Source organism: Pelophylax lessonae, assembly GCF_965119305.1.
Source record: "Pelophylax lessonae genome assembly, chromosome: 13".
NCBI classification, from domain to species: domain Eukaryota; kingdom Metazoa; phylum Chordata; class Amphibia; order Anura; family Ranidae; genus Pelophylax; species Pelophylax lessonae.
Window position 1 is genome coordinate 80,141,071 of NC_138780.1, and position 139,941 is coordinate 80,281,011.

A 139,941-nucleotide genomic window follows, 5' to 3' on the forward strand; every position below is an offset into this window, starting at 1 on the left:
GACGGTGGAAGGGGTGAGCGGAGGAAAAAACATCCTCCCAGCGACAGTGAGGAGCTATGATGGAACTCCTGGAGCGGAATATGACATGGAGGGTGCGAAAGAGAGGGGGGAATCGAGAGCAGCGCGGAGAAGGAGGCAAGGGTGGGTAGAGAGAAAATGACGGTGGAAGGGGCGAGCGGAGGAGAAAACATCCTCCCAGCGACAGCAAGGAGCTATGATGGAGCTCCTGGAGCGGAATATGACATGGAGGGTGCGAAAGAGAGGGGGGAATCGAGAGCTGCGCGGAGAAGGAGGCAAGGGTGGGTAGAGAGAAAATGACGGTGGAAGGGGCGAGCGGAGGAGAAAACATCCTCCCAGCGACAGCAAGGAGCTATGATGGAGCTCCTGGAGCTGGATATAATATGGAGGGTGCGAGAGAGAGGGGGGAATCGAGAGCTGCGCGGAGAAGGAGGCAAGGGTGGGTAGAGAGAAAATGACGGTGGAAGGGGCGAGCGGAGGAGAAAACATCCTCCCAGCGATAGCAAGGAGCTATGATGGAGCTCCTGTAGCGGAATATGACATGGAGGGTGCGAAAGAGAGGGGGGAATCGAGAGCAGCGCGGAGAAGGAGGCAAGGGTGGGTAGAGAGAAAATGACGGTGGAAGGGGCGAGCGGAGGAGAAAACATCCTCCCAGCGACAGCAAGGAGCTATGATGGAGTTCCTGGAGCGGAATATGACATGGAGGGTGCGAAAGAGAGGGGGGAATCGAGAGCTGCGCGGAGAAGGAGGCAAGGGTGGGTAGAGAGAAAATGAAGGTGGAAGGGGCGAGCGGAGGAGAAAACATCCTCCCAGCGACAGCAAGGAGCTATGATGGAGCTCCTGGAGCGGAATATGACTTGTAGGGTGCGAAAGAGAGGGGGGAATCGAGAGCTGCGCGGAAAAGGAGGCAAGGGTGGGTAGAGAGAAAATGACGGTGGAAGGGGCGAGCGGAGGAGAAAACATCCTCCCAGTGACAGCGAGGAGCTATGATGGAGCTCCTGGAGCTGGATGTAATATGGAGGGTGCGAGAGAGAGGGGGGAATCGAGAGCTGCGCGGAGAAGGAGGCAAGGGTGGGTAGAGAGAAAATGACGGTGGAAGGGGCGAGCGGAGGAGAAAACATCCTCCCAGCGACAGCGAGGAGCTATGATGGAGCTCCTGGAGCGGAATATGACATGGAGGGTGCGAAAGAGAGGGGGGAATCGAGAGCTGCGCGGAGAAGGAGGCAAGGGTGGGTAGAGAGAAAATGACGGTGGAAGGGGCGAGCGGAGGAGAAAACATCCTCCCAGCGACAGCGAGGAGCTATGATGGAGCTCCTGGAGCGGAATATGACATGGAGGGTGCGAAAGAGAGGGGGGAATCGAGAGCTGCGCGGAGAAGGAGGCAAGGGTGGGTAGAGAGAAAATGACGGTGGAAGCGGCGAGCGGAGGAGAAAACATCCTCCCAGCGACAGTGAGGAGCTATGATGGAGCTCCTGGAGCGGAATATGACATGGAGGGTGCGAAAGAGAGGGGGGAATCGAGAGCTGCGCGGAGAAGGAGGCAAGGGTGGGTAGAGAGAAAATGACGGTGGAAGCGGCGAGCGGAGGAGAAAACATCCTCCCAGCGACAGTGAGGAGCTATGATGGAACTCCTGGAGCGGAATATGACATGGAGGATGTGAAAGAGAGGGGGGAATCGAGAGCTGCGCGGAAAAGGAGGCAAGGGTGGGTAGAGAGAAAATGACGGTGGAAGGGGCGAGCGGAGGAGAAAACATCCTCCCAGCGGCAGCAAGGAGCTATGATGGAGCTCCTGGAGCGGAATATGACATGGAGGGTGCGAAAGAGAGGGGGGAATCAAGAGCTGCGCGGAGAAGGAGGCAAGGGTGGGTAGAGAGAAAATGACGGTGGAAGGGGCGAGCGGAGGAGAAAACATCCTCCCAGCGACAGTGAGGAGCTATGATGGAACTCCTGGAGCGGAATATGACATGGAGGGTGCGAAAGAGAGGGGGGAATCGAGAGCTGCGCGGAAAAGGAGGCAAGGGTGGGTAGAGAGAAAATGACGGTGGAAGGGACGAGCGGAGGAGAAAACATCCTCCCAGCGGCAGCAAGGAGCTATGATGGAGCTCCTGGAGCGGAATATGACATGGAGGGTGCGAAAGAGAGGGGGGAATCAAGAGCTGCGCGGAGAAGGAGGCAAGGGTGGGTAGAGAGAAAATGACGGTGGAAGGGGCGAGCGGAGGAGAAAACATCCTCCCAGCGACAGTGAGGAGCTATGATGGAAATCCTGGAGCGGGATATGACATGGAGGGTGCGAGAGAGAAGGGGGAATCGAGAGCTGCGCGGAGAAGGAGGCAAGGGTGGGTAGAGAGAAAATGACGGTGGAAGGGGCGAGCGGAGGAGAAAACATCCTCCCAGCGACAGCGAGGAGCTATGATGGAGCTCCTGGAGCTGGATGTAATATGGAGGGTGCGAGAGAGAGGGGGGAATCGAGAGCAGCGCGGAGAAGGAGGCAAGGGTGGGTAAAGAGAAAATGACGGTGGAAGGGGCGAGCGGAGGAGAAAACATCCTCCCAGCGACAGCAAGGAGCTATGATGGAGCTCCTGGAGCGGAATATGACATGGAGGGTGCGAAAGAGAGGGGGGAATCGAGAGCTGCGCGGAGAAGGAGGCAAGGGTGGGTAGAGAGAAAATGACGGTGGAAGGGGCGAGCGGAGGAGAAAACATCCTCCCAGCGACAGCAAGGAGCTATGATGGAGCTCCTGGAGCGGAATATGACATGGAGGGTGCGAAAGAGAGGGGGGAATCGAGAGCAGCGCGGAGAAGGAGGCAAGGGTGGGTAGAGAGAAAATGACGGTGGAAGGGGCGAGCGGAGGAGAAAACATCCTCCCAGCGACAGCAAGGAGCTATGATGGAGCTCCTGGAGTGGAATATGACATGGAGGGTGCGAAAGAAAGGGGGGAATCGAGAGCTGCGCGGAGAAGGAGGCAAGGGTGGGTAGAGAGAAAATGACGGTGGAAGGGGCGAGCGGAGGAGAAAACATCCTCCCAGCGACAGCAAGGAGCTATGATGGAGCTCCTGGAGCGGAATATGACATGGAGGGTGCGAAAGAGAGGGGGGAATCGAGAGCTGCACGGAAAAGGAGGCAAGGGTGGGTAGAGAGAAAATGACGGTGGAAGGGGCGAGCGGAGGAGAAAACTTCCTCCCAGCGACAGTGAGGAGCTATGATGGAACTCCTGGAGCGGAATATGACATGGAGGGTGCGAAAGAGAGGGGGGAATCGAGAGCTGCGCGGAAAAGGAGGCAAGGGTGGGTAGAGAGAAAATGACGGTGGAAGGGGCGAGCGGAGGAGAAAAAATCCTCCCAGCGACAGTGAGGAGCTATGATGGAACTCCTGGAGCGGAATATGACATGGAGGGTGCGAAAGAGAGGGGGGAATCGAGAGCTGCGCGGAAAAGGAGGCAAGGGTGGGTAGAGAGAAAATGACGGTGGAAGGGGCGAGCGGAGGAGAAAACATCCTCCCAGCGACAGCGAGGAGCTATGATGGAGCTCCTGGAGCGGAACATGACATGGAGGGTGCGAAAGAGAGGGGGGAATCGAGAGCTGCGCGGAGAAGGAGGCAAGGGTGGGTAGAGAGAAAATGACGGTGGAAGGGGCGAGCGGAGGAGAAAACATCCTCCCAGCGACAGTGAGGAGCTATGATGGAACTCCTGGAGCGGAATATGACATGGAGGGTGCGAAAGAGAGGGGGGAATCGAGAGCTGCGCGGAAAAGGAGGCAAGGGTGGGTAGAGAGAAAATGACGGTGGAAGGGGCGAGCGGAGGAGAAAACATCCTCCCAGCGACAGCGAGGAGCTATGATGGAGCTCCTGGAGCGTGATATGACATGGTGGGTGCGAGAGAGAGGGGGGAATCGAGAGCGGCGCGGAGAAGGAGGCAAGGGTGGGTGGAGAGAAAATGACGGTGGAAGCGGCGAGCAGAGGAGAAAACATCCTCCCAGCGACAGCGAGGAGCTATGATGGAGCTCCTGGAGCTGGATGTAATATGGAGGGTGCGAGAGAGAGGAGGGAATCGAGAGCTGCGCGGAGAAGGAGGCAAGGGTGGGTAGAGAGAAAATGTCGGTGGAAGGGGCGAGCGGAGGAGAAAACATCCTCCCAGCGACAGCGAGGATCTATGATGGAGCTCCTGGAGCGGAATATGACATGGAGGGTGCGAAAGAGAGGGGGGAATCGAGAGCTGCGCGGAGAAGGAGGCAAGGGTGGGTAGAGAGAAAATGACGGTGGAAGGGGCGAGCGGAGGAGAAAACATCCTCCCAGCGACAGCGAGGAGCTATGATGGAGCTCCTGGAGCTGGATGTAATATGGAGGGTGCGAGAGAGAGGGGGAATCGAGAGCTGCGCGGAGAAGGAGGCAAGGGTGGGTAGAGAGAAAATGACGGTGGAAGGGGCGAGCGGAGGAGAAAACATCCTCCCAGCAACAGCGAGGAGCTATGATGGAGCTCCTGGAGCGGAATATGACATGGAGGGTGCGAAAGAGAGGGGGGAATCGAGAGCTGCGCGGAGAAGGAGGCAAGGGTGGGTAGAGAGAAAATGACGGTGGAAGGGGCGAGCGGAGGAGAAAACATCCTCCCAGCGACAGCGAGGAGCTATGATGGAGCTCCTGGAGCGGAATATGACATGGAGGGTGCGAAAGAGAGGGGGGAATCGAGAGCTGCGCGGAGAAGGAGGCAAGGGTGGGTAGAGAGAAAATGACGGTGGAAGGGGCGAGCGGAGGAGAAAACATCCTCCCAGCGACAGCGAGGAGCTATGATGGAGCTCCTGGAGCAGAATATGACATGGAGGGTGCGAAAGAGAGGGGGGAATCGAGAGCTGCGCGGAGAAGGAGGCAAGGGTGGGTAGAGAGAAAATGACGGTGGAAGGGGCGAGCAGAGGAGAAAACATCCTCCCAGCGACAGTGAGAAGCTATGATGGAACTCCTGGAGCGGAATATGACATGGAGGGTGCGAAAGAGAGGGGGGAATCGAGAGCTGCGCGGAAAAGGAGGCAAGGGTGGGTAGAGAGAAAATGACGGTGGAAGGGGCGAGCGGAGGAGAAAACATCCTCCCAGCGACAGCGAGGAGCTATGATGGAGCTCCTGGAGCTGGATGTAATATGGAGGGTGCGAGAGAGAGGGGGGAATCGAGAGATGCGCGGAGAAGGAGGCAAGGGTGGGTAGAGAGAAAATGACGGTGGAAGGGGCGAGCGGAGGAGAAAACATCCTCCCAGCGACAGCGAGGAGCTATGATGGAGCTCCTGGAGCGGAATATGACATGGAGGGTGCGAAAGAGAGAGGGAATCGAGAGCTGCGCGTAGAAGGAGGCAAGGGTGGGTAGAGAGAAAATGACGGTGGAAGGGGCGAGCGGAGGAGAAAACATCCTCCCAGCGACAGCGAGGAGCTATGATGGAGCTCCTGGAGCGGAATATGACATGGAGGGTGCGAAAGAGAGGGGGGAATCGAGAGCTGCGCGGAGAAGGAGGCAAGGGTGGGTAGAGAGAAAATGACGGTGGAAGGGGCGAGCGGAGGAGAAAACATCCTCCCAGCGACAGCGAGGAGCTATGATGGAGCTCCTGGAGCGGAATATGACATGGAGGGTGCGAAAGAGAGGGGGGAATCGAGAGCTGCGCGGAGAAGGAGGCAAGGGTGGGTAGAGAGAAAATGACGGTGGAAGGGGCGAGCGGAGGAGGAAACATCCTCCCAGTGACAGCGAGGAGCTATGATGGAGCTCCTGGAGCAGAATATGACATGGAGGGTGCGAAAGAGAGGGGGGAATCGAGAGCTGCGCGGAGAAGGAGGCAAGGGTGGGTAGAGAGAAAATGACGGTGGAAGGGGCGAGCAGAGGAGAAAACATCCTCCCAGCGACAGTGAGGAGCTATGATGGAACTCCTGGAGCGGAATATGACATGGAGGGTGCGAAAGAGAGGGGGGAATCGAGAGCTGCGCGGAAAAGGAGGCAAGGGTGGGTAGAGAGAAAATGACGGTGGAAGGGGCGAGCGGAGGAGAAAACATCCTCCCAGCAACAGCGAGGAGCTATGATGGAGCTCCTGGAGCTGGATGTAATATGGAGGGTGCGAGAGAGAGGGGGGAATCGAGAGCTGCGCGGAGAAGGAGGCAAGGGTGGGTAGAGAGAAAATGACGGTGGAAGGGGCGAGCGGAGGAGAAAACATCCTCCCAGCGACAGCGAGGATCTATGATGGAGCTCCTGGAGCGGAATATGACATGGAGGGTGCGAAAGAGAGGGGGGAATCGAGAGCTGCGCGGAGAAGGAGGCAAGGGTGGGTAGAGAGAAAATGACGGTGGAAGGGGTGAGCGGAGGAGAAAACATCCTCCCAGCGACAGTGAGGAGCTATGATGGAACTCCTGGAGCGGAATATGACATGGAGGGTGCGAAAGAGAGGGGGGAATCGAGAGCTGCGCGGAAAAGGAGGCAAGGGTGGGTAGAGAGAAAATGACGGTGGAAGGGGCGAGCGGAGGAGAAAACATCCTCCCAGCGACAGCGAGGAGCTATGATGGAGCTCCTGGAGCTGGATGTAATATGGAGGGTGCGAGAGAGAGGAGGGAATCGAGAGCTGCGCGGAGAAGGAGGCAAGGGTGGGTAGAGAGAAAATGTCGGTGGAAGGGGCGAGCGGAGGAGAAAACATCCTCCCAGCGACAGCGAGGATCTATGATGGAGCTCCTGGAGCGGAATATGACATGGAGGGTGCGAAAGAGAGGGGGGAATCGAGAGCTGCGCGGAGAAGGAGGCAAGGGTGGGTAGAGAGAAAATGACGGTGGAAGGGGTGAGCGGAGGAAAAAACATCCTCCCAGCGACAGTGAGGAGCTATGATGGAACTCCTGGAGCGGAATATGACATGGAGGGTGCGAAAGAGAGGGGGGAATCGAGAGCAGCGCGGAGAAGGAGGCAAGGGTGGGTAGAGAGAAAATGACGGTGGAAGGGGCGAGCGGAGGAGAAAACATCCTCCCAGCGACAGCAAGGAGCTATGATGGAGATCCTGGAGCGGAATATGACATGGAGGGTGCGAAAGAGAGGGGGGAATCGAGAGCTGCGCGGAGAAGGAGGCAAGGGTGGGTAGAGAGAAAATGACGGTGGAAGGGGCGAGCGGAGGAGAAAACATCCTCCCAGCGACAGCAAGGAGCTATGATGGAGCTCCTGGAGCTGGATATAATATGGAGGGTGCGAGAGAGAGGGGGGAATCGAGAGCTGCGCGGAGAAGGAGGCAAGGGTGGGTAGAGAGAAAATGACGGTGGAAGGGGCGAGCGTAGGAGAAAACATCCTCCCAGCGACAGCAAGGAGCTATGATGGAGTTCCTGGAGCGGAATATGACATGGAGGGTGCGAAAGAGAGGGGGGAATCGAGAGCTGCGCGGAGAAGGAGGCAAGGGTGGGTAGAGAGAAAATGAAGGTGGAAGGGGCGAGCGGAGGAGAAAACATCCTCCCAGCGACAGCAAGGAGCTATGATGGAGCTCCTGGAGCGGAATATGACATGGAGGGTGCGAAAGAGAGGGGGGAATCGAGAGCTGCGCGGAAAAGGAGGCAAGGGTGGGTAGAGAGAAAATGACGGTGGAAGGGGCGAGCGGAGGAGAAAACATCCTCCCAGTGACAGCGAGGAGCTATGATGGAGCTCCTGGAGCTGGATGTAATATGGAGGGTGCGAGAGAGAGGGGGGAATCGAGAGCTGCGCGGAGAAGGAGGCAAGGGTGGGTAGAGAGAAAATGACGGTGGAAGGGGCGAGCGGAGGAGAAAACATCCTCCCAGCGACAGCGAGGAGCTATGATGGAGCTCCTGGAGCGGAATATGACATGGAGGGTGCGAAAGAGAGGGGGGAATCGAGAGCTGCGCGGAGAAGGAGGCAAGGGTGGGTAGAGAGAAAATGACGGTGGAAGGGGCGAGCGGAGGAGAAAACATCCTCCCAGCGACAGCGAGGAGCTATGATGGAGCTCCTGGAGCGGAATATGACATGGAGGGTGCGAAAGAGAGGGGGGAATCGAGAGCTGCGCGGAGAAGGAGGCAAGGGTGGGTAGAGAGAAAATGACGGTGGAAGCGGCGAGCGGAGGAGAAAACATCCTCCCAGCGACAGTGAGGAGCTATGATGGAGCTCCTGGAGCGGAATATGACATGGAGGGTGCGAAAGAGAGGGGGGAATCGAGAGCTGCGCGGAGAAGGAGGCAAGGGTGGGTAGAGAGAAAATGACGGTGGAAGCGGCGAGCGGAGGAGAAAACATCCTCCCAGCGACAGTGAGGAGCTATGATGGAACTCCTGGAGCGGAATATGACATGGAGGATGTGAAAGAGAGGGGGGAATCGAGAGCTGCGCGGAAAAGGAGGCAAGGGTGGGTAGAGAGAAAATGACGGTGGAAGGGGCGAGCGGAGGAGAAAACATCCTCCCAGCGGCAGCAAGGAGCTATGATGGAGCTCCTGGAGCGGAATATGACATGGAGGGTGCGAAAGAGAGGGGGGAATCAAGAGCTGCGCGGAGAAGGAGGCAAGGGTGGGTAGAGAGAAAATGACGGTGGAAGGGGCGAGCGGAGGAGAAAACATCCTCCCAGCGACAGTGAGGAGCTATGATGGAACTCCTGGAGCGGAATATGACATGGAGGGTGCGAAAGAGAGGGGGGAATCGAGAGCTGCGCGGAAAAGGAGGCAAGGGTGGGTAGAGAGAAAATGACGGTGGAAGGGACGAGCGGAGGAGAAAACATCCTCCCAGCGGCAGCAAGGAGCTATGATGGAGCTCCTGGAGCGGAATATGACATGGAGGGTGCGAAAGAGAGGGGGGAATCAAGAGCTGCGCGGAGAAGGAGGCAAGGGTGGGTAGAGAGAAAATGACGGTGGAAGGGGCGAGCGGAGGAGAAAACATCCTCCCAGCGACAGTGAGGAGCTATGATGGAAATCCTGGAGCGGGATATGACATGGAGGGTGCGAGAGAGAAGGGGGAATCGAGAGCTGCGCGGAGAAGGAGGCAAGGGTGGGTAGAGAGAAAATGACGGTGGAAGGGGCGAGCGGAGGAGAAAACATCCTCCCAGCGACAGCGAGGAGCTATGATGGAGCTCCTGGAGCTGGATGTAATATGGAGGGTGCGAGAGAGAGGGGGGAATCGAGAGCAGCGCGGAGAAGGAGGCAAGGGTGGGTAAAGAGAAAATGACGGTGGAAGGGGCGAGCGGAGGAGAAAACATCCTCCCAGCGACAGCAAGGAGCTATGATGGAGCTCCTGGAGCGGAATATGACATGGAGGGTGCGAAAGAGAGGGGGGAATCGAGAGCTGCGCGGAGAAGGAGGCAAGGGTGGGTAGAGAGAAAATGACGGTGGAAGGGGCGAGCGGAGGAGAAAACATCCTCCCAGCGACAGCAAGGAGCTATGATGGAGCTCCTGGAGCGGAATATGACATGGAGGGTGCGAAAGAGAGGGGGGAATCGAGAGCAGCGCGGAGAAGGAGGCAAGGGTGGGTAGAGAGAAAATGACGGTGGAAGGGGCGAGCGGAGGAGAAAACATCCTCCCAGCGACAGCAAGGAGCTATGATGGAGCTCCTGGAGTGGAATATGACATGGAGGGTGCGAAAGAGAGGGGGGAATCGAGAGCTGCGCGGAGAAGGAGGCAAGGGTGGGTAGAGAGAAAATGACGGTGGAAGGGGCGAGCGGAGGAGAAAACATCCTCCCAGCGACAGCAAGGAGCTATGATGGAGCTCCTGGAGCGGAATATGACATGGAGGGTGCGAAAGAGAGGGGGGAATCGAGAGCTGCACGGAAAAGGAGGCAAGGGTGGGTAGAGAGAAAATGACGGTGGAAGGGGCGAGCGGAGGAGAAAACTTCCTCCCAGCGACAGTGAGGAGCTATGATGGAACTCCTGGAGCGGAATATGACATGGAGGGTGCGAAAGAGAGGGGGGAATCGAGAGCTGCGCGGAAAAGGAGGCAAGGGTGGGTAGAGAGAAAATGACGGTGGAAGGGGCGAGCGGAGGAGAAAACATCCTCCCAGCGACAGTGAGGAGCTATGATGGAACTCCTGGAGCGGAATATGACATGGAGGGTGCGAAAGAGAGGGGGGAATCGAGAGCTGCGCGGAAAAGGAGGCAAGGGTGGGTAGAGAGAAAATGACGGTGGAAGGGGCGAGCGGAGGAGAAAACATCCTCCCAGCGACAGCGAGGAGCTATGATGGAGCTCCTGGAGCGGGATATGACATGGTGGGTGCGAGAGAGAGGGGGGAATCGAGAGCGGCGCGGAGAAGGAGGCAAGGGTGGGTGGAGAGAAAATGACGGTGGAAGCGGCGAGCAGAGGAGAAAACATCCTCCCAGCGACAGCGAGGAGCTATGATGGAGCTCCTGGAGCTGGATGTAATATGGAGGGTGCGAGAGAGAGGAGGGAATCGAGAGCTGCGCGGAGAAGGAGGCAAGGGTGGGTAGAGAGAAAATGTCGGTGGAAGGGGCGAGCGGAGGAGAAAACATCCTCCCAGCGACAGCGAGGATCTATGATGGAGCTCCTGGAGCGGAATATGACATGGAGGGTGCGAAAGAGAGGGGGGAATCGAGAGCTGCGCGGAGAAGGAGGCAAGGGTGGGTAGAGAGAAAATGACGGTGGAAGGGGTGAGCGGAGGAAAAAACATCCTCCCAGCGACAGTGAGGAGCTATGATGGAACTCCTGGAGCGGAATATGACATGGAGGGTGCGAAAGAGAGGGGGGAATCGAGAGCTGCGCGGAGAAGGAGGCAAGGGTGGGTAGAGAGAAAATGACGGTGGAAGGGGCGAGCGGAGGAGAAAACATCCTCCCAGCGACAGCGAGGAGCTATGATGGAGCTCCTGGAGCTGGATGTAATATGGAGGGTGCGAGAGAGAGGGGGAATCGAGAGCTGCGCGGAGAAGGAGGCAAGGGTGGGTAGAGAGAAAATGACGGTGGAAGGGGCGAGCGGAGGAGAAAACATCCTCCCAGCAACAGCGAGGAGCTATGATGGAGCTCCTGGAGCGGAATATGACATGGAGGGTGCGAAAGAGAGGGGGGAATCGAGAGCTGCGCGGAGAAGGAGGCAAGGATGGGTAGAGAGAAAATGACGGTGGAAGGGGCGAGCGGAGGAGAAAACATCCTCCCAGCGACAGCGAGGAGCTATGATGGAGCTCCTGGAGCGGAATATGACATGGAGGGTGCGAAAGAGAGGGGGGAATCGAGAGCTGCGCGGAGAAGGAGGCAAGGGTGGGTAGAGAGAAAATGACGGTGGAAGGGGCGAGCGGAGGAGAAAACATCCTCCCAGCGACAGCGAGGAGCTATGATGGAGCTCCTGGAGCAGAATATGACATGGAGGGTGCGAAAGAGAGGGGGGAATCGAGAGCTGCGCGGAGAAGGAGGCAAGGGTGGGTAGAGAGAAAATGACGGTGGAAGGGGCGAGCAGAGGAGAAAACATCCTCCCAGCGACAGTGAGAAGCTATGATGGAACTCCTGGAGCGGAATATGACATGGAGGGTGCGAAAGAGAGGGGGGAATCGAGAGCTGCGCGGAAAAGGAGGCAAGGGTGGGTAGAGAGAAAATGACGGTGGAAGGGGCGAGCGGAGGAGAAAACATCCTCCCAGCGACAGCGAGGAGCTATGATGGAGCTCCTGGAGCTGGATGTAATATGGAGGGTGCGAGAGAGAGGGGGGAATCGAGAGATGCGCGGAGAAGGAGGCAAGGGTGGGTAGAGAGAAAATGACGGTGGAAGGGGCGAGCGGAGGAGAAAACATCCTCCCAGCGACAGCGAGGAGCTATGATGGAGCTCCTGGAGCGGAATATGACATGGAGGGTGCGAAAGAGAGGGGGGAATCGAGAGCTGCGCGGAGAAGGAGGCAAGGGTGGGTAGAGAGAAAATGACGGTGGAAGGGGCGAGCGGAGGAGAAAACATCCTCCCAGCGACAGCGAGGAGCTATGATGGAGCTCCTGGAGCGGAATATGACATGGAGGGTGCGAAAGAGAGGGGGGAATCGAGAGCTGCGCGGAGAAGGAGGCAAGGGTGGGTAGAGAGAAAATGACGGTGGAAGGGGCGAGCGGAGGAGAAAACATCCTCCCAGCGACAGCGAGGAGCTATGATGGAGCTCCTGGAGCGGAATATGACATGGAGGGTGCGAAAGAGAGGGGGGAATCGAGAGCTGCGCGGAGAAGGAGGCAAGGGTGGGTAGAGAGAAAATGACGGTGGAAGGGGCGAGCGGAGGAGAAAACATCCTCCCAGCGACAGCGAGGAGCTATGATGGAGCTCCTGGAGCGGAATATGACATGGAGGGTGCGAAAGAGAGGGGGGAATCGAGAGCTGCGCGGAGAAGGAGGCAAGGGTGGGTAGAGAGAAAATGACGGTGGAAGGGGCGAGCGGAGGAGGAAACATCCTCCCAGTGACAGCGAGGAGCTATGATGGAGCTCCTGGAGCAGAATATGACATGGAGGGTGCGAAAGAGAGGGGGGAATCGAGAGCTGCGCGGAGAAGGAGGCAAGGGTGGGTAGAGAGAAAATGACGGTGGAAGGGGCGAGCAGAGGAGAAAACATCCTCCCAGCGACAGTGAGGAGCTATGATGGAACTCCTGGAGCGGAATATGACATGGAGGGTGCGAAAGAGAGGGGGGAATCGAGAGCTGCGCGGAAAAGGAGGCAAGGGTGGGTAGAGAGAAAATGACGGTGGAAGGGGCGAGCGGAGGAGAAAACATCCTCCCAGCAACAGCGAGGAGCTATGATGGAGCTCCTGGAGCTGGATGTAATATGGAGGGTGCGAGAGAGAGGGGGGAATCGAGAGCTGCGCGGAGAAGGAGGCAAGGGTGGGTAGAGAGAAAATGACGGTGGAAGGGGCGAGCGGAGGAGAAAACATCCTCCCAGCGACAGCGAGGATCTATGATGGAGCTCCTGGAGCGGAATATGACATGGAGGGTGCGAAAGAGAGGGGGGAATCGAGAGCTGCGCGGAGAAGGAGGCAAGGGTGGGTAGAGAGAAAATGACGGTGGAAGGGGCGAGCGGAGGAGAAAACATCCTCCCAGCGACAGCGAGGAGCTATGATGGAGCTCCTGGAGCTGGATGTAATATTGAGGGTGCGAGAGAGAGGGGGGAATCGAGAGCTGCGCGGAGAAGGAGGCAAGGGTGGGTAGAGAGAAAATGACGGTGGAAGGGGCGAGCGGAGGAGAAAACATCCTCCCAGCGACAGCGAGGATCTATGATGGAGCTCCTGGAGCGGAATATGACATGGAGGGTGCGAAAGAGAGGGGGGAATCGAGAGCTGCGCGGAGAAGGAGGCAAGGGTGGGTAGAGAGAAAATGACGGTGGAAGGGACGAGCAGAGGAGAAAACATCCTCCCAGCGACAGTGAGGAGCTATGATGGAACTCCTGGAGCGGAATATGACATGGAGGGTGCGAAAGAGAGGGGGGAATCGAGAGCTGCGCGGAAAAGGAGGCAAGGGTGGGTAGAGAGAAAATGACGGTGGAAGGGGCGAGCGGAGGAGAAAACATCCTCCCAGCGACAGCGAGGAGCTATGATGGAGCTCCTGGAGCTGGATGTAATATGGAGGGTGCGAGAGAGAGGGGGGAATCGAGAGCTGCGCGGAGAAGGAGGCAAGGGTGGGTAGAGAGAAAATGACGGTGGAAGGGGCGAGCGGAGGAGAAAACATCCTCCCAGCGACAGCGAGGAGCTATGATGGAGCTCCTGGAGCTGGATGTAATATGGAGGGTGCGAGAGAGAGGGGGAATCGAGAGCTGCGCGGAGAAGGAGGCAAGGGTGGGTAGAGAGAAAATGACGGTGGAAGGGGCGAGCGGAGGAGAAAACATCCTCCCAGCGACAGCGAGGAGCTATGATGGAGCTCCTGGAGCGGAATATGACATGGAGGGTGCGAAAGAGAGGGGGGAATCGAGAGCTGCGCGGAGAAGGAGGCAAGGGTGGGTAGAGAGAAAATGACGGTGGAAGGGGCGAGCGGAGGAGAAAAAATCCTCCCAGCGACAGCGAGGAGCTATGATGGAGCTCCTGGAGCTGGATGTAATATGGAGGGTGCGAGAGAGAGGGGGGAATCGAGAGCTGCGCGGAGAAGGAGGCAAGGGTGGGTGTAGAGAAAATGGCGGTGGAAGGGGCGAGCGGAGGAGAAAACATCCTCCCAGCGACAGCAAGGAGCTATGATGGAGCTCCTGGAGCGGAATATGACATGGAGGGTGCGAAAGAGAGGGGGGAATCGAGAGCAGTGCGGAGAAGGAGGCAAGGGTGGGTAGAGAGAAAATGACGGTGGAAGGGGCGAGCGGAGGAGAAAACATCCTCCCAGCGACAGCAAGGAGCTATGATGGAGCTCCTGGAGCGGAATATGACATGGAGGGTGCGAAAGAGAGGGGGGAATCGAGAGCTGCGCGGAAAAGGAGGCAAGGGTGGGTAGAGAGAAAATGACGGTGGAAGGGGCGAGCGGAGGAGAAAACATCCTCCCAGCAACAGCGAGGAGCTATGATGGAGCTCCTGGAGCTGGATGTAATATGGAGGGTGCGAGAGAGAGGGGGGAATCGAGAGCTGCGCGGAGAAGGAGGCAAGGGTGGGTAGAGAGAAAATGACGGTGGAAGGGGCGAGCGGAGGAGAAAACATCCTCCCAGCGACAGCAAGGAGCTATGATGGAGCTCCTGGAGCGGAATATGACATGGAGGGTGCGAAAGAGAGGGGGGAATCGAGAGCAGCGCGGAGAAGGAGGCAAGGGTGGGTAGAGAGAAAATGACGGTGGAAGGGGCGAGCGGAGGAGAAAACATCCTCCCAGCGACAGCAAGGAGCTATGATGGAACTCCTGGAGCTGGATGTAATATGGAGGGTGCGAGAGAGAGGAGGGAATCGAGAGCTGCGTGGAGAAGGAGGCAAGGGTGGGTAGAGAGAAAATGACGGTGGAAGGGGCGAGCGGAGGAGAAAACATCCTCCCAGCGACAGCGAGGAGCTATGATGGAGCTCCTGGAGCGGGATATGACATGGTGGGTGCGAGAGAGAGGGGGGAATCGAGAGCGGCGCGGAGAAGGAGGCAAGGGTGGGTGGAGAGAAAATGACGGTGGAAGCGGCGAGCAGAGGAGAAAACATCCTCCCAGCGACAGCGAGGAGCTATGATGGAGCTCCTGGAGCTGGATGTAATATGGAGGGTGCGAGAGAGAGGAGGGAATCGAGAGCTGCGCGGAGAAGGAGGCAAGGGTGGGTAGAGAGAAAATGTCGGTGGAAGGGGCGAGCGGAGGAGAAAACATCCTCCCAGCGACAGCGAGGATCTATGATGGAGCTCCTGGAGCGGAATATGACATGGAGGGTGCGAAAGAGAGGGGGGAATCGAGAGCTGCGCGGAGAAGGAGGCAAGGGTGGGTAGAGAGAAAATGACGGTGGAAGGGGCGAGCGGAGGAGAAAACATCCTCCCAGCGACAGTGAGGAGCTATGATGGAACTCCTGGAGCGGAATATGACATGGAGGGTGCGAAAGAGAGGGGGGAATCGAGAGCTGCGCGGAGAAGGAGGCAAGGGTGGGTAGAGAGAAAATGACGGTGGAAGGGGCGAGCGGAGGAGAAAACATCCTCCCAGCGACAGCGAGGAGCTATGATGGAGCTCCTGGAGCTGGATGTAATATGGAGGGTGCGAGAGAGAGGGGGAATCGAGAGCTGCGCGGAGAAGGAGGCAAGGGTGGGTAGAGAGAAAATGACGGTGGAAGGGGCGAGCGGAGGAGAAAACATCCTCCCAGCGACAGCGAGGAGCTATGATGGAGCTCCTGGAGCGGAATATGACATGGAGGGTGCGAAAGAGAGGGGGGAATCGAGAGCTGCGCAGAGAAGGAGGCAAGGGTGGGTAGAGAGAAAATGACGGTGGAAGGGGCGAGCGGAGGAGAAAACATCCTCCCAGCGACAGGGAGGAGCTATGATGGAGCTCCTGGAGCGGAATATGACATGGAGGGTGCGAAAGAGAGGGGGGAATCGAGAGCTGCGCGGAGAAGGAGGCAAGGGTGGGTAGAGAGAAAATGACGGTGGAAGGGGCGAGCGGAGGAGAAAACATCCTCCCAGCGACAGCGAGGAGCTATGATGGAGCTCCTGGAGCGGAATATGACATGGAGGGTGCGAAAGAGAGGGGGGAATCGAGAGCTGCGCGGAGAAGGAGGCAAGGGTGGGTAGAGAGAAAATGACGGTGGAAGGGGCGAGCGGAGGAGAAAACATCCTCCCAGCGACAGCGAGGAGCTATGATGGAGCTCCTGGAGCAGAATATGACATGGAGGGTGCGAAAGAGAGGGGGGAATCGAGAGCTGCGCGGAGAAGGAGGCAAGGGTGGGTAGAGAGAAAATGACGGTGGAAGGGGCGAGCAGAGGAGAAAACATCCTCCCAGCGACAGTGAGGAGCTATGATGGAACTCCTGGAGCGGAATATGACATGGAGGGTGCGAAAGAGAGGGGGGAATCGAGAGCTGCGCGGAAAAGGAGGCAAGGGTGGGTAGAGAGAAAATGACGGTGGAAGGGGCGAGCGGAGGAGAAAACATCCTCCCAGCGACAGCGAGGAGCTATGATGGAGCTCCTGGAGCTGGATGTAATATGGAGGGTGCGAGAGAGAGGGGGGAATCGAGAGCTGCGCGGAGAAGGAGGCAAGGGTGGGTAGAGAGAAAATGACGGTGGAAGGGGCGAGCGGAGGAGAAAACATCCTCCCAGCGACAGCGAGGAGCTATGATGGAGCTCCTGGAGCTGGATGTAATATGGAGGGTGCGAGAGAGAGGGGGAATCGAGAGCTGCGCGGAGAAGTTGGCAAGGGTGGGTAGAGAGAAAATGACGGTGGAAGGGGCGAGCGGAGGAGAAAACATCCTCCCAGCGACAGCGAGGAGCTATGATGGAGCTCCTGGAGCGGAATATGACATGGAGGGTGCGAAAGAGAGGGGGGAATCGAGAGCTGCGCGGAGAAGGAGGCAAGGGTGGGTAGAGAGAAAATGACGGTGGAAGGGGCGAGCGGAGGAGAAAACATCCTCCCAGCGACAGCGAGGAGCTATGATGGAGCTCCTGGAGCTGGATGTAATATGGAGGGTGCGAGAGAGAGGGGGGAATCGAGAGCTGCGCGGAGAAGGAGGCAAGGGTGGGTGTAGAGAAAATAACGGTGGAAGGGGCGAGCGGAGGAGAAAACATCCTCCCAGCGACAGCAAGGAGCTATGATGGAGCTCCTGGAGCGGAATATGACATGGAGGGTGCGAAAGAGAGGGGGGAATCGAGAGCAGCGCGGAGAAGGAGGCAAGGGTGGGTAGAGAGAAAATGACGGTGGAAGGGGCGAGCGGAGGAGAAAACATCCTCCCAGCGACAGCAAGGAGCTATGATGGAGCTCCTGGAGCGGAATATGACATGGAGGGTGCGAAAGAGAGGGGGGAATCGAGAGCTGCGCGGAGAAGGAGGCAAGGGTGGGTAGAGAGAAAATGACGGTGGAAGGGGCGAGCGGAGGAGAAAACATCCTCCCAGCGACAGCGAGGAGCTATGATGGGGCTCCTGGAGCTGGATGTAATATGGAGGGTGCGAGAGAGAGGGGGGAATCGAGAGCTGCGCGGAGAAGGAGGCAAGGGTGGGTAGAGAGAAAATGACGGTGGAAGGGGCGAGCGGAGGAGAAAACATCCTCCCAGCGACAGCGAGGAGCTATGATGGAGCTCCTGGAGCGGAATATGACATGGAGGGTGCGAAAGAGAGGGGGGAATCGAGAGCTGCGCGGAGAAGGAGGCAAGGGTGGGTAGAAAGAAAATGACGGTGGAAGGGGCGAGCGGAGGAGAAAACATCCTCCCAGCGACAGTCAGGAGCTATAATGGAGCTCCTGGAGCGGGATATGACATGGAGGGTGCGAAAGAGAGGGGGGAATCGAGAGCTGCGCGGAGAAGGAGGCAAGGGTGGGTAGAGAGAAAATGACGGTGGAAGGGGCGAGCAGAGGAGAAAACATCCTCCCAGCGACAGTGAGGAGCTATGATGGAACTCCTGGAGCGGAATATGACATGGAGGGTGCGAAAGAGAGGGGGGAATCGAGAGCTGCGCGGAAAAGGAGGCAAGGGTGGGTAGAGAGAAAATGATGGTGGAAGGGGCGAGCGGAGGAGAAAACATCCTCCCAGCGACAGCGAGGAGCTATGATGGAGCTCCTGGAGCTGGAAGTAATATGGAGGGTGCGAGAGAGAGGGGGGAATCGAGAGCTGCGCGGAGAAGGAGGCAAGGGTGGGTAGAGAGAAAATGACGGTGGAAGGGGCGAGCGGAGGAGAAAACATCCTCCCAGCGACAGCGAGGAGCTATGATGGAGCTCCTGGAGCGGGATATGACATGGTGGGTGCGAGAGAGAGGGGGGAATCGAGAGCGGCGCGGAGAAGGAGGCAAGGGTGGGTGGAGAGAAAATGACGGTGGAAGCGGCGAGCAGAGGAGAAAACATCCTCCCAGCGACAGCGAGGAGCTATGATGGAGCTCCTGGAGCTGGATGTAATATGGAGGGTGCGAGAGAGAGGAGGGAATCGAGAGCTGCGCGGAGAAGGAGGCAAGGGTGGGTAGAGAGAAAATGTCGGTGGACGGGGCGAGCGGAGTAGAAAACATCCTCCCAGCGACAGCGAGGATCTATGATGGAGCTCCTGGAGCGGAATATGACATGGAGGGTGCGAAAGAGAGGGGGGAATCGAGAGCTGCGCGGAGAAGGAGGCAAGGGTGGGTAGAGAGAAAATGACGGTGGAAGGGGCGAGCGGAGGAGAAAACATCCTCCCAGCGACAGCGAGGAGCTATGATGGAGCTCCTGGAGCTGGATGTAATATGGAGGGTGCGAGAGAGAGGGGGGAATCGAGAGCTGCGCGGAGAAGGAGGCAAGGGTGGGTGTAGAGAAAATAACGGTGGAAGGGGCGAGCGGAGGAGAAAACATCCTCCCAGCGACAGCAAGGAGCTATGATGGAGCTCCTGAAGCGGAATATGACATGGAGGGTGCGAAAGAGAGGGGGGAATCGAGAGCAGCGCGGAGAAGGAGGCAAGGGTGGGTAGAGAGAAAATGACGGTGGAAGGGGCGAGCGGAGGAGAAAACATCCTCCCAGCGACAGCAAGGAGCTATGATGGAGCTCCTGGAGCGGAATATGACATGGAGGGTGCGAAAGAGAGGGGGGAATCGAGAGCTGCGCGGAGAAGGAGGCAAGGGTGGGTAGAGAGAAAATGACGGTGGAAGGGGCGAGCGGAGGAGAAAACATCCTCCCAGCGACAGCGAGGAGCTATGATGGGGCTCCTGGAGCTGGATGTAATATGGAGGGTGCGAGAGAGAGGGGGGAATCGAGAGCTGCGCGGAGAAGGAGGCAAGGGTGGGTAGAGAGAAAATGACGGTGGAAGGGGCGAGCGGAGGAGAAAACATCCTCCCAGCGACAGCGAGGAGCTATGATGGAGCTCCTGGAGCGGAATATGACATGGAGGGTGCGAAAGAGAGGGGGGAATCGAGAGCTGCGCGGAGAAGGAGGCAAGGGTGGGTAGAAAGAAAATGACGGTGGAAGGGGCGAGCGGAGGAGAAAACATCCTCCCAGCGACAGTCAGGAGCTATAATGGAGCTCCTGGAGCGGGATATGACATGGAGGGTGCGAAAGAGAGGGGGGAATCAAGAGCTGCGCGGAGAAGGAGGCAAGGGTGGGTAGAGAGAAAATGACGGTGGAAGGGGCGAGCAGAGGAGAAAACATCCTCCCAGCGACAGTGAGGAGCTATGATGGAACTCCTGGAGCGGAATATGACATGGAGGGTGCGAAAGAGAGGGGGGAATCGAGAGCTGCGCGGAAAAGGAGGCAAGGGTGGGTAGAGAGAAAATGATGGTGGAAGGGGCGAGCGGAGGAGAAAACATCCTCCCAGCGACAGCGAGGAGCTATGATGGAGCTCCTGGAGCTGGAAGTAATATGGAGGGTGCGAGAGAGAGGGGGGAATCGAGAGCTGCGCGGAGAAGGAGGCAAGGGTGGGTAGAGAGAAAATGACGGTGGAAGGGGCGAGCGGAGGAGAAAACATCCTCCCAGCGACAGCGAGGAGCTATGATGGAGCTCCTGGAGCGGGATATGACATGGTGGGTGCGAGAGAGAGGGGGGAATCGAGAGCGGCGCGGAGAAGGAGGCAAGGGTGGGTGGAGAGAAAATGACGGTGGAAGCGGCGAGCAGAGGAGAAAACATCCTCCCAGCGACAGCGAGGAGCTATGATGGAGCTCCTGGAGCTGGATGTAATATGGAGGGTGCGAGAGAGAGGAGGGAATCGAGAGCTGCGCGGAGAAGGAGGCAAGGGTGGGTAGAGAGAAAATGTCGGTGGACGGGGCGAGCGGAGGAGAAAACATCCTCCCAGCGACAGCGAGGATCTATGATGGAGCTCCTGGAGCGGAATATGACATGGAGGGTGCGAAAGAGAGGGGGGAATCGAGAGCTGCGCGGAGAAGGAGGCAAGGGTGGGTAGAGAGAAAATGACGGTGGAAGGGGCGAGCGGAGGAGAAAACATCCTCCCAGCGACAGCGAGGAGCTATGATGGAGCTCCTGGAGCTGGATGTAATATGGAGGGTGCGAGAGAGAGGGGGGAATCGAGAGCTGCGCGGAGAAGGAGGCAAGGGTGGGTGTAGAGAAAATGACGGTGGAAGGGGCGAGCGGAGGAGAAAACATCCTCCCAGCGACAGCAAGGAGCTATGATGGAGCTCCTGGAGCGGAATATGACATGGAGGGTGCGAAAGAGAGGGGGGAATCGAGAGCAGCGCGGAGAAGGAGGCAAGGGTGGGTAGAGAGAAAATGACGGTGGAAGGGGCGAGCGGAGGAGAAAACATCCTCCCAGCGACAGCAAGGAGCTATGATGGAGCTCCTGGAGCGGAATATGACATGGAGGGTGCGAAAGAGAGGGGGGAATCGAGAGCTGCGCGGAGAAGGAGGCAAGGGTGGGTAGAGAGAAAATGACGGTGGAAGGGGCGAGCGGAGGAGAAAACATCCTCCCAGCGACAGCGAGGAGCTATGATGGAGCTCCTGGAGCTGGATGTAATATGGAGGGTGCGAAAGAGAGGGGGGAATCGAGAGCTGCGCGGAGAAGGAGGCAAGGGTGGGTAGAGAGAAAATGACGGTGAAAGGGGCGAGCGGAGGAGAAAACATCCTCCCAGTGACAGCGAGGAGCTATGATGGAGCTCCTGGAGCGGGATATGACATGGTGGGTGCGAGAGAGAGGGGGGAATCGAGAGCGGCGCGGAGAAGGAGGCAAGGGTGGGTGGAGAGAAAATGACGGTGGAAGCGGCGAGCAGAGGAGAAAACATCCTCCCAGCGACAGCGAGGAGCTATGATGGAGCTCCTGGAGCTGGATGTAATATGGAGGGTGCGAGAGAGAGGAGGGAATCGAGAGCTGCGCGGAGAAGGAGGCAAGGGTGGGTAGAGAGAAAATGTCGGTGGAAGGGGCGAGCGGAGGAGAAAACATCCTCCCAGCGACAGCGAGGATCTATGATGGAGCTCCTGGAGCGGAATATGACATGGAGGGTGCGAAAGAGAGGGGGGAATCGAGAGCTGCGCGGAGAAGGAGGCAAGGGTGGGTAGAGAGAAAATGACGGTGGAAGGGGCGAGCGGAGGAGAAAACATCCTCCCAGCGACAGTGAGGAGCTATGATGGAACTCCTGGAGCGGAATATGACATGGAGGGTGCGAAAGAGAGGGGGGAATCGAGAGCTGCGCGAAGAAGGAGGCAAGGGTGGGTAGAGAGAAAATGACGGTGGAAGGGGCGAGCGGAGGAGAAAACATCCTCCCAGCGACAGCGAGGAGCTATGATGGAGCTCCTGGAGCTGGATGTAATATGGAGGGTGCGAGAGAGAGGGGGAATCGAGAGCTGCGCGGAGAAGGAGGCAAGGGTGGGTAGAGAGAAAATGACGGTGGAAGGGGCGAGCGGAGGAGAAAACATCCTCCCAGCGACAGCGAGGAGCTATGATGGAGCTCCTGGAGCGGAATATGACATGGAGGGTGCGAAAGAGAGGGGGGAATCGAGAGCTGCGCGGAGAAGGAGGCAAGGGTGGGTAGAGAGAAAATGACGGTGGAAGGGGCGAGCGGAGGAGAAAACATCCTCCCAGCGACAGCGAGGAGCTATGATGGAGCTCCTGGAGCGGAATATGACATGGAGGGTGCGAAAGAGAGGGGGGAATCGAGAGCTGCGCGGAGAAGGAGGCAAGGGTGGGTAGAGAGAAAATGACGGTGGAAGGGGCGAGCGGAGGAGAAAACATACTCCCAGCGACAGCGAGGAGCTATGATGGAGCTCCTGGAGCGGAATATGACATGGAGGGTGCGAAAGAGAGGGGGGAATCGAGAGCTGCGCGGAGAAGGAGGCAAGGGTGGGTAGAGAGAAAATGACGGTGGAAGGGGCGAGCGGAGGAGAAAACATACTCCCAGCGACAGCGAGGAGCTATGATGGAGCTCCTGGAGCGGAATATGACATGGAGGGTGCGAAAGAGAGGGGGGAATCGAGAGCTGCACGGAGAAGGAGGCAAGGGTGGGTAGAGAGAAAATGACGGTGGAAGGGGCGAGCGGAGGAGAAAACATCCTCCCAGCGACAGCGAGGAGCTATGATGGAGCTCCTGGAGCTGGATGTAATATGGAGGGTGCGAGAGAGAGGGGGGAATCGAGAGCTGCGCGGAGAAGGAGGCAAGGGTGGGTAGAGAGAAAATGACGGTGGAAGGGGCGAGCGGAGGAGAAAACATCCTCCCAGCGACAGCGAGGAGCTATGATGGAGCTCCTGGAGCGGAATATGACATGGAGGGTGCGAAAGAGAGGGGGGAATCGAGAGCTGCGCGGAGAAGGAGGCAAGGGTGGGTAGAGAGAAAATGACGGTGGAAGGGGCGAGCGGAGGAGAAAACATACTCCCAGCGACAGCGAGGAGCTATGATGGAGCTCCTGGAGCGGAATATGACATGGAGGGTGCGAAAGAGAGGGGGGAATCGAGAGCTGCGCGGAGAAGGAGGCAAGGGTGGGTAGAGAGAAAATGACGGTGGAAGGGGCGAGCGGAGGAGAAAACATACTCCCAGCGACAGCGAGGAGCTATGATGGAGCTCCTGGAGCGGAATATGACATGGAGGGTGCGAAAGAGAGGGGGGAATCGAGAGCTGCACGGAGAAGGAGGCAAGGGTGGGTAGAGAGAAAATGACGGTGGAAGGGGCGAGCGGAGGAGAAAACATCCTCCCAGCGACAGCGAGGAGCTATGATGGAGCTCCTGGAGCAGAATATGACATGGAGGGTGCGAAAGAGAGGGGGGAATCGAGAGCTGCGCGGAGAAGGAGGCAAGGGTGGGTAGAGAGAAAATGACGGTGGAAGGGGCGAGCAGAGGAGAAAACATCCTCCCAGCGACAGTGAGGAGCTATGATGGAACTCCTGGAGCGGAATATGACATGGAGGGTGCGAAAGAGAGGGGGGAATCGAGAGCTGCGCGGAAAAGGAGGCAAGGGTGGGTAGAGAGAAAATGACGGTGGAAGGGGCGAGCGGAGGAGAAAACATCCTCCCAGCGACAGCGAGGAGCTATGATGGAGCTCCTGGAGCTGGATGTAATATGGAGGGTGCGAGAGAGAGGGGGGAATCGAGAGCTGCGCGGAGAAGGAGGCAAGGGTGGGTAGAGAGAAAATGACGGTGGAAGGGGCGAGCGGAGGAGAAAACATCCTCCCAGCGACAGCGAGGAGCTATGATGGAGCTCCTGGAGCTGGATGTAATATGGAGGGTGCGAGAGAGAGGGGGAATCGAGAGCTGCGCGGAGAAGTTGGCAAGGGTGGGTAGAGAGAAAATGACGGTGGAAGGGGCGAGCGGAGGAGAAAACATCCTCCCAGCGACAGCGAGGAGCTATGATGGAGCTCCTGGAGCGGAATATGACATGGAGGGTGCGAAAGAGAGGGGGGAATCGAGAGCTGCGCGGAGAAGGAGGCAAGGGTGGGTAGAGAGAAAATGACGGTGGAAGGGGCGAGCGGAGGAGAAAACATCCTCCCAGCGACAGCAAGGAGCTATGATGGAGCTCCTGGAGCGGAATATGACATGGAGGGTGCGAAAGAGAGGGGGGAATCGAGAGCTGCGCGGAGAAGGAGGCAAGGGTGGGTAGAGAGAAAATGACGGTGGAAGGGGCGAGCGGAGGAGAAAACATCCTCCCAGCGACAGCGAGGAGCTATGATGGGGCTCCTGGAGCTGGATGTAATATGGAGGGTGCGAGAGAGAGGGGGGAATCGAGAGCTGCGCGGAGAAGGAGGCAAGGGTGGGTAGAGAGAAAATGACGGTGGAAGGGGCGAGCGGAGGAGAAAACATCCTCCCAGCGACAGCGAGGAGCTATGATGGAGCTCCTGGAGCGGAATATGACATGGAGGGTGCGAAAGAGAGGGGGGAATCGAGAGCTGCGCGGAGAAGGAGGCAAGGGTGGGTAGAAAGAAAATGACGGTGGAAGGGGCGAACGGAGGAGAAAACATCCTCCCAGCGACAGTCAGGAGCTATAATGGAGCTCCTGGAGCGGGATATGACATGGAGGGTGCGAAAGAGAGGGGGGAATCGAGAGCTGCGCGGAGAAGGAGGCAAGGGTGGGTAGAGAGAAAATGACGGTGGAAGGGGCGAGCAGAGGAGAAAACATCCTCCCAGCGACAGTGAGGAGCTATGATGGAACTCCTGGAGCGGAATATGACATGGAGGGTGCGAAAGAGAGGGGGGAATCGAGAGCTGCGCGGAAAAGGAGGCAAGGGTGGGTAGAGAGAAAATGACGGTGGAAGGGGCGAGCGGAGGAGAAAACATCCTCCCAGCGACAGCGAGGAGCTATGATGGAGCTCCTGGAGCTGGAAGTAATATGGAGGGTGCGAGAGAGAGGGGGGAATCGAGAGCTGCGCGGAGAAGGAGGCAAGGGTGGGTAGAGAGAAAATGACGGTGGAAGGGGCGAGCGGAGGAGAAAACATCCTCCCAGCGACAGCGAGGAGCTATGATGGAGCTCCTGGAGCGGGATATGACATGGTGGGTGCGAGAGAGAGGGGGGAATCGAGAGCGGCGCGGAGAAGGAGGCAAGGGTGGGTGGAGAGAAAATGACGGTGGAAGCGGCGAGCAGAGGAGAAAACATCCTCCCAGCGACAGCGAGGAGCTATGATGGAGCTCCTGGAGCTGGATGTAATATGGAGGGTGCGAGAGAGAGGAGGGAATCGAGAGCTGCGCGGAGAAGGAGGCAAGGGTGGGTAGAGAGAAAATGTCGGTGGACGGGGCGAGCGGAGGAGAAAACATCCTCCCAGCGACAGCGAGGATCTATGATGGAGCTCCTGGAGCGGAATATGACATGGAGGGTGCGAAAGAGAGGGGGGAATCGAGAGCTGCGCGGAGAAGGAGGCAAGGGTGGGTAGAGAGAAAATGACGGTGGAAGGGGCGAGCGGAGGAGAAAACATCCTCCCAGCGACAGCGAGGAGCTATGATGGAGCTCCTGGAGCTGGATGTAATATGGAGGGTGCGAGAGAGAGGGGGGAATCGAGAGCTGCGCGGAGAAGGAGGCAAGGGTGGGTGTAGAGAAAATGACGGTGGAAGGGGCGAGCGGAGGAGAAAACATCCTCCCAGCGACAGCAAGGAGCTATGATGGAGCTCCTGGAGCGGAATATGACATGGAGGGTGCGAAAGAGAGGGGGGAATCGAGAGCAGCGCGGAGAAGGAGGCAAGGGTGGGTAGAGAGAAAATGACGGTGGAAGGGGCGAGCGGAGGAGAAAACATCCTCCCAGCGACAGCAAGGAGCTATGATGGAGCTCCTGGAGCGGAATATGACATGGAGGGTGCGAAAGAGAGGGGGGAATCGAGAGCTGCGCGGAGAAGGAGGCAAGGGTGGGTAGAGAGAAAATGACGGTGGAAGGGGCGAGCGGAGGAGAAAACATCCTCCCAGCGACAGCGAGGAGCTATGATGGAGCTCCTGGAGCTGGATGTAATATGGAGGGTGCGAGAGAGAGGGGGGAATCGAGAGCTGCGCGGAGAAGGAGGCAAGGGTGGGTAGAGAGAAAATGACGGTGGAAGGGGCGAGCGGAGGAGAAAACATCCTCCCAGCGACAGCGAGGAGCTATGATGGAGCTCCTGGAGCGGAATATGACATGGAGGGTGCGAAAGAGAGGGGGGAATCGAGAGCTGCGCGGAGAAGGAGGCAAGGGTGGGTAGAGAGAAAATGACGGTGGAAGGGGCGAGCGGAGGAGAAAACATCCTCCCAGCGACAGTCAGGAGCTATAATGGAGCTCCTGGAGCGGGATATGACATGGAGGGTGCGAAAGAGAGGGGGGAATCGAGAGCTGCGCGGAGAAGGAGGCAAGGGTGGGTAGAGAGAAAATGACGGTGGAAGGGGCGAGCAGAGGAGAAAACATCCTCCCAGCGACAGTGAGGAGCTATGATGGAACTCCTGGAGCGGAATATGACATGGAGGGTGCGAAAGAGAGGGGGGAATCGAGAGCTGCGCGGAAAAGGAGGCAAGGGTGGGTAGAGAGAAAATGACGGTGGAAGGGGCGAGCGGAGGAGAAAACATCCTCCCAGCGACAGCGAGGAGCTATTATGGAGCTCCTGGAGCTGGAAGTAATATGGAGGGTGCGAGAGAGAGGGGGGAATCGAGAGCTGCGCGGAGAAGGAGGCAAGGGTGGGTAGAGAGAAAATGACGGTGAAAGGGGCGAGCGGAGGAGAAAACATCCTCCCAGTGACAGCGAGGAGCTATGATGGAGCTCCTGGAGCGGGATATGACATGGTGGGTGCGAGAGAGAGGGGGGAATCGAGAGCGGCGCGGAGAAGGAGGCAAGGGTGGGTGGAGAGAAAATGACGGTGGAAGCGGCGAGCAGAGGAGAAAACATCCTCCCAGCGACAGCGAGGAGCTATGATGGAGCTCCTGGAGCTGGATGTAATATGGAGGGTGCGAGAGAGAGGAGGGAATCGAGAGCTGCGCGGAGAAGGAGGCAAGGGTGGGTAGAGAGAAAATGTCGGTGGAAGGGGCGAGCGGAGGAGAAAACATCCTCCCAGCGACAGCGAGGATCTATGATGGAGCTCCTGGAGCGGAATATGACATGGAGGGTGCGAAAGAGAGGGGGGAATCGAGAGCTGCGCGGAGAAGGAGGCAAGGGTGGGTAGAGAGAAAATGACGGTGGAAGGGGCGAGCGGAGGAGAAAACATCCTCCCAGCGACAGTGAGGAGCTATGATGGAACTCCTGGAGCGGAATATGACATGGAGGGTGCGAAAGAGAGGGGGGAATCGAGAGCTGCGCGAAGAAGGAGGCAAGGGTGGGTAGAGAGAAAATGACGGTGGAAGGGGCGAGCGGAGGAGAAAACATCCTCCCAGCGACAGCGAGGAGCTATGATGGAGCTCCTGGAGCTGGATGTAATATGGAGGGTGCGAGAGAGAGGGGGAATCGAGAGCTGCGCGGAGAAGGAGGCAAGGGTGGGTAGAGAGAAAATGACGGTGGAAGGGGCGAGCGGAGGAGAAAACATCCTCCCAGCGACAGCGAGGAGCTATGATGGAGCTCCTGGAGCGCAATATGACATGGAGGGTGCGAAAGAGAGGGGGGAATCGAGAGCTGCGCGGAGAAGGAGGCAAGGGTGGGTAGAGAGAAAATGACGGTGGAAGGGGCGAGCGGAGGAGAAAACATCCTCCCAGCGACAGCGAGGAGCTATGATGGAGCTCCTGGAGCAGAATATGACATGGAGGGTGCAAAAGAGAGGGGGGAATCGAGAGCTGCGCGGAAAAGGAGGCAAGGGTGGGTAGAGAGAAAATGACGGTGGAAGGGGCGAGCGGAGGAGAAAACATCCTCCCAGCGACAGCGAGGAGCTATGATGGAGCTCCTGGAGCTGGATGTAATATGGAGGGTGCGAGAGAGAGGGGGGAATCGAGAGCTGCGCGGAGAAGGAGGCAAGGGTGGGTAGAGAGAGAATGACGGTGGAAGGGGCGAGCGGAGGAGCAAACATCCTCCCAGCGACAGCGAGGAGCTATGATGGAGCTCCTGGAGCAGAATATGACATGGAGGGTGCGAAAGAGAGGGGGGAATCGAGAGCTGCGCGGAGAAGGAGGCAAGGGTGGGTAGAGAGAAAATGACGGTGGAAGGGGCGAGCAGAGGAGAAAACATCCTCCCAGCGACAGTGAGGAGCTATGATGGAACTCCTGGAGCGGAATATGACATGGAGGGTGCGAAAGAGAGGGGGGAATCCAGAACTGCGCGGAGAAGGAGGCAAGGGTGGGTAGAGAGAAAATGACGGTGGAAGGGGCGAGCGGAGGAGAAAACATCCTCCCAGCGACAGCGAGGAGCTATGATGGAGCTCCTGGAGCAGAATATGACATGGAGGGTGCGAAAGAGAGGGGGGAATCGAGAGCTGCGCGGAGAAGGAGGCAAGGGTGGGTAGAGAGAAAATGACGGTGGAAGGGGCGAGCAGAGGAGAAAACATCCTCCCAGCGACAGTGAGGAGCTATGATGGAACTCCTGGAGCGGAATATGACATGGAGGGTGCAAAAGAGAGGGGGGAATCGAGAGCTGCGCGGAAAAGGAGGCAAGGGTGGGTAGAGAGAAAATGACGGTGGAAGGGGCGAGCGGAGGAGAAAACATCCTCCCAGCGACAGCGAGGAGCTATGATGGAGCTCCTGGAGCTGGATGTAATATGGAGGGTGCGAGAGAGAGGGGGGAATCGAGAGCTGCGCGGAGAAGGAGGCAAGGGTGGGTAGAGAGAGAATGACGGTGGAAGGGGCGAGCGGAGGAGAAAACATCCTCCCAGCGACAGCGAGGAGCTATGATGGAGCTCCTGGAGCTGGATGTAATATGGAGGGTGCGAGAGAGAGGGGGAATCGAGAGCTGCGCGGAGAAGGAGGCAAGGGTGGGTAGAGAGAAAATGACGGTGGAAGGGGCGAGCGGAGGAGAAAACATCCTCCCAGCGACAGCGAGGAGCTATGATGGAGCTCCTGGAGCGGAATATGACATGGAGGGTGCGAAAGAGAGGGGGGAATCGAGAGCTGCGCGGAGAAGGAGGCAAGGGTGGGTAGAGAGAAAATGACGGTGGAAGGGGCGAGCGGAGGAGAAAACATACTCCCAGCGACAGCGAGGAGCTATGATGGAGCTCCTGGAGCGGAATATGACATGGAGGGTGCGAAAGAGAGGGGGGAATCGAGAGCTGCGCGGAGAAGGAGGCAAGGGTGGGTAGAGAGAAAATGACGGTGGAAGGGGCGAGCGGAGGAGAAAACATACTCCCAGCGACAGCGAGGAGCTATGATGGAGCTCCTGGAGCGGAATATGACATGGAGGGTGCGAAAGAGAGGGGGGAATCGAGAGCTGCGCGGAGAAGGAGGCAAGGGTGGGTAGAGAGAAAATGACGGTGGAAGGGGCGAGCGGAGGAGAAAACATCCTCCCAGCGACAGCGAGGAGCTATGATGGAGCTCCTGGAGCAGAATATGACATGGAGGGTGCGAAAGAGAGGGGGGAATCGAGAGCTGCGCGGAGAAGGAGGCAAGGGTGGGTAGAGAGAAAATGACGGTGGAAGGGGCGAGCGGAGGAGAAAACATCCTCCCAGCGACAGCGAGGAGCTATGATGGAGCTCCTGGAGCTGGATGTAATATGGAGGGTGCGAGAGAGAGGGGGGAATCGAGAGCTGCGCGGAGAAGGAGGCAAGGGTGGGTAGAGAGAAAATGACGGTGGAAGGGGCGAGCGGAGGAGAAAACATCCTCCCAGCGACAGCAAGGAGCTATGATGGAGCTCCTGGAGCGGAATATGACATGGAGGGTGCGAAAGAGAGGGGGGAATCGAGAGCAGCTCGGAGAAGGAGGCAAGGGTGGGTAGAGAGAAAATTACGGTGGAAGGGGCGAGCGGAGGAGAAAACATCCTCCCAGCGACAGCAAGGAGCTATGATGGAGCTCCTGGAGCGGAATATGACATGGAGGGTGCGAAAGAGAGGGGGGAATCGAGAGCTGCGCGGAGAAGGAGGCAAGGGTGGGTAGAGAGAAAATGACGGTGGAAGGGGCGAGCGGAGGAGAAAACATCCTCCCAGCGACAGCGAGGAGCTATGATGGAGCTCCTGGAGCTGGATGTAATATGGAGGGTGCGAGAGAGAGTGGGGAATCGAGAGCTGCGCGGAGAAGGAGGCAAGGGTGGGTAGAGAGAAAATGACGGTGGAAGGGGCGAGCGGAGGAGAAAACATCCTCCCAGCGACAGCAAGGAGCTATGATGGAGCTCCTGGAGCGGAATATGACATGGAGGGTGCGAAAGAGAGGGGGGAATCGAGAGCAGCGCGGAGAAGGAGGCAAGGGTGGGTAGAGAGAAAATGACGGTGGAAGGGGCGAGCGGAGGAGAAAACATCCTCCCAGCGACAGCAAGGAGCTATGATGGAGCTCCTGGAGCGGAATATGACATGGAGGGTGTGAAAGAGAGGGGGGAATCGAGAGCTGCGCGGAGAAGGAGGCAAGGGTGGGTAGAGAGAAAATGACGGTGGAAGGGGCGAGCGGAGGAGAAAACATCCTCCCAGCGACAGCGAGGAGCTATGATGGAGCTCCTGGAGCTGGATGTAATATGGAGGGTGCGAGAGAGAGGGGGGAATCGAGAGCTGCGCGGAGAAGGAGGCAAGGGTGGGTAGAGAGAAAATGACGGTGGAAGGGGCGAGCGGAGGAGAAAACATCCTCCCAGCGACAGCGAGGAGCTATGATGGAGCTCCTGGAGCGGAATATGACATGGAGGGTGCGAAAGAGAGGGGGGAATCGAGAGCAGCGCGGAGAAGGAGGCAAGGGTGGGTAGAGAGAAAATGACGGTGGAAGGGGCGAGCGGAGGAGAAAACATCCTCCCAGCGACAGCAAGGAGCTATGATGGAGCTCCTGGAGCGGAATATGACATGGAGGGTGCGAAAGAGAGGGGGGAATCGAGAGCTGCGCGGAGAAGGAGGCAAGGGTGGGTAGAGAGAAAATGACGGTGGAAGGGGCGAGCGGAGGAGAAAACATCCTCCCAGCGACAGCGAGGAGCTATGATGGAGCTCCTGGAGCTGGATGTAATATGGAGGGTGCGAGAGAGAGGGGGGAATCGAGAGCTGCGCGGAGAAGGAGGCAAGGGTATGTAGAGAGAAAATGACGGTGGAAGGGGCGAGCGGAGGAGAAAACATCCTCCCAGCGACAGCAAGGAGCTATGATGGAGCTCCTGGAGCGGAATATGACATGGAGGGTGCGAAAGAGAGGGGGGAATCGAGAGCAGCGCGGAGAAGGAGGCAAGGGTGGGTAGAGAGAAAATGACGGTGGAAGGGGCGAGCGGAGGAGAAAACATCCTCCCAGCGACAGCAAGGAGCTATGATGGAGCTCCTGGAGCGGAATATGACATGGAGGGTGCGAAAGAGAGGGGGGAATCGAGAGCTGCGCGGAGAAGGAGGCAAGGGTGGGTAGAGAGAAAATGACGGTGGAAGGGGCGAGCGGAGGAGAAAACATCCTCCCAGCGACAGCGAGGAGCTATGATGGAGCTCCTGGAGCTGGATGTAATATGGAGGGTGCGAGAGAGAGGGGGGAATCGAGAGCTGCGCGGAGAAGGAGGCAAGGGTGGGTAGAGAGAAAATGACGGTGGAAGGGGCGAGCGGAGGAGAAAACATCCTCCCAGCGACAGCGAGGAGCTATGATGGAGCTCCTGGAGCGGAATATGACATGGAGGGTGCGAAAGAGAGGGGGGAATCGAGAGCTGCGCGGAGAAGGAGGCAAGGGTGGGTAGAGAGAAAATGACGGTGGAAGGGGCGAGCGGAGGAGAAAACATCCTCCCAGCGACAGCGAGGAGCTATGATGGAGCTCCTGGAGCGGAATATGACATGGAGGGTGCGAAAGAGAGGGGGGAATCGAGAGCTGCGCGGAAAAGGAGGAAAGGGTGGGTAGAGAGAAAATGACGGTGGAAGGGGCGAGCGGAGGAGAAAACATCCTCCCAGCGACAGCGAGGAGCTATGATGGAGCTCCTGGAGCGGAATATGACATGGAGGGTGTGAAAGAGAGGGGGGAATCGAGAGCTGCGCGGAGAAAGAGGCAAGGGTGGGTAGAGAGAAAATGACGGTGGAAGGGGCGAGCGGAGGAGAAAACATCCTCCCAGCGACAGCGAGGAGCTATGATGGAGCTCCTGGAGCGGAATATGACATGGAGGGTGCGAAAGAGAGGGGGGAATCGAGAGCTGCGCGGAGAAGGAGGCAAGGGTATGTAGAGAGAAAATGACGGTGGAAGGGGCGAGCGGAGGAGAAAACATCCTCCCAGCGACAGTCAGGAGCTATAATGGAGCTCCTGGAGCGGGATATGACATGGAGGGTGCGAAAGAGAGGGGGGAATCGAGAGCTGCGCGGAGAAGGAGGCAAGGGTGGGTAGAGAGAAAATGACGGTGGAAGGGGCGAGCAGAGGAGAAAACATCCTCCCAGCGACAGTGAGGAGCTATGATGGAACTCCTGGAGCGGAATATGACATGGAGGGTGCGAAAGAGAGGGGGGAATCGAGAGCTGCGCGGAAAAGGAGGCAAGGGTGGGTAGAGAGAAAATGACGGTGGAAGGGGCGAGCGGAGGAGAAAACATCCTCCCAGCGACAGCGAGGAGCTATGATGGAGCTCCTGGAGCGGAATATGACATGGAGGGTGCGAAAGAGAGGGGTGAATCGAGAGCTGCGCGGAGAAGGAGGCAAGGGTGGGTAGAGAGAAAATGACGGTGGAAGGGGCGAGCAGAGGAGAAAAAATCCTCCCAGCGACAGCGAGGAGCTATGATGGAGCTCCTGGAGCAGAATATGACATGGAGGGTGCGAAAGAGAGGGGGGAATCGAGAGCTGCGCGGAGAAGGAGGCAAGGGTGGGTAGAGAGAAAATGACAGTGGAAGGGGCGAGCAGAGGAGAAAACATCCTCCCAGCGACAGCGAGGAGCTATGATGGAGCTCCTGGAGCTGGATGTAATATGGAGGGTGCGAGAGAGAGGGGGGAATCGAGAGCTGCGCGGAGAAGGAGGCAAGGGTGGGTAGAGAGAAAATGACGGTGGAAGGGGCGAGCGGAGGAGAAAACATCCTCCCAGCGACAGCGAGGAGCTATGATGGAGCTCCTGGAGCGGAATATGACATGGAGGGTGCGAAAGAGAGGGGGGAATCGAGAGCTGCGCGGAGAAGGAGGCAAGGGTGGGTAGAGAGAAAATGACGGTGGAAGGGGCGAGCGGAGGAGAAAAAATCCTCCCAGCGACAGCGAGGAGCTATGATGGAGCTCCTGGAGCAGAATATGACATGGAGGGTGCGAAAGAGAGGGGGGAATCGAGAGCTGCGCGGAGAAGGAGGCAAGGGTGGGTAGAGAGAAAATGACGGTGGAAGGGGCGAGCAGAGGAGAAAACATCCTCCCAGCGACAGCGAGGAGCTATGATGGAGCTCCTGGAGCTGGATGTAATATGGAGGGTGCGAGAGAGAGGGGGGGAATCGAGAGCTGCGCGGAGAAGGAGGCAAGGGTGGGTAGAGAGAAAATGACGGTGGAAGGGGCGAGCGGAGGAGAAAACATCCTCCCAGCGACAGCGAGGAGCTATGATGGAGCTCCTGGAGCTGGATGAAATATGGAGGGTGCGAGAGAGAGGGGGAATCGAGAGCTGCGCGGAGAAGGAGGCAAGGGTGGGTAGAGAGAAAATGACGGTGGAAGGGGCGAGCGGAGGAGAAAACATCCTCCCAGCGACAGCGAGGAGCTATGATGGAGCTCCTGGAGCGGAATATGACATGGAGGGTGCGAAAGAGAGGGGGGAATCGAGAGCTGCGCGGAGAAGGAGGCAAGGGTGGGTAGAGAGAAAATGACGGTGGAAGGGGCGAGCAGAGGAGAAAAAATCCTCCCAGCGACAGCGAGGAGCTATGATGGAGCTCCTGGAGCAGAATATGACATGGAGGGTGCGAAAGAGAGGGGGGAATCGAGAGCTGCGCGGAGAAGGAGGCAAGGGTGGGTAGAGAGAAAATGACGGTGGAAGGGGCGAGCAGAGGAGAAAACATCCTCCCAGCGACAGCGAGGAGCTATGATGGAGCTCCTGGAGCTGGATGTAATATGGAGGGTGCGAGAGAGAGGGGGGAATCGAGAGCTGCGCGGAGAAGGAGGCAAGGGTGGGTAGAGAGAAAATGACGGTGGAAGGGGCGAGCGGAGGAGAAAACATCCTCCCAGCGACAGCGAGGAGCTATGATGGAGCTCCTGGAGCTGGATGTAATATGGAGGGTGCGAGAGAGAGGGGGAATCGAGAGCTGCGCGGAGAAGGAGGCAAGGGTGGGTAGAGAGAAAATGACGGTGGAAGGGGCGAGCGGAGGAGAAAACATCCTCCCAGCGACAGCGAGGAGCTATGATGGAGCTCCTGGAGCGGAATATGACATGGAGGGTGCGAAAGAGAGGGGGGAATCGAGAGCTGCGCGGAGAAGGAGGCAAGGGTGGGTAGAGAGAAAATGACGGTGGAAGGGGCGAGCGGAGGAGAAAAAATCCTCCCAGCGACAGCGAGGAGCTATGATGGAGCTCCTGGAGCAGAATATGACATGGAGGGTGCGAAAGAGAGGGGGGAATCGAGAGCTGCGCGGAGAAGGAGGCAAGGGTGGGTAGAGAGAAAATGACGGTGGAAGGGGCGAGCAGAGGAGAAAACATCCTCCCAGCGACAGCGAGGAGCTATGATGGAGCTCCTGGAGCTGGATGTAATATGGAGGGTGCGAGAGAGAGGGGGGAATCGAGAGCTGCGCGGAGAAGGAGGCAAGGGTGGGTAGAGAGAAAATGACGGTGGAAGGGGCGAGCGGAGGAGAAAACATCCTCCCAGCGACAGCGAGGAGCTATGATGGAGCTCCTGGAGCTGGATGTAATATGGAGGGTGCGAGAGAGAGGGGGGAATCGAGAGCTGCGCGGAGAAGGAGGCAAGGGTGGGTAGAGAGAAAATGACGGTGGAAGGGGCGAGCGGAGGAGAAAACATCCTCCCAGCGACAGCAAGGAGCTATGATGGAGCTCCTGGAGCGGAATATGACATGGAGGGTGCGAAAGAGAGGGGGGAATCGAGAGCAGCGCGGAGAAGGAGGCAAGGGTGGGTAGAGAGAAAATGACGGTGGAAGGGGCGAGCGGAGGAGAAAACATCCTCCCAGCGACAGCAAGGAGCTATGATGGAGCTCCTGGAGCGGAATATGACATGGAGGGTGCGAAAGAGAGGGGGGAATCGAGAGCTGCGCGGAGAAGGAGGCAAGGGTGGGTAGAGAGAAAATGACGGTGGAAGGGGCGAGCGGAGGAGAAAACATCCTCCCAGCGACAGCGAGGAGCTATGATGGAGCTCCTGGAGCTGGATGTAATATGGAGGGTGCGAGAGAGAGGGGGGAATCGAGAGCTGCGCGGAGAAGGAGGCAAGGGTGGGTGTAGAGAAAATGACGGTGGAAGGGGCGAGCGGAGGAGAAAACATCCTCCCAGCGACAGCAAGGAGCTATGATGGAGCTCCTGGAGCGGAATATGACATGGAGGGTGCGAAAGAGAGGGGGGAATCGAGAGCAGCGCGGAGAAGGAGGCAAGGGTGGGTAGAGAGAAAATGACGGTGGAAGGGGCGAGCGGAGGAGAAAACATCCTCCCAGCGACAGCAAGGAGCTATGATGGAGCTCCTGGAGCGGAATATGACATGGAGGGTGCGAAAGAGAGGGGGGAATCGAGAGCTGCTCGGAGAAGGAGGCAAGGGTGGGTAGAGAGAAAATGACGGTGGAAGGGGCGAGCGGAGGAGAATACATCCTCCCAGCGACAGCGAGGAGCTATGATGGAGCTCCTGGAGCTGGATGTAATATGGAGGGTGCGAGAGAGAGGGGGGAATCGAGAGCTGCGCGGAGAAGGAGGCAAGGGTGGGTGTAGAGAAAATGACGGTGGAAGGGGCGAGCGGAGGAGAAAACATCCTCCCAGCGACAGCAAGGAGCTATGATGGAGCTCCTGGAGCGGAATATGACATGGAGGGTGCGAAAGAGAGGGGGGAATCGAGAGCAGCGCGGAGAAGGAGGCAAGGGTGGGTAGAGAGAAAATGACGGTGGAAGGGGCGAGCGGAGGAGAAAACATCCTCCCAGCGACAGCAAGGAGCTATGATGGAGCTCCTGGAGCGGAATATGACATGGAGGGTGCGAAAGAGAGGGGGGAATCGAGAGCTGCGCGGAGAAGGAGGCAAGGGTGGGTAGAGAGAAAATGACGGTGGAAGGGGCGAGCGGAGGAGAAAACATCCTCCCAGCGATAGCGAGGAGCTATGATGGAGCTCCTGGAGCTGGATGTAATATGGAGGGTGCGAGAGAGAGGGGGGAATCGAGAGCTGCGCGGAGAAGGAGGCAAGGGTGGGTAGAGAGAAAATGACGGTGGAAGGGGCGAGCGGAGGAGAATACATCCTCCCAGCGACAGCGAGGAGCTATGATGGAGCTCCTGGAGCTGGATGTAATATGGAGGGTGCGAGAGAGAGGGGGGAATCGAGAGCTGCGCGGAGAAGGAGGCAAGGGTGGGTGTAGAGAAAATGACGGTGGAAGGGGCGAGCGGAGGAGAAAACATCCTCCCAGCGACAGCAAGGAGCTATGATGGAGCTCCTGGAGCGGAATATGACATGGAGGGTGCGAAAGAGAGGGGGGAATCGAGAGCTGCGCGGAGAAGGAGGCAAGGGTGGGTAGAGAGAAAATGACGGTGGAAGGGGCGAGCGGAGGAGAAAACATCCTCCCAGCGACACCAAGGAGCTATGATGGAGCTCCTGGAGCGGAATATGACATGGAGGGTGCGAAAGAGAGGGGGGAATCGAGAGCAGCGCGGAGATGGAGGCAAGGGTGGGTAGAGAGAAAATGACGGTGGAAGGGGCGAGCAGAGGAGAAAACATCCTCCCAGCGACAGCGAGGAGCTATGATGGAGCTCCTGGAGCTGGATGTAATATGGAGGGTGCGAGAGAGAGGGGGGAATCGAGAGCTGCGCGGAGAAGGAGGCAAGGGTGGGTAGAGAGAAAATGACGGTGGAAGGGGCGAGCGGAGGAGAAAACATCCTCCCAGCGACAGCGAGGAGCTATGATGGAGCTCCTGGAGCTGGATGTAATATGGAGGGTGCGAGAGAGAGGGGGAATCGAGAGCTGCGCGGAGAAGGAGGCAAGGGTGGGTAGAGAGAAAATGACGGTGGAAGGGGCGAGCGGAGGAGAAAACATCCTCCCAGCGACAGCGAGGAGCTATGATGGAGCTCCTGGAGCGGAATATGACATGGAGGGTGCGAAAGAGAGGGGGGAATCGAGAGCTGCGCGGAGAAGGAGGCAAGGGTGGGTAGAGAGAAAATGACGGTGGAAGGGGCGAGCAGAGGAGAAAAAATCCTCCCAGCGACAGCGAGGAGCTATGATGGAGCTCCTGGAGCAGAATATGACATGGAGGGTGCGAAAGAGAGGGGGGAATCGAGAGCTGCGCGGAGAAGGAGGCAAGGGTGGGTAGAGAGAAAATGACGGTGGAAGGGGCGAGCAGAGGAGAAAACATCCTCCCAGCGACAGCGAGGAGCTATGATGGAGCTCCTGGAGCTGGATGTAATATGGAGGGTGCGAGAGAGAGGGGGGAATCGAGAGCTGCGCGGAAAAGGAGGCAAGGGTGGGTAGAGAGAAAATGACGGTGGAAGGGGCGAGCGGAGGAGAAAACATCCTCCCAGCGACAGCGAGGAGCTATGATGGAGCTCCTGGAGCGGAATATGACATGGAGGGTGCGAAAGAGAGGGGGGAATCGAGAGCTGCGCGGAGAAGGAGGCAAGGGTGGGTAGAGAGAAAATGACGGTGGAAGGGGCGAGCAGAGGAGAAAAAATCCTCCCAGCGACAGCGAGGAGCTATGATGGAGCTCCTGGAGCAGAATATGACATGGAGGGTGCGAAAGAGAGGGGGGAATCGAGAGCTGCGCGGAGAAGGAGGCAAGGGTGGGTAGAGAGAAAATGACGGTGGAAGGGGCGAGCAGAGGAGAAAACATCCTCCCAGCGACAGCGAGGAGCTATGATGGAGCTCCTGGAGCTGGATGTAATATGGAGGGTGCGAGAGAGAGGGGGGAATCGAGAGCTGCGCGGAGAAGGAGGCAAGGGTGGGTAGAGAGAAAATGACGGTGGAAGGGGCGAGCGGAGGAGAAAACATCCTCCCAGCGATAGCGAGGAGCTATGATGGAGCTCCTGGAGCTGGATGTAATATGGAGGGTGCGAGAGAGAGGGGGAATCGAGAGCTGCGCGGAGAAGGAGGCAAGGGTGGGTAGAGAGAAAATGACGGTGGAAGGGGCGAGCGGAGGAGAAAAAATCCTCCCAGCGACAGCGAGGAGCTATGATGGAGCTCCTGGAGCAGAATATGACATGGAGGGTGCGAAAGAGAGGGGGGAATCGAGAGCTGCGCGGAGAAGGAGGCAAGGGTGGGTAGAGAGAAAATGACGGTGGAAGGGGCGAGCAGAGGAGAAAACATCCTCCCAGCGACAGCGAGGAGCTATGATGGAGCTCCTGGAGCTGGATGTAATATGGAGGGTGCGAGAGAGAGGGGGGAATCGAGAGCTGCGCGGAGAAGGAGGCAAGGGTGGGTAGAGAGAAAATGATGGTGGAAGGGGCGAGCGGAGGAGAAAACATCCTCCCAGCGACAGCGAGGAGCTATGATGGAGCTCCTGGAGCTGGATGTAATATGGAGGGTGCGAGAGAGAGGGGGAAATCGAGAGCTGCGCGGAGAAGGAGGCAAGGGTGGGTAGAGAGAAAATGACGGTGGAAGGGGCGAGCGGAGGAGAAAACATCCTCCCAGCGACAGCAAGGAGCTATGATGGAGCTCCTGGAGCGGAATATGACATGGAGGGTGCGAAAGAGAGGGGGGAATCGAGAGCAGCGCGGAGAAGGAGGCAAGGGTGGGTAGAGAGAAAATGACGGTGGAAGGGGCGAGCGGAGGAGAAAACATCCTCCCAGCGACAGCAAGGAGCTATGATGGAGCTCCTGGTGCGGAATATGACATGGAGGGTGCGAAAGAGAGGGGGGAATCGAGAGCTGCGCGGAGAAGGAGGCAAGGGTGGGTAGAGAGAAAATGACGGTGGAAGGGGCGAGCGGAGGAGAAAACATCCTCCCAGCGACAGCGAGGAGCTATGATGGAGCTCCTGGAGCTGGATGTAATATGGAGGGTGCGAGAGAGAGGGGGGAATCGAGAGCTGCGCGGAGAAGGAGGCAAGGGTGGGTGTAGAGAAAATGACGGTGGAAGGGGCGAGCGGAGGAGAAAACATCCTCCCAGCGACAGCAAGGAGCTATGATGGAGCTCCTGGAGCGGAATATGACATGGAGGGTGCGAAAGAGAGGGGGGAATCGAGAGCAGCGCGGAGAAGGAGGCAAGGGTGGGTAGAGAGAAAATGACGGTGGAAGGGGCGAGCGGAGGAGAAAACATCCTCCCAGCGACAGCAAGGAGCTATGATGGAGCTCCTGGAGCGGAATATGACATGGAGGGTGCGAAAGAGAGGGGGGAATCGAGAGCTGCGCGGAGAAGGAGGCAAGGGTGGGTAGAGAGAAAATGACGGTGGAAGGGGCGAGCGGAGGAGAATACATCCTCCCAGCGACAGCGAGGAGCTATGATGGAGCTCCTGGAGCTGGATGTAATATGGAGGGTGCGAGAGAGAGGGGGGAATCGAGAGCTGCGCGGAGAAGGAGGCAAGGGTGGGTGTAGAGAAAATGACGGTGGAAGGGGCGAGCGGAGGAGAAAACATCCTCCCAGCGACAGCAAGGAGCTATGATGGAGCTCCTGGAGCGGAATATGACATGGAGGGTGCGAAAGAGAGGGGGGAATCGAGAGCAGCGCGGAGAAGGAGGCAAGGGTGGGTAGAGAGAAAATGACGGTGGAAGGGGCGAGCGGAGGAGAAAACATCCTCCCAGCGACAGCAAGGAGCTATGATGGAGCTCCTGGAGCGGAATATGACATGGAGGGTGCGAAAGAGAGGGGGGAATCGAGAGCTGCGCGGAGAAGGAGGCAAGGGTGGGTAGAGAGAAAATGACGGTGGAAGGGGCGAGCGGAGGAGAAAACATCCTCCCAGCGACAGCGAGGAGCTATGATGGAGCTCCTGGAGCTGGATGTAATATGGAGGGTGCGAGAGAGAGGGGGGAATCGAGAGCTGCGCGGAGAAGGAGGCAAGGGTGGGTGTAGAGAAAATGACGGTGGAAGGGGCGAGCGGAGGAGAAAACATCCTCCCAGCGACAGCAAGGAGCTATGATGGAGCTCCTGGAGCGGAATATGACATGGAGGGTGCGAAAGAGAGGGGGGAATCGAGAGCAGCGCGGAGAAGGAGGCAAGGGTGGGTAGAGAGAAAATGACGGTGGAAGGGGCGAGCGGAGGAGAAAACATCCTCCCAGCGACAGCAAGGAGCTATGATGGAGCTCCTGGAGCGGAATATGACATGGAGGGTGCGAAAGAGAGGGGGGAATCGAGAGCTGCGCGGAGAAGGAGGCAAGGGTGGGTAGAGAGAAAATGACGGTGGAAGGGGCGAGCGGAGGAGAAAACATCCTCCCAGCGACAGCAAGGAGCTATGATGGAGCTCCTGGAGCGGAATATGACATGGAGGGTGCGAAAGAGAGGGGGGAATCGAGAGCTGCGCGGAGAAGGAGGCAAGGGTGGGTAGAGAGAAAATGACGGTGGAAGGGGCGAGCGGAGGAGAATACATCCTCCCAGCGACAGCGAGGAGCTATGATGGAGCTCCTGGAGCTGGATGTAATATGGAGGGTGCGAGAGAGAGGGGGGAATCGAGAGCTGCGCGGAGAAGGAGGCAAGGGTGGGTGTAGAGAAAATGACGGTGGAAGGGGCGAGCGGAGGAGAAAACATCCTCCCAGCGACAGCAAGGAGCTATGATGGAGCTCCTGGAGCGGAATATGACATGGAGGGTGCGAAAGAGAGGGGGGAATCGAGAGCAGCGCGGAGAAGGAGGCAAGGGTGGGTAGAGAGAAAATGACGGTGGAAGGGGCGAGCGGAGGAGAAAACATCCTCCCAGCGACAGCAAGGAGCTATGATGGAGCTCCTGGAGCGGAATATGACATGGAGGGTGCGAAAGAGAGGGGGGAATCGAGAGCAGCGCGGAGAAGGAGGCAAGGGTGGGTAGAGAGAAAATGACGGTGGAAGGGGCGAGCGGAGGAGAAAACATCCTCCCAGCGACAGCAAGGAGCTATGATGGAGCTCCTGGAGCGGAATATGACATGGAGGGTGCGAAAGAGAGGGGGGAATCGAGAGCTGCGCGGAGAAGGAGGCAAGGGTGGGTAGAGAGAAAATGACGGTGGAAGGGGCGAGCGGAGGAGAAAACATCCTCCCAGCGACAGCGAGGAGCTATGATGGAGCTCCTGGAGCTGGATGTAATATGGAGGGTGCGAGAGAGAGGGGGGAATCGAGAGCTGCGCGGAGAAGGAGGCAAGGGTGGGTGTAGAGAAAATGACGGTGGAAGGGGCGAGCGGAGGAGAAAACATCCTCCCAGCGACAGCAAGGAGCTATGATGGAGCTCCTGGAGCGGAATATGACATGGAGGGTGCGAAAGAGAGGGGGGAATCGAGAGCAGCGCGGAGAAGGAGGCAAGGGTGGGTAGAGAGAAAATGACGGTGGAAGGGGCGAGCGGAGGAGAAAACATCCTCCCAGCGACAGCAAGGAGCTATGATGGAGCTCCTGGAGCGGAATATGACATGGAGGGTGCGAAAGAGAGGGGGGAATCGAGAGCTGCGCGGAGAAGGAGGCAAGGGTGGGTAGAGAGAAAATGACGGTGGAAGGGGCGAGCGGAGGAGAAAACATCCTCCCAGCGACAGCAAGGAGCTATGATGGAGCTCCTGGAGCGGAATATGACATGGAGGGTGCGAAAGAGAGGGGGGAATCGAGAGCAGCGCGGAGAAGGAGGCAAGGGTGGGTAGAGAGAAAATGACGGTGGAAGGGGCGAGCGGAGGAGAAAACATCCTCCCAGCGACAGCGAGGAGCTATGATGGAGCTCCTGGAGCTGGATGTAATATGGAGGGTGCGAGAGAGAGGGGGGAATCGAGAGCTGCGCGGAGAAGGAGGCAAGGGTGGGTAGAGAGAAAATGACGGTGGAAGGGGCGAGCGGAGGAGAAAACATCCTCCCAGCGACAGCGAGGAGCTATGATGGAGCTCCTGGAGCGGAATATGACATGGAGGGTGCGAAAGAGAGGGGGGAATCGAGAGCTGCGCGGAGAAGGAGGCAAGGGTGGGTAGAGAGAAAATGACGGAGGCAAGGGTGGGTAGAGAGAAAATGACGGTGGAAGGGGCGAGCGGAGGAGAAAACATCCTCCCAACGACAGTCAGGAGCTATAATGGAGCTCCTGGAGCGGGATATGACATGGAGGGTGCGAAAGAGAGGGGGGAATCGAGAGCTGCGCGGAGAAGGAGGCAAGGGTGGGTAGAGAGAAAATGACGGTGGAAGGGGCGAGCAGAGGAGAAAACATCCTCCCAGCGACAGTGAGGAGCTATGATGGAACTCCTGGAGCGGAATATGACATGGAGGGTGCGAAAGAGAGGGGGGAATCGAGAGCTGCGCGGAAAAGGAGGCAAGGGTGGGTAGAGAGAAAATGACGGTGGAAGGGGCGAGCGGAGGAGAAAACATCCTCCCAGCGACAGCGAGGAGCTATGATGGAGCTCCTGGAGCTGGATGTAATATGGAGGGTGCGAGAGAGAGGGGGGAATCGAGAGCTGCGCGGAGAAGGAGGCAAGGGTGGGTAGAGAGAAAATGACGGTGGAAGGGGCGAGCGGAGGAGAAAACATCCTCCCAGCGACAGCAAGGAGCTATGATGGAGCTCCTGGAGCGGAATATGACATGGAGGGTGCGAAAGAGAGGGGGGAATCGAGAGCAGCGCGGAGAAGGAGGCAAGGGTGGGTAGAGAGAAAATGACGGTGGAAGGGGCGAGCGGAGGAGAAAACATCCTCCCAGCGACAGCAAGGAGCTATGATGGAGCTCCTGGAGCGGAATATGACATGGAGGGTGCGAAAGAGAGGGGGGAATCGAGAGCTGCGCGGAGAAGGAGGCAAGGGTGGGTAGAGAGAAAATGACGGTGGAAGGGGCGAGCGGAGGAGAAAACATCCTCCCAGCGACAGCAAGGAGCTATGATGGAGCTCCTGGAGCGGAATATGACATGGAGGGTGCGAAAGAGAGGGGGGAATCGAGAGCAGCGCGGAGAAGGAGGCAAGGGTGGGTAGAGAGAAAATGACGGTGGAAGGGGCGAGCGGAGGAGAAAACATCCTCCCAGCGACAGCAAGGAGCTATGATGGAGCTCCTGGAGCGGAATATGACATGGAGGGTGCGAAAGAGAGGGGGGAATCGAGAGCTGCGCGGAGAAGGAGGCAAGGGTGGGTAGAGAGAAAATGACGGTGGAAGGGGCGAGCGGAGGAGAAAACATCCTCCCAGCGACAGCGAGGAGCTATGATGGAGCTCCTGGAGCTGGATGTAATATGGAGGGTGCGAGAGAGAGGGGGGAATCGAGAGCTGCGCGGAGAAGGAGGCAAGGGTATGTAGAGAGAAAATGACGGTGGAAGGGGCGAGCGGAGGAGAAAACATCCTCCCAGCGACAGCAAGGAGCTATGATGGAGCTCCTGGAGCGGAATATGACATGGAGGGTGCGAAAGAGAGGGGGGAATCGAGAGCAGCGCGGAGAAGGAGGCAAGGGTGGGTAGAGAGAAAATGACGGTGGAAGGGGCGAGCGGAGGAGAAAACATCCTCCCAGCGACAGCAAGGAGCTATGATGGAGCTCCTGGAGCGGAATATGACATGGAGGGTGCGAAAGAGAGGGGGGAATCGAGAGCTGCGCGGAGAAGGAGGCAAGGGTGGGTAGAGAGAAAATGACGGTGGAAGGGGCGAGCGGAGGAGAAAACATCCTCCCAGCGACAGCGAGGAGCTATGATGGAGCTCCTGGAGCTGGATGTAATATGGAGGGTGCGAGAGAGAGGGGGGAATCGAGAGCTGCGCGGAGAAGGAGGCAAGGGTGGGTAGAGAGAAAATGACGGTGGAAGGGGCGAGCGGAGGAGAAAACATCCTCCCAGCGACAGCGAGGAGCTATGATGGAGCTCCTGGAGCGGAATATGACATGGAGGGTGCGAAAGAGAGGGGGGAATCGAGAGCTGCGCGGAGAAGGAGGCAAGGGTGGGTAGAGAGAAAATGACGGTGGAAGGGGCGAGCGGAGGAGAAAACATCCTCCCAGCGACAGCGAGGAGCTATGATGGAGCTCCTGGAGCGGAATATGACATGGAGGGTGCGAAAGAGAGGGGGGAATCGAGAGCTGCGCGGAAAAGGAGGAAAGGGTGGGTAGAGAGAAAATGACGGTGGAAGGGGCGAGCGGAGGAGAAAACATCCTCCCAGCGACAGCGAGGAGCTATGATGGAGCTCCTGGAGCGGAATATGACATGGAGGGTGTGAAAGAGAGGGGGGAATCGAGAGCTGCGCGGAGAAAGAGGCAAGGGTGGGTAGAGAGAAAATGACGGTGGAAGGGGCGAGCGGAGGAGAAAACATCCTCCCAGCGACAGCGAGGAGCTATGATGGAGCTCCTGGAGCGGAATATGACATGGAGGGTGCGAAAGAGAGGGGGGAATCGAGAGCTGCGCGGAGAAGGAGGCAAGGGTATGTAGAGAGAAAATGACGGTGGAAGGGGCGAGCGGAGGAGAAAACATCCTCCCAGCGACAGTCAGGAGCTATAATGGAGCTCCTGGAGCGGGATATGACATGGAGGGTGCGAAAGAGAGGGGGGAATCGAGAGCTGCGCGGAGAAGGAGGCAAGGGTGGGTAGAGAGAAAATGACGGTGGAAGGGGCGAGCAGAGGAGAAAACATCCTCCCAGCGACAGTGAGGAGCTATGATGGAACTCCTGGAGCGGAATATGACATGGAGGGTGCGAAAGAGAGGGGGGAATCGAGAGCTGCGCGGAAAAGTAGGCAAGGGTGGGTAGAGAGAAAATGACGGTGGAAGGGGCGAGCGGAGGAGAAAACATCCTCCCAGCGACAGCGAGGAGCTATGATGGAGCTCCTGGAGCGGAATATGACATGGAGGGTGCGAAAGAGAGGGGTGAATCGAGAGCTGCGCGGAGAAGGAGGCAAGGGTGGGTAGAGAGAAAATGACGGTGGAAGGGGCGAGCGGAGGAGAAAACATCCTCCCAGCGACAGCGAGGAGCTATGATGGAGCTCCTGGAGCGGAATATGACATGGAGGGTGTGAAAGAGAGGGGGGAATCGAGAGCTGCGTGGAGAAAGAGGCAAGGGTGGGTAGAGAGAAAATGACGGTGGAAGGGGCGAGCGGAGGAGAAAACATCCTCCCAGCGACAGCGAGGAGCTATGATGGAGCTCCTGGAGCGGAATATGACATGGAGGGTGCGAAAGAGAGGGGGGAATCGAGAGCTGCGCGGAGAAGGAGGCAAGGGTGGGTAGAGAGAAAATGACGGTGGAAGGGGCGAGCGGAGGAGAAAACATCCTCCCAGCGACAGTCAGGAGCTATAATGGAGCTCCTGGAGCGGGATATGACATGGAGGGTGCGAAAGAGAGGGGGGAATCGAGAGCTGCGCGGAGAAGGAGGCAAGGGTGGGTAGAGAGAAAATGACGGTGGAAGGGGCGAGCAGAGGAGAAAACATCCTCCCAGCGACAGTGAGGAGCTATGATGGAACTCCTGGAGCGGAATATGACATGGAGGGTGCGAAAGAGAGGGGGGAATCGAGAGCTGCGCGGAAAAGGAGGCAAGGGTGGGTAGAGAGAAAATGACGGTGGAAGGGGCGAGCGGAGGAGAAAACATCCTCCCAGCGACAGCGAGGAGCTATGATGGAGCTCCTGGAGCTGGATGTAATATGGAGGGTGCGAGAGAGAGGGGGGAATCGAGAGCTGCGCGGAGAAGGAGGCAAGGGTGGGTAGAGAGAAAATGACGGTGGAAGGGGCGAGCGGAGGAGAAAACATCCTCCCAGCGACAGCGAGGAGCTATGATGGAGCTCCTGGAGCGGAATATGACATGGAGGGTGCGAAAGAGAGGGGGGAATCGAGAGCTGCGCGGAGAAGGAGGCAAGGGTGGGTAGAGAGAAAATGACGGTGGAAGGGGCGAGCGGAGGAGAAAAAATCCTCCCAGCGACAGCGAGGAGCTATGATGGAGCTCCTGGAGCAGAATATGACATGGAGGGTGCGAAAGAGAGGGGGGAATCGAGAGCTGCGCGGAGAAGGAGGCAAGGGTGGGTAGAGAGAAAATGACGGTGGAAGGGGCGAGCAGAGGAGAAAACATCCTCCCAGCGACAGCGAGGAGCTATGATGGAGCTCCTGGAGCTGGATGTAATATGGAGGGTGCGAGAGAGAGGGGGGGAATCGAGAGCTGCGCGGAGAAGGAGGCAAGGGTGGGTAGAGAGAAAATGACGGTGGAAGGGGCGAGCGGAGGAGAAAACATCCTCCCAGCGACAGCGAGGAGCTATGATGGAGCTCCTGGAGCTGGATGTAATATGGAGGGTGCGAGAGAGAGGGGGAATCGAGAGCTGCGCGGAGAAGGAGGCAAGGGTGGGTAGAGAGAAAATGACGGTGGAAGGGGCGAGCGGAGGAGAAAACATCCTCCCAGCGACAGCGAGGAGCTATGATGGAGCTCCTGGAGCGGAATATGACATGGAGGGTGCGAAAGAGAGGGGGGAATCGAGAGCTGCGCGGAGAAGGAGGCAAGGGTGGGTAGAGAGAAAATGACGGTGGAAGGTGCGAGCAGAGGAGAAAAAATCCTCCCAGCGACAGCGAGGAGCTATGATGGAGCTCCTGGAGCAGAATATGACATGGAGGGTGCGAAAGAGAGGGGGGAATCGAGAGCTGCGCGGAGAAGGAGGCAAGGGTGGGTAGAGAGAAAATGACGGTGGAAGGGGCGAGCAGAGGAGAAAACATCCTCCCAGCGACAGCGAGGAGCTATGATGGAGCTCCTGGAGCTGGATGTAATATGGAGGGTGCGAGAGAGAGGGGGGAATCGAGAGCTGCGCGGAGAAGGAGGCAAGGGTGGGTAGAGAGAAAATGACGGTGGAAGGGGCGAGCGGAGGAGAAAACATCCTCCCAGCGACAGCGAGGAGCTATGATGGAGCTCCTGGAGCTGGATGTAATATGGAGGGTGCGAGAGAGAGGGGGAATCGAGAGCTGCGCGGAGAAGGAGGCAAGGGTGGGTAGAGAGAAAATGACGGTGGAAGGGGCGAGCGGAGGAGAAAACATCCTCCCAGCGACAGCGAGGAGCTATGATGGAGCTCCTGGAGCGGAATATGACATGGAGGGTGCGAAAGAGAGGGGGGAATCGAGAGCTGCGCGGAGAAGGAGGCAAGGGTGGGTAGAGAGAAAATGACGGTGGAAGGGGCGAGCGGAGGAGAAAAAATCCTCCCAGCGACAGCGAGGAGCTATGATGGAGCTCCTGGAGCAGAATATGACATGGAGGGTGCGAAAGAGAGGGGGGAATCGAGAGCTGCGCGGAGAAGGAGGCAAGGGTGGGTAGAGAGAAAATGACGGTGGAAGGGGCGAGCAGAGGAGAAAACATCCTCCCAGCGACAGCGAGGAGCTATGATGGAGCTCCTGGAGCTGGATGTAATATGGAGGGTGCGAGAGAGAGGGGGGAATCGAGAGCTGCGCGGAGAAGGAGGCAAGGGTGGGTAGAGAGAAAATGACGGTGGAAGGGGCGAGCGGAGGAGAAAACATCCTCCCAGCGACAGCGAGGAGCTATGATGGAGCTCCTGGAGCTGGATGTAATATGGAGGGTGCGAGAGAGAGGGGGGAATCGAGAGCTGCGCGGAGAAGGAGGCAAGGGTGGGTAGAGAGAAAATGACGGTGGAAGGGGCGAGCGGAGGAGAAAACATCCTCCCAGCGACAGCAAGGAGCTATGATGGAGCTCCTGGAGCGGAATATGACATGGAGGGTGCGAAAGAGAGGGGGGAATCGAGAGCAGCGCGGAGAAGGAGGCAAGGGTGGGTAGAGAGAAAATGACGGTGGAAGGGGCGAGCGGAGGAGAAAACATCCTCCCAGCGACAGCAAGGAGCTATGATGGAGCTCCTGGAGCGGAATATGACATGGAGGGTGCGAAAGAGAGGGGGGAATCGAGAGCTGCGCGGAGAAGGAGGCAAGGGTGGGTAGAGAGAAAATGACGGTGGAAGGGGCGAGCGGAGGAGAAAACATCCTCCCAGCGACAGCGAGGAGCTATGATGGAGCTCCTGGAGCTGGATGTAATATGGAGGGTGCGAGAGAGAGGGGGGAATCGAGAGCTGCGCGGAGAAGGAGGCAAGGGTGGGTGTAGAGAAAATGACGGTGGAAGGGGCGAGCGGAGGAGAAAACATCCTCCCAGCGACAGCAAGGAGCTATGATGGAGCTCCTGGAGCGGAATATGACATGGAGGGTGCGAAAGAGAGGGGGGAATCGAGAGCAGCGCGGAGAAGGAGGCAAGGGTGGGTAGAGAGAAAATGACGGTGGAAGGGGCGAGCGGAGGAGAAAACATCCTCCCAGCGACAGCAAGGAGCTATGATGGAGCTCCTGGAGCGGAATATGACATGGAGGGTGCGAAAGAGAGGGGGGAATCGAGAGCTGCTCGGAGAAGGAGGCAAGGGTGGGTAGAGAGAAAATGACGGTGGAAGGGGCGAGCGGAGGAGAATACATCCTCCCAGCGACAGCGAGGAGCTATGATGGAGCTCCTGGAGCTGGATGTAATATGGAGGGTGCGAGAGAGAGGGGGGAATCGAGAGCTGCGCGGAGAAGGAGGCAAGGGTGGGTGTAGAGAAAATGACGGTGGAAGGGGCGAGCGGAGGAGAAAACATCCTCCCAGCGACAGCAAGGAGCTATGATGGAGCTCCTGGAGCGGAATATGACATGGAGGGTGCGAAAGAGAGGGGGGAATCGAGAGCAGCGCGGAGAAGGAGGCAAGGGTGGGTAGAGAGAAAATGACGGTGGAAGGGGCGAGCGGAGGAGAAAACATCCTCCCAGCGACAGCAAGGAGCTATGATGGAGCTCCTGGAGCGGAATATGACATGGAGGGTGCGAAAGAGAGGGGGGAATCGAGAGCTGCGCGGAGAAGGAGGCAAGGGTGGGTAGAGAGAAAATGACGGTGGAAGGGGCGAGCGGAGGAGAAAACATCCTCCCAGCGACAGCGAGGAGCTATGATGGAGCTCCTGGAGCTGGATGTAATATGGAGGGTGCGAGAGAGAGGGGGGAATCGAGAGCTGCGCGGAGAAGGAGGCAAGGGTGGGTGTAGAGAAAATGACGGTGGAAGGGGCGAGCGGAGGAGAAAACATCCTCCCAGCGACAGCAAGGAGCTATGATGGAGCTCCTGGAGCGGAATATGACATGGAGGGTGCGAAAGAGAGGGGGGAATCGAGAGCTGCGCGGAGAAGGAGGCAAGGGTGGGTAGAGAGAAAATGACGGTGGAAGGGGCGAGCGGAGGAGAAAACATCCTCCCAGCGACAGCAAGGAGCTATGATGGAGCTCCTGGAGCGGAATATGACATGGAGGGTGCGAAAGAGAGGGGGGAATCGAGAGCAGCGCGGAGAAGGAGGCAAGGTTGGTTAGAGAGAAAATGACGGTGGAAGGGGCGAGCAGAGGAGAAAACATCCTCCCAGCGACAGCGAGGAGCTATGATGGAGCTCCTGGAGCTGGATGTAATATGGAGGGTGCGAGAGAGAGGGGGGAATCGAGAGCTGCGCGGAGAAGGAGGCAAGGGTGGGTAGAGAGAAAATGACGGTGGAAGGGGCGAGCGGAGGAGAAAACATCCTCCCAGCGACAGCGAGGAGCTATGATGGAGCTCCTGGAGCTGGATGTAATATGGAGGGTGCGAGAGAGAGGGGGAATCGAGAGCTGCGCGGAGAAGGAGGCAAGGGGGGGTAGAGAGAAAATGACGGTGGAAGGGGCGAGCGGAGGAGAAAACATCCTCCCAGCGACAGCGAGGAGCTATGATGGAGCTCCTGGAGCGGAATATGACATGGAGGGTGCGAAAGAGAGGGGGGAATCGAGAGCTGCGCGGAGAAGGAGGCAAGGGTGGGTAGAGAGAAAATGACGGTGGAAGGGGCGAGCAGAGGAGAAAAAATCCTCCCAGCGACAGCGAGGAGCTATGATGGAGCTCCTGGAGCAGAATATGACATGGAGGGTGCGAAAGAGAGGGGGGAATCGAGAGCTGCGCGGAGAAGGAGGCAAGGGTGGGTAGAGAGAAAATGACGGTGGAAGGGGCGAGCAGAGGAGAAAACATCCTCCCAGCGACAGCGAGGAGCTATGATGGAGCTCCTGGAGCTGGATGTAATATGGAGGGTGCGAGAGAGAGGGGGGAATCGAGAGCTGCGCGGAGAAGGAGGCAAGGGTGGGTAGAGAGAAAATGACGGTGGAAGGGGCGAGCGGAGGAGAAAACATCCTCCCAGCGACAGCGAGGAGCTATGATGGAGCTCCTGGAGCTGGATGTAATATGGAGGGTGCGAGAGAGAGGGGGAATCGAGAGCTGCGCGGAGAAGGAGGCAAGGGTGGGTAGAGAGAAAATGACGGTGGAAGGGGCGAGCGGAGGAGAAAAAATCCTCCCAGCGACAGCGAGGAGCTATGATGGAGCTCCTGGAGCAGAATATGACATGGAGGGTGCGAAAGAGAGGGGGGAATCGAGAGCTGCGCGGAGAAGGAGGCAAGGGTGGGTAGAGAGAAAATGACGGTGGAAGGGGCGAGCAGAGGAGAAAACATCCTCCCAGCGACAGCGAGGAGCTATGATGGAGCTCCTGGAGCTGGATGTAATATGGAGGGTGCGAGAGAGAGGGGGGAATCGAGAGCTGCGCGGAGAAGGAGGCAAGGGTGGGTAGAGAGAAAATGACGGTGGAAGGGGCGAGCGGAGGAGAAAACATCCTCCCAGCGACAGCGAGGAGCTATGATGGAGCTCCTGGAGCTGGATGTAATATGGAGGGTGCGAGAGAGAGGGGGAAATCGAGAGCTGCGCGGAGAAGGAGGCAAGGGTGGGTAGAGAGAAAATGACGGTGGAAGGGGCGAGCGGAGGAGAAAACATCCTCCCAGCGACAGCAAGGAGCTATGATGGAGCTCCTGGAGCGGAATATGACATGGAGGGTGCGAAAGAGAGGGGGGAATCGAGAGCAGCGCGGAGAAGGAGGCAAGGGTGGGTAGAGAGAAAATGACGGTGGAAGGGGCGAGCGGAGGAGAAAACATCCTCCCAGCGACAGCAAGGAGCTATGATGGAGCTCCTGGAGCGGAATATGACATGGAGGGTGCGAAAGAGAGGGGGGAATCGAGAGCTGCGCGGAGAAGGAGGCAAGGGTGGGTAGAGAGAAAATGACGGTGGAAGGGGCGAGCGGAGGAGAAAACATCCTCCCAGCGACAGCGAGGAGCTATGATGGAGCTCCTGGAGCTGGATGTAATATGGAGGGTGCGAGAGAGAGGGGGGAATCGAGAGCTGCGCGGAGAAGGAGGCAAGGGTGGGTGTAGAGAAAATGACGGTGGAAGGGGCGAGCGGAGGAGAAAACATCCTCCCAGCGACAGCAAGGAGCTATGATGGAGCTCCTGGAGCGGAATATGACATGGAGGGTGCGAAAGAGAGGGGGGAATCGAGAGCAGCGCGGAGAAGGAGGCAAGGGTGGGTAGAGAGAAAATGACGGTGGAAGGGGCGAGCGGAGGAGAAAACATCCTCCCAGCGACAGCAAGGAGCTATGATGGAGCTCCTGGAGCGGAATATGACATGGAGGGTGCGAAAGAGAGGGGGGAATCGAGAGCTGCGCGGAGAAGGAGGCAAGGGTGGGTAGAGAGAAAATGACGGTGGAAGGGGCGAGCGGAGGAGAATACATCCTCCCAGCGACAGCGAGGAGCTATGATGGAGCTCCTGGAGCTGGATGTAATATGGAGGGTGCGAGAGAGAGGGGGGAATCGAGAGCTGCGCGGAGAAGGAGGCAAGGGTGGGTGTAGAGAAAATGACGGTGGAAGGGGCGAGCGGAGGAGAAAACATCCTCCCAGCGACAGCAAGGAGCTATGATGGAGCTCCTGGAGCGGAATATGACATGGAGGGTGCGAAAGAGAGGGGGGAATCGAGAGCAGCGCGGAGAAGGAGGCAAGGGTGGGTAGAGAGAAAATGACGGTGGAAGGGGCGAGCGGAGGAGAAAACATCCTCCCAGCGACAGCAAGGAGCTATGATGGAGCTCCTGGAGCGGAATATGACATGGAGGGTGCGAAAGAGAGGGGGGAATCGAGAGCTGCGCGGAGAAGGAGGCAAGGGTGGGTAGAGAGAAAATGACGGTGGAAGGGGCGAGCGGAGGAGAAAACATCCTCCCAGCGACAGCGAGGAGCTATGATGGAGCTCCTGGAGCTGGATGTAATATGGAGGGTGCGAGAGAGAGGGGGGAATCGAGAGCTGCGCGGAGAAGGAGGCAAGGGTGGGTGTAGAGAAAATGACGGTGGAAGGGGCGAGCGGAGGAGAAAACATCCTCCCAGCGACAGCAAGGAGCTATGATGGAGCTCCTGGAGCGGAATATGACATGGAGGGTGCGAAAGAGAGGGGGGAATCGAGAGCAGCGCGGAGAAGGAGGCAAGGGTGGGTAGAGAGAAAATGACGGTGGAAGGGGCGAGCGGAGGAGAAAACATCCTCCCAGCGACAGCAAGGAGCTATGATGGAGCTCCTGGAGCGGAATATGACATGGAGGGTGCGAAAGAGAGGGGGGAATCGAGAGCTGCGCGGAGAAGGAGGCAAGGGTGGGTAGAGAGAAAATGACGGTGGAAGGGGCGAGCGGAGGAGAATACATCCTCCCAGCGACAGCGAGGAGCTATGATGGAGCTCCTGGAGCTGGATGTAATATGGAGGGTGCGAGAGAGAGGGGGGAATCGAGAGCTGCGCGGAGAAGGAGGCAAGGGTGGGTGTAGAGAAAATGACGGTGGAAGGGGCGAGCGGAGGAGAAAACATCCTCCCAGCGACAGCAAGGAGCTATGATGGAGCTCCTGGAGCGGAATATGACATGGAGGGTGCGAAAGAGAGGGGGGAATCGAGAGCAGCGCGGAGAAGGAGGCAAGGGTGGGTAGAGAGAAAATGACGGTGGAAGGGGCGAGCGGAGGAGAAAACATCCTCCCAGCGACAGCAAGGAGCTATGATGGAGCTCCTGGAGCGGAATATGACATGGAGGGTGCGAAAGAGAGGGGGGAATCGAGAGCAGCGCGGAGAAGGAGGCAAGGGTGGGTAGAGAGAAAATGACGGTGGAAGGGGCGAGCGGAGGAGAAAACATCCTCCCAGCGACAGCAAGGAGCTATGATGGAGCTCCTGGAGCGGAATATGACATGGAGGGTGCGAAAGAGAGGGGGGAATCGAGAGCTGCGCGGAGAAGGAGGCAAGGTTGGTTAGAGAGAAAATGACGGTGGAAGGGGCGAGCGGAGGAGAAAACATCCTCCCAGCGACAGCGAGGAGCTATGATGGAGCTCCTGGAGCTGGATGTAATATGGAGGGTGCGAGAGAGAGGGGGGAATTGAGAGCTGCGCGGAGAAGGAGGCAAGGGTGGGTGTAGAGAAAATGACGGTGGAAGGGGCGAGCGGAGGAGAAAACATCCTCCCAGCGACAGCAAGGAGCTATGATGGAGCTCCTGGAGCGGAATATGACATGGAGGGTGCGAAAGAGAGGGGGGAATCGAGAGCAGCGCGGAGAAGGAGGCAAGGGTGGGTAGAGAGAAAATGACGGTGGAAGGGGCGAGCGGAGGAGAAAACATCCTCCCAGCGACAGCAAGGAGCTATGATGGAGCTCCTGGAGCGGAATATGACATGGAGGGTGCGAAAGAGAGGGGGGAATCGAGAGCTGCGCGGAGAAGGAGGCAAGGGTGGGTAGAGAGAAAATGACGGTGGAAGGGGCGAGCGGAGGAGAAAACATCCTCCCAGCGACAGCAAGGAGCTATGATGGAGCTCCTGGAGCGGAATATGACATGGAGGGTGCGAAAGAGAGGGGGGAATCGAGAGCAGCGCGGAGAAGGAGGCAAGGGTGGGTAGAGAGAAAATGACGGTGGAAGGGGCGAGCGGAGGAGAAAACATCCTCCCAGCGACAGCGAGGAGCTATGATGGAGCTCCTGGAGCTGGATGTAATATGGAGGGTGCGAGAGAGAGGGGGGAATCGAGAGCTGCGCGGAGAAGGAGGCAAGGGTGGGTAGAGAGAAAATGACGGTGGAAGGGGCGAGCGGAGGAGAAAACATCCTCCCAGCGACAGCGAGGAGCTATGATGGAGCTCCTGGAGCGGAATATGACATGGAGGGTGCGAAAGAGAGGGGGGAATCGAGAGCTGCGCGGAGAAGGAGGCAAGGGTGGGTAGAGAGAAAATGACGGAGGCAAGGGTGGGTAGAGAGAAAATGACGGTGGAAGGGGCGAGCGGAGGAGAAAACATCCTCCCAACGACAGTCAGGAGCTATAATGGAGCTCCTGGAGCGGGATATGACATGGAGGGTGCGAAAGAGAGGGGGGAATCGAGAGCTGCGCGGAGAAGGAGGCAAGGGTGGGTAGAGAGAAAATGACGGTGGAAGGGGCGAGCAGAGGAGAAAACATCCTCCCAGCGACAGTGAGGAGCTATGATGGAACTCCTGGAGCGGAATATGACATGGAGGGTGCGAAAGAGAGGGGGGAATCGAGAGCTGCGCGGAAAAGGAGGCAAGGGTGGGTAGAGAGAAAATGACGGTGGAAGGGGCGAGCGGAGGAGAAAACATCCTCCCAGCGACAGCGAGGAGCTATGATGGAGCTCCTGGAGCTGGATGTAATATGGAGGGTGCGAGAGAGAGGGGGGAATCGAGAGCTGCGCGGAGAAGGAGGCAAGGGTGGGTAGAGAGAAAATGACGGTGGAAGGGGCGAGCGGAGGAGAAAACATCCTCCCAGCGACAGCAAGGAGCTATGATGGAGCTCCTGGAGCGGAATATGACATGGAGGGTGCGAAAGAGAGGGGGGAATCGAGAGCAGCGCGGAGAAGGAGGCAAGGGTGGGTAGAGAGAAAATGACGGTGGAAGGGGCGAGCGGAGGAGAAAACATCCTCCCAGCGACAGCAAGGAGCTATGATGGAGCTCCTGGAGCGGAATATGACATGGAGGGTGCGAAAGAGAGGGGGGAATCGAGAGCTGCGCGGAGAAGGAGGCAAGGGTGGGTAGAGAGAAAATGACGGTGGAAGGGGCAAGCGGAGGAGAAAACATCCTCCCAGCGACAGCAAGGAGCTATGATGGAGCTCCTGGAGCGGAATATGACATGGAGGGTGCGAAAGAGAGGGGGGAATCGAGAGCTGCGCGGAGAAGGAGGCAAGGGTGGGTAGAGAGAAAATGACGGTGGAAGGGGCGAGCGGAGGAGAAAACATCCTCCCAGCGACAGCGAGGAGCTATGATGGAGCTCCTGGAGCTGGATGTAATATGGAGGGTGCGAGAGAGAGGGGGGAATCGAGAGCTGCGCGGAGAAGGAGGCAAGGGTGGGTGTAGAGAACATGACGGTGGAAGGGGCGAGCGGAGGAGAAAACATCCTCCCAGCGACAGCAAGGAGCTATGATGGAGCTCCTGGAGCGGAATATGACATGGAGGGTGCGAAAGAGAGGGGGGAATCGAGAGCAGCGCGGAGAAGGAGGCAAGGGTGGGTAGAGAGAAAATGACGGTGGAAGGGGCGAGCGGAGGAGAAAACATCCTCCCAGCGACAGCGAGGAGCTATGATGGAGCTCCTGGAGCTGGATGTAATATGGAGGGTGCGAGAGAGAGGGGGGAATCGAGAGCTGCGCGGAGAAGGAGGCAAGGGTGGGTAGAGAGAAAATGACGGTGGAAGGGGCGAGCGGAGGAGAAAACATCCTCCCAGCGACAGCGAGGAGCTATAATGGAGCTCCTGGAGCGGGATATGACATGGAGGGTGCGAAAGAGAGGGGGGAATCGAGATCTGCGCGGAGAAGGAGACAAGGGTGGGTAGAGAGAAAATGACGGTGGAAGGGGCGAGCGGAGGAGAAAACATCCTCCCAGCGACAGCGAGGAGCTATGATGGAGCTCCTGGAGCTGGATGTAATATGGAGGGTGCGAGAGAGAGGGGGGAATCGAGAGCTGCGCGGAGAAGGAGGCAAGGGTGGGTAGAGAGAAAATGACGGTGGAAGGGGCGAGCGGAGGAGAAAACATCCTCCCAGCGACAGCAAGGAGCTATGATGGAGCTCCTGGAGCGGAATATGACATGGAGGGTGCGAAAGAGAGGGGGGAATCGAGAGCAGCGCGGAGAAGGAGGCAAGGGTGGGTAGAGAGAAAATGACGGTGGAAGGGGCGAGCGGAGGAGAAAACATCCTCCCAGCGACAGCAAGGAGCTATGATGGAGCTCCTGGAGCGGAATATGACATGGAGGGTGCGAAAGAGAGGGGGGAATCGAGAGCTGCGCGGAGAAGGAGGCAAGGGTGGGTAGAGAGAAAATGACGGTGGAAGGGGCGAGCGGAGGAGAAAACATCCTCCCAGCGACAGCGAGGAGCTATGATGGAGCTCCTGGAGCGGAATATGACATGGAGGGTGCGAAAGAGAGGGGGGAATCGAGAGCTGCGCGGAGAAGGAGGCAAGGGTGGGTAGAGAGAAAATGACGGTGGAAGGGGCGAGCGGAGGAGAAAACATCCTCCCAGCGACAGTCAGGAGCTATAATGGAGCTCCTGGAGCGGGATATGACATGGAGGGTGCGAAAGAGAGGGGGGAATCGAGAGCTGCGCGGAGAAGGAGGCAAGGGTGGGTAGAGAGAAAATGACGGTGGAAGGGGCGAGCAGAGGAGAAAACATCCTCCCAGCGACAGTGAGGAGCTATGATGGAACTCCTGGAGCGGAATATGACATGGAGGGTGCGAAAGAGAGGGGGGAATCGAGAGCTGCGCGGAAAAGGAGGCAAGTGTGGGTAGAGAGAAAATGACGGTGGAAGGGGCGAGCGGAGGAGAAAACATCCTCCCAGCGACAGCGAGGAGCTATGATGGAGCTCCTGGAGCTGGATGTAATATGGAGGGTGCAAGCGAGAGGGGGGAATCGAGAGCTGCGCGGAGAAGGAGGCAAGGGTGGGTAGAGAGAAAATGACGGTGGAAGGGGCGAGCGGAGGAGAAAACATCCTCCCAGCGACAGCGAGGAGCTATGATGGAGCTCCTGGAGCGGAATATGACATGGAGGGTGCGAGAGAGAGGGGGGAATCGAGAGCGGCGCGGAGAAGGAGGCAAGGGTGGGTGGAGAGAAAATGACGGTGGAAGCGGCGAGCAGAGGAGAAAACATCCTCCCAGCGACAGCGAGGAGCTATGATGGAGCTCCTGGAGCTGGATGTAATATGGAGGGTGCGAGAGAGAGGAGGGAATCGAGAGCTGCGCGGAGAAGGAGGCAAGGGTGGGTAGAGAGAAAATGACGGTGGAAGGGGCGAGCGGAGGAGAAAACATCCTCCCAGCGACAGCGAGGAGCTATGATGGAGCTCCTGGAGCTGGATGTAATATGGAGGGTGCGAGAGAGAGGGGGGAATCGAGAGCTGCGCGGAGAAGGAGGCAAGGGTGGGTAGAGAGAAAATGACGGTGGAAGGGGCGAGCGGAGGAGAAAACATCCTCCCAGCGACAGCGAGGAGCTATGATGGAGCTCCTGGAGCTGGATGTAATATGGAGGTTGCGAGAGAGAGGGGGAATCGAGAGCTGCGCGGAGAAGGAGGCAAGGGTGGGTAGAGATAAAATGACGGTGGAAGGGGCGAGCGGAGGAGAAAACATCCTCCCAGCGACAGCGAGGAGCTATGATGGAGCTCCTGGAGCGGAATATGACATGGAGGGTGCGAAAGAGAGGGGGGAATCGAGAGCTGCGCGGAAAAGGAGGCAAGGGTGGGTAGAGAGAAAATGACGGTGGAAGGGGCGAGCGGAGGAGAAAACATCCTCCCAGCGACAGTGAGGAGCTATGATGGAACTCCTGGAGCGGAATATGACATGGAGGGTGCGAAAGAGAGGGGGGAATCGAGAGCTGCGCGGAGAAGGAGGCAAGGGTGGGTAGAGAGAAAATGACGGTGGAAGGGGCGAGCGGAGGAGAAAACAACCTCCCAGCGACAGCGAGGAGCTATGATGGAGCTCCTGGAGCTGGATGTAATATGGAGGGTGCGAGAGAGAGGGGGGAATCGAGAGCTGCGCGGAGAAGGAGGCAAGGGTGGGTAGAGAGAAAATGACGGTGGAAGGGGCGAGCGGAGGAGAAAACATCCTCCCAGCGACAGCGAGGAGCTATGATGGAGCTCCTGGAGCGGAATATGACATGGAGGGTGCGAAAGAGAGGGGGGAATCGAGAGCTGCGCGGAAAAGGAGGCAAGGGTGGGTAGAGAGAAAATGACGGTGGAAGGGGCGAGCGGAGGAGAAAACATCCTCCCAGCGACAGTGAGGAGCTATGATGGAACTCCTGGAGCGGAATATGACATGGAGGGTGCGAAAGAGAGGGGGGAATCGAGAGCTGCGCGGAAAAGGAGGCAAGGGTGGGTAGAGAGAAAATGACGGTGGAAGGGGCGAGCGGAGGAGAAAAAATCCTCCCAGCGACAGCAAGGAGCTATGATGGAGCTCCTGGAGCGGAATATGACATGGAGGGTGCGAAAGAGAGGGGGGAATCGAGAGCTGCGCGGAAAAGGAGGCAAGGGTGGGTAGAGAGAAAATGACGGTGGAAGGGGCGAGCGGAGGAGAAAACTTCCTCCCAGCGACAGTGAGGAGCTATGATGGAACTCCTGGAGTGGAATATGACATGGAGGGTGCGAAAGAGAGGGGGGAATCGAGAGCTGCGCGGAAAAGGAGGCAAGGGTGGGTAGAGAGAAAATGACGGTGGAAGGGGCGAGCGGAGGAGAAAACATCCTCCCAGCGACAGTGAGGAGCTATGATGGAACTCCTGGAGCAGGATTATGACATGGAGGGTGCGAAAGAGAGGGGGGAATCGAGAGCTGCGCGGAAAAGGAGGCAAGGGTGGGTAGAGAGAAAATGACGGTGGAAGGGGCGAGCGGAGGAGAAAACATCCTCCCAGCGACAGCGAGGAGCTATGATGGAGCTCCTGGAGCGGAATATGACATGGAGGGTGCGAAAGAGAGGGGGGAATCGAGAGCTGCGCGGAGAAGGAGGCAAGGGTGGGTAGAGAGAAAATGACGGTGGAAGGGGCGAGCGGAGGAGAAAACATCTTCCCAGCGACAGTGAGGAGCTATGATGGAACTCCTGGAGCGGAATATGACATGGAGGGTGCGAAAGAGAGGGGGGAATCGAGAGCTGCGCGGAGAAGGAGGCAAGGGTGGGTAGAGAGAAAATGACGGTGGAAGGGGCGAGCGGAGGAGAAAACATCCTCCCAGCGACAGTGAGTAGCTATGATGGAACTCCTGGAGCGGAATATGACATGTAGGGTGCGAAAGAGAGGGGGGAATCGAGAGCTGCGCGGAAAAGGAGGCAAGGGTGGGTAGAGAGAAAATGACGGTGGAAGGGGCGAGCGGAGGAGAAAACATCCTCCCAGCGACAGTGAGGAGCTATGATGGAACTCCTGGAGCAGGATTATGACATGGAGGGTGCGAAAGAGAGGGGGGAATCGAGAGCTGCGCGGAAAAGGAGGCAAGGGTGGGTAGAGAGAAAATGACGGTGGAAGGGGCGAGCGGAGGAGAAAACATCCTCCCAGCGACAGCGAGGAGCTATGATGGAGCTCCTGGAGCGGAATATGACATGGAGGGTGCGAAAGAGAGGGGGGAATCGAGAGCTGCGCGGAGAAGGAGGCAAGGGTGGGTAGAGAGAAAATGACGGTGGAAGGGGCGAGCGGAGGAGAAAACATCTTCCCAGCGACAGTGAGGAGCTATGATGGAACTCCTGGAGCGGAATATGACATGGAGGGTGCGAAAGAGAGGGGGGAATCGAGAGCTGCGCGGAGAAGGAGGCAAGGGTGGGTAGAGAGAAAATGACGGTGGAAGGGGCGAGCGGAGGAGAAAACATCCTCCCAGCGACAGTGAGTAGCTATGATGGAACTCCTGGAGCGGAATATGACATGTAGGGTGCGAAAGAGAGGGGGGAATCGAGAGCTGCGCGGAAAAGGAGGCAAGGGTGGGTAGAGAGAAAATGACGGTGGAAGGGGCGAGCGGAGGAGAAAACATCCTCCCATCAACAGCAAGGAGCTATGATGGAGCTCCTGGAGCGGAATATGACATGGAGGGTGCGAAAGAGAGGGGGGAATCGAGAGCTGCGCGGAGAAGGAGGCAAGGGTGGGTAGAGAGAAAATGACGGTGGAAGGGGCGAGCGGAGGAGAAAACATCCTCCCAGCGACAGCGAGGAGCTATGATGGAGCTCCTGGAGCTGGATGTAATATGGAGGGTGCGAGAGAGAGGGGGGAATCGAGAGCTGCGCGGAGAAGGAGGCAAGGGTGGGTAGAGAGAAAATGACGGTGGAAGGGGCGAGCGGAGGAGAAAACATCCTCCCAGCGACAGCGAGGAGCTATGATGGAGCTCCTGGAGCTGGATGTAATATGGAGGGTGCGAGAGAGAGGGGGAATCGAGAGCTGCGCGGAGAAGGAGGCAAGGGTGGGTAGAGAGAAAATGACGGTGGAAGGGGCGAGCGGAGGAGAAAACATCCTCCCAGCGACAGCGAGGAGCTATGATGGAGCTCCTGGAGCGGAATATGACATGGAGGGTGCGAAAGAGAGGGGGGAATCGAGAGCTGCGCGGAGAAGGAGGCAAGGGTGGGTAGAGAGAAAATGACGGTGGAAGGGGCGAGCGGAGGAGAAAACATCCTCCCAGCGACAACGAGGAGCTATGATGGAGCTCCTGGAGCTGGATGTAATATGGAGGGTGCGAGAGAGAGGGGGGAATCGAGAGCTGCGCGGAGAAGGAGGCAAGGGTGGGTAGAGAGAAAATGACGGTGGAAGTGGCGAGCGGAGGAGAAAACATCCTCCCAGCGACAGCAAGGAGCTATGATGGAGCTCCTGGAGCGGAATATGACATGGAGGGTGCGAAAGAGAGGGGGGAATCGAGAGCAGCGCGGAGAAGGAGGCAAGGGTGGGTAGAGAGAAAATGACGGTGGAAGGGGCGAGCGGAGGAGAAAACATCCTCCCAGCGACAGCAAGGAGCTATGATGGAGCTCCTGGAGCGGAATATGACATGGAGGGTGCGAAAGAGAGGGGGGAATCGAGAGCTGCGCGGAGAAGGAGGCAAGGGTGGGTAGAGAGAAAATGACGGTGGAAGGGGCGAGCGGAGGAGAAAACATCCTCCCAGCGACAGTGAGGAGCTATGATGGAACTCCTGGAGCGGAATATGACATGGAGGGTGCGAAATAGAGGGGGGAATCGAGAGCTGCGCGGAAAAAGAGGCAAGGGTGGGTAGAGAGAAAATGACGGTGGAAGGGGCGAGCGGAGGAGAAAACATCCTCCCAGCGACAGCGAGGAGCTATGATGGAGCTCCTGGAGCTGGATGTAATATGGAGGGTGCGAGAGAAAGGGGGGAATCGAGAGCTGCGCGGAGAAGGAGGCAAGGGTGGGTAGAGAGAAAATGACGGTGGAAGGGGCGAGCGGAGGAGAAAACATCCTCCCAGCGACAGCAAGGAGCTATGATGGAGCTCCTGGAGCGGAATATGACATGGAGGGTGCGAAAGAGAGGGGGGAATCGAGAGCTGCGCGGAGAAGGAGGCAAGGGTGGGTAGAGAGAAAATGACGGTGGAAGGGGCGAGCGGAGGAGAAAACATCCTCCCAGCGACAGCAAGGAGCTATGATGGAGCTCCTGGAGCGGAATATGACATGGAGGGTGCGAAAGAGAGGGGGGAATCGAGAGCTGCGCGGAGAAGGAGGCAAGGGTGGGTAGAGAGAAAATGACGGTGGAAGGGGCGAGCGGAGGAGAAAACATCCTCCCAGCGACAGCAAGGAGCTATGATGGAGCTCCTGGAGCGGAATATGACATGGAGGGTGCGAAAGAGAGGGGGGAATCAAGAGCTGCGCGGAAAAGGAGGCAAGGGTGGGTAGAGAGAAAATGACGGTGGAAGGGGCGAGCGGAGGAGAAAACTTCCTCCCAGCGACCGTGAGGAGCTATGATGGAACTCCTGGAGCGGAATATGACATGGAGGGTGCGAAAGAGAGGGGGGAATCGAGAGCTGCGCGGAAAAGGAGGCAAGGGTGGGTAGAGAGAAAATGACGGTGGAAGGGGCGAGCGGAGGAGAAAACATCCTCCCAGCGACAGTGAGGAGCTATGATGGAACTCCTGGAGCGGAATATGACATGGAGGGTGCGAAAGAGAGGGGGGAATCGAGAGCTGCGCGGAAAAGGAGGCAAGGGTGGGTAGAGAGAAAATGACGGTGGAAGGGGCGAGCGGAGGAGAAAACATCCTCCCAGCGACAGCGAGGAGCTATGATGGAGCTCCTGGAGCGGAATATGACATGGAGGGTGCGAAAGAGAGGGGGGAATCGAGAGCTGCGCGGAGAAGGAGGCAAGGGTGGGTAGAGAGAAAATGACGGTGGAAGGGGCGAGCGGAGGAGAAAACATCCTCCCAGCGACAGTGAGGAGCTATGATGGAACTCCTGGAGCGGAATATGACATTTAGGGTGCGAAAGAGAGGGGGGAATCGAGAGCTGCGCGGAAAAGGAGGCAAGGGTGGGTAGAGAGAAAATGACGGTGGAAGGGGCGAGCGGAGGAGAAAACATCCTCCCAGCTACAGCGAGGAGCTATGATGGAGCTCCTGGAGCTGGATGTAATATGGAGGGTGCGAGAGAGAGGGGGGAATCGAGAGCTGCGCGGAGAAGGAGGCAAGGGTGGGTAGAGAGAAAATGACGGTGGAAGGGGCGAGCGGAGGAGAAAACATCCTCCCAGCGACAGCGAGGAGCTATGATGGAGCTCCTGGAGCGGAATATGACATGGAGGGTGCGAAAGAGAGGGGGGAATCGAGAGCTGCGCGGAGAAGGAGGCAAGGGTGGGTAGAGAGAAAATGACGGTGGAAGGGGCGAGCGGAGGAGAAAACATCCTCCCAGCGACAGCGAGGAGCTATGATGGAGCTCCTGGAGCGGAATATGACATGGAGGGTGCGAAAGAGAGGGGGGAATCGAGAGCTGCGCGGAGAAGGAGGCAAGGGTGGGTAGAGAGAAAATGACGGTGGAAGGGGCGAGCGGAGGAGAAAACATCCTCCCAGCGACAGTGAGGAGCTATGATGGAACTCCTGGAGCGGAATATGACATGGAGGGTGCGAAAGAGAGGGGGGAATCGAGAGCTGCGCGGAGAAGGAGGCAAGGGTGGGTAGAGAGAAAATGACGGTGGAAGGGGCGAGCGGAGGAGAAAACATCCTCCCAGCGACAGCGAGGAGCTATGATGGAGCTCCTGGAGCTGGATGTAATATGGAGGTTGCGAGAGAGAGGGGGGAATCGAGAGCTGCGCGGAGAAGGAGGCAAGGGTGGGTAGAGATAAAATGACGGTGGAAGGGGCGAGCGGAGGAGAAAACATCCTCCCAGCGACAGCGAGGAGCTATGATGGAGCTCCTGGAGCGGAATATGACATGGAGGGTGCGAAAGAGAGGGGGGAATCGAGAGCTGCGCGGAAAAGGAGGCAAGGGTGGGTAGAGAGAAAATGACGGTGGAAGGGGCGAGCGGAGGAGAAAACATCCTCCCAGCGACAGTGAGGAGCTATGATGGAACTCCTGGAGCGGAATATGACATGGAGGGTGCGAAAGAGAGGGGGGAATCGAGAGCTGCGCGGAGAAGGAGGCAAGGGTGGGTAGAGAGAAAATGACGGTGGAAGGGGCGAGCGGAGGAGAAAACATCCTCCCAGCTACAGCGAGGAGCTATGATGGAGCTCCTGGAGCTGGATGTAATATGGAGGGTGCGAGAGAGAGGGGGGAATCGAGAGCTGCGCGGAGAAGGAGGCAAGGGTGGGTAGAGAGAAAATGACGGTGGAAGGGGCGAGCGGAGGAGAAAACATCCTCCCAGCGACAGCGAGGAGCTATGATGGAGCTCCTGGAGCGGAATATGACATGGAGGGTGCGAAAGAGAGGGGGGAATCGAGAGCTGCGCGGAGAAGGAGGCAAGGGTGGGTAGAGAGAAAATGACGGTGGAAGGGGCGAGCGGAGGAGAAAACATCCTCCCAGCGACAGCGAGGAGCTATGATGGAGCTCCTGGAGCGGAATATGACATGGAGGGTGCGAAAGAGAGGGGGGAATCGAGAGCTGCGCGGAGAAGGAGGCAAGGGTGGGTAGAGAGAAAATGACGGTGGAAGGGGCGAGCGGAGGAGAAAACATCCTCCCAGCGACAGTGAGGAGCTATGATGGAACTCCTGGAGCGGAATATGACATGGAGGGTGCGAAAGAGAGGGGGGAATCGAGAGCTGCGCGGAGAAGGAGGCAAGGGTGGGTAGAGAGAAAATGACGGTGGAAGGGGCGAGCGGAGGAGAAAACATCCTCCCAGCGACAGCGAGGAGCTATGATGGAGCTCCTGGAGCTGGATGTAATATGGAGGTTGCGAGAGAGAGGGGGGAATCGAGAGCTGCGCGGAGAAGGAGGCAAGGGTGGGTAGAGATAAAATGACGGTGGAAGGGGCGAGCGGAGGAGAAAACATCCTCCCAGCGACAGCGAGGAGCTATGATGGAGCTCCTGGAGCGGAATATGACATGGAGGGTGCGAAAGAGAGGGGGGAATCGAGAGCTGCGCGGAAAAGGAGGCAAGGGTGGGTAGAGAGAAAATGACGGTGGAAGGGGCGAGCGGAGGAGAAAACATCCTCCCAGCGACAGTGAGGAGCTATGATGGAACTCCTGGAGCGGAATATGACATGGAGGGTGCGAAAGAGAGGGGGGAATCGAGAGCTGCGCGGAGAAGGAGGCAAGGGTGGGTAGAGAGAAAATGACGGTGGAAGGGGCGAGCGGAGGAGAAAACATCCTCCCAGCGACAGCGAGGAGCTATGATGGAGCTCCTGGAGCTGGATGTAATATGGAGGGTGCGAGAGAGAGGGGGGAATCGAGAGCTGCGCGGAGAAGGAGGCAAGGGTGGGTAGAGAGAAAATGACGGTGGAAGGGGCGAGCGGAGGAGAAAACATCCTCCCAGCGACAGCGAGGAGCTATGATGGAGCTCCTGGAGCGGAATATGACATGGAGGGTGCGAAAGAGAGGGGGGAATCGAGAGCTGCGCGGAAAAGGAGGCAAGGGTGGGTAGAGAGAAAATGACGGTGGAAGGGGCGAGCGGAGGAGAAAACTTCCTCCCAGCGACAGTGAGGAGCTATGATGCAACTCCTGGAGTGGAATATGACATGGAGGGTGCGAAAGAGAGGGGGGAATCGAGAGCTGCGCGGAAAAGGAGGCAAGGGTGGGTAGAGAGAAAATGACGGTGGAAGGGGCGAGCGGAGGAGAAAACATCCTCCCAGCGACAGTGAGGAGCTATGATGGAACTCCTGGAGCAGGATTATGACATGGAGGGTGCGAAAGAGAGGGGGGAATCGAGAGCTGCGCGGAAAAGGAGGCAAGGGTGGGTAGAGAGAAAATGACGGTGGAAGGGGCGAGCGGAGGAGAAAACATCCTCCCAGCGACAGCGAGGAGCTATGATGGAGCTCCTGGAGCGGAATATGACATGGAGGGTGCGAAAGAGAGGGGGGAATCGAGAGCTGCGCGGAGAAGGAGGCAAGGGTGGGTAGAGAGAAAATGACGGTGGAAGGGGCGAGCGGAGGAGAAAACATCTTCCCAGCGACAGTGAGGAGCTATGATGGAACTCCTGGAGCGGAATATGACATGGAGGGTGCGAAAGAGAGGGGGGAATCGAGAGCTGCGCGGAGAAGGAGGCAAGGGTGGGTAGAGAGAAAATGACGGTGGAAGGGGCGAGCGGAGGAGAAAACATCCTCCCAGCGACAGTGAGGAGCTATGATGGAACTCCTGGAGCGGAATATGACATGTAGGGTGCGAAAGAGAGGGGGGAATCGAGAGCTGCGCGGAAAAGGAGGCAAGGGTGGGTAGAGAGAAAATGACGGTGGAAGGGGCGAGCGGAGGAGAAAACATCCTCCCATCAACAGCAAGGAGCTATGATGGAGCTCCTGGAGCGGAATATGACATGGAGGGTGCAAAAGAGAGGGGGGAATCGAGAGCTGCGCGGAGAAGGAGGCAAGGGTGGGTAGAGAGAAAATGACGGTGGAAGGGGCGAGCGGAGGAGAAAACATCCTCCCAGCGACAGCGAGGAGCTATGATGGAGCTCCTGGAGCTGGATGTAATATGGAGGGTGCGAGAGAGAGGGGGGAATCGAGAGCTGCGCGGAGAAGGAGGCAAGGGTGGGTAGAGAGAAAATGACGGTGGAAGGGGCGAGCGGAGGAGAAAACATCCTCCCAGCGACAGCGAGGAGCTATGATGGAGCTCCTGGAGCGGAATATGACATGGAGGGTGCGAAAGAGAGGGGGGAATCGAGAGCTGCGCGGAGAAGGAGGCAAGGGTGGGTAGAGAGAAAATGACGGTGGAAGGGGCGAGCGGAGGAGAAAACATCCTCCCAGCGACAGCGAGGAGCTATGATGGAGCTCCTGGAGCTGGATGTAATATGGAGGGTGCGAGAGAGAGGAGGGAATCGAGAGCTGCGCGGAGAAGGAGGCAAGGGTGGGTAGAGAGAAAATGACGGTGGAAGGGGCGAGCGGAGGAGAAAACATCCTCCCAGCGACAGCGAGGAGCTATGATGGAGCTCCTGGAGCGGAATATGACATGGAGGGTGCGAAAGAGAGGGGGGAATCGAGAGCTGCGCGGAGAAGGAGGCAAGGGTGGGTAGAGAGAAAATGACGGTGGAAGGGGCGAGCGGAGGAGAAAACATCCTCCCAGCGACAGCGAGGAGCTATGATGGAACTCCTGGAGCGGAATATGACATGGAGGGTGCGAAAGAGAGGGGGGAATCGAGAGCTGCGCGGAGAAGGAGGCAAGGGTGGGTAGAGAGAAAATGACGGTGGAAGGGGCGAGCGGAGGAGAAAACATCCTCCCAGCGACAGCGAGGAGCTATGATGGAGCTCCTGGAGCTGGATGTAATATGGAGGGTGCGAGAGAGAGGGGGGAATCGAGAGCTGCGCGGAGAAGGAGGCAAGGGTGGGTAGAGAGAAAATGACGGTGGAAGGGGCGAGCGGAGGAGAAAACATCCTCCCAGCGACAGCGAGGAGCTAAGATGGAGCTCCTGGAGCGGAATATGACATGGAGGGTGCGAAAGAGAGGGGGGAATCGAGAGCTGCGCGGAGAAGGAGGCAAGGGTGGGTAGAGAGAAAATGACGGTGGAAGGGGCGAGCGGAGGAGAAAACATCCTCCCAGCGACAGCGAGGAGCTATGATGGAGCTCCTGGAGCGGAATATGACATGGAGGGTGCGAAAGAGAGGGGGGAATCGAGAGCTGCGCGGAAAAGGAGGCAAGGGTGGGTAGAGAGAAAATGACGGTGGAAGGGGAGAGCGGAGGAGAAAACATCCTCCCAGCGACAGCGAGGAGCTATGATGGAGCTCCTGGAGCGGAATATGACATGGAGGGTGCGAAAGAGAGGGGGGAATCGAGAGCTGCGCGAAGAAGGAGGCAAGGGTGGGTAGAGAGAAAATGACGGTGGAAGGGGCGAGCGGAGGAGAAAACATCCTCCCAGAGACAGCGAGGAGCTATGATGGAGCTCCTGGAGCGGAATTTGACATGGAGGGTGCGAAAGAGAGGGGGGAATCGAGAGCTGCGCGGAGAAGGAGGCAAGGGTGGGTAGAGAGAAAATGACGGTGGAAGGGGCGAGCAGAGGAGAAAACATCCTCCCAGCGACAGCGAGGAGCTATGATGGAACTCCTGGAGCGGAATATGACATGGAGGGTGCGAAAGAGAGGGGGGAATCGAGAGCTGCGCGGAAAAGGAGGCAAGGGTGGGTAGAGAGAAAATGACGGTGGAAGGGGCGAGCGGAGGAGAAAACATCCTCCCAGCGACAGCGAGGAGCTATGATGGAGCTCCTGGAGCTGGATGTAATATGGAGGGTGCGAGAGAGAGGGGGGAATCGAGAGCTGCGCGGAGAAGGAGGCAAGGGTGGGTAGAGAGAAAATGACAGTGGAAGGGGCGAGCGGAGGAGAAAACATCCTCCCAGCGACAGCGAGGAGCTACGATGGAGCTCCTGGAGCAGAATATGACATGGAGGGTGCAAAAGAGAGGGGGGAATCGAGAGCTGCGCGGAGAAGGAGGCAAGGGTGGGTAGAGAGAAAATGACGGTGGAAGGGGCGAGCGGAGGAGAAAACATCCTCCCAGCGACAGTGAGGAGCTATGATGGAACTCCTGGAGCGAAATATGACATGGAGGGTGCGAAAGAGAGGGAGGAATCGAGAGCTGCGCGGAAAAGGAGGCAAGGGTGGGTAGAGAGAAAATGACGGTGGAAGGGGCGAGCGGAGGAGAAAACATCCTCCCAGCGACAGCAAGGAGCTATGATGGAGCTCCTGGAGCGGAATATGACATGGAGGGTGTGAAAGAGAGGGGGGAATCGAGAGCTGCGCGGAAAAGGAGGCAAGGGTGGGTAGAGAGAAAATGACGGTGGAAGGGGCGAGCGGAGGAGAAAACTTCCTCCCAGCGACAGTGAGGAGCTATGATGGAACTCCTGGAGCGGAATATGACATGGAGTGTGCGAAAGAGAGGGGGGAATCGAGAGCTGCGCGGAAAAGGAGGCAAGGGTGGGTAGAGAGAAAATGACGGTGGAAGGGGCGAGCGGAGGAGAAAACATCCTCCCAGCGACAGTGAGGAGCTATGATGGAACTCCTGGAGCGGAATATGACATGGAGGGTGCGAAAGAGAGGGGGGAATCGAGAGCTGCGCGGAAAAGGAGGCAAGGGTGGGTAGAGAGAAAATGACGGTGGAAGGGGCGAGCGGAGGAGAAAACATCCTCCCAGCGACAGCGAGGAGCTATGATGGAGCTCCTGGAGCGGAATATGACATGGAGGGTGTGAAAGAGAGGGAGGAATCGAGAGCTGCGCGGAGAAGGAGGCAAGGGTGGGTAGAGAGAAAATGACGGTGGAAGGGGCGAGCGGAGGAGAAAACATCCTCCCAGCGACAGCGAGGAGCTATGATGGAGCTCCTGGAGCTGGATGTAATATGGAGGGTGCGAGAGAGAGGGGGGAATCCAGAGCTGCGCGGAGAAGGAGGCAAGGGTGGGTAGAGAGAAAATGACGGTGGAAGGGGCGAGCGGAGGAGAAAACATCCTCCCAGCGACAGCGAGGAGCTATGATGGAGCTCCTGGAGCGGAATATGACATGGAGGGTGCGAAAGAGAGGGGGGAATCGAGAGCTGCGCGGAGAAGGAGGCAAGGGTGGGTAGAGAGAAAATGACGGTGGAAGGGGCGAGCGGAGGAGAAAACATCCTCCCAGCGACAGCGAGGAGCTATGATGGAACTCCTGGAGCGGAATATGACATGGAGGGTGCGAAAGAGAGGGGGGAATCGAGAGCTGCGCGGAGAAGGAGGCAAGGGTGGGTAGAGAGAAAATGACGGTGGAAGGGGCGAGCGGAGGAGAAAACATCCTCCCAGCGACAGCGAGGAGCTATGATGGAGCTCCTGGAGCTGGATGTAATATGGAGGGTGCGAGAGAGAGGGGGGAATCGAGAGCTGCGCGGAGAAGGAGGCAAGGGTGGGTAGAGAGAAAATGACGGTGGAAGGGGCGAGCGGAGGAGAAAACATCCTCCCAGCGACAGCGAGGAGCTATGATGGAGCTCCTGGAGCGGAATATGACATGGAGGGTGCGAAAGAGAGGGGGGAATCGAGAGCTGCGCGGAGAAGGAGGCAAGGGTGGGTAGAGAGAAAATGACGGTGGAAGGGGCGAGCGGAGGAGAAAACATCCTCCCAGCGACAGCGAGGAGCTATGATGGAGCTCCTGGAGCGGAATATGACATGGAGGGTGCGAAAGAGAGGGGGGAATCGAGAGCTGCGCGGAAAAGGAGGCAAGGGTGGGTAGAGAGAAAATGACGGTGGAAGGGGCGAGCGGAGGAGAAAACATCCTCCCAGCGACAGCGAGGAGCTATGATGGAGCTCCTGGAGCGGAATATGACATGGAGGGTGCGAAAGAGAGGGGGGAATCGAGAGCTGCGCGAAGAAGGAGGCAAGGGTGGGTAGAGAGAAAATGACGGTGGAAGGGGCGAGCGGAGGAGAAAACATCCTCCCAGAGACAGCGAGGAGCTATGATGGAGCTCCTGGAGCGGAATTTGACATGGAGGGTGCGAAAGAGAGGGGGGAATCGAGAGCTGCGCGGAGAAGGAGGCAAGGGTGGGTAGAGAGAAAATGACGGTGGAAGGGGCGAGCAGAGGAGAAAACATCCTTCCAGCGACAGCGAGGAGCTATGATGGAACTCCTGGAGCGGAATATGACATGGAGGGTGCGAAAGAGAGGGGGGAATCGAGAGCTGCGCGGAAAAGGAGGCAAGGGTGGATAGAGAGAAAATGACGGTGGAAGGGGCGAGCGGAGGAGAAAACATCCTCCCAGCGACAGCGAGGAGCTATGATGGAGCTCCTGGAGCTGGATGTAATATGGAGGGTGCGAGAGAGAGGGGGGAATCGAGAGCTGCGCGGAGAAGGAGGCAAGGGTGGGTAGAGAGAAAATGACAGTGGAAGGGGCGAGCGGAGGAGAAAACATCCTCCCAGCGACAGCGAGGAGCTACGATGGAGCTCCTGGAGCAGAATATGACATGGAGGGTGCAAAAGAGAGGGGGGAATCGAGAGCTGCGCGGAGAAGGAGGCAAGGGTGGGTAGAGAGAAAATGACGGTGGAAGGGGCGAGCGGAGGAGAAAACATCCTCCCAGCGACAGTGAGGAGCTATGATGGAACTCCTGGAGCGAAATATGACATGGAGGGTGCGAAAGAGAGGGAGGAATCGAGAGCTGCGCGGAAAAGGAGGCAAGGGTGGGTAGAGAGAAAATGACGGTGGAAGGGGCGAGCGGAGGAGAAAACATCCTCCCAGCGACAGCAAGGAGCTATGATGGAGCTCCTGGAGCGGAATATGACATGGAGGGTGTGAAAGAGAGGGGGGAATCGAGAGCTGCGCGGAAAAGGAGGCAAGGGTGGGTAGAGAGAAAATGACGGTGGAAGGGGCGAGCGGAGGAGAAAACTTCCTCCCAGCGACAGTGAGGAGCTATGATGGAACTCCTGGAGCGGAATATGACATGGAGTGTGCGAAAGAGAGGGGGGAATCGAGAGCTGCGCGGAAAAGGAGGCAAGGGTGGGTAGAGAGAAAATGACGGTGGAAGGGGCGAGCGGAGGAGAAAACATCCTCCCAGCGACAGTGAGGAGCTATGATGGAACTCCTGGAGCGGAATATGACATGGAGGGTGCGAAAGAGAGGGGGGAATCGAGAGCTGCGCGGAAAAGGAGGCAAGGGTGGGTAGAGAGAAAATGACGGTGGAAGGGGCGAGCGGAGGAGAAAACATCCTCCCAGCGACAGCGAGGAGCTATGATGGAGCTCCTGGAGCGGAATATGACATGGAGGGTGTGAAAGAGAGGGGGGAATCGAGAGCTGCGCGGAGAAGGAGGCAAGGGTGGGTAGAGAGAAAATGACGGTGGAAGGGGCGAGCGGAGGAGAAAACATCCTCCCAGCGACAGCGAGGAGCTATGATGGAGCTCCTGGAGCTGGATGTAATATGGAGGGTGCGAGAGAGAGGGGGGAATCCAGAGCTGCGCGGAGAAGGAGGCAAGGGTGGGTAGAGAGAAAATGACGGTGGAAGGGGCGAGCGGAGGAGAAAACATCCTCCCAGTGACAGCGAGGAGCTATGATGGAGCTCCTGGAGCGGAATATGACATGGAGGGTGCGAAAGAGAGGGGGGAATCGAGAGCTGCGCGGAGAAGGAGGCAAGGGTGGGTAGAGAGAAAATGACGGTGGAAGGGGCGAGTGGAGGAGAAAACATCCTCCCAGCGACAGCGAGGAGCTATGATGGAGCTCCTGGAGCGGAATATGACATGGAGGGTGCGAAAGAGAGGGGGGAATCGAGAGCTGCGCGGAAAAGGAGGCAAGGGTGGGTAGAGAGAAAATGACGGGGGAAGGGGCGAGCGGAGGAGAAAACATCCTCCCAGCGACAGCGAGGAGCTATGATGGAGCTCCTGGAGCGGAATATGACATGGAGGGTGCGAAAGAGAGGGGGGAATCGAGAGCTGCGCGGAGAAGGAGGCAAGGGTGGGTAGAGAGAAAATGACGGTGGAAGGGGCGAGCGGAGGAGAAAACATCCTCCCAGCGACAGCGAGGAGCTATGATGGAGCTCCTGGAGCGGAATATGACATGGAGGGTGCGAAAGAGAGGGGGGAATCGAGAGCTGCGCGGAGAAGGAGGCAAGGGTGGGTAGAGAGAAAATGACGGTGGAAGGGGCGAGCGGAGGAGAAAACATCCTCCCAGCGACAGTCAGGAGCTATAATGGAGCTCCTGGAGCGGGATATGACATGGAGGGTGCGAAAGAGAGGGGGGAATCGAGAGCTGCGCGGAGAAGGAGGCAAGGGTGGGTAGAGAGAAAATGACGGTGGAAGGGGCGAGCAGAGGAGAAAACATCCTCCCAGCGACAGTGAGGAGCTATGATGGAACTCCTGGAGCGGAATATGACATGGAGGGTGCGAAAGAGAGGGGGGAATCGAGAGCTGCGCGGAAAAGGAGGCAAGGGTGGGTAGAGAGAAAATGACGGTGGAAGGGGCGAGCGGAGGAGAAAACATCCTCCCAGCGACAGCGAGGAGCTATGATGGAGCTCCTGGAGCTGGATGTAATATGGAGGGTGCGAGAGAGAGGGGGGAATCCAGAGCTGCGCGGAGAAGGAGGCAAGGGTGGGTAGAGAGAAAATGACGGTGGAAGGGGTGAGCGGAGGAGAAAACATCCTCCCAGCGACAGCGAGGAGCTATGATGGAGCTCCTGGAGCTGGATGTAATATGGAGGGTGCGAGAGAGAGGGGGGAATCGAGAGCTGCGCGGAGAAGGAGGCAAGGGTGGGTAGAGAGAAAATGACGGTGGAAGGGGCGAGCGGAGGAGAAAACATCCTCCCAGCGACAGCGAGGAGCTATGATGGAGCTCCTGGAGCGGAATATGACATGGAGGGTGCGAAAGAGAGGGGGGAATCGAGAGCTGCGCGGAGAAGGAGGCAAGGGTGGGTAGAGAGAAAATGACGGTGGAAGGGGCGAGCGGAGGAGAAAACATCCTCCCAGCGACAGCGAGGAGCTATGATGGAGCTCCTGGAGCTGGATGTAATATGGAGGGTGCGAGAGAGAGGGGGGAATCGAGAGCTGCACGGAGAAGGAGGCAAGGGTGGGTAGAGAGAAAATGACGGTGGAAGGGGCGAGCGGAGGAGAAAACATCCTCCCAGCGACAGCGAGGAGCTATGATGGAGCTCCTGGAGCGGGATATGACATGGTGGGTGCGAGAGAGAGGGGGGAATCGAGAGCGGCGCGGAGAAGGAGGCAAGGGTGGGTGGAGAGAAAATGACGGTGGAAGCGGCGAGCAGAGGAGAAAACATCCTCCCAGCGACAGCGAGGAGCTATGATGGAGCTCCTGGAGCTGGATGTAATATGGAGGGTGCGAGAGAGAGGGGGGAATCGAGAGCTGCGCGGAGAAGGAGGCAAGGGTGGGTAGAGAGAAAATGACAGTGGAAGGGGCGAGCGGAGGAGAAAACATCCTCCCAGCGACAGCGAGGAGCTACGATGGAGCTCCTGGAGCAGAATATGACATGGAGGGTGCAAAAGAGAGGGGGGAATCGAGAGCTGCGCGGAGAAGGAGGCAAGGGTGGGTAGAGAGAAAATGACGGTGGAAGGGGCGAGCGGAGGAGAAAACATCCTCCCAGCGACAGTGAGGAGCTATGATGGAACTCCTGGAGCGAAATATGACATGGAGGGTGCGAAAGAGAGGGAGGAATCGAGAGCTGCGCGGAAAAGGAGGCAAGGGTGGGTAGAGAGAAAATGACGGTGGAAGGGGCGAGCGGAGGAGAAAACATCCTCCCAGCGACAGCGAGGAGCTATGATGGAGCTCCTGGAGCGGAATATGACATGGAGGGTGTGAAAGAGAGGGGGGAATCGAGAGCTGCGCGGAGAAGGAGGCAAGGGTGGGTAGAGAGAAAATGACGGTGGAAGGGGCGAGCGGAGGAGAAAACATCCTCCCAGCGACAGCGAGGAGCTATGATGGAGCTCCTGGAGCTGGATGTAATATGGAGGGTGCGAGAGAGAGGGGGGAATCCAGAGCTGCGCGGAGAAGGAGGCAAGGGTGGGTAGAGAGAAAATGACGGTGGAAGGGGCGAGCGGAGGAGAAAACATCCTCCCAGTGACAGCGAGGAGCTATGATGGAGCTCCTGGAGCGGAATATGACATGGAGGGTGCGAAAGAGAGGGGGGAATCGAGAGCTGCGCGGAGAAGGAGGCAAGGGTGGGTAGAGAGAAAATGACGGTGGAAGGGGCGAGTGGAGGAGAAAACATCCTCCCAGCGACAGCGAGGAGCTATGATGGAGCTCCTGGAGCGGAATATGACATGGAGGGTGCGAAAGAGAGGGGGGAATCGAGAGCTGCGCGGAAAAGGAGGCAAGGGTGGGTAGAGAGAAAATGACGGGGGAAGGGGCGAGCGGAGGAGAAAACATCCTCCCAGCGACAGCGAGGAGCTATGATGGAGCTCCTGGAGCGGAATATGACATGGAGGGTGCGAAAGAGAGGGGGGAATCGAGAGCTGCGCGGAGAAGGAGGCAAGGGTGGGTAGAGAGAAAATGACGGTGGAAGGGGCGAGCGGAGGAGAAAACATCCTCCCAGCGACAGCGAGGAGCTATGATGGAGCTCCTGGAGCGGAATATGACATGGAGGGTGCGAAAGAGAGGGGGGAATCGAGAGCTGCGCGGAGAAGGAGGCAAGGGTGGGTAGAGAGAAAATGACGGTGGAAGGGGCGAGCGGAGGAGAAAACATCCTCCCAGCGACAGTCAGGAGCTATAATGGAGCTCCTGGAGCGGGATATGACATGGAGGGTGCGAAAGAGAGGGGGGAATCGAGAGCTGCGCGGAGAAGGAGGCAAGGGTGGGTAGAGAGAAAATGACGGTGGAAGGGGCGAGCAGAGGAGAAAACATCCTCCCAGCGACAGTGAGGAGCTATGATGGAACTCCTGGAGCGGAATATGACATGGAGGGTGCGAAAGAGAGGGGGGAATCGAGAGCTGCGCGGAAAAGGAGGCAAGGGTGGGTAGAGAGAAAATGACGGTGGAAGGGGCGAGCGGAGGAGAAAACATCCTCCCAGCGACAGCGAGGAGCTATGATGGAGCTCCTGGAGCTGGATGTAATATGGAGGGTGCGAGAGAGAGGGGGGAATCCAGAGCTGCGCGGAGAAGGAGGCAAGGGTGGGTAGAGAGAAAATGACGGTGGAAGGGGTGAGCGGAGGAGAAAACATCCTCCCAGCGACAGCGAGGAGCTATGATGGAGCTCCTGGAGCTGGATGTAATATGGAGGGTGCGAGAGAGAGGGGGGAATCGAGAGCTGCGCGGAGAAGGAGGCAAGGGTGGGTAGAGAGAAAATGACGGTGGAAGGGGCGAGCGGAGGAGAAAACATCCTCCCAGCGACAGCGAGGAGCTATGATGGAGCTCCTGGAGCGGAATATGACATGGAGGGTGCGAAAGAGAGGGGGGAATCGAGAGCTGCGCGGAGAAGGAGGCAAGGGTGGGTAGAGAGAAAATGACGGTGGAAGGGGCGAGCGGAGGAGAAAACATCCTCCCAGCGACAGCGAGGAGCTATGATGGAGCTCCTGGAGCTGGATGTAATATGGAGGGTGCGAGAGAGAGGGGGGAATCGAGAGCTGCACGGAGAAGGAGGCAAGGGTGGGTAGAGAGAAAATGACGGTGGAAGGGGCGAGCGGAGGAGAAAACATCCTCCCAGCGACAGCGAGGAGCTATGATGGAGCTCCTGGAGCGGGATATGACATGGTGGGTGCGAGAGAGAGGGGGGAATCGAGAGCGGCGCGGAGAAGGAGGCAAGGGTGGGTGGAGAGAAAATGACGGTGGAAGCGGCGAGCAGAGGAGAAAACATCCTCCCAGCGACAGCGAGGAGCTATGATGGAGCTCCTGGAGCTGGATGTAATATGGAGGGTGCGAGAGAGAGGAGGGAATCGAGAGCTGCGCGGAGAAGGAGGCAAGGGTGGGTAGAGAGAAAATGACGGTGGAAGGGGCGAGCGGAGGAGAAAACATCCTCCCAGCGACAGCGAGGAGCTATGATGGAGCTCCTGGAGCAGAATATGACATGGAGGGTGCGAAAGAGAAGGGGGAATCGAGAGCTGCGCGGAGAAGGAGGCAAGGGTGGGTAGAGAGAAAATGACGGTGGAAGGGGCGAGCGGAGGAGAAAACATCCTCCCAGCGACAGTGAGGAGCTATGATGGAACTCCTGGAGCGGAATATGACATGGAGGGTGCGAAAGAGAGGGGGGAATCGAGAGCTGCGCGGAAAAGGAGGCAAGGGTGGGTAGAGAGAAAATGACGGTGGAAGGGGCGAGCGGAGGAGAAAACATCCTCCCAGCGACAGCAAGGAGCTATGATGGAGCTCCTAGAGCGGAATATGACATGGAGGGTGCGAAAGAGAGGGGGGAATCGAGAGCTGCGCGGAAAAGGAGGCAAGGGTGGGTAGAGAGAAAATGACGGTGGAAGGGGCGAGCGGAGGAGAAAACTTCCTCCCAGCGACAGTGAGGAGCTATGATGGAACTCCTGGAGCGGAATATGACATGGAGGGTGCGGAAGAGAGGGGGGAATCGAGAGCTGCGCGGAAAAGGAGGCAAGGGTGGGTAGAGAGAAAATGACGGTGGAAGGGGCGAGCGGAGGAGAAAACATCCTCCCAGCGACAGTGAGGAGCTATGATGGAACTCCTGGAGCGGAATATGACATGGAGGGTGCGAAAGAGAGGGGGGAATCGAGAGCTGCGCGGAAAAGGAGGCAAGGGTGGGTAGAGAGAAAATGACGGTGGAAGGGGCGAGCGGAGGAGAAAACATCCTCCCAGCGACAGCAAGGAGCTATGATGGAGCTCCTGGAGCGGAATATGACATGGAGGGTGCGAAAGAGAGGGGGGAATCGAGAGCTGCGCGGAGAAGGAGGCAAGGGTGGGTAGAGAGAAAATGACGGTGGAAGGGGCGAGCGGAGGAGAAAACATCCTCCCAGCGACAGTGAGGAGCTATGATGGAACTCCTGGAGCGGAATATGACATGGAGGGTGCGAAAGAGAGGGGGGAATCGAGAGCTGCGCGGAAAAGGAGGCAAGGGTGGGTAGAGAGAAAATGACGGTGGAAGGGGCGAGCGGAGGAGAAAACATCCTCCCAGCGACAGCGAGGAGCTATGATGGAGCTCCTGGAGCTGGATGTAATATGGAGGGTGCGAGAGAAAGGGGGGAATCGAGAGCTGCGCGGAGAAGGAGGCAAGGGTGGGTAGAGAGAAAATGACGGTGGAAGGGGCGAGCGGAGGAGAAAACATCCTCCCAGCGACAGCAAGGAGATATGATGGAGCTCCTGGAGCGGAATATGACATGGAGGGTGCGAAAGAGAGGGGGGAATCGAGAGCTGCGCGGAGAAGGAGGCAAGGGTGGGTAGAGAGAAAATGACGGTGGAAGGGACGAGCGGAGGAGAAAACATCCTCCCAGCGACAGCAAGGAGCTATGATGGAGCTCCTGGAGCGGAATATGACATGGAGGGTGCGAAAGAGAGGGGGGAATCGAGAGCTGCGCGGAGAAGGAGGCAAGGGTGGGTAGAGAGAAAATGACGGTGGAAGGGGCGAGCGGAGGAGAAAACATCCTCCCAGCGACAGCAAGGAGCTATGATGGAGCTCCTGGAGCGGAATATGACATGGAGGGTGCGAAAGAGAGGGGGGAATCGAGAGCTGCGCGGAAAAGGAGGCAAGGGTGGGTAGAGAGAAAATGACGGTGGAAGGGGCGAGCGGAGGAGAAAACTTCCTCCCAGCGACAGTGAGGAGCTATGATGGAACTCCTGGAACGGAATATGACATGGATGGTGCGAAAGAGAGGGGGGAATCGAGAGCTGCGCGGAAAAGGAGGCAAGGGTGGGTAGAGAGAAAATGACAGTGGAAGGGGCGAGCGGAGGAGAAAACATCCTCCCAGCGACAGTGAGGAGCTATGATGGAACTCCTGGAGCGGAATATGACATGGAGGGTGCGAAAGAGAGGGGGGAATCGAGAGCTGCGCGGAAAAGGAGGCAAGGGTGGGTAGAGAGAAAATGACGGTGGAAGGGGCGAGCGGAGGAGAAAACATCCTCCCAGCGACAGCGAGGAGCTATGATGGAGCTCCTGGAGCGGAATATGACATGGAGGGTGCGAAAGAGAGGGGGGAATCGAGAGCTGCGCGGAGAAGGAGGCAAGGGTGGGTAGAGAGAAAATGACGGTGGAAGGGGCGAGCGGAGGAGAAAACATCCTCCCAGCGACAGTGAGGAGCTATGATTGAACTCCTGGAGCGGAATATGACATGGAGGGTGCGAAAGAGAGGGGGGAATCGAGAGCTGCGCGGAAAAGGAGGCAAGGGTGGGTAGAGAGAAAATGACGGTGGAAGGGGCGAGCGGAGGAGAAAACATCCTCCCAGCGACAGCGAGGAGCTATGATGGAGCTCCTGGAGCTGGATGTAATATGGAGGGTGCGAGAGAGAGGGGGGAATCGAGAGCTGCTCGGAGAAGGAGGCAAGGGTGGGTAGAGAGAAAATGACGGTGGAAGGGGCGAGCGGAGGAGAAAACATCCTCCCAGCGACAGCGAGGAGCTATGATGGAGCTCCTGGAGCGGAATATTACATGGAGGGTGCGAAAGAGAGGGGGGAATCGAGAGCTGCGCGGAGAAGGAGGCAAGGGTGGGTAGAGAGAAAATGACGGTGGAAGGGGCGAGCGGAGGAGAAAACATCCTCCCAGCGACAGTGAGGAGCTATGATGGAACTCCTGGAGCGGAATATGACATGGAGGGTGCGAAAGAGAGGGGGGAATCGAGAGCTGCGCGGAGAAGGAGGCAAGGGTGGGTAGAGAGAAAATGACGGTGGAAGGGGCGAGCGGAGGAGAAAACATCCTCCCAGCGACAGCGAGGAGCTATGATGGAGCTCCTGGAGCTGGATGTAATATGGAGGGTGCGAGAGAGAGGGGGGAATCGAGAGCTGCGCGGAGAAGGAGGCAAGGGTGGGTAGAGAGAAAATGACGGTGGAAGGGGCGAGCGGAGGAGAAAACATCCTCCCAGCGACAGCGAGGAGCTATGATGGAGCTCCTGGAGCGGAATATGACATGGAGGGTGCGAAAGAGAGGGGGGAATCGAGAGCTGCGCGGAGAAGGAGGCAAGGGTGGGTAGAGAGAAAATGACGGTGGAAGGGGCGAGCGGAGGAGAAAACATCCTCCCAGCGACAGCGAGGAGCTATGATGGAGCTCCTGGAGCAGAATATGACATGGAGGGTGCGAAAGAGAGGGGGGAATCGAGAGCTGCGCGGAGAAGGAGGCAAGGGTGGGTAGAGAGAAAATGACGGTGGAAGGGGCGAGCGGAGGAGAAAACATCCTCCCAGCGACAGCGAGGAGCTATGATGGAGCTCCTGGAGCGGAATATGACATGGAGGGTGCGAAAGAGAGGGGGGAATCGAGAGCTGCGCGGAGAAGGAGGCAAGGGTGGGTAGAGAGAAAATGACGGTGGAAGGGGCGAGCGGAGGAGAAAACATCCTCCCAGCGACAGCGAGGAGCTATGATGGAGCTCCTGGAGCGGAATATGACATGGAGGGTGCGAAAGAGAGGGGGGAATCGAGAGCTGCGCGGAAAAGGAGGAAAGGGTGGGTAGAGAGAAAATGACGGTGGAAGGGGCGAGCGGAGGAGAAAACTTCCTCCCAGCGACAGTGAGGAGCTATGATGGAACTCCTGGAGCGGAATATGACATGGAGGGTGCGAAAGAGAGGGGGGAATCGAGAGCTGCGCGGAAAAGGAGGCAAGGGTGGGTAGAGAGAAAATGACGGTGGAAGGGGCGAGCGGAGGAGAAAACATCCTCCCAGCGACAGTGAGGAGCTATGATGGAACTCCTGGAGCGGAATATGACATGGAGGGTGCGAAAGAGAAGGGGGAATCGAGAGCTGCACGGAAAAGGAGGCAAGGGTGGGTAGAGAGAAAATGACGGTGGAAGGGGCGAGCGGAGGAGAAAACATTATCCCAGCGACAGCGAGGAGCTATGATGGAGCTCCTGGAGCTGGATGTAATATGGAGGGTGCGAGAGAGAGGGGGGAATCGAGAGCTGCGCGGAGAAGGAGGCAAGGGTGGGTAGAGAGAAAATGACGGTGTAAGGGGCGAGCGGAGGAAAAAACATCCTCCCAGCGACAGCGAGGAGCTATGATGGAGCTCCTGGAGCGGAATATGACATGGAGGGTGCGAAAGAGAGGGGGGAATCGAGAACTGCGCGGAGAAGGAGGCAAGGGTGGATAGAGAGAAAATGACGGTGGAAGGGGCGAGCGGAGGAGAAAACATCCTCCCAGCGACAGCGAGGAGCTATGATGGAGCTCCTGGAGCTGGATGTAATATGGAGGGTGCGAGAGAGAGGGGGGAATCGAGAGCTGCGCGGAGAAGGAGGCAAGGGTGGGTAGAGAGAAAATGACGGTGGAAGGGGCGAGCGGAGGAGAAAACATCCTCCCAGCGACAGCGAGGAGCTATGATGGAGCTCCTGGAGCGGAATATGACATGGAGGGTGCGAAAGAGAGGGGGGAATCAAGGCTGCGCGGAGAAGGAGGCAAGGGTGGGTAGAGAGAAAATGACGGTGGAAGGGGCGAGCGGAGGAGAAAACATCCTCCCAGCGACAGCAAGGAGCTATGATGGAGCTCCTGGAGCGGAATATGACATGGAGGGTGCGAAAGAGAGGGGGGAATCGAGAGCTGCGCGGAGAAGGAGGCAAGGGTGGGTAGAGAGAAAATGACGGTGGAAGGGGCGAGCGGAGGAGAAAACATCCTCCCAGCGACAGCGAGGAGCTATGATGGAGCTCCTGGAGCAGAATATGACATGGAGGGTGCGAAAGAGAGGGGGGAATCGAGAACTGCGCGGAGAAGGAGGCAAGGGTGGGTAGAGAGAAAATGACGGTGGAAGGGGCGAGCGGAGGAGAAAACATCCTCCCAGCGACAGCGAGGAGCTATGATGGAGCTCCTGGAGCTGGATGTAATATGGAGGGTGCGAGAGAGAGGGCGGAATCGAGAGCTGCGCGGAGAAGGAGGCAAGGGTGGGTAGAGAGAAAATGACGGTGGAAGGGGCGAGCGGAGGAGAAAACATCCTCCCAGCGACAGCGAGGAGCTATGATGGAGCTCCTGGAGCAGAATATGACATGGAGGGTGCGAAAGAGAGGGCGGAATCGAGAGCTGCGCGGAGAAGGAGGCAAGGGTGGGTAGAGAGAAAATGACGGTGGAAGGGGCGAGCGGAGGAGAAAACATCCTCCCAGCGACAGTGAGGAGCTATGATGGAACTCCTGGAGCGGAATATGACATGGAGGGTGCGAAAGAGAGGGGGGAATCGAGAGCTGCGCGGAAAAGGAGGCAAGGGTGGGTAGAGAGAAAATGACGGTGGAAGGGGCGAGCGGAGGAGAAAACTTCCTCCCAGCGACAGTGAGGAGCTATGATGGAACTCCTGGAGCGGAATATGACATGGAGGGTGCGAAAGAGAGGGGGGAATCGAGAGCTGCGTGGAAAAGGAGGAAAGGGTGGGTAGAGAGAAAATGACGGTGGAAGGGGCGAGCGGAGGAGAAAACATCCTCCCAGCGACAGTGAGGAGCTATGATGGAACTCCTGGAGCGGAATATGACATGGAGGATGCGAAAGAGAGGGGGGAATCGAGAGCTGCGCGGAGAAGGAGGCAAGGGTGGGTAGAGAGAAAATGACGGTGGAAGGGGCGAGCGGAGGAGAAAACTTCCTCCCAGCGACAGTGAGGAGCTATGATGGAACTCCTGGAGCGGAATATGACATGGAGGGTGCGAAAGAGAGGGGGGAATCGAGAGCTGCGCGGAAAAGGAGGCAAGGGTGGGTAGAGAGAAAATGACGGTGGAAGGGGCGAGCGGAGGAGAAAACATCCTCCCAGCGACAGTGAGGAGCTATGATGGAACTCCTGGAGCGGAATATGACATGGAGGATGCGAAAGAGAGGGGGGAATCGAGAGCTGCGCGGAGAAGGAGGCAAGGGTGGGTAGAGAGAAAATGACGGTGGAAGGGGCGAGCGGAGGAGAAAACATCCTCCCAGCGACAGCGAGGAGCTATGATGGAGCTCCTGGAGCTGGATGTAATATGGAGGGTGCGAGAGAGAGGGGGGAATCGAGAGCTGCGCGGAGAAGGAGGCAAGGGTGGGTAGAGAGAAAATGACGGTGGAAGGGGCGAGCGGAGGAGAAAACATCCTCCCAGCGACAGCGAGGAGCTATGATGGAGCTCCTGGAGCGGAATATGACATGGAGGGTGCGAAAGAGAGGGGGGAATCGAGAGCTGCGCGGAGAAGGAGGCAAGGGTGGGTAGAGAGAAAATGACGGTGGAAGGGGCGAGCGGAGGAGAAAACATCCTCCCAGCGACAGCGAGGAGCTATGATGGAGCTCCTGGAGCAGAATATGACATGGAGGGTGCGAAAGAGAGGGGGGAATCGAGAGCTGCGCGGAGAAGGAGGCAAGGGTGGGTAGAGAGAAAATGACGGTGGAAGGGGCGAGCGGAGGAGAAAACATCCTCCCAGCGACAGCGAGGAGCTATGATGGAGCTCCTGGAGCTGGATGTAATATGGAGGGTGCGAGAGAGAGGGCGGAATCGAGAGCTGCGCGGAGAAGGAGGCAAGGGTGGGTAGAGAGAAAATGACGGTGGAAGGGGCGAGCGGAGGAGAAAACATCCTCCCAGCGACAGCGAGGAGCTATGATGGAGCTCCTGGAGCGGAATATGACATGGAGGGTGCGAAAGAGAGGGGGAATCAAGAGCTGCGCGGAGAAGGAGGCAAGGGTGGGTAGAGAGAAAATGACGGTGGAAGGGGCGAGCGGAGGAGAAAACATCCTCCCAGCGACAGCGAGGAGCTATGATGGAGCTCCTGGAGCTGGATGTAATATGGAGGGTGCGAGAGAGAGGGGGGAATCGAGAGCTGCGCGGAGAAGGAGGCAAGGGTGGGTAGAGAGAAAATGACGGTGGAATGGGCGAGCGGAGGAGAAAACATCCTCCCAGCGACAGCGAGGAGCTATGATGGAGCTCCTGGAGCGGAATATGACATGGAGGGTGCGAAAGAGAGGGGGGAATCGAGAGCTGCGCGGAGAAGGAGGCAAGGGTGGGTAGAGAGAAAATGACGGTGGAAGGGGCGAGCGGAGGAGAAAACATCCTCCCAGCGACAGCGAGGAGCTATGATGGAGCTCCTGGAGCAGAATATGACATGGAGGGTGCGAAAGAGAGGGGGGAATCGAGAGCTGCGCGGAGAAGGAGGCAAGGGTGGGTAGAGAGAAAATGACGGTGGAAGGGGCGAGCGGAGGAGAAAACATCCTCCCAGCGACAGCGAGGAGCTATGATGGAGCTCCTGGAGCGGAATATGACATGGAGGGTGCGAAAGAGAGGGGGGAATCGAGAGCTGCGCGGAGAAGGAGGCAAGGGTGGGTAGAGAGAAAATGACGGTGGAAGGGGCGAGCGGAGGAGAAAACATCCTCCCAGCGACAGCGAGGAGCTATGATGGAACTCCTGGAGCGGAATATGACATGGAGGGTGCGAAAGAGAGGGGGGAATCGAGAGCTGCGCGGAAAAGGAGGCAAGGGTGGGTAGAGAGAAAATGACGGTGGAAGGGGCGAGCGGAGGAAAAAACATCCTCCCAGCGACAGCGAGGAGCTATGATGGAGCTCCTGGAGCGGAATATGACATGGAGGGTGCGAAAGAGAGGGGGGAATCGAGAACTGCGCGGAGAAGGAGGCAAGGGTGGGTAGAGAGAAAATGACGGTGGAAGGGGCGAGCGGAGGAGAAAACATCCTCCCAGCGACAGCGAGGAGCTATGATGGAGCTCCTGGAGCTGGATGTAATATGGAGGGTGCGAGAGAGAGGGGGGAATCGAGAGCTGCGCGGAGAAGGAGGCAAGGGTGGGTAGAGAGAAAATGACGGTGGAAGGGGCGAGCGGAGGAGAAAACATCCTCCCAGCGACAGCGAGGAGCTATGATGGAGCTCCTGGAGCGGAATATGACATGGAGGGTGCGAAAGAGAGGGGGGAATCGAGAGCTGCGCGGAGAAGGAGGCAAGGGTGGGTAGAGAGAAAATGACGGTGGAAGGGGCGAGCGGAGGAGAAAACATCCTCCCAGCGACAGCAAGGAGCTATGATGGAGCTCCTGGAGCGGAATATGACATGGAGGGTGCGAAAGAGAGGGGGGAATCGAGAGCTGCGCGGAGAAGGAGGCAAGGGTGGGTAGAGAGAAAATGACGGTGGAAGGGGCGAGCGGAGGAGAAAACATCCTCCCAGCGACAGCGAGGAGCTATGATGGAGCTCCTGGAGCAGAATATGACATGGAGGGTGCGAAAGAGAGGGGGGAATCGAGAGCTGCGCGGAGAAGGAGGCAAGGGTGGGTAGAGAGAAAATGACGGTGGAAGGGGCGAGCGGAGGAGAAAACATCCTCCCAGCGACAGCGAGGAGCTATGATGGAGCTCCTGGAGCTGGATGTAATATGGAGGGTGCGAGAGAGAGGGGGGAATCGAGAGCTGCGCGGAGAAGGAGGCAAGGGTGGGTAGAGAGAAAATGACGGTGGAAGGGGCGAGCGGAGGAGAAAACATCCTCCCAGCGACAGCGAGGAGCTATGATGGAGCTCCTGGAGCGGAATATGACATGGAGGGTGCGAAAGAGAGGGGGGAATCGAGAACTGCGCGGAGAAGGAGGCAAGGGTGGGTAGAGAGAAAATGACGGTGGAAGGGGCGAGCGGAGGAGAAAACATCCTCCCAGCGACAGCGAGGAGCTATGATGGAGCTCCTGGAGCTGGATGTAATATGGAGGGTGCGAGAGAGAGGGCGGAATCGAGAGCTGCGCGGAGAAGGAGGCAAGGGTGGGTAGAGAGAAAATGACGGTGGAAGGGGCGAGCGGAGGAGAAAACATCCTCCCAGCGACAGCGAGGAGCTATGATGGAGCTCCTGGAGCGGAATATGACATGGAGGGTGCGAAAGAGAGGGGGAATCGAGAGCTGCGCGGAGAAGGAGGCAAGGGTGGGTAGAGAGAAAATGACGGTGGAAGGGGCGAGCGGAGGAGAAAACATCCTCCCAGCGACAGCAAGGAGCTATGATGGAGCTCCTGGAGCGGAATATGACATGGAGGGTGCGAAAGAGAGGGGGGAATCGAGAGCTGCGCGGAGAAGGAGGCAAGGGTGGGTAGAGAGAAAATGACGGTGGAAGGGGCGAGCGGAGGAGAAAACATCCTCCCAGCGACAGCGAGGAGCTATGATGGAGCTCCTGGAGCAGAATATGACATGGAGGGTGCGAAAGAGAGGGCGGAATCGAGAGCTGCGCGGAGAAGGAGGCAAGGGTGGGTAGAGAGAAAATGACGGTGGAAGGGGCGAGCGGAGGAGAAAACATCCTCCCAGCGACAGTGAGGAGCTATGATGGAACTCCTGGAGCGGAATATGACATGGAGGGTGCGAAAGAGAGGGGGGAATCGAGAGCTGCGCGGAAAAGGAGGCAAGGGTGGGTAGAGAGAAAATGACGGTGGAAGGGGCGAGCGGAGGAGAAAACTTCCTCCCAGCGACAGTGAGGAGCTATGATGGAACTCCTGGAGCGGAATATGACATGGAGGGTGCGAAAGAGAGGGGGGAATCGAGAGCTGCGCGGAAAAGGAGGCAAGGGTGGGTAGAGAGAAAATGACGGTGGAAGGGGCGAGCGGAGGAGAAAACATCCTCCCAGCGACAGTGAGGAGCTATGATGGAACTCCTGGAGCGGAATATGACATGGAGGATGCGAAAGAGAGGGGGGAATCGAGAGCTGCGCGGAGAAGGAGGCAAGGGTGGGTAGAGAGAAAATGACGGTGGAAGGGGCGAGCGGAGGAGAAAACATCCTCCCAGCGACAGCGAGGAGCTATGATGGAGCTCCTGGAGCTGGATGTAATATGGAGGGTGCGAGAGAGAGGGGGGAATCGAGAGCTGCGCGGAGAAGGAGGCAAGGGTGGGTAGAGAGAAAATGACGGTGGAAGGGGCGAGCGGAGGAGAAAACATCCTCCCAGCGACAGCGAGGAGCTATGATGGAGCTCCTGGAGCGGAATATGACATGGAGGGTGCGAAAGAGAGGGGGGAATCGAGAGCTGCGCGGAGAAGGAGGCAAGGGTGGGTAGAGAGAAAATGACGGTGGAAGGGGCGAGCGGAGGAGAAAACATCCTCCCAGCGACAGCGAGGAGCTATGATGGAGCTCCTGGAGCAGAATATGACATGGAGGGTGCGAAAGAGAGGGGGGAATCGAGAGCTGCGCGGAGAAGGAGGCAAGGGTGGGTAGAGAGAAAATGACGGTGGAAGGGGCGAGCGGAGGAGAAAACATCCTCCCAGCGACAGCGAGGAGCTATGATGGAGCTCCTGGAGCGGAATATGACATGGAGGGTGCGAAAGAGAGGGGGGAATCGAGAGCTGCGCGGAGAAGGAGGCAAGGGTGGGTAGAGAGAAAATGACGGTGGAAGGGGCGAGCGGAGGAGAAAACATCCTCCCAGCGACAGCGAGGAGCTATGATGGAGCTCCTGGAGCGGAATATGACATGGAGGGTGCGAAAGAGAGGGGGGAATCGAGAGCTGCGCGGAAAAGGAGGAAAGGGTGGGTAGAGAGAAAATGACGGTGGAAGGGGCGAGCGGAGGAGAAAACTTCCTCCCAGCGACAGTGAGGAGCTATGATGGAACTCCTGGAGCGGAATATGACATGGAGGGTGCGAAAGAGAGGGGGGAATCGAGAGCTGCGCGGAAAAGGAGGCAAGGGTGGGTAGAGAGAAAATGACGGTGGAAGGGGCGAGCGGAGGAGAAAACATCCTCCCCGCGACAGTGAGGAGCTATGATGGAACTCCTGGAGCGGAATATGACATGGAGGGTGCGAAAGAGAAGGGGGAATCGAGAGCTGCGCGGAAAAGGAGGCAAGGGTGGGTAGAGAGAAAATGACGGTGGAAGGGGCGAGCGGAGGAGAAAACATTATCCCAGCGACAGCGAGGAGCTATGATGGAGCTCCTGGAGCTGGATGTAATATGGAGGGTGCGAGAGAGAGGGGGGAATCGAGAGCTGCGCGGAGAAGGAGGCAAGGGTGGGTAGAGAGAAAATGACGGTGGAAGGGGCGAGCGGAGGAAAAAACATCCTCCCAGCGACAGCGAGGAGCTATGATGGAGCTCCTGGAGCGGAATATGACATGGAGGGTGCGAAAGAGAGGGGGGAATCGAGAACTGCGCGGAGAAGGAGGCAAGGGTGGGTAGAGAGAAAATGACGGTGGAAGGGGCGAGCGGAGGAGAAAACATCCTCCCAGCGACAGCGAGGAGCTATGATGGAGCTCCTGGAGCGGAATATGACATGGAGGGTGCGAAAGAGAGGGGGGAATCGAGAGCTGCGCGGAGAAGGAGGCAAGGGTGGGTAGAGAGAAAATGACGGTGGAAGGGGCGAGCGGAGGAGAAAACATCCTCCCAGCGACAGCAAGGAGCTATGATGGAGCTCCTGGAGCGGAATATGACATGGAGGGTGCGAAAGAGAGGGGGGAATCGAGAGCTGCGTGGAGAAGGAGGCAAGGGTGGGTAGAGAGAAAATGACGGTGGAAGGGGCGAGCGGAGGAGAAAACATCCTCCCAGCGACAGCGAGGAGCTATGATGGAGCTCCTGGAGCAGAATATGACATGGAGGGTGCGAAAGAGAGGGGGGAATCGAGAGCTGCGCGGAGAAGGAGGCAAGGGTGGGTAGAGAGAAAATGACGGTGGAAGGGGCGAGCGGAGGAGAAAACATCCTCCCAGCGACAGCGAGGAGCTATGATGGAGCTCCTGGAGCTGGATGTAATATGGAGGGTGCGAGAGAGAGGGGGGAATCGAGAGCTGCGCGGAGAAGGAGGCAAGGGTGGGTAGAGAGAAAATGACGGTGGAAGGGGCGAGCGGAGGAGAAAACATCCTCCCAGCGACAGCGAGGAGCTATGATGGAGCTCCTGGAGCGGAATATGACATGGAGGGTGCGAAAGAGAGGGGGGAATCGAGAACTGCGCGGAGAAGGAGGCAAGGGTGGGTAGAGAGAAAATGACGGTGGAAGGGGCGAGCGGAGGAGAAAACATCCTCCCAGCGACAGCGAGGAGCTATGATGGAGCTCCTGGAGCTGGATGTAATATGGAGGGTGCGAGAGAGAGGGCGGAATCGAGAGCTGCGCGGAGAAGGAGGCAAGGGTGGGTAGAGAGAAAATGACGGTGGAAGGGGCGAGCGGAGGAGAAAACATCCTCCCAGCGACAGCGAGGAGCTATGATGGAGCTCCTGGAGCGGAATATGACATGGAGGGTGCGAAAGAGAGGGGGGAATCGAGAGCTGCGCGGAGAAGGAGGCAAGGGTGGGTAGAGAGAAAATGACGGTGGAAGGGGCGAGCGGAGGAGAAAACATCCTCCCAGCGACAGCAAGGAGCTATGATGGAGCTCCTGGAGCGGAATATGACATGGAGGGTGCGAAAGAGAGGGGGGAATCGAGAGCTGCGCGGAGAAGGAGGCAAGGGTGGGTAGAGAGAAAATGACGGTGGAAGGGGCGAGCGGAGGAGAAAACATCCTCCCAGCGACAGCGAGGAGCTATGATGGAGCTCCTGGAGCAGAATATGACATGGAGGGTGCGAAAGAGAGGGCGGAATCGAGAGCTGCGCGGAGAAGGAGGCAAGGGTGGGTAGAGAGAAAATGACGGTGGAAGGGGCGAGCGGAGGAGAAAACATCCTCCCAGCGACAGTGAGGAGCTATGATGGAACTCCTGGAGCGGAATATGACATGGAGGGTGCGAAAGAGAGGGGGGAATCGAGAGCTGCGCGGAAAAGGAGGCAAGGGTGGGTAGAGAGAAAATGACGGTGGAAGGGGCGAGCGGAGGAGAAAACATCCTCCCAGCGACAGCAAGGAGCTATGATGGAGCTCCTGGAGCGGAATATGACATGGAGGGTGCGAAAGAGAGGGGGGAATCGAGAGCTGCGCGGAAAAGGAGGCAAGGGTGGGTAGAGAGAAAATGACGGTGGAAGGGGCGAGCGGAGGAGAAAACTTCCTCCCAGCGACAGTGAGGAGCTATGATGGAACTCCTGGAGCGGAATATGACATGGAGGGTGCGAAAGAGAGGGGGGAATCGAGAGCTGCGCGGAAAAGGAGGCAAGGGTGGGTAGAGAGAAAATGACGGTGGAAGGGGCGAGCGGAGGAGAAAACATCCTCCCAGCGACAGTGAGGAGCTATGATGGAACTCCTGGAGCGGAATATGACATGGAGGGTGCGAAAGAGAGGGGGGAATCGAGAGCTGCGCGGAAAAGGAGGCAAGGGTGGGTAGAGAGAAAATGACGGTGGAAGGGGCGAGCGGAGGAGAAAACATCCTCCCAGCGACAGTGAGGAGCTATGATGGAACTCCTGGAGCGGAATATGACATGGAGGGTGCGAAAGAGAGGGGGGAATCGAGAGCTGCGCGGAAAAGGAGGCAAGGGTGGGTAGAGAGAAAATGACGGTGGAAGGGGCGAGCGGAGGAGAAAACATCCTCCCAGCGACAGCGAGGAGCTATGATGGAGCTCCTGGAGCGGAATATGACATGGAGGGTGCGAAAGAGAGGGGGGAATCGAGAGCTGCGCGGAGAAGGAGGCAAGGGTGGGTAGAGAGAAAATGACGGTGGAAGGGGCGAGCGGAGGAGAAAACATCCTCCCAGCGACAGTGAGGAGCTATGATGGAACTCCTGGAGCGGAATATGACATGGAGGGTGCGAAAGAGAGGGGGGAATCGAGAGCTGCGCGGAAATGGAGGCAAGGGTGGGTAGAGAGAAAATGACGGTGGAAGGGGCGAGCAGAGGAGAAAACATCCTCCCAGCGACAGTGAGGAGCTATGATGGAACTCCTGGAGCGGAATATGACATGGAGGGTGCGAAAGAGAGGGGGGAATCGAGAGCTGCGCGGAAAAGGAGGCAAGGGTGGGTAGAGAGAAAATGACGGTGGAAGGGGCGAGCGGAGGAGAAAACTTCCTCCCAGCGACAGTGAGGAGCTATGATGGAACTCCTGGAGCGGAATATGACATGGAGGGTGCGAAAGAGAGGGGGGAATCGAGAGCTGCGCGGAAAAGGAGGCAAGGGTGGGTAGAGAGAAAATGACGGTGGAAGGGGCGAGCGGAGGAGAAAACATCCTCCCAGCGACAGCGAGGAGCTATGATGGAGCTCCTGGAGCGGAATATGACATGGAGGGTGCGAAAGAGAGGGGGGAATCGAGAGCTGCGCGGAGAAGCAGGCAAGGGTGGGTAGAGAGAAAATGACGGTGGAAGGGGCGAGCGGAGGAGAAAACATCCTCCCAGCGACAGCAAGGAGCTATGATGGAACTCCTGGAGCGGAATATGACATGGAGGGTGCGAAAGAGAGGGGGGAATCGAGAGCTGCACGGAGAAAGAAGGCAAGGGTGTGTAGAGAGAAAATGACGGTGGAAGGGGCGAGCGGAGGAGAAAACATCCTCCCAGCGACAGTGAGGAGCTATGATGGAACTCCTGGAGCGGAATATGACATGGAGGGTGCGAAAGAGAGGGGGGAATCGAGAGCTGCGCGGAAAAGGAGGCAAGGGTGGGTAGAGAGAAAATGACGGTGGAAGGGGCGAGCGGAGGAGAAAACATCCTCCCAGCGACAGTGAGGAGCTATGATGGAACTCCTGGAGCGGAATATGACATGGAGGGTGCGAAAGAGAGGGGGGAATCGAGAGCTGCGCGGAAAAGGAGGCAAGGGTGGGTAGAGAGAAAATGACGGTGGAAGGGGCGAGCGGAGGAGAAAACATCCTCCCAGCGACAGTGAGGAGCTATGATGGAACTCCTGGAGCGGAATATGACATGGAGGGTGCGAAAGAGAGGGGGGAATCGAGAGCTAGGCGGAAAAGGAGGCAAGGGTGGGTAGAGAGAAAATGACGGTGGAAGGGGCGAGCGGAGGAGAAAACATCCTCCCAGCGACAGCGAGGAGCTATGATGGAGCTCCTGGAGCGGAATATGACATGGAGGGTGCGAAAGAGAGGGGGGAATCGAGAGCTGCGCGGAGAAGGAGGCAAGGGTGGGTAGAGAGAAAATGACGGTGGAAGGGGCGAGCGGAGGAGAAAACATCCTCCCAGCGACAGCGAGGAGCTATGATGGAGCTCCTGGAGCGGAATATGACATGGAGGGTGCGAAAGAGAGGGGGGAATCGAGAGCTGCGCGGAGAAGGAGGCAAGGGTGGGTAGAGAGAAAATGACGGTGGAAGGGGCTAGCGGAGGAGAAAACATCCTCCCAGCGACAGTGAGGAGCTATGATGGAACTCCTGGAGCGGAATATGACATGGAGGGTGCGAAAGAGAGGGGGGAATCGAGAGCTGCGCGGAAAAGGAGGCAAGGGTGGGTAGAGAGAAAATGACGGTGGAAGGGGCGAGCGGAGGAGAAAACATCCTCCCAGCGACAGCGAGGAGCTATGATGGAGCTCCTGGAGCTGGATGTAATATGGAGGGTGCGAGAGAGAGGGAGGAATCGAGAGCTGCGCGGAGAAGGAGGCAAGGGTGGGTAGAGAGAAAATGACGGTGGAAGGGGCGAGCGGAGGAGAAAACATCCTCCCAGCGACAGCGAGGAGCTATGATGGAGCTCCTGGAGCGGAATATGACATGGAGGGTGCGAAAGAGAGGGGGGAATCGAGAGCTGCGCGGAGAAGGAGGCAAGGGTGGGTAGAGAGAAAATGACGGTGGAAGGGGCTAGCGGAGGAGAAAACATCCTCCCAGCGACAGTGAGGAGCTATGATGGAACTCCTGGAGCGGAATATGACATGGAGGGTGCGAAAGAGAGGGGGGAATCGAGAGCTGCGCGGAAAAGGAGGCAAGGGTGGGTAGAGAGAAAATGACGGTGGAAGGGGCGAGCGGAGGAGAAAACATCCTCCCAGCGACAGCGAGGAGCTATGATGGAGCTCCTGGAGCTGGATGTAATATGGAGGGTGCGAGAGAGAGGGAGGAATCGAGAGCTGCGCGGAGAAGGAGGCAAGGGTGGGTAGAGAGAAAATGACGGTGGAAGGGGCGAGCGGAGGAGAAAACATCCTCCCAGCGACAGCGAGGAGCTATGATGGAGCTCCTGGAGCTGGATGTAATATGGAGGGTGCGAGAGAGAGGGGGGAATCGAGAGCTGCGCGGAGAAGGAGGCAAGGGTGGGTAGAGAGAAAATGACGGTGGAAGGGGCGAGCGGAGGAGAAAACATCCTCCCAGCGACAGCGAGGAGCTATGATGGAGCTCCTGGAGCGGAATATGACATGGAGGGTGCGAAAGAGAGGGGGGAATCGAGAGCTGCGCGGAGAAGGAGGCAAGGGTGGGTAGAGAGAAAATGACGGTGGAAGGGGCTAGCGGAGGAGAAAACATCCTCCCAGCGACAGTGAGGAGCTATGATGGAACTCCTGGAGCGGAATATGACATGGAGGGTGCGAAAGAGAGGGGGGAATCGAGAGCTGCGCGGAAAAGGAGGCAAGGGTGGGTAGAGAGAAAATGACGGTGGAAGGGGCGAGCGGAGGAGAAAACATCCTCCCAGCGACAGCGAGGAGCTATGATGGAGCTCCTGGAGCTGGATGTAATATGGAGGGTGCGAGAGAGAGGGAGGAATCGAGAGCTGCGCGGAGAAGGAGGCAAGGGTGGGTAGAGAGAAAATGACGGTGGAAGGGGCGAGCGGAGGAGAAAACATCCTCCCAGCGACAGCGAGGAGCTATGATGGAGCTCCTGGAGCGGAATATGACATGGAGGGTGCGAAAGAGAGGGGGGAATCGAGAGCTGCGCGGAGAAGGAGGCAAGGGTGGGTAGAGAGAAAATGACGGTGGAAGGGGCTAGCGGAGGAGAAAACATCCTCCCAGCGACAGTGAGGAGCTATGATGGAACTCCTGGAGCGGAATATGACATGGAGGGTGCGAAAGAGAGGGGGGAATCGAGAGCTGCGCGGAAAAGGAGGCAAGGGTGGGTAGAGAGAAAATGACGGTGGAAGGGGCGAGCGGAGGAGAAAACATCCTCCCAGCGACAGCGAGGAGCTATGATGGAGCTCCTGGAGCTGGATGTAATATGGAGGGTGCGAGAGAGAGGAGGGAATCGAGAGCTGCGCGGAGAAGGAGGCAAGGGTGGGTAGAGAGTAAATGACGGTGGAAGGGGCGAGCGGAGGAGAAAACATCCTCCCAGCGACAGCGAGGAGCTATGATGGAGCTCCTGGAGCGGAATATGACATGGAGGGTGCGAAAGAGAGGGGGGAATCGAGAGCTGCGCGGAGAAGGAGGCAAGGGTGGGTAGAGAGAAAATGACGGTGGAAGGGGCGAGCGGAGGAGAAAACATCCTCCCAGCGACAGCGAGGAGCTATGATGGAGCTCCTGGAGCTGGATGTAATATGGAGGGTGCGAGAGAGAGGGGGGAATCGAGAGCTGCGCGGAGAAGGAGGCAAGGGTGGGTAGAGAGAAAATGACGGTGGAAGGGGCGAGCGAAGGAGAAAACATCCTCCCAGCGACAGCGAGGAGCTATGATGGAGCTCCTGGAGCGGAATATGACATGGAGGGTGCGAAAGAGAGGGGGGAATCGAGAGCTGCGCGGAGAAGGAGGCAAGGGTGGGTAGAGAGAAAATGACGGTGGAAGGGGCGAGCGGAGGAGAAAACATCCTCCCAGCGACAGTGAGGAGCTATGATGGAACTCCTGGAGCGGAATATGACATGGAGGGTGCGAAAGAGAGGGGGGAATCGAGAGCTGCGCGGAGAAGGAGGCAAGGGTGGGTAGAGAGAAAATGACGGTGGAAGGGGCGAGCGGAGGAGAAAACATCCTCCCAGCGACAGCGAGGAGCTATGATGGAGCTCCTGGAGCTGGATGTAATATGGAGGGTGCGAGAGAAAGGGGGGAATCGAGAGCTGCGCGGAGAAGGAGGCAAGGGTGGGTAGAGAGAAAATGACGGTGGAAGGGGCGAGCGGAGGAGAAAACATCCTCCCAGCGACAGCGAGGAGCTATGATGGAGCTCCTGGAGCGGAATATGACATGGAGGGTGCGAAAGAGAGGGGGGAATCGAGAGCTGCGCGGAGAAGGAGGCAAGGGTGGGTAGAGAGAAAATAACGGTGGAAGGGGCGAGCGGAGGAGAAAACATCCTCCCAGCGACAGCGAGGAGCTATGATGGAGCTCCTGGAGCGGAATATGACATGGAGGGTGCGAAAGAGAGGGGGGAATCGAGAGCTGCGCGGAAAAGGAGGCAAGGGTGGGTAGAGAGAAAATGACGGTGGAAGGGGCGAGCGGAGGAGAAAACATCCTCCCAGCGACAGCGAGGAGCTATGATGGAGCTCCTGGAGCGGAATATGACATGGAGGGTGCGAAAGAGAGGGGGGAATCGAGAGCTGCGCGGAGAAGGAGGCAAGGGTGGGTAGAGAGAAAATGACGGTGGAAGGGGCGAGCGGAGGAGAAAACATCCTCCCAGCGACAGCGAGGAGCTATGATGGAGCTCCTGGAGCTGGATGTAATATGGAGGGTGCGAGAGAGAGGGGGGAATCGAGAGCTGCGCGGAGAAGGAGGCAAGGGTGGGTAGAGAGAAAATGACGGAGGAAGGGGCGAGCGGAGGAGAAAACATCCTCCCAGCGACAGCGAGGAGCTATGATGGAGCTCCTGGAGCGGAATATGACATGGAGGGTGCGAAAGAGAGGGGGGAATCGAGAGCTGCGCGGAAAAGGAGGCAAGGGTGGGTAGAGAGAAAATGACGGTGGAAGGGGCGAGCGGAGGAGAAAACATCCTCCCAGCGACAGCGAGGAGCTATGATGGAGCTCCTGGAGCGGAATATGACATGGAGGGTGCGAAAGAGAGGGGGGAATCGAGAGCTGCGCGGAGAAGGAGGCAAGGGTGGGTAGAGAGAAAATGACGGTGGAAGGGGCGAGCGGAGGAGAAAACATCCTCCCATCGACAGCGAGGAGCTATGATGGAGCTCCTGGAGCGGAATATGACATGGAGGGTGCGAAAGAGAGGGGGGAATCGAGAGCTGCGCGGAGAAGGAGGCAAGGGTGGGTAGAGAGAAAATGACGGTGGAAGGGGCGAGCAGAGGAAAAAACATCCTCCCAGCGACAGCGAGGAGCTATGATGGATCTCCTGGAGCGGAATATGACATGGAGGGTGCGAAAGAGAGGGGGGAATCGAGAGCTGCGCGGAAAAGGAGGCAAGGGTGGGTAGAGAGAAAATGACGGTGGAAGGGGCGAGCGGAGGAGAAAACATCCTCCCAGCGACAGCGAGGAGCTATGATGGAGCTCCTGGAGCTGGATGTAATATGGAGGGTGCAAGAGAGAGGGGGGAATCAAGAGCTGCGCGGAGAAGGAGGCAAGGGTGGGTAGAGAGAAAATGACGGTGGAAGGGGCGAGCGGAGGAGAAAACATCCTCCCAGCGACAGCGAGGAGCTATGATGGAGCTCCTGGAGCGGAATATGACATGGAGGGTGCGAAAGAGAGGGGGGAATCGAGAGTTGCGCGGAGAAGGAGGCAAGGGTGGGTAGAGAGAAAATGATCTTGGAAGGGGCGAGCGGAGGAGAAAACATCCTCCCAGCGAAAGCGAGGAGCTATGATGGAGCTCCTGGAGCTGGATGTAATATGGAGGGTGCGAGAGAGAGGGGGGAATCGAGAGCTGCGCGGAGAAGGAGGCAAGGGTGGGTAGAGAGAAAATGACGGTGGAAGGGACGAGCGGAGGAGAAAACATCCTCCCAGCGACAGCGAGGAGCTATGATGGAGCTCCTGGAGCGGGATATGACCTGGTGGGTGCGAGAGAGAGGGGGGAATCGAGAGCGGCGCGGAGAAGGAGGCAAGGGTGGGTGGAGAGAAAATGACGGTGGAAGGGGCGAGCGGAGGAGAAAACATCCTCCCAGCGACAGCGAGGAGCTATGATGGAGCTCCTGGAGCTGGATGTAATATGGAGGGTGCGAGAGAGAGGGGGGAATCGAGAGCTGCGCGGAGAAGGAGGCAAGGGTGGGTAGAGAGAAAATGACGGTGGAAGGGGCGAGCGGAGGAGAAAACATCCTCCCAGCGACAGCAAGGAGCTATGATGGAGCTCCTGGAGCGGAATATGACATGGAGGGTGCGAAAGAGAGGGGGGAATCGAGAGCTGCGCGGAGAAGGAGGCAAGGGTGGGTAGAGAGAAAATGACGGTGGAAGGGGCGAGCGGAGGAGAAAACATCCTCCCAGCGACAGCAAGGAGCTATGATGGAGCTCCTGGAGCGGAATATGACATAGAGGGTGCGAAAGAGAGGGGGGAATCAAGAGCTGCGCGGAAAAGGAGGCAAGGGTGGGTAGAGAGAAAATGACGGTGGAAGGGGCGAGCGGAGGAGAAAACTTCCTCCCAGCGACAGTGAGAAGCTATGATGGAACTCCTGGAGCGGAATATGACATGGAGGGTGCGAAAGAGAGGGGGGAATCGAGAGCTGCACGGAAAAGGAGGCAAGGGTGGGTAGAGAGAAAATGACGGTGGAAGGGGCGAGCGGAGGAGAAAACATCCTCCCAGCGACAGTGAGGAGCTATGATGGAACTCCTGGAGCGGAATATGACATGGAGGGTGCGAAAGAGAGGGGGGAATCGAGAGCTGCGCGGAAAAGGAGGCAAGGGTGGGTAGAGAGAAAATGACGGTGGAAGGGGCGAGCGAAGGAGAAAACATCCTCCCAGCGACAGCGAGGAGCTATGATGGAGCTCCTGGAGCGGAATATGACATGGAGGGTGCGAAAGAGAGGGGGGAATCGAGAGTTGCGCGGAGAAGGAGGCAAGGGTGGGTAGAGAGAAAATGATCTTGGAAGGGGCGAGCGGAGGAGAAAACATCCTCCCAGCGAAAGCGAGGAGCTATGATGGAGCTCCTGGAGCTGGATGTAATATGGAGGGTGCGAGAGAGAGGGGGGAATCGAGAGCTGCGCGGAGAAGGAGGCAAGGGTGGGTAGAGAGAAAATGACGGTGGAAGGGACGAGCGGAGGAGAAAACATCCTCCCAGCGACAGCGAGGAGCTATGATGGAGCTCCTGGAGCGGGATATGACCTGGTGGGTGCGAGAGAGAGGGGGGAATCGAGAGCGGCGCGGAGAAGGAGGCAAGGGTGGGTGGAGAGAAAATGACGGTGGAAGGGGCGAGCGGAGGAGAAAACATCCTCCCAGCGACAGCGAGGAGCTATGATGGAGCTCCTGGAGCTGGATGTAATATGGAGGGTGCGAGAGAGAGGGGGGAATCGAGAGCTGCGCGGAGAAGGAGGCAAGGGTGGGTAGAGAGAAAATGACGGTGGAAGGGGCGAGCGGAGGAGAAAACATCCTCCCAGCGACAGCAAGGAGCTATGATGGAGCTCCTGGAGCGGAATATGACATGGAGGGTGCGAAAGAGAGGGGGGAATCGAGAGCTGCGCGGAGAAGGAGGCAAGGGTGGGTAGAGAGAAAATGACGGTGGAAGGGGCGAGCGGAGGAGAAAACATCCTCCCAGCGACAGCAAGGAGCTATGATGGAGCTCCTGGAGCGGAATATGACATAGAGGGTGCGAAAGAGAGGGGGGAATCAAGAGCTGCGCGGAAAAGGAGGCAAGGGTGGGTAGAGAGAAAATGACGGTGGAAGGGGCGAGCGGAGGAGAAAACTTCCTCCCAGCGACAGTGAGAAGCTATGATGGAACTCCTGGAGCGGAATATGACATGGAGGGTGCGAAAGAGAGGGGGGAATCGAGAGCTGCACGGAAAAGGAGGCAAGGGTGGGTAGAGAGAAAATGACGGTGGAAGGGGCGAGCGGAGGAGAAAACATCCTCCCAGCGACAGTGAGGAGCTATGATGGAACTCCTGGAGCGGAATATGACATGGAGGGTGCGAAAGAGAGGGGGGAATCGAGAGCTGCGCGGAAAAGGAGGCAAGGGTGGGTAGAGAGAAAATGACGGTGGAAGGGGCGAGCGAAGGAGAAAACATCCTCCCAGCGACAGCGAGGAGCTATGATGGAGCTCCTGGAGCGGAATATGACATGGAGGGTGCGAAAGAGAGGGGGGAATCGAGAGCTGCGCGGAGAAGGAGGAAAGGGTGGGTAGAGAGAAAATGACGGTGAAAGGGGCGAGCGGAGGAGAAAATATCCTCCCAGGGACAGTGAGGAGCTATGATGGAACTCCTGGAGCGGAATATGACATGGAGGGTGCGAAAGAGAGGGGGGAATCGAGAGCTGCGCGGAAAAGGAGGCAAGGGTGGGTAGAGAGAAAATGACGGTGGAAGGGGCGAGCGAAGGAGAAAACATCCTCCCAGCGACAGCGAGGAGCTATGATGGAGCTCCTGGAGCGGAATATGACATGGAGGGTGCGAAAGAGAGGGGGGAATCGAGAGCTACGCGGAGAAGGAGGCAAGGGTGGGTAGAGAGAAAATGACGGTGGAAGGGGCGAGCGGAGGAGAAAACATCCTCCCAGCGACAGCGAGGAGCTATGATGGAGCTCCTGGAGCGGGATATGACATGGTGGGTGCGAGAGAGAGGGGGGAATCGAGAGCGGCGCGGAGAAGGAGGCAAGGGTGGGTGGAGAGAAAATGACGGTGGAAGTGGCGAGCAGAGGAGAAAACATCCTCCCAGCGACAGCGAGGAGCTATGATGGAGCTCCTGGAGCTGGATGTAATATGGAGGGTGCGAGAGAGAGGAGGGAATCGAGAGCTGCGCGGAGAAGGAGGCAAGGGTGGGTAGAGAGAAAATGACGGTGGAAGGGGCGAGCGGAGGAGAAAACATCCTCCCAGCGACAGCGAGGAGCTATGATGGAGCTCCTGGAGCGGAATATGACATGGAGGGTGCGAAAGAGAGGGGGGAATCAAAAGCTGCGCGGAGAAGGAGGCAAGGGTGGGTAGAGAGAAAATGACGGTGGAAGGGGCGAGCGGAGGAGAAAACATCCTCCCAGCGACAGTGAGGAGCTATGATGGAACTCCTGGAGCGGAATATGACATGGAGGGTGCGAAAGAGAGGGGGGAATCGAGAGCTGCGCGGAGAAGGAGGCAAGGGTGGGTAGAGAGAAAATGACGGTGGAAGGGGCGAGCAGAGGAGAAAACATCCTCCCAGCGACAGCGAGGAGCTATGATGGAGCTCCTGGAGCTGGATGTAATATGGAGGGTGCGAGAGAGAGGGGGGAATCGAGAGCTGCGCGGAGAAGGAGGCAAGGGTGGGTAGAGAGAAAATGACGGTGGAAGGGGCGAGCGGAGGAGAAAACATCCTCCCAGCGACAGCGAGGAGCTATGATGGAGCTCCTGGAGCGGAATATGACATGGAGGGTGCGAAAGAGAGGGGGGAATCGAGAGCTGCGCGGAGAAGGAGGCAAGGGTGGGTAGAGAGAAAATGACGGTGGAAGGGGCGAGCGGAGGAGAAAACATCCTCCCAGCGACAGCGAGGAGCTATGATGGAGCTCCTGGAGCGGAATATGACATGGAGGGTGCGAAAGAGAGGGGGAAATCGAGAGCTGCGCGGAAAAGGAGGCAAGGGTGGGTAGAGAGAAAATGACGGTGGAAGGGGCGAGCGGAGGAGAAAACATCCTGCCAGCGACAGCGAGGAGCTATGATGGAGCTCCTGGAGTGGAATATGACATGGAGGGTGCGAAAGAGAGGGTGGAATCGAGAGCTGTGCGGAGAAGGAGGCAAGGGTGGGTAGAGAGAAAATGACGGTGGAAGGGGCGAGCGGAGGAGAAAACATCCTCCCAGCGACAGTGAGGAGCTATGATGGAACTCCTGGAGCGGAATATGACATGGAGGGTGCGAAAGAGAGGGGGTATTCGAGAGCTGCGCGGAAAAGGATGCAAGGGTGGGTAGAGAGAAAATGACGGTGGAAGGGGCGAGCGGAGGAGAAAACTTCCTCCCAGCGACAGTGAGGAGCTATGATGGAACTCCTGGAGCGGAATATGACATGGAGGGTGCGAAAGAGAGGGGGGAATCGAGAGCTGCGCGGAAAAGGAGGCAAGGGTGGGTAGAGAGAAAATGACGGTGGAAGGGGCGAGCGGAGGAGAAAACATCCTCCCAGCGACAGTGAGGAGCTATGATGGAACTCCTGGAGCGGAATATGACATGGAGGGTGCGAAAGAGAGGGGGGAATCGAGAGCTGCGCGGAGAAGGAGGCAAGGGTGGGTAGAGAGAAAATGACGGTGGAAGGGGCGAGCGGAGGAGAAAACATCCTCCCAGAGACAGCGAGGAGCTATGATGGAGCTCCTGGAGCGGAATATGACATGGAGGGTGCGAAAGAGAGGGGGGAATCGAGAGCTGCGCGGAGAAGGAGGCAAGGGTGGGTAGAGAGAAAATGACGGTGGAAGGGGCGAGCAGAGGAGAAAACATCCTCCCAGCGACAGCGAGGAGCTATGATGGAGCTCCTGGAGCTGGATGTAATATGGAGGGTGCGAGAGAGAGGGGGGAATCGAGAGCTGCGCGGAGAAGGAGGCAAGGGTGGGTAGAGAGAAAATGACGGTGGAAGGGGCGAGCGGAGGAGAAAACATCCTCCCAGCGACAGCGAGGAGCTATGATGGAGCTCCTGGAGCAGAATATGACATGGAGGGTGCGAAAGAGAGGGGGGAATCGAGAGCTGCACGGAGAAGGAGGCAAGGGTGGGTAGAGAGAAAATGACGGTGGAAGGGGCGAGCGGAGGAGAAAACTTCCTCCCAGCGACAGTGAGGAGCTATGATGGAACTCCTGGAGCGGAATATGACATGGAGGGTGCGAAAGAGAGGGGGGAATCGAGAGCTGCGCGGAAAAGGAGGCAAGGGTGGGTAGAGAGAAAATGACGGTGGAAGGGGCGAGCGGAGGAGAAAACATCCTCCCAGCGACAGCAAGGAGCTATGATGGAGCTCCTGGAGCGGAATATGACATGGAGGGTGCGAAAGAGAGGGGGGAATCGAGAGCTGCGCGGAAAAGGAGGCAAGGGTGGGTAGAGAGAAAATGACGGTGGAAGGGGCGAGCGGAGGAGAAAACTTCCTCCCAGCGACAGTGAGGAGCTATGATGGAACTCCTGGAGCGGAATATGACATGGAGGGTGCGAAAGAGAGGGGGGAATCGAGAGCTGCGCGGAAAAGGAGGCAAGGGTGGGTAGAGAGAAAATGACGGTGGAAGGGGCGAGCGGAGGAGAAAACATCCTCCCAGCGACAGTGAGGAGCTATGATGGAACTCCTGGAGCGGAATATGACATGGAGGGTGCGCAAGAGAGGGGGGAATCGAGAGCTGCGCGGAAAAGGAGGCAAGGGTGGGTAGAGAGAAAATGACGGTGGAAGGGGCGAGCGGAGGAGAAAACATCCTCCCAGCGACAGCGAGGAGCTATGATGGAGCTCCTGGAGCTGGATGTAATATGGAGGGTGCGAGAGAGAGGGGGGAATCGAGAGCTGCGCGGAGAAGGAGGCAAGGGTGGGTAGAGAGAAAATGACGGTGGAAGGGGCGAGCGGAGGAGAAAACATCCTCCCAGCGACAGCGAGGAGCTATGATGGAGCTCCTGGAGCTGGATGTAATATGGAGGGTGCGAGAGAGAGGGAGGAATCGAGAGCTGCGCGGAGAAGGAGGCAAGGGTGGGTAGAGAGAAAATGACGGTGGAAGGGGCGAGCGGAGGAGAAAACATCCTCCCAGCGACAGCGAGGAGCTATGATGGAGCTCCTGGAGCGGGATATGACATAGTGGGTGCGAGAGAGAGGGGGGAATCGAGAGCGGCGCGGAGAAGGAGGCAAGGGTGGGTGGAGAGAAAATGACGGTGGAAGCGGCGAGCAGAGGAGAAAACATCCTCCCAGCGACAGCGAGGAGCTATGATGGAGCTCCTGGAGCTGGATGTAAAATGGAGGGTGCGAGAGAGAGGAGGGAATCGAGAGCTGCGCGGAGAAGGAGGCAAGGGTGGGTAGAGAGAAAATGACGGTGGAAGGGGCGAGCGGAGGAGAAAACATCCTCCCAGCGACAGCGAGGAGCTATGATGGAGCTCCTGGAGCGGAATATGACATGGAGGGTGCGAAAGAGAGGGGGGAATCGAGAGCTGCGCGGAGAAGGAGGCAAGGGTGGGTAGAGAGAAAATGACGGTGGAAGGGGCGAGCGCAGGAGAAAACATCCTCCCAGCGACAGTGAGGAGCTATGATGGAACTCCTGGAGCGGAATATGACATGGAGGGTGCGAAAGAGAGGGGGGAATCGAGAGCTGCGCGGAGATGGAGGCAAGGGTGGGTAGAGAGAAAATGACGGTGGAAGGGGCGAGCGGAGGAGAAAACATCCTCCCAGCGACAGCGAGGAGCTATGATGGAGCTCCTGGAGCTGGATGTAATATGGAGGGTGCGAGAGAGAGGGGGGAATCGAGAGCTGCGCGGAGAAGGAGGCAAGGGTGGGTAGAGAGAAAATGACGGTGGAAGGGGCGAGCGGAGGAGAAAATATCCTCCCAGCGACAGCGAGGAGCTATGATGGAGCTCCTGGAGCGGAATATGACATGGAGGGTGCGAAAGAGAGGGGGGAATCGAGAGCTGCGCGGAGAAGGAGGCAAGGGTGGGTAGAGAGAAAATGACGGTGGAAGGGGCGAGCGGAGGAGAAAACATCCTCCCAGCGACAGCGAGGAGCTATGATGGAGCTCCTGGAGCGGAATATGACATGGAGGGTGCGAAAGAGAGGGGGGAATTGAGAGCTGCGCGGAAAAGGAGGCAAGGGTGGGTAGAGAGAAAATGACGGTGGAAGGGGCGAGCGGAGGAGAAAACATCCTCCCATCGACAGCGAGGAGCTATGATGGAGCTCCTGGAGCGGAATATGACATGGAGGGTGCGAAAGAGAGGGGGGAATCGAGAGCTGCGCGGAGAAGGAGGCAAGGGTGGGTAGAGAGAAAATGATGGTGGAAGGGGCGAGCAGAGGAGAAAACATCCTCCCAGCGACAGCGAGGAGCTATGATGGAACTCCTGGAGCGGAATATGACATGGAGGGTGCGAAAGAGAGGGGGGAATCGAGAGCTGCGCGGAAAAGGAGGCAAGGGTGGGTAGAGAGAAAATGACGGTGGAAGGGGCGAGCGGAGGAGAAAACATCCTCCCAGCGACAGCGAGGAGCTATGATGGAGCTCCTGGAGCTGGATGTAATATGGAGGGTGCAAGAGAGAGGGGGGAATCAAGAGCTGCGCAGAGAAGGAGGCAAGGGTGGGTATAGAGAAAATGACGGTGGAAGGGGCGAGCGGAGGAGAAAACATCCTCCCAGCGAAAGCGAGGAGCTATGATGGAGCTCCTGGAGCGGAATATGACATGGAGGGTGCGAAAGAGAGGGGGGAATCGAGAGCTGCGCGGAGAAGGAGGCAAGGGTGGGTAGAGAGAAAATGACGGTGGAAGGGGCGAGCGGAGGAGAAAACATCCTCCCAGCGACAGCGAGGAGCTATGATGGAGCTCCTGGAGCTGGATGTAATATGGAGGGTGCGAGAGAGAGGGGGGAATCGAGAGCTGCGCGGAGAAGGAGGCAAGGGTGGGTAGAGAGAAAATGACGGTGGAAGGGGCGAGCGGAGGAGAAAACATCCTCCCAGCGACAGCAAGGAGCTATGATGGAGCTCCTGGAGTGGAATATGACATGGAGGGTGCGAAAGAGAGGGGGGAATCGAGAGCTGCGCGGAGAAGGAGGCAAGGGTGGGTAGAGAGAAAATGACGGTGGAAGGGGCGAGCGGAGGAGAAAACATCCTCCCAGCGACAGCAAGGAGCTATGATGGAGCTCCTGGAGCGGAATATGACATGGAGGGTGCGAAAGAGAGGGGGGAATCGAGAGCTGCGCGGAAAAGGAGGCAAGGGTGGGTAGAAAGAAAATGACGGTGGAAGGGGCGAGCGGAGGAGAAAACATCCTCCCAGCGACAGTGAGGAGCTATGATGGAACTCCTGGAGCGGAATATGACATGGAGGGTGCGAAAGAGAGGGGGGAATCGAGAGCTGCGCGGAAAAGGAGGCAAGGGTGGGTAGAGAGAAAATGACGGTGGAAGGGGCGAGCGGAGGAGAAAACATCCTCCCAGCGACAGCAAGGAGCTATGATGGAGCTCCTGGAGTGGAATATGACATGGAGGGTGCGAAAGAGAGGGGGGAATCGAGAGCTGCGCGGAGAAGGAGGCAAGGGTGGGTAGAGAGAAAATGACGGTGGAAGGGGCGAGCGGAGGAGAAAACATCCTCCCAGCGACAGCAAGGAGCTATGATGGAGCTCCTGGAGCGGAATATGACATGGAGGGTGCGAAAGAGAGGGGGGAATCGAGAGCTGCGCGGAAAAGGAGGCAAGGGTGGGTAGAGAGAAAATGACGGTGGAAGGGGCGAGCGGAGGAGAAAACATCCTCCCAGCGACAGCGAGGAGCTATGATGGAGCTCCTGGAGCGGAATATGACATGGAGGGTGCGAAAGAGAGGGGGAATCGAGAGCTGCGCGGAGAAGGAGGCAAGGGTGGGTAGAGAGAAAATGACGGTGGAAGGGGCGAGCGGAGGAGAAAACATCCTCCCAGCGACAGTGAGGAGCTATGATGGAACTCCTGGAGCGGAATATGACATGGAGGGTGCAAAAGAGAGGGGGGAATCGAGAGCTGCGCGGAAAAGGAGGCAAGGGTGGGTAGAGAGAAAATGACGGTGGAAGGGGCGAGCGGAGGAGAAAACATCCTCCCAGCGACAGCGAGGAGCTATGATGGAGCTCCTGGAGCTGGATGTAATATGGAGGGTGCGAGAGAGAGGGGGGAATCGAGAGCTGCGCGGAGAAGGAGGCAAGGGTGGGTAGAGAGAAAATGACGGTGGAAGGGGCGAGCGGAGGAGAAAATATCCTCCCAGCGACAGCGAGGAGCTATGATGGAGCTCCTGGAGCGGAATATGACATGGAGGGTGCGAAAGAGAGGGGGGAATTGAGAGCTGCGCGGAGAAGGAGGCAAGGGTGGGTAGAGAGAAAATGACGGTGGAAGGGGCGAGCGGAGGAGAAAACATCCTCCCAGCGACAGCGAGGAGCTATGATGGAGCTCCTGGAGCTGGATGTAATATGGAGGGTGCGAGAGAGAGGGGGGAATCGAGAGCTGCGCGGAGAAGGAGGCAATTGTGGGTAGAGAGAAAATGACGGTGGAAGGGGCGAGCGGAGGAGAAAACATCCTCCCAGCGACAGCGAGGAGCTATGATGGAGCTCCTGGAGCGGGATATGACATGGTGGGTGCGAGAGAGAGGGGGGAATCGAGAGCGGCGCGGAGAAGGAGGCAAGGGTGGGTGGAGAGAAAATGACGGTGGAAGCGGCGAGCAGAGGAGAAAACATCCTCCCAGCGACAGCGAGGAGCTATGATGGAGCTCCTGGAGCTGGATGTAATATGGAGGGTGCGAGAGAGAGGAGGGAATTGAGAGCTGCGCGGAGAAGGAGGCAAGGGTGGGTAGAGAGAAAATGACGGTGGAAGGGGCGAGCGGAGGAGAAAACATCCTCCCAGCGACAGCGAGGAGCTATGATGGAGCTCCTGGAGCGGAATATGACATGGAGGGTGCGAAAGAGAGGGGGGAATCGAGAGCTGCGCGGAGAAGGAGGCAAGGGTGGGTAGAGAGAAAATGACGGTGGAAGGGGCGAGCGGAGGAGAAAACATCCTCCCAGCGACAGTGAGGAGCTATGATGGAACTCCTGGAGCGGAATATGACATGGAGGGTGCGAAAGAGAGGGGGGAATCGAGAGCTGCGCGGAGAAGGAGGCAAGGGTGGGTAGAGAGAAAATGACGGTGGAAGGGGCGAGCAGAGGAGAAAACATCCTCCCAGCGACAGCGAGGAGCTATGATGGAGCTCCTGGAGCTGGATGTAATATGGAGGGTGCGAGAGAGAGGGGGGAATCGAGAGCTGCGCGGAGAAGGAGGCAAGGGTGGGTAGAGAGAAAATGACGGTGGAAGGGGCGAGCGGAGGAGAAAACATCCTCCCAGCGACAGCGAGGAGCTATGATGGAGCTCCTGGAGCGGAATATGACATGGAGGGTGCGAAAGAGAGGGGGGAATCGAGAGCTGCGCGGAGAAGGAGGCAAGGGTGGGTAGAGAGAAAATGACGGTGGAAGGGGCGAGCGGAGGAGAAAACATCCTCCCAGCGACAGTGAGGAGCTATGATGGAACTCCTGGAGCGGAATATGACATGGAGGGTGCGAAAGAGAGGGGGAAATCGAGAGCTGCGCGGAAAAGGAGGCAAGGGTGGGTAGAGAGAAAATGACGGTGGAAGGGGCGAGCGGAGGAGAAAACATCCTCCCAGCGACAGCGAGGAGCTATGATGGAGCTCCTGGAGCGGAATATGACATGGAGGGTGCGAAAGAGAGGGGGGAATCGAGAGCTGCGCGGAGAAGGAGGCAAGGGTGGGTAGAGAGAAAATGACGGTGGAAGTGGTGAGCGGAGGAGAAAACATCCTCCCAGCGACAGTGAGGAGCTATGATGGAACTCCTGGAGCGGAATATGACATGGAGGGTGCGAAAGAGAGGGGGGAATCGAGAGCTGCGCGGAAAAGGAGGCAAGGGTGGGTAGAGAGAAAATGACGGTGGAAGGGGCGAGCGGAGGAGAAAACATCCTCCCAGCGACAGCAAGGAGCTATGATGGAGCTCCTGGAGCGGAATATGACATGGAGGGTGCGAAAGAGAGGGGGGAATCGAGAGCTGCGCGGAAAAGGAGGCAAGGGTGGGTAGAGAGAAAATGACGGTGGAAGGGGCGAGCGGAGGAGAAAACTTCCTCCCAGCGACAGTGAGGAGCTATGATGAAACTCCTGGAGCGGAATATGACATGGAGGGTGCGAAAGAGAGGGGGGAATCGAGAGCTGCGCGGAAAAGGAGGCAAGGGTGGGTAGAGAGAAAATGACGGTGGAAGGGGCGAGCGGAGGAGAAAACATCCTCCCAGCGAAAGCGAGGAGCTATGATGGAGCTCCTGGAGCGGAATATGACATGGAGGGTGCGAAAGAGAGGGGGGAATAAAGAGCTGCGTGGAGAAGGAGGCAAGGGTGGGTAGAGAGAAAATGACGGTGGAAGGGGCGAGCGGAGGAGAAAACATCCTCCCAGCGACAGTGAGGAGCTATGATGGAACTCCTGGAGCGGAATATGACATGGAGGGTGCGAAAGAGAGGGGGGAATCGAGAGCTGCGCGGAAAAGGAGGCAAGGGTGGGTAGAGAGAAAATGACGGTGGAAGGGGCGAGCGGAGGAGAAAACATCCTCCCAGCGACAGCGAGGAGCTATGATGGAGCTCCTGGAGCTGGATGTAATATGGAGGGTGCGAGAGAGAGGGGGGAATCGAGAGCTGCGCGGAGAAGGAGGCAAGGGTGGCTAGAGAGAAAATGACGGTGGAAGGGGCGAGCGGAGGAGAAAACATCCTCCCAGCGACAGCGAGGAGCTATGATGGAGCTCCTGGAGCTGGATGTAATATGGAGGGTGCGAGAGAGAGGGAGGAATCGAGAGCTGCGCGGAGAAGGAGGCAAGGGTGGGTAGAGAGAAAATGACGGTGGAAGGGGCGAGCGGAGGAGAAAACATCCTCCCAGCGACAGCGAGGAGCTATGATGGAGCTCCTGGAGCGGGATATGACATGGTGGGTGCGAGAGAGAGGGGGGAATCGAGAGCGGCGCGGAGAAGGAGGCAAGGGTGGGTGGAGAGAAAATGACGGTGGAAGCGGCGAGCAGAGGAGAAAACATCCTCCCAGCGACAGCGAGGAGCTATGATGGAGCTCCTGGAGCTGGATGTAAAATGGAGGGTGCGAGAGAGAGGAGGGAATCGAGAGCTGCGCGGAGATGGAGGCAAGGGTGGGTAGAGAGAAAATGACGGTGGAAGGGGCGAGCGGAGGAGAAAACATCCTCCCAGCGACAGTGAGGAGCTATGATGGAACTCCTGGAGCGGAATATGACATGGAGGGTGCGAAAGAGAGGGGGGAATCGAGAGCTGCGCGGAAAAGGAGGCAAGGGTGGGTAGAGAGAAAATGACGGTGGAAGGGGCGAGCGAAGGAGAAAACATCCTCCCAGCGACAGCGAGGAGCTATGATGGAGCTCCTGGAGCGGAATATGACATGGAGGGTGCGAAAGAGAGGGGGAATCGAGAGCTGCGCGGAGAAGGAGGCAAGGGTGGGTAGAGAGAAAATGACGGTGGAAGGGGCGAGCGGAGGAGAAAACATCCTCCCAGCGACAGCAAGGAGCTATGATGGAGCTCCTGGAGTGGAATATGACATGGAGGGTGCGAAAGAGAGGGGGGAATCGAGAGCTGCGCGGAGAAGGAGGCAAGGGTGGGTAGAGAGAAAATGACGGTGGAAGGGGCGAGCGGAGGAGAAAACATCCTCCCAGCGACAGCAAGGAGCTATGATGGAGCTCCTGGAGCGGAATATGACATGGAGGGTGCGAAAGAGAGGGGGGAATCGAGAGCTGCGCGGAAAAGGAGGCAAGGGTGGGTAGAAAGAAAATGACGGTGGAAGGGGCGAGCGGAGGAGAAAACATCCTCCCAGCGACAGTGAGGAGCTATGATGGAACTCCTGGAGCGGAATATGACATGGAGGGTGCGAAAGAGAGGGGGGAATCGAGAGCTGCGCGGAAAAGGAGGCAAGGGTGGGTAGAGAGAAAATGACGGTGGAAGGGGCGAGCGGAGGAGAAAACATCCTCCCAGCGACAGCAAGGAGCTATGATGGAGCTCCTGGAGTGGAATATGACATGGAGGGTGCGAAAGAGAGGGGGGAATCGAGAGCTGCGCGGAGAAGGAGGCAAGGGTGGGTAGAGAGAAAATGACGGTGGAAGGGGCGAGCGGAGGAGAAAACATCCTCCCAGCGACAGCAAGGAGCTATGATGGAGCTCCTGGAGCGGAATATGACATGGAGGGTGCGAAAGAGAGGGGGGAATCGAGAGCTGCGCGGAAAAGGAGGCAAGGGTGGGTAGAGAGAAAATGACGGTGGAAGGGGCGAGCGGAGGAGAAAACATCCTCCCAGCGACAGCGAGGAGCTATGATGGAGCTCCTGGAGCGGAATATGACATGGAGGGTGCGAAAGAGAGGGGGAATCGAGAGCTGCGCGGAGAAGGAGGCAAGGGTGGGTAGAGAGAAAATGACGGTGGAAGGGGCGAGCGGAGGAGAAAACATCCTCCCAGCGACAGTGAGGAGCTATGATGGAACTCCTGGAGCGGAATATGACATGGAGGGTGCAAAAGAGAGGGGGGAATCGAGAGCTGCGCGGAAAAGGAGGCAAGGGTGGGTAGAGAGAAAATGACGGTGGAAGGGGCGAGCGGAGGAGAAAACATCCTCCCAGCGACAGCGAGGAGCTATGATGGAGCTCCTGGAGCTGGATGTAATATGGAGGGTGCGAGAGAGAGGGGGGAATCGAGAGCTGCGCGGAGAAGGAGGCAAGGGTGGGTAGAGAGAAAATGACGGTGGAAGGGGCGAGCGGAGGAGAAAATATCCTCCCAGCGACAGCGAGGAGCTATGATGGAGCTCCTGGAGCGGAATATGACATGGAGGGTGCGAAAGAGAGGGGGGAATTGAGAGCTGCGCGGAGAAGGAGGCAAGGGTGGGTAGAGAGAAAATAACGATGGAAGGTGCGAGCGGAGGAGAAAACATCCGCCCAGCGACAGCGAGGAGCTATGATGGAGCTCCTGGAGCTGGATGTAATATGGAGGGTGCGAGAGAGAGGGGGGAATCGAGAGCTGCGCGGAGAAGGAGGCAATTGTGGGTAGAGAGAAAATGACGGTGGAAGGGGCGAGCGGAGGAGAAAACATCCTCCCAGCGACAGCGAGGAGCTATGATGGAGCTCCTGGAGCGGGATATGACATGGTGGGTGCGAGAGAGAGGGGGGAATCGAGAGCGGCGCGGAGAAGGAGGCAAGGGTGGGTGGAGAGAAAATGACGGTGGAAGCGGCGAGCAGAGGAGAAAACATCCTCCCAGCGACAGCGAGGAGCTATGATGGAGCTCCTGGAGCTGGATGTAATATGGAGGGTGCGAGAGAGAGGAGGGAATTGAGAGCTGCGCGGAGAAGGAGGCAAGGGTGGGTAGAGAGAAAATGACGGTGGAAGGGGCGAGCGGAGGAGAAAACATCCTCCCAGCGACAGCGAGGAGCTATGATGGAGCTCCTGGAGCGGAATATGACATGGAGGGTGCGAAAGAGAGGGGGGAATCGAGAGCTGCGCGGAGAAGGAGGCAAGGGTGGGTAGAGAGAAAATGACGGTGGAAGGGGCGAGCGGAGGAGAAAACATCCTCCCAGCGACAGTGAGGAGCTATGATGGAACTCCTGGAGCGGAATATGACATGGAGGGTGCGAAAGAGAGGGGGGAATCGAGAGCTGCGCGGAGAAGGAGGCAAGGGTGGGTAGAGAGAAAATGACGGTGGAAGGGGCGAGCAGAGGAGAAAACATCCTCCCAGCGACAGCGAGGAGCTATGATGGAGCTCCTGGAGCTGGATGTAATATGGAGGGTGCGAGAGAGAGGGGGGAATCGAGAGCTGCGCGGAGAAGGAGGCAAGGGTGGGTAGAGAGAAAATGACGGTGGAAGGGGCGAGCGGAGGAGAAAACATCCTCCCAGCGACAGCGAGGAGCTATGATGGAGCTCCTGGAGCGGAATATGACATGGAGGGTGCGAAAGAGAGGGGGGAATCGAGAGCTGCGCGGAGAAGGAGGCAAGGGTGGGTAGAGAGAAAATGACGGTGGAAGGGGCGAGCGGAGGAGAAAACATCCTCCCAGCGACAGTGAGGAGCTATGATGGAACTCCTGGAGCGGAATATGACATGGAGGGTGCGAAAGAGAGGGGGAAATCGAGAGCTGCGCGGAAAAGGAGGCAAGGGTGGGTAGAGAGAAAATGACGGTGGAAGGGGCGAGCGGAGGAGAAAACATCCTCCCAGCGACAGCGAGGAGCTATGATGGAGCTCCTGGAGCGGAATATGACATGGAGGGTGCGAAAGAGAGGGGGGAATCGAGAGCTGCGCGGAGAAGGAGGCAAGGGTGGGTAGAGAGAAAATGACGGTGGAAGTGGTGAGCGGAGGAGAAAACATCCTCCCAGCGACAGTGAGGAGCTATGATGGAACTCCTGGAGCGGAATATGACATGGAGGGTGCGAAAGAGAGGGGGGAATCGAGAGCTGCGCGGAAAAGGAGGCAAGGGTGGGTAGAGAGAAAATGACGGTGGAAGGGGCGAGCGGAGGAGAAAACATCCTCCCAGCGACAGCAAGGAGCTATGATGGAGCTCCTGGAGCGGAATATGACATGGAGGGTGCGAAAGAGAGGGGGGAATCGAGAGCTGCGCGGAAAAGGAGGCAAGGGTGGGTAGAGAGAAAATGACGGTGGAAGGGGCGAGCGGAGGAGAAAACTTCCTCCCAGCGACAGTGAGGAGCTATGATGAAACTCCTGGAGCGGAATATGACATGGAGGGTGCGAAAGAGAGGGGGGAATCGAGAGCTGCGCGGAAAAGGAGGCAAGGGTGGGTAGAGAGAAAATGACGGTGGAAGGGGCGAGCGGAGGAGAAAACATCCTCCCAGCGAAAGCGAGGAGCTATGATGGAGCTCCTGGAGCGGAATATGACATGGAGGGTGCGAAAGAGAGGGGGGAATAAAGAGCTGCGTGGAGAAGGAGGCAAGGGTGGGTAGAGAGAAAATGACGGTGGAAGGGGCGAGCGGAGGAGAAAACATCCTCCCAGCGACAGTGAGGAGCTATGATGGAACTCCTGGAGCGGAATATGACATGGAGGGTGCGAAAGAGAGGGGGGAATCGAGAGCTGCGCGGAAAAGGAGGCAAGGGTGGGTAGAGAGAAAATGACGGTGGAAGGGGCGAGCGGAGGAGAAAACATCCTCCCAGCGACAGCGAGGAGCTATGATGGAGCTCCTGGAGCTGGATGTAATATGGAGGGTGCGAGAGAGAGGGGGGAATCGAGAGCTGCGCGGAGAAGGAGGCAAGGGTGGCTAGAGAGAAAATGACGGTGGAAGGGGCGAGCGGAGGAGAAAACATCCTCCCAGCGACAGCGAGGAGCTATGATGGAGCTCCTGGAGCTGGATGTAATATGGAGGGTGCGAGAGAGAGGGAGGAATCGAGAGCTGCGCGGAGAAGGAGGCAAGGGTGGGTAGAGAGAAAATGACGGTGGAAGGGGCGAGCGGAGGAGAAAACATCCTCCCAGCGACAGCGAGGAGCTATGATGGAGCTCCTGGAGCGGGATATGACATGGTGGGTGCGAGAGAGAGGGGGGAATCGAGAGCGGCGCGGAGAAGGAGGCAAGGGTGGGTGGAGAGAAAATGACGGTGGAAGCGGCGAGCAGAGGAGAAAACATCCTCCCAGCGACAGCGAGGAGCTATGATGGAGCTCCTGGAGCTGGATGTAAAATGGAGGGTGCGAGAGAGAGGAGGGAATCGAGAGCTGCGCGGAGATGGAGGCAAGGGTGGGTAGAGAGAAAATGACGGTGGAAGGGGCGAGCGGAGGAGAAAACATCCTCCCAGCGACAGTGAGGAGCTATGATGGAACTCCTGGAGCGGAATATGACATGGAGGGTGCGAAAGAGAGGGGGGAATCGAGAGCTGCGCGGAAAAGGAGGCAAGGGTGGGTAGAGAGAAAATGACGGTGGAAGGGGCGAGCGAAGGAGAAAACATCCTCCCAGCGACAGCGAGGAGCTATGATGGAGCTCCTGGAGCGGAATATGACATGGAGGGTGCGAAAGAGAGGGGGAATCGAGAGCTGCGCGGAGAAGGAGGCAAGGGTGGGTAGAGAGAAAATGACGGTGGAAGGGGCGAGCGGAGGAGAAAACATCCTCCCAGCGACAGTGAGGAGCTATGATGGAACTCCTGGAGCGGAATATGACATGGAGGGTGCAAAAGAGAGGGGGGAATCGAGAGCTGCGCGGAAAAGGAGGCAAGGGTGGGTAGAGAGAAAATGACGGTGGAAGGGGCGAGCGGAGGAGAAAACATCCTCCCAGCGACAGCGAGGAGCTATGATGGAGCTCCTGGAGCTGGATGTAATATGGAGGGTGCGAGAGAGAGGGGGGAATCGAGAGCGGCGCGGAGAAGGAGGCAAGGGTGGGTAGAGAGAAAATGACGGTGGAAGGGGCGAGCGGAGGAGAAAACATCCTCCCAGCGACAGCGAGGAGCTATGATGGAGCTCCTGGAGCGGAATATGACATGGAGGGTGCGAAAGAGAGGGGGGAGTTGAGAGCTGCGCGGAGAAGGAGGCAAGGGTGGGTAGAGAGAAAATGACGGTGGAAGGGGCGAGCGGAGGAGAAAACATCCTCCCAGCGACAGCGAGGAGCTATGATGGAGCTCCTGGAGCTGGATGTAATATGGAGGGTGCGAGAGAGAGGGGGGAATCGAGAGCTGCGCGGAGAAGGAGGCAATTGTGGGTAGAGAGAAAATGACGGTGGAAGGGGCGAGCGGAGGAGAAAACATCCTCCCAGCGACAGCGAGGAGCTATGATGGAGCTCCTGGAGCGGGATATGACATGGTGGGTGCGAGAGAGAGGGGGGAATCGAGAGCGGCGCGGAGAAGGAGGCAAGGGTGGGTGGAGAGAAAATGACGGTGGAAGCGGCGAGCAGAGGAGAAAACATCCTCCCAGCGACAGCGAGGAGCTATGATGGAGCTCCTGGAGCTGGATGTAATATGGAGGGTGCGAGAGAGAGGAGGGAATTGAGAGCTGCGCGGAGAAGGAGGCAAGGGTGGGTAGAGAGAAAATGACGGTGGAAGGGGCGAGCGGAGGAGAAAACATCCTCCCAGCGACAGCGAGGAGCTATGATGGAGCTCCTGGAGCGGAATATGACATGGAGGGTGCGAAAGAGAGGGGGGAATCGAGAGCTGCGCGGAGAAGGAGGCAAGGGTGGGTAGAGAGAAAATGACGGTGGAAGGGGCGAGCGGAGGAGAAAACATCCTCCCAGCGACAGTGAGGAGCTATGATGGAACTCCTGGAGCGGAATATGACATGGAGGGTGCGAAAGAGAGGGGGGAATCGAGAGCTGCGCGGAGAAGGAGGCAAGGGTGGGTAGAGAGAAAATGACGGTGGAAGGGGCGAGCAGAGGAGAAAACATCCTCCCAGCGACAGCGAGGAGCTATGATGGAGCTCCTGGAGCTGGATGTAATATGGAGGGTGCGAGAGAGAGGGGGGAATCGAGAGCTGCGCGGAGAAGGAGGCAAGGGTGGGTAGAGAGAAAATGACGGTGGAAGGGGCGAGCGGAGGAGAAAACATCCTCCCAGCGACAGCGAGGAGCTATGATGGAGCTCCTGGAGCGGAATATGACATGGAGGGTGCGAAAGAGAGGGGGGAATCGAGAGCTGCGCGGAGAAGGAGGCAAGGGTGGGTAGAGAGAAAATGACGGTGGAAGGGGCGAGCGGAGGAGAAAACATCCTCCCAGCGACAGCGAGGAGCTATGATGGAGCTCCTGGAGCGGAATATGACATGGAGGGTGCGAAAGAGAGGGGGAAATCGAGAGCTGCGCGGAAAAGGAGGCAAGGGTGGGTAGAGAGAAAATGACGGTGGAAGGGGCGAGCGGAGGAGAAAACATCCTCCCAGCGACAGCGAGGAGCTATGATGGAGCTCCTGGAGTGGAATATGACATGGAGGGTGCGAAAGAGAGGGGGGAATCGAGAGCTGTGCGGAGAAGGAGGCAAGGGTGGGTAGAGAGAAAATGACGGTGGAAGGGGTGAGCGGAGGAGAAAACATCCTCCCAGCGACAGTGAGGAGCTATGATGGAACTCCTGGAGCGGAATATGACATGGAGGGTGCGAAAGAGAGGGGGGAATCGAGAGCTGCGCGGAAAAGGAGGCAAGGGTGGGTAGAGAGAAAATGACGGTGGAAGGGGCGAGCGGAGGAGAAAACATCCTCCCAGCGACAGCGAGGAGCTATGATGGAGCTCCTGGAGCGGAATATGACATGGAGGGTGCGAAAGAGAGGGGGGAATCGAGAGCTGCGCGGAGAAGGAGGCAAGGGTGGGTAGAGAGAAAATGACGGTGGAAGGGGCGAGCAGAGGAGAAAACATCCTCCCAGCGACAGCGAGGAGCTATGATGGAGCTCCTGGAGCTGGATGTAATATGGAGGGTGCGAGAGAGAGGGGGGAATCGAGAGCTGCGCGGAGAAGGAGGCAAGGGTGGGTAGAGAGAAAATGACGGTGGAAGGGGCGAGCGGAGGAGAAAACATCCTCCCAGCGACAGCGAGGAGCTATGATGGAGCTCCTGGAGCGGAATATGACATGGAGGGTGCGAAAGAGAGGGGGGAATCGAGAGCTGCGCGGAGAAGGAGGCAAGGGTGGGTAGAGAGAAAATGACGGTGGAAGGGGCGAGCGGAGGAGAAAACATCCTCCCAGTGACAGCGAGGAGCTATGATGGAACTCCTGGAGCGGAATATGACATGGAGGGTGCGAAAGAGAGGGGGAAATCGAGAGCTGCGCGGAAAAGGAGGCAAGGGTGGGTAGAGAGAAAATGACGGTGGAAGGGGCGAGCGGAGGAGAAAACATCCTCCCAGCGACAGCGAGGAGCTATGATGGAGCTCCTGGAGTGGAATATGACATGGAGGGTGCGAAAGAGAGGGGGGAATCGAGAGCTGTGCGGAGAAGGAGGCAAGGGTGGGTAGAGAGAAAATGACGGTGGAAGGGGTGAGCGGAGGAGAAAACATCCTCCCAGCGACAGTGAGGAGCTATGATGGAACTCCTGGAGCGGAATATGACATGGAGGGTGCGAAAGAGAGGGGGGAATCGAGAGCTGCGCGGAAAAGGATGCAAGGGTGGGTAGAGAGAAAATGACGGTGGAAGGGGCGAGCGGAGGAGAAAACTTCCTCCCAGCGACAGTGAGGAGCTATGATGGAACTCCTGGAGCGGAATATGACATGGAGGGTGCGAAAGAGAGGGGGGAATCGAGAGCTGCGCGGAAAAGGAGGCAAGGGTGGGTAGAGAGAAAATGACGGTGGAAGGAGCGAGCGGAGGAGAAAACATCCTCCCAGCGACAGTGAGGAGCTATGATGGAACTCCTGGAGCGGAATATGACATGGAGGGTGCGAAAGAGAGGGGGGAATCGAGAGCTGCGCGGAAAAGGAGGCAAGGGTGGGTAGAGAGAAAATGACGGTGGAAGGGGCGAGCGGAGGAGAAAACATCCTCCCAGCGACAGCGAGGAGCTATGATGGAGCTCCTGGAGCGGAATATGACATGGAGGGTGCGAAAGAGAGGGGGGAATCGAGAGCTGCGCGGAGAAGGAGGCAAGGGTGGGTAGAGAGAAAATGACGGTGGAAGTGGCGAGCGGAGGAGAAAACATCCTCCCAGCGACAGTGAGGAGCTATGATGGAACTCCTGGAGCGGAATATGACATGGAGGGTGCGAAAGAGAGGGGGGAATCGAGAGCTGCGCGGAGAAGGAGGCAAGGGTGGGTAGAGAGAAAATGACGGTGGAAGGGGCGAGCGGAGGAGAAAACATCCTCCCAGCGACAGTGAGGAGCTATGATGGAACTCCTGGAGCGGAATATGACATGGAGGGTGCGAAAGAGAGGGGGGAATCGAGAGCTGCGCGGAGAAGGAGGCAAGGGTGGGTAGAGAGAAAATGACGGTGGAAGGGGCGAGCAGAGGAGAAAACATCCTCCCAGCGACAGCGAGGAGCTATGATGGAGCTCCTGGAGCTGGATGTAATATGGAGGGTGCGAGAGAGAGGGGGGAATCGAGAGCTGCGCGGAGAAGGAGGCAAGGGTGGGTAGAGAGAAAATGACGGTGGAAGGGGCGAGCGGAGGAGAAAACATCCTCCCAGCGACAGCGAGGAGCTATGATGGAGCTCCTGGAGCGGAATATGACATGGAGGGTGCGAAAGAGAGGGGGGAATCGAGAGCTGCGCGGAGAAGGAGGCAAGGGTGGGTAGAGAGAAAATGACGGTGGAAGGGGCGAGCGGAGGAGAAAACATCCTCCCAGCGACAGCGAGGAGCTATGATGGAGCTCCTGGAGCGGAATATGACATGGAGGGTGCGAAAGAGAGGGGGAAATCGAGAGCTGCGCGGAAAAGGAGGCAAGGGTGGGTAGAGAGAAAATGACGGTGGAAGGGGCGAGCGGAGGAGAAAACATCCTCCCAGCGACAGCGAGGAGCTATGATGGAGCTCCTGGAGTGGAATATGACATGGAGGGTGCGAAAGAGAGGGGGGAATCGAGAGCTGTGCGGAGAAGGAGGCAAGGGTGGGTAGAGAGAAAATGACGGTGGAAGGGGTGAGCGGAGGAGAAAACATCCTCCCAGCGACAGTGAGGAGCTATGATGGAACTCCTGGAGCGGAATATGACATGGAGGGTGCGAAAGAGAGGGGGGAATCGAGAGCTGCGCGGAAAAGGAGGCAAGGGTGGGTAGAGAGAAAATGACGGTGGAAGGGGCGAGCGGAGGAGAAAACATCCTCCCAGCGACAGCGAGGAGCTATGATGGAGCTCCTGGAGCGGAATATGACATGGAGGGTGCGAAAGAGAGGGGGGAATCGAGAGCTGCGCGGAGAAGGAGGCAAGGGTGGGTAGAGAGAAAATGACGGTGGAAGGGGCGAGCAGAGGAGAAAACATCCTCCCAGCGACAGCGAGGAGCTATGATGGAGCTCCTGGAGCTGGATGTAATATGGAGGGTGCGAGAGAGAGGGGGGAATCGAGAGCTGCGCGGAGAAGGAGGCAAGGGTGGGTAGAGAGAAAATGACGGTGGAAGGGGCGAGCGGAGGAGAAAACATCCTCCCAGCGACAGCGAGGAGCTATGATGGAGCTCCTGGAGCGGAATATGACATGGAGGGTGCGAAAGAGAGGGGGGAATCGAGAGCTGCGCGGAGAAGGAGGCAAGGGTGGGTAGAGAGAAAATGACGGTGGAAGGGGCGAGCGGAGGAGAAAACATCCTCCCAGTGACAGCGAGGAGCTATGATGGAACTCCTGGAGCGGAATATGACATGGAGGGTGCGAAAGAGAGGGGGAAATCGAGAGCTGCGCGGAAAAGGAGGCAAGGGTGGGTAGAGAGAAAATGACGGTGGAAGGGGCGAGCGGAGGAGAAAACATCCTCCCAGCGACAGCGAGGAGCTATGATGGAGCTCCTGGAGTGGAATATGACATGGAGGGTGCGAAAGAGAGGGGGGAATCGAGAGCTGTGCGGAGAAGGAGGCAAGGGTGGGTAGAGAGAAAATGACGGTGGAAGGGGTGAGCGGAGGAGAAAACATCCTCCCAGCGACAGTGAGGAGCTATGATGGAACTCCTGGAGCGGAATATGACATGGAGGGTGCGAAAGAGAGGGGGGAATCGAGAGCTGCGCGGAAAAGGATGCAAGGGTGGGTAGAGAGAAAATGACGGTGGAAGGGGCGAGCGGAGGAGAAAACTTCCTCCCAGCGACAGTGAGGAGCTATGATGGAACTCCTGGAGCGGAATATGACATGGAGGGTGCGAAAGAGAGGGGGGAATCGAGAGCTGCGCGGAAAAGGAGGCAAGGGTGGGTAGAGAGAAAATGACGGTGGAAGGGGCGAGCGGAGGAGAAAACATCCTCCCAGCGACAGTGAGGAGCTATGATGGAACTCCTGGAGCGGAATATGACATGGAGGGTGCGAAAGAGAGGGGGGAATCGAGAGCTGCGCGGAAAAGGAGGCAAGGGTGGGTAGAGAGAAAATGACGGTGGAAGGGGCGAGCGGAGGAGAAAACATCCTCCCAGCGACAGCGAGGAGCTATGATGGAGCTCCTGGAGCGGAATATGACATGGAGGGTGCGAAAGAGAGGGGGGAATCGAGAGCTGCGCGGAGAAGGAGGCAAGGGTGGGTAGAGAGAAAATGACGGTGGAAGTGGCGAGCGGAGGAGAAAACATCCTCCCAGCGACAGTGAGGAGCTATGATGGAACTCCTGGAGCGGAATATGACATGGAGGGTGCGAAAGAGAGGGGGGAATCGAGAGCTGCGCGGAAAAGGAGGCAAGGGTGGGTAGAGAGAAAATGACGGTGGAAGGGGCGAGCGGAGGAGAAAACATCCTCCCAGCGACAGTGAGGAGCTATGATGGAACTCCTGGAGCGGAATATGACATGGAGGGTGCGAAAGAGAGGGGGGGAATCGAGAGCTGCGCGGAAAAGGAGGCAAGGGTGGGTAGAGAGAAAATGACGGTGGAAGGGGCGAGCGGAGGAGAAAACATCCTCCCAGCGACAGCGAGGAGCTATGATGGAGCTCCTGGAGCGGAATATGACATGGAGGGTGCGAAAGAGAGGGGGGAATCGAGAGCTGCGCGGAGAAGGAGGCAAGGGTGGGTAGAGAGAAAATGACGGTGGAAGTGGCGAGCGGAGGAGAAAACATCCTCCCAGCGACAGTGAGGAGCTATGATGGAACTCCTGGAGCGGAATATGACATGGAGGGTGCGAAAGAGAGGGGGGAATCGAGAGCTGCGCGGAAAAGGAGGCAAGGGTGGGTAGAGAGAAAATGACGGTGGAAGGGGCGAGCGGAGGAGAAAACATCCTCCCAGCGACAGCAAGGAGCTATGATGGAGCTCCTGGAGCGGAATATGACATGGAGGGTGCGAAAGAGAGGGGGGAATCGAGAGCTGCGCGGAAAAGGAGGCAAGGGTGGGTAGAGAGAAAATGACGGTGGAAGGGGCGAGCGGAGGAGAAAACTTCCTCCCAGCGACAGTGAGGAGCTATGATGGAACTCCTGGAGCGGAATATGACATGGAGGGTGCGAAAGAGAGGGGGGAATCGAGAGCTGCGCGGAAAAGGAGGCAAGGGTGGGTAGAGAGAAAATGACGGTGGAAGGGGCGAGCGGAGGAGAAAACATCCTCCCAGCGACAGCGAGGAGCTATGATGGAGCTCCTGGAGCGGAATATGACATGGAGGGTGCGAAAGAGAGGGGGGAATCGAGAGCTGCGTGGAGAAGGAGGCAAGGGTGGGTAGAGAGAAAATGACGGTGGAAGGGGCGAGCGGAGGAGAAAACATCCTCCCAGCGACAGTGAGGAGCTATGATGGAACTCCTGGAGCGGAATATGACATGGAGGGTGCGAAAGAGAGGGGGGAATCGAGAGCTGCGCGGAAAAGGAGGCAAGGGTGGGTAGAGAGAAAATGACGGTGGAAGGGGCGAGCGGAGGAGAAAACATCCTCCCAGCGACAGCGAGGAGCTATGATGGAGCTCCTGGAGCTGGATGTAATATGGAGGGTGCGAGAGAGAGGGGGGAATCGAGAGCTGCGCGGAGAAGGAGGCAAGGGTGGGTAGAGAGAAAATGACGGTGGAAGGGGCGAGCGGAGGAGAAAACATCCTCCCAGCGACAGCGAGGAGCTATGATGGAGCTCCTGGAGCGGAATATGACATGGAGGGTGCGAAAGAGAGGGGGGAATCGAGAGCTGCGCGGAGAAGGAGGCAAGGGTGGCTAGAGAGAAAATGACGGTGGAAGGGGCGAGCGGAGGAGAAAACATCCTCCCAGCGACAGCGAGGAGCTATGATGGAGCTCCTGGAGCTGGATGTAATATGGAGGGTGCGAGAGAGAGGGAGGAATCGAGAGCTGCGCGGAGAAGGAGGCAAGGGTGGGTAGAGAGAAAATGACGGTGGAAGGGGCGAGCGGAGGAGAAAACATCCTCCCAGCGACAGCGAGGAGCTATGATGGAGCTCCTGGAGCGGGATATGACATGGTGGGTGCGAGAGAGAGGGGGGAATCGAGAGTGGCGCGGAGAAGGAGGCAAGGGTGGGTGGAGAGAAAATGACGGTGGAAGCGGCGAGCAGAGGAGAAAACATCCTCCCAGCGACAGCGAGGAGCTATGATGGAGCTCCTGGAGCTGGATGTAAAATGGAGGGTGCGAGAGAGAGGAGGGAATCGAGAGCTGCGCGGAGATGGAGGCAAGGGTGGGTAGAGAGAAAATGACGGTGGAAGGGGCGAGCGGAGGAGAAAACATCCTCCCAGCGACAGCGAGGAGCTATGATGGAGCTCCTGGAGCGGAATATGACATGGAGGGTGCAAAAGAGAGGGGGGAATCGAGAGCTGCGCGGAGAAGGAGGCAAGGGTGGGTAGAGAGAAAATGACGGTGGAAGGGGCGAGCGGAGGAGAAAACATCCTCCCAGCGACAGTGAGGAGCTATGATGGAACTCCTGGAGCGGAATATGACATGGAGGGTGCGAAAGAGAGGGGGGAATCGAGAGCTGCGCGGAGATGGAGGCAAGGGTGGGTAGAGAGAAAATGACGGTGGAAGGGGCGAGCGGAGGAGAAAACATCCTCCCAGCGACAGCGAGGAGCTATGATGGAGCTCCTGGAGCTGGATGTAATATGGAGGGTGCGAGAGAGAGGGGGGAATCGAGAGCTGCGCGGAGAAGGAGGCAAGGGTGGGTAGAGAGAAAATGACGGTGGAAGGGGCGAGCGGAGGAGAAAACATCCTCCCAGCGACAGCGAGGAGCTATGATGGAGCTCCTGGAGCGGAATATGACATGGAGGGTGCGAAAGAGAGGGGGGAATCGAGAGCTGCGCGGAAAAGGAGGCAAGGGTGGGTAGAGAGAAAATGACGGTGGAAGGGGCGAGCGGAGGAGAAAACATCCTCCCAGCGACAGCGAGGAGCTATGATGGAGCTCCTGGAGCGGAATATGACATGGAGGGTGAGAAAGAGAGGGGGGAATCGAGAGCTGCGCGGAGAAGGAGGCAAGGGTGGGTAGAGAGAAAATGACGGTGGAAGGGGCGAGCGGAGGAGAAAACATCCTCCCATCGACAGCGAGGAGCTATGATGGAGCTCCTGGAGCGGAATATGACATGGAGGGTGCGAAAGAGAGGGGGGAATCGAGAGCTGCGCGGAGAAGGAGGCAAGGGTGGGTAGAGAGAAAATGACGGTGGAAGGGGCGAGCGGAGGAGAAAACATCCTCCCAGCGACAGCGAGGAGCTATGATGGAGCTCCTGGAGCGGAATATGACATGGAGGGTGCGAAAGAGAGGGGGGAATCGAGAGCTGCGCGGAGAAGGAGGCAAGGGTGGGTAGAGAGAAAATGACGGTGGAAGGGGCGAGCGGAGGAGAAAACATCCCCCCAGCGACAGCGAGGAGCTATGATGGAGCTCCTGGAGCTGGATGTAATATGGAGGGTGCGAGAGAGAGGGGGGAATCGAGAGCTGCGCGGAGAAGGAGGCAAGGGTGGGTAGAGAGAAAATGACGGTGGAAGGGGGAGCGGAGGAGAAAACATCCTCCCAGCGACAGCGAGGAGCTATGATGGAGCTCCTGGAGCGGGATATGACATGGAGGGTGCGAGAGAGAGGGGGGAATCGAGAGCGGCGCGGAGAAGGAGGCAAGGGTGGGTGGAGAGAAAATGACGGTGGAAGGGGCGAGCGGAGGAGAAAACATCCTCCCAGCGACAGCGAGGAGCTATGATGGAGCTCCTGGAGCTGGATGTAATATGGAGGGTGCGAGAGAGAGGGGGGAATCGAGAGCTGCGCGGAGAAGGAGGCAAGGGTGGGTAGAGAGAAAATGACGGTGGAAGGGGCGAGCGGAGGAGAAAACATCCTCCCAGCGACAGCAAGGAGCTATGATGGAGCTCCTGGAGCGGAATATGACATGGAGGGTGCGAAAGAGAGGGGGGAATCGAGAGCTGCGCGGAGAAGGAGGCAAGGGTGGGTAGAGTGAAAATGACGGTGGAAGGGGCGAGCGGAGGAGAAAACATCCTCCCAGCGACAGCAAGGAGCTATGATGGAGCTCCTGGAGCGGAATATGACATGGAGGGTGCGAAAGAGAGGGGGGAATCGAGAGCTGCGCGGAAAAGGAGGCAAGGGTGGGTAGAGAGAAAATGACGGTGGAAGGGGCGAGCGGAGGAGAAAACTTCCTCCCAGCGACAGTGAGGAGCTATGATGGAACTCCTGGAGCGGAATATGACATGGAGGGTGCGAAAGAGAGGGGGGAATCGAGAGCTGCGCGGAAAAGGAGGCAAGGGTGGGTAGAGAGAAAATGACGGTGGAAGGGGCGAGCGAAGGAGAAAACATCCTCCCAGCGACAGCGAGGAGCTATGATGGAGCTCCTGGAGCGGAATATGACATGGAGGGTGCGAAAGAGAGGGGGGAATCGAGAGCTGCGCGGAGAAGGAGGCAAGGGTGGGTAGAGAGAAAATGACGGTGGAAGGGGCGAGCGGAGGAGAAAACATCCTCCCAGCGACAGCGAGGAGCTATGATGGAGCTCCTGGAGCTGGATGTAATATGGAGGGTGCGAGAGAGAGGGGGGAATCGAGAGCTGCGCGGAGAAGGAGGCAAGGGTGGGTAGAGAGAAAATGACGGTGGAAGGGGGAGCGGAGGAGAAAACATCCTCCCAGCGACAGCGAGAAGCTATGATGGAGCTCCTGGAGCGGGATGTAATATGGAGGGTGCGAGAGAGAGGGGGGAATCGAGAGCTGCGCGGAGAAGGAGGCAAGGGTGGGTAGAGAGAAAATGACGGTGGAAGGGGCGAGCGGAGGAGAAAACATCCTCCCAGCGACAGCAAGGAGCTATGATGGAGCTCCTGGAGCGGAATATGACATGGAGGGTGCGAAAGAGAGGGGGGAATCGAGAGCTGCGCGGAGAAGGAGGCAAGGGTGGGTAGAGAGAAAATGACGGTGGAAGGGGCGAGCGGAGGAGAAAACATCCTCCCAGCGACAGCAAGGAGCTATGATGGAGCTCCTGGAGCGGAATATGACATGGAGGGTGCGAAAGAGAGGGGGGAATCGAGAGCTGCGCGGAAAAGGAGGCAAGGGTGGGTAGAGAGAAAATGACGGTGGAAGGGGCGAGCGGAGGAGAAAACATCCTCCCAGCGACAGCGAGGAGCTATGATGGAGCTCCTGGAGCTGGATGTAATATGGAGGGTGCGAGAGAGAGGGGGGAATCGAGAGCTGCGCGGAGAAGGAGGCAAGGGTGGGTAGAGAGAAAATGACGGTGGAAGGGGCGAGCGGAGGAGAAAACATCCTCCCAGCGACAGCGAGGCGCTATGATGGAGCTCCTGGAGCGGAATATGACATGGAGGGTGCGAAAGAGAGGGGGGAATCGAGAGCTGCGCGGAGAAGGAGGCAAGGGTGGGTAGAGAGAAAATGACGGTGGAAGGGGCGAGCGGAGGAGAAAACATCCTCCCAGCGACAGTGAGGAGCTATGATGGAACTCCTGGAGCGGAATATGACATGGAGGTTGCGAAAGAGAGGGGGGAATCGAGAGCTGCGCGGAGAAGGAGGCAAGGGTGGGTAGAGAGAAAATGACGGTGGAAGGGGCGAGCAGAGGAGAAAACATCCTCCCAGCGACAGCGAGGAGCTATGATGGAGCTCCTGGAGCTGGATGTAATATGGAGGGTGCGAGAGAGAGGGGGAATCGAGAGCTGCGCGGAGAAGGAGGCAAGGGTGGGTAGAGAGAAAATGACGGTGGAAGGGGCGAGCGGAGGAGAAAACATCCTCCCAGCGACAGTGAGGAGCTATGATGGAACTCCTGGAGCGGAATATGACATGGAGGGTGCGAAAGAGAGGGGGGAATCGAGAGCTGCGCGGAAAAGGAGGCAAGGGTGGGTAGAGAGAAAATGACGGTGGAAGGGGCGAGCGGAGGAGAAAACATCCTCCCAGCGACAGCGAGGAGCTATGATGGAGCTCCTGGAGCGGAATATGACATGGAGGGTGCGAAAGAGAGGGGGGAATCGAGAGCTGCGCGGAAAAGGAGGCAAGGGTGGGTAGAGAGAAAATGACGGTGGAAGGGGCGAGCGGAGGAGAAAACATCCTCCCAGCGACAGCGAGGAGCTATGATGGAGCTCCTGGAGCGGAATATGACATGGAGGGTGCGAAAGAGAGGGGGGAATCGAGAGCTGCGCGGAGAAGGAGGCAAGGGTGGGTAGAGAGAAAATGACAGTGGAAGGGGCGAGCGGAGGAGAAAACATCCTCCCAGCGACAGCAAGGAGCTATGATGGAGCTCCTGGAGCGGAATATGACATGGAGGGTGCGAAAGAGAGGGGGGAATTGAGAGCTGCGCGGAGAAGGAGGCAAGGGTGGGTAGAGAGAAAATGACGGTGGAAGGGGCGAGCGGAGGAGAAAACATCCTCCCAGCGACAGCGAGGAGCTATGATGGAGCTCCTGGAGCAGAATATGACATGGAGGGTGCGAAAGAGAGGGGGGAATCGAGAGCTGCGCGGAGAAGGAGGCAAGGGTGGGTAGAGAGAAAATGACGGTGGAAGGGGCGAGCGGAGGAGAAAACATCCTCCCAGCGACAGCAAGGAGCTATGATGGAGCTCCTGGAGCGGAATATGACATGGAGGGTGCGAAAGAGAGGGGGGAATCGAGAGCTGCGCGGAAAAGGAGGCAAGGGTGGGTAGAGAGAAAATGACGGTGGAAGGGGCGAGCGGAGGAGAAAACATCCTCCCAGCGACAGTGAGGAGCTATGATGGAACTCCTGGAGCGGAATATGACATGGAGGGTGCGAAAGAGAGGGGGGAATCGAGAGCTGCGCGGAAAAGGAGGCAAGGGTGGGTAGAGAGAAAATGACGGTGGAAGGGGCGAGCGGAGGAGAAAACATCCTCCCAGCGACAGCGATTAGCTATGATGGAGCTCCTGGAGCGGAATATGACATGGAGGGTGCGAAAGAGAGGGGGGAATCGAGAGCTGCGCGGAGAAGGAGGCAAGGGTGGGTAGAGAGAAAATGACGGTGGAAGGGGCGAGCGGAGGAGAAAACATCCTCCCAGCGACAGTGAGGAGCTATGATGGAACTCCTGGAGCGGAATATGACATGGAGGGTGCGAAAGAGAGGGGGGAATCGAGAGCTGCGCGGAAAAGGAGGCAAGGGTGGGTAGAGAGAAAATGACGGTGGAAGGGGCGAGCGGAGGAGAAAACATCCTCCCAGCGACAGCGAGGAGCTATGATGGAGCTCCTGGAGCGGAATATGACATGGAGGGTGCGAAAGAGAGGGGGGAATCGAGAGCTGCGCAGAAAAGGAGGCAAGGGTGGGTAGAGAGAAAATGACGGTGGAAGGGGCGAGCGGAGGAGAAAACTTCCTCCCAGCGACAGTGAGGAGCTATGATGGAACTCCTGGAGCGGAATATGACATGGAGGGTGCGAAAGAGAGGGGGGAATCGAGAGCTGCGCGGAAAAGGAGGCAAGGGTGGGTAGAGAGAAAATGACGGTGGAAGGGGCGAGCGGAGGAGAAAACATCCTCCCAGCGACAGTGAGGAGCTATGATGGAACTCCTGGAGCGGAATATGACATTGAGGGTGCGAAAGAGAGCGGGGAATCGAGAGCTGCGCGGAAAAGGAGGCAAGGGTGGGTAGAGAGAAAATGACGGTGGAAGGGGCGAGCGGAGGAGAAAACATCCTCCCAGCGACAGTGAGGAGCTATGATGGAACTCCTGGAGCGGAATATGACATTGAGGGTGCGAAAGAGAGCGGGGAATCGAGAGCTGCGCGGAAAAGGAGGCAAGGGTGGGTAGAGAGAAAATGACGGTGGAAGGGGCGAGCGGAGGAGAAAACATCCTCCCAGCGACAGCGAGGAGCTATGATGGAGCTCCTGGAGCGGAATATGACATGGAGGGTGCGAAAGAGAGGGGGGAATCGAGAGCTGCGCGGAAAAGGAGGCAAGGGTGGGTAGAGAGAAAATGACGGTGGAAGGGGCGAGCGGAGGAGAAAACATCCTCCCAGCGACAGTGAGGAGCTATGATGGAACTCCTGGAGCGGAATATGACATGGAGGGTGCGAAAGAGAGGGGGGAATCGAGAGCTGCGCGGAAAAGGAGGCAAGGGTGGGTAGAGAGAAAATGACGGTGGAAGGGGCGAGCGGAGGAGAAAACATCCTCCCAGCGACAGCAAGGAGCTATGATGGAGCTCCTGGAGCGGAATATGACATGGAGGGTGCGAAAGAGAGGGGGGAATCGAGAGCTGCGCGGAAAAGGAGGCAAGGGTGGGTAGAGAGAAAATGACGGTGGAAGGGGCGAGCGGAGGAGAAAACTTCCTCCCAGCGACAGTGAGGAGCTATGATGGAACTCCTGGAGCGGAATATGACATGGAGGGTGCGAAAGAGAGGGGGGAATCGAGAGCTGCGCGGAAAAGGAGGCAAGGGTGGGTAGAGAGAAAATGACGGTGGAAGAGGCGAGCGGAGGAGAAAACATCCTCCCAGCGACAGTGAGGAGCTATGATGGAACTCCTGGAGCGGAATATGACATGGAGGGTGCGAAAGAGAGGGGGGAATCGAGAGCTGCGCGGAAAAGGAGGCAAGGGTGGGTAGAGAGAAAATGACGGTGGAAGGGGCGAGCGGAGGAGAAAACATCCTCCCAGCGACAGCGAGGAGCTATGATGGAGCTCCTGGAGCGGAATATGACATGGAGGGTGCGAAAGAGAGGGGGGAATCGAGAGCTGCGCGGAGAAGGAGGCAAGGGTGGGTAGAGAGAAAATGACGGTGGAAGGGGCGAGCGGAGGAGAAAACATCCTCCCAGCGACAGTGAGGAGCTATGATGGAACTCCTGGAGCGGAATATGACATGGAGGGTGCGAAAGAGAGGGGGGAATCGAGAGCTGCGCGGAAAAGGAGGCAAGGGTGGGTAGAGAGAAAATTACGGTGGAAGGGGCGAGCGGAGGAGAAAACATCCTCCCAGCGACAGCGAGGAGCTATGATGGAGCTCCTGGAGCGGAATATGACATGGAGGGTGCGAAAGAGAGGGGGGAATCGAGAGCTGCGCGGAGAAGGAGGCAAGGGTGGGTAGAGAGAAAATGACAGTGGAAGGGGCGAGCGGAGGAGAAAACATCCTCCCAGCGACAGCAAGGAGCTATGATGGAGCTCCTGGAGCGGAATATGACATGGAGGGTGCGAAAGAGAGGGGGGAATTGAGAGCTGCGCGGAGAAGGAGGCAAGGGTGGGTAGAGAGAAAATGACGGTGGAAGGGGCGAGCGGAGGAGAAAACATCCTCCCAGCGACAGCAAGGAGCTATGATGGAGCTCCTGGAGCAGAATATGACATGGAGGGTGCGAAAGAGAGGGGGGAATCGAGAGCTGCGCGGAGAAGGAGGCAAGGGTGGGTAGAGAGAAAATGACGGTGGAAGGGGCGAGCGGAGGAGAAAACATCCTCCCAGCGACAGTGAGGAGCTATGATGGAACTCCTGGAGCGGAATATGACATGGAGGGTGCGAAAGAGAGGGGGGAATCGAGAGCTGCGCGGAAAAGGAGGCAAGGGTGGGTAGAGAGAAAATGACGGTGGAAGGGGCGAGCGGAGGAGAAAACATCCTCCCAGCGACAGCAAGGAGCTATGATGGAGCTCCTGGAGCGGAATATGACATGTAGGGTGCGAAAGAGAGGGGGGAATTGAGAGCTGCGCGGAAAAGGAGGCAAGGGTGGGTAGAGAGAAAATGACGGTGGAAGGGGCGAGCGGAGGAGAAAACTTCCTCCCAGCGACAGTGAGGAGCTATGATGGAACTCCGGGAGCGGAATATGACACGGAGGGTGCGAAAGAGAGGGGGAATCGAGAGCTGCGCAGAAAAGGAGGCAAGGGTGGGTAGAGAGAAAATGACGGTGGAAGGGGCGAGCGGAGGAGAAAACATCCTCCCAGCGACAGTGAGGAGCTATGATGGAACTCCTGGAGCGGAATATGACATGGAGGGTGCGAAAGAGAGGGGGGAATCGAGAGCTGCGCGGAAAAGGAGGCAAGGGTGGGTAGAGAGAAAATGACGGTGGAAGGGGCGAGCGGAGGAGAAAACATCCTCCCAGCGACAGCGAGGAGCTATGATGGAGCTCCTGGAGCGGAATATGACATGGAGGGTGCGAAAGAGAGGGGGGAATCGAGAGCTGCGCGGAGAAGGAGGCAAGGGTGGGTAGAGAGAAAATGACGGTGGAAGGGGCGAGCGGAGGAGAAAACATCCTCCCAGCGACAGCAAGGAGCTATGATGGAGCTCCTGGAGCGGAATATGACATGGAGGGTGCGAAAGAGAGGGGGAATCGAGAGCTGCGCGGAAAAGGAGGCAAGGGTGGGTAGAGAGAAAATGACGGTGGAAGGGGCGAGCGGAGGAGAAAACATCCTCCCAGCGACAGTGAGGAGCTATGATGGAACTCCTGGAGCGGAATATGACATGGAGGGTGCGAAAGAGAGGGGGGAATCGAGAGCTGCGCGGAAAAGGAGGCAAGGGTGGGTAGAGAGAAAATGACGGTGGAAGGGGCGAGCGGAGGAGAAAACATCCTCCCAGCGACAGCGAGGAGCTATGATGGAGCTCCTGGAGCGGAATATGACATGGAGGGTGCGAAAGAGAGGGGGGAATCGAGAGCTGCGCGGAGAAGGAGGCAAGGGTGGGTAGAGAGAAAATGACGGTGGAAGGGGCGAGCGGAGGAGAAAACATCCTCCCAGCGACAGCAAGGAGCTATGATGGAGCTCCTGGAGCGGAATATGACATGGAGGGTGCGAAAGAGAGGGGGGAATCGAGAGCTGCGCGGAAAAGGAGGCAAGGGTGGGTAGAGAGAAAATGACGGTGGAAGGGGCGAGCGGAGGAGAAAACATCCTCCCAGCGACAGTGAGGAGCTATGATGGAACTCCTGGAGCGGAATATGACATGGAGGGTGCGAAAGAGAGGGGGGAATCGAGAGCTGCGCGGAAAAGGAGGCAAGGGTGGGTAGAGAGAAAATGACGGTGGAAGGGGCGAGCGGAGGAGAAAACATCCTCCCAGCGACAGCGAGGAGCTATGATGGAGCTCCTGGAGCGGAATATGACATGGAGGGTGCGAAAGAGAGGGGGGAATCGAGAGCTGCGCGGAGAAGGAGGCAAGGGTGGGTAGAGAGAAAATGACGGTGGAAGGGGCGAGCGGAGGAGAAAACATCCTCCCAGCGACAGTGAGGAGCTATGATGGAACTCCTGGAGCGGAATATGACATGGAGGGTGCGAAAGAGAGGGGGGAATCGAGAGCTGCGCGGAAAAGGAGGCAAGGGTGGGTAGAGAGAAAATGACGGTGGAAGGGGCGAGCGGAGGAGAAAACATCCTCCCAGCGACAGCGATTAGCTATGATGGAGCTCCTGGAGCGGAATATGACATGGAGGGTGCGAAAGAGAGGGGGGAATCGAGAGCTGCGCGGAGAAGGAGGCAAGGGTGGGTAGAGAGAAAATGACGGTGGAAGGGGCGAACGGAGGAGAAAACATCCTCCCAGCGACAGTGAGGAGCTATGATGGAACTCCTGGAGCGGAATATGACATGGAGGGTGCGAAAGAGAGGGGGGAATCGAGAGCTGCGCGGAAAAGGAGGCAAGGGAGGGTAGAGAGAAAATGACGGTGGAAGGGGCAAGCGGAGGAGAAAACATCCTCCCAGCGACAGCGAGGAGCTATGATGGAGCTCCTGGAGCGGAATATGACATGGAGGGTGCGAAAGAGAGGGGGGAATCGAGAGCTGCGCGGAAAAGGAGGCAAGGGTGGGTAGAGAGAAAATGACGGTGGAAGGGGCGAGCGGAGGAGAAAACTTCCTCCCAGCGACAGTGAGGAGCTATGATGGAACTCCTGGAGCGGAATATGACATGGAGGGTGCGAAAGAGAGGGGGGAATCGAGAGCTGCGCGGAAAAGGAGGCAAGGGTGGGTAGAGAGAAAATGACGGTGGAAGGGGCGAGCGGAGGAGAAAACATCCTCCCAGCGACAGTGAGGAGCTATGATGGAACTCCTGGAGCGGAATATGACATTGAGGGTGCGAAAGAGAGGGGGGAATCGAGAGCTGCGTGGAAAAGGAGGCAAGGGTGGGTAGAGAGAAAATGACGGTGGAAGGGGCGAGCGGAGGAGAAAACATCCTCCCAGCGACAGCGAGGAGCTATGATGGAGCTCCTGGAGCGGAATATGACATGGAGGGTGCAAAAGAGAGGGGGGAATCGAGAGCTGCGCGGAAAAGGAGGCAAGGGTGGGTAGAGAGAAAATGACGGTGGAAGGGGCGAGCGGAGGAGAAAACATCCTCCCAGCGACAGTGAGGAGCTATGATGGAACTCCTGGAGCGGAATATGACATGGAGGGTGCGAAAGAGAGGGGGGAATCGAGAGCTGCGCGGAAAAGGAGGCAAGGGTGGGTAGAGAGAAAATGACGGTGGAAGGGGCGAGCGGAGGAGAAAACATCCTCCCAGCGACAGCAAGGAGCTATGATGGAGCTCCTGGAGCGGAATATGACATGGAGGGTGCGAAAGAGAGGGGGAATCGAGAGCTGCGCGGAAAAGGAGGCAAGGGTGGGTAGAGAGAAAATGACGGTGGAAGGGGCGAGCGGAGGAGAAAACTTCCTCCCAGCGACAGTGAGGAGCTATGATGGAACTCCTGGAGCGGAATATGACATGGAGGGTGCGAAAGAGAGGGGGGAATCGAGAGCTGCGCGGAAAAGGAGGCAAGGGTGGGTAGAGAGAAAATGACGGTGGAAGGAGCGAGCGGAGGAGAAAACATCCTCCCAGCGACAGCGAGGAGCTATGATGGAGCTCCTGGAGCGGAATATGACATGGAGGGTGCGAAAGAGAGGGGGGAATCGAGAGCTGCGCGGAAAAGGAGGCAAGGGTGGGTAGAGAGAAAATGACGGTGGAAGGGGCGAGCGGAGGAGAAAACATCCTCCCAGCGACAGTGAGGAGCTATGATGGAACTCCTGGAGCGGAATATGACATGGAGGGTGCGAAAGAGAGGGGGGAATCGAGAGCTGCGCGGAAAAGGAGGCAAGGGTGGGTAGAGAGAAAATGACGGTGGAAGGGGCGAGCGGAGGAGAAAACATCCTCCCAGCGACATCAAGGAGCTATGATGGAGCTCCTGGAGCGGAATATGACATGGAGGGTGCGAAAGAGAGGGGGGAATTGAGAGCTGCGCGGAAAAGGAGGCAAGGGTGGGTAGAGAGAAAATGACGGTGGAAGGGGCGAGCGGAGGAGAAAACTTCCTCCCAGCGACAGTGAGGAGCTATGATGGAACTCCGGGAGCGGAATATGACACGGAGGGTGCGAAAGAGAGGGGGAATCGAGAGCTGCGCGGAAAAGGAGGCAAGGGTGGGTAGAGAGAAAATGACGGTGGAAGGGGCGAGCGGAGGAGAAAACATCCTCCCAGCGACAGTGAGGAGCTATGATGGAACTCCTGGAGCGGAATATGATATGGAGGGTGCGAAAGAGAGGGGGGAATCGAGAGCTGCGCGGAAAAGGAGGCAAGGGTGGGTAGAGAGAAAATGACGGTGGAAGGGGCGAGCGGAGGAGAAAACATCCTCCCAGCGACAGCGAGGAGCTATGATGGAGCTCCTGGAGCGGAATATGACATGGAGGGTGCGAAAGAGAGGGGGGAATCGAGAGCTGCGCGGAGAAGGAGGCAAGGGTGGGTAGAGAGAAAATGACGGTGGAAGGGGCGAGCGGAGGAGAAAACATCCTCCCAGCGACAGCAAGGAGCTATGATGGAGCTCCTGGAGTGGAATATGACATGGAGGGTGCGAAAGAGAGGGGGAATCGAGAGCTGCGCGGAAAAGGAGGCAAGGGTGGGTAGAGAGAAAATGACGGTGGAAGGGGCGAGCGGAGGAGAAAACATCCTCCCAGCGACAGTGAGGAGCTATGATGGAACTCCTGGAGCGGAATATGACATGGAGGGTGCGAAAGAGAGGGGGGAATCGAGAGCTGCGCGGAAAAGGAGGCAAGGGTGGGTAGAGAGAAAATGACGGTGGAAGGGGCGAGCGGAGGAGAAAACATCCTCCCAGCGACAGCGAGGAGCTATGATGGAGCTCCTGGAGCGGAATATGACATGGAGGGTGCGAAAGAGAGGGGGGAATCGAGAGCTGCGCGGAGAAGGAGGCAAGGGTGGGTAGAGAGAAAATGACGGTGGAAGGGGCGAGCGGAGGAGAAAACATCCTCCCAGCGACAGCAAGGAGCTATGATGGAGCTCCTGGAGCGGAATATGACATGGAGGGTGCGAAAGAGAGGGGGGAATCGAGAGCTGCGCGGAAAAGGAGGCAAGGGTGGGTAGAGAGAAAATGACGGTGGAAGGGGCGAGCGGAGGAGAAAACATCCTCCCAGCGACAGTGAGGAGCTATGATGGAACTCCTGGAGCGGAATATGACATGGAGGGTGCGAAAGAGAGGGGGGAATCGAGAGCTGCGCGGAAAAGGAGGCAAGGGTGGGTAGAGAGAAAATGACGGTGGAAGGGGCGAGCGGAGGAGAAAACATCCTCCCAGCGACAGCGAGGAGCTATGATGGAGCTCCTGGAGCGGAATATGACATGGAGGGTGCGAAAGAGAGGGGGGAATCGAGAGCTGCGCGGAGAAGGAGGCAAGGGTGGGTAGAGAGAAAATGACGGTGGAAGGGGCGAGCGGAGGAGAAAACATCCTCCCAGCGACAGTGAGGAGCTATGATGGAACTCCTGGAGCGGAATATGACATGGAGGGTGCGAAAGAGAGGGGGGAATCGAGAGCTGCGCGGAAAAGGAGGCAAGGGTGGGTAGAGAGAAAATGACGGTGGAAGGGGCGAGCGGAGGAGAAAACATCCTCCCAGCGACAGTGAGGAGCTATGATGGAACTCCTGGAGCGGAATATGACATGGAGGGTGCGAAAGAGAGGGGGGAATCGAGAGCTGCGCGGAAAAGGAGGCAAGGGTGGGTAGAGAGAAAATGACGGTGGAAGGGGCGAGCGGAGGAGAAAACATCCTCCCAGCGACAGCGATTAGCTATGATGGAGCTCCTGGAGCGGAATATGACATGGAGGGTGCGAAAGAGAGGGGGGAATCGAGAGCTGCGCGGAGAAGGAGGCAAGGGTGGGTAGAGAGAAAATGACGGTGGAAGGGGCAAGCGGAGGAGAAAACATCCTCCCAGCGACAGTGAGGAGCTATGATGGAACTCCTGGAGCGGAATATGACATGGAGGGTGCGAAAGAGAGGGGGGAATCGAGAGCTGCGCGGAAAAGGAGGCAAGGGTGGGTAGAGAGAAAATGACGGTGGAAGGGGCGAGCGGAGGAGAAAACATCCTCCCAGCGACAGCGAGGAGCTATGATGGAGCTCCTGGAGCGGAATATGACATGGAGGGTGCGAAAGAGAGGGGGGAATCGAGAGCTGCGCGGAAAAGGAGGCAAGGGTGGGTAGAGAGAAAATGACGGTGGAAGGGGCGAGCGGAGGAGAAAACTTCCTCCCAGCGACAGTGAGGAGCTATGATGGAACTCCTGGAGCGGAATATGACATGGAGGGTGCGAAAGAGAGGGGGGAATCGAGAGCTGCGCGGAAAAGGAGGCAAGGGTGGGTAGAGAGAAAATGACGGTGGAAGGGGCGAGCGGAGGAGAAAACATCCTCCCAGCGACAGTGAGGAGCTATGATGGAACTCCTGGAGCGGAATATGACATTGAGGGTGCGAAAGAGAGGGGGGAATCGAGAGCTGCGCGGAAAAGGAGGCAAGGGTGGGTAGAGAGAAAATGACGGTGGAAGGGGCGAGCGGAGGAGAAAACATCCTCTTAGCGACAGCGAGGAGCTATGATGGAGCTCCTGGAGCGGAATATGACATGGAGGGTGCGAAAGAGAGGGGGGAATCGAGAGCTGCGCGGAAAAGGAGGCAAGGGTGGGTAGAGAGAAAATGACGGTGGAAGGGGCGAGCGGAGGAGAAAACATCCTCCCAGCGACAGTGAGGAGCTATGATGGAACTCCTGGAGCGGAATATGACATGGAGGGTGCGAAAGAGAGGGGGGAATCGAGAGCTGCGCGGAAAAGGAGGCAAGGGTGGGTAGAGAGAAAATGACGGTGGAAGGGGCGAGCGGAGGAGAAAACATCCTCCCAGCGACAGCAAGGAGCTATGATGGAGCTCCTGGAGCGGAATACGACATGGAGGGTGCGAAAGAGAGGGGGGAATCGAGAGCTGCGCGGAAAAGGAGGCAAGGGTGGGTAGAGAGAAAATGACGGTGGAAGGGGCGAGCGGAGGAGAAAACATCCTCCCAGCGACAGCAAGGAGCTATGATGGAGCTCCTGGAGCGGAATATGACATGGAGGGTGCGAAAGAGAGGGGGGAATCGAGAGCTGCGCGGAAAAGGAGGCAAGGGTGGGTAGAGAGAAAATGACGGTGGAAGGGGCGAGCGGAGGAGAAAACTTCCTCCCAGCGACAGTGAGGAGCTATGATGGAACTCCTGGAGCGGAATATGACATGGAGGGTGCGAAAGAGAGGGGGGAATCGAGAGCTGCGCGGAAAAGGAGGCAAGGGTGGGTAGAGAGAAAATGACGGTGGAAGAGGCGAGCGGAGGAGAAAACATCCTCCCAGCGACAGTGAGGAGCTATGATGGAACTCCTGGAGCGGAATATGACATGGAGGGTGCGAAAGAGAGGGGGGAATCGAGAGCTGCGCGGAAAAGGAGGCAAGGGTGGGTAGAGAGAAAATGACGGTGGAAGGGGCGAGCGGAGGAGAAAACATCCTCCCAGCGACAGCGAGGAGCTATGATGGAGCTCCTGGAGCGGAATATGACATGGAGGGTGCGAAAGAGAGGGGGGAATCGAGAGCTGCGCGGAGAAGGAGGCAAGGGTGGGTAGAGAGAAAATGACGGTGGAAGGGGCGAGCGGAGGAGAAAACATCCTCCCAGCGACAGTGAGGAGCTATGATGGAACTCCTGGAGCGGAATATGACATGGAGGGTGCGAAAGAGAGGGGGGAATCGAGAGCTGCGCGGAAAAGGAGGCAAGGGTGGGTAGAGAGAAAATGACGGTGGAAGGGGCGAGCGGAGGAGAAAACATCCTCCCAGCGACAGCGATTAGCTATGATGGAGCTCCTGGAGCGGAATATGACATGGAGGGTGCGAAAGAGAGGGGGGAATCGAGAGCTGCGCGGAGAAGGAGGCAAGGGTGGGTAGAGAGAAAGTGACGGTGGAAGGGGCGAGCGGAGGAGAAAACATCCTCCCAGCCACAGTGAGGAGCTATGATGGAACTCCTGGAGCGGAATATGACATGGAGGGTGCGAAAGAGAGGGGGGAATCGAGAGCTGCGCGGAAAAGGAGGCAAGGGTGGGTAGAGAGAAAATGACGGTGGAAGGGGCGAGCGGAGGAGAAAACATCCTCCCAGCGACAGCAAGGAGCTATGATGGAGCTCCTGGAGCGGAATATGACATGGAGGGTGCGAAAGAGAGGGGGGAATCGAGAGCTGCGCGGAAAAGGAGGCAAGGGTGGGTAGAGAGAAAATGACGGTGGAAGGGGCGAGCGGAGGAGAAAACTTCCTCCCAGCGACAGTGAGGAGCTATGATGGAACTCCTGGAGCGGAATATGACATGGAGGGTGCGAAAAAGAGGGGGGAATCGAGAGCTGCGCGGAAAAGGAGGCAAGGGTGGGTAGAGAGAAAATGACGGTGGAAGGGGCGAGCGGAGGAGAAAACATCCTCCCAGCGACAGTGAGGAGCTATGATGGAACTCCTGGAGCGGAATATGACATTGAGGGTGCGAAAGAGAGGGGGGAATCGAGAGCTGCGCGGAAAAGGAGGCAAGGGTGGGTAGAGAGAAAATGACGGTGGAAGGGGCGAGCGGATGAGAAAACATCCTCCCAGGAACAGCGAGGAGCTATGATGGAGCTCCTGGAGCGGAATATGACATGGAGGGTGCGAAAGAGAGGGGGGAATCGAGAGCTGCGCGGAGAAGGAGGCAAGGGTGGGTAGAGAGAAAATGACGGTGGAAGGGGCGAGCGGAGGAGAAAACATCCTCCCAGCGACAGTGAGGAGCTATGATGGAACTCCTGGAGCGGAATATGACATGGAGGATGCGAAAGAGAGGGGGGAATCGAGAGCTGCGCGGAAAAGGAGGCAAGGGTGGGTAGAGAGAAAATGACGGTGGAAGGGGCGAGCGGAGGAGAAAACATCCTCCCAGCGACAGCGAGGAGCTATGATGGAGCTCCTGGAGCGGAATATGACATGGAGGGTGCGAAAGAGAGGGGGGAATCGAGAGCTGCGCGGAGAAGGAGGCAAGGGTGGGTAGAGAGAAAATGACGGTAGAAGGGGCGAGCGGAGGAGAAAACATCCTCCCAGCGACAGTGAGGAGCTATGATGGAACTCCTGGAGCGGAATATGACATGGAGGGTGCGAAAGAGAGGGGGGAATCGAGAGCTGCGCGGAAAAGGAGGCAAGGGTGGGTAGAGAGAAAATGACGGTGGAAGGGGCGAGCGGAGGAGAAAACATCCTCCCAGCGACAGTGAGGAGCTATGATGGAACTCCTGGAGCGGAATATGACATGGAGGGTGCGAAAGAGAGGGGGGAATCGAGAGCTGCGCGGAAAAGGAGGCAAGGGTGGGTAGAGAGAAAATGACGGTGGAAGGGGCGAGCGGAGGAGAAAACATCCTCCCAGCGACAGCGATTAGCTATGATGGAGCTCCTGGAGCGGAATATGACATGGAGGGTGCGAAAGAGAGGGGGGAATCGAGAGCTGCGCGGAGAAGGAGGCAAGGGTGGGTAGAGAGAAAATGACGGTGGAAGGGGCGAGCGGAGGAGAAAACATCCTCCCAGCGACAGTGAGGAGCTATGATGGAACTCCTGGAGCGGAATATGACATGGAGGGTGCGAAAGAGAGGGGGGAATCGAGAGCTGCGCAGAAAAGGAGGCAAGGGTGGGTAGAGAGAAAATGACGGTGGAAGGGGCGAGCGGAGGAGAAAACATCCTCCCAGCGACAGTGAGGAGCTATGATGGAACTCCTGGAGCGGAATATGACATGGAGGGTGCGAAAGAGAGGGGGGAATCGAGAGCTGCGCGGAAAAGGAGGCAAGGGTGGGTAGAGAGAAAATGACGGTGGAAGGGGCGAGCGGAGGAGAAAACAATCTCCCAGCGACAGCGATTAGCTATGATGGAGCTCCTGGAGCGGAATATGACATGGAGGGTGCGAAAGAGAGGGGGGAATCGAGAGCTGCGCAGAGAAGGAGGCAAGGGTGGGTAGAGAGAAAATGACGGTGGAAGGGGCGAGCGGAGGAGAAAACATCCTCCCAGCGACAGTGAGGAGCTATGATGGAACTCCTGGAGCGGATAATGACATGGAGGGTGCGAAAGAGAGGGGGGAATCGAGAGCTGCGCGGAAAAGGAGGCAAGGGTGGGTAGAGAGAAAATGACGGTGGAAGGGGCGAGCGGAGGAGAAAACATCCTCCCAGCGACAGTGAGGAGCTATGATGGAACTCCTGGAGCGGAATATGACATGGAGGGTGCGAAAGAGAGGGGGGAATCGAGAGCTGCGCGGAAAAGGAGGCAAGGGTGGGTAGAGAGAAAATGACGGTGGAAGAGGCGAGCGGAGGAGAAAACATCCTCCCAGCGACAGTGAGGAGCTATGATGGAACTCCTGGAGCGGATAATGACATGGAGGGTGCGAAAGAGAGGGGGGAATCGAGAGCTGCGCGGAAAAGGAGGCAAGGGTGGGTAGAGAGAAAATGACGGTGGAAGGGGCGAGCGGAGGAGAAAACATCCTCCCAGCGACAGTGAGGAGCTATGATGGAACTCCTGGAGCGGAATATGACATGGAGGGTGCGAAAGAGAGGGGGGAATCGAGAGCTGCGCGGAAAAGGAGGCAAGGGTGGGTAGAGAGAAAATGACGGTGGAAGAGGCGAGCGGAGGAGAAAACATCCTCCCAGCGACAGTGAGGAGCTATGATGGAACTCCTGGAGCGGAATATGACATGGAGGGTGCGAAAGAGAGGGGGGAATCGAGAGCTGCGCGGAAAAGGAGGCAAGGGTGGGTAGAGAGAAAATGACGGTGGAAGGGGCGAGCGGAGGAGAAAACATCCTCCCAGCGACAGCGAGGAGCTATGATGGAGCTCCTGGAGCGGAATATGACATGGAGGGTGCGAAAGAGAGGGGGGAATCGAGAGCTGCGCGGAGAAGGAGGCAAGGGTGGGTAGAGAGAAAATGACGGTGGAAGGGGCGAGCGGAGGAGAAAACATCCTCCCAGCGACAGCGAGGAGCTATGATGGAGCTCCTGGAGCGGAATATGACATGGAGGGTGCGAAAGAGAGGGGGGAATCGAGAGCTGCGCGGAGAAGGAGGCAAGGGTGGGTAGAGAGAAAATGACGGTGGAAGGGGCGAGCGGAGGAGAAAACATCCTCCCAGCGACAGTGAGGAGCTATGATGGAACTCCTGGAGCGGAATATGACATGGAGGATGCGAAAGAGAGGGGGGAATCGAGAGCTGCGCGGAAAAGGAGGCAAGGGTGGGTAGAGAGAAAATGACGGTGGAAGGGGCGAGCGGAGGAGAAAACATCCTCCCAGCGACAGCAAGGAGCTATGATGGAGCTCCTGGAGCGGAATATGACATGGAGGGTGCGAAAGAGAGGGGGGAATCGAGAGCTGCGCGGAAAAGGAGGCAAGGGTGGGTAGAGAGAAAATGACGGTGGAAGGGGCGAGCGGAGGAGAAAACTTCCTCCCAGCGACAGTGAGGAGCTATGATGGAACTCCTGGAGCGGAATATGACATGGAGGGTGCGAAAGAGAGGGGGGAATCGAGAGCTGCGCGGAAAAGGAGGCAAGGGTGGGTAGAGAGAAAATGACGGTGGAAGAGGCGAGCGGAGGAGAAAACATCCTCCCAGCGCTAGTGAGGAGCTATGATGGAACTCCTGGAGCGGAATATGACATGGAGGGTGCGAAAGAGAGGGGGGAATCGAGAGCTGCGCGGAAAAGGAGGCAAGGGTGGGTAGAGAGAAAATGACGGTGGAAGGGGCGAGCGGAGGAGAAAACATCCTCCCAGCGACAGCGAGGAGCTATGATGGAGCTCCTGGAGCGGAATATGACATGGAGGGTGCGAAAGAGAGGGGGGAATCGAGAGCTGCGCGGAGAAGGAGGCAAGGGTGGGTAGAGAGAAAATGACGGTGGAAGGGGCGAGCGGAGGAGAAAACATCCTCCCAGCGACAGTGAGGAGCTATGATGGAACTCCTGGAGCGGAATATGACATGGAGGGTGCGAAAGAGAGGGGGGAATCGAGAGCTGCGCGGAAAAGGAGGCAAGGGTGGGTAGAGAGAAAATGACGGTGGAAGGGGCGAGCGGAGGAGAAAACATCCTCCCAGCGACAGTGAGGAGCTATGATGGAACTCCTGGAGCGGAATATGACATGGAGGGTGCGAAAGAGAGGGGGGAATCGAGAGCTGCGCGGAAAAGGAGGCAAGGGTGGGTAGAGAGAAAATGACGGTGGAAGGGGCGAGCGGAGGAGAAAACATCCTCCCAGCGACAGCGATTAGCTATGATGGAGCTCCTGGAGCGGAATATGACATGGAGGGTGCGAAAGAGAGGGGGGAATCGAGAGCTGCGCGGAGAAGGAGGCAAGGGTGGGTAGAGAGAAAATGACGGTGGAAGGGGCGAGCGGAGGAGAAAACATCCTCCCAGCGACAGTGAGGAGCTATGATGGAACTCCTGGAGCGGAATATGACATGGAGGGTGCGAAAGAGAGGGGGGAATCGAGAGCTGCGCGGAAAAGGAGGCAAGGGTGGGTAGAGAGAAAATGACGGTGGAAGGGGCGAGCGGAGGAGAAAACATCCTCCCAGCGACAGTGAGGAGCTATGATGGAACTCCTGGAGCGGAATATGACATGGAGGGTGCGAAAGAGAGGGGGGAATCGAGAGCTGCGCGGAAAAGGAGGCAAGGGTGGGTAGAGAGAAAATGACGGTGGAAGGGGCGAGCGGAGGAGAAAACAATCTCCCAGCGACAGCGATTAGCTATGATGGAGCTCCTGGAGCGGAA